The following is a 111,574-nucleotide window of genomic DNA, read 5'->3' as shown; positions in this document are numbered from 1 at the left end:
CACTATCTTTAGGACACACAGCTCCTTTCTCTATCTGCAAAGTAGAGAGTGTCCTGACTTCCTGGTCGCCCCTCCCCCCTCAAGAGGTCCCCCCCAGGTCAGTGAGGAGGATTTCACTGAGGTAAAGAAAGCTATTTAGGGAAAGAAATACCATTACACATGCCTTTAATTCACAAACCTAATACATGAAATAAGCCTTCAAACAAACCTTAATAAATCCACAACCGTACATGCGATCGACTTCAGCGTTTGAAAGACACGGCCCTTGTGAACGCATCGATATGAAATTTATGTTGATAAACTTAAAAATGTGGCCATGTCAGCGATTTAGAAAAGAGCGTCTTTGTGCGTTTTGCAGGAACATTTTAAAGACTTTTTAACATGACAGTCAATGAGAGAAAATTTGGGACTCTTGTCCTTTAGAAGCTCCAGAAAGTAAAATGCCTATCACAAAACTGACCACATTGCCTGAAACCAGACAAAAATACCTACGTTTTGATATATAAATTGTGTATGACAAGTAGATCTTGTGGGCATGAGAGCAATTTGTTCCCCCTTTTTTTATAGCTCATTTTTTTTCCCCAATGATCTGCACTCTAATGATCACATGACCCACTCTAAAGCATCCCCATAGAAACACATTATAATCGATAACATTTTCTGAAAAAAATCACTAAACGTAAATTGCTTTTTCACAAAAACTGTAAAAGATATCAATCTAAAAAGTCATTTTCGGATAGCTGAATATTTTGTGACCGTTTTAAAGTTTGTTTGGTGTCTGTAAGTAAAATTATGAAGGAGAAGAAACATTTGGTAGCACATGAGATTTTAAGGGGTAAAAAGCATGTTCTCATTGACTTCAATAAAAAAAAGTGTCTAAAATAATATTTTAAAAGTATAAATAGTACAAAAAAACTTGAAGAAGTCCCATCATTAGCTGAACGAGATGAACATTTTAAAAGTTGAATGGTCTCAATAGCTGAAAGTATGCAGAAGTTACGCAGAGCCAAAAAAACATACGGAAAACGTACGGAAAAACGTACGGAATAAGAATAATAAAAAACGAATATCAATACTGGGAATGCTTATTAAAGCATTCCCACTAATAATAAAAAATGAATATCAATACTGGGAATGCTTATTAAAGCATTCCCACTAAATATACCTTGCATGATCAGATGAAGAAACATATAAGGACATCTTGAAGGTCACGGGAAGCTGACACCAACCTCATTGATAAGATTTCTTTAGCTCTGAATACAGACCTGTCACATTGGCCTCCATCCTTTGGGACAGAAGTGCCATATCCTTTAGCCTCTCCAAGAAAGCTTTCCTTTGCTGTGTTATCTTCAGTCACCTTTCCACAGGCTATTCTATAGAGAATTGTGTATGATTCCAATATTAAATCCACACTAGCTAATATTGTTAAGAAAAAATGTGTCTAGTTTGAATTGTTATATGTTTGCTGTTATGTTTTTTGCTTTCAAAGTGTATAGAATGACAATGTACCATATTGCCCCAATATTCACCATCATATGTGTACCTTTTCAAGCAAGGGATGGGAGAATCGGGTCAGTTTTTTTCATTCAAACCACATTTTCATGAATTTAAAAGAAACAGTAAAGTTAACCAATTTTTTTGTATACTGTGAAAGATGTTATGCCAAGTAAATAGATACCAAACATGTCACGCTTTAAAATTGCACACACTCGTATGGCGACAAAAACGGTACCTAAAAATCTCCATAGGCAACGCTTTAAAAAAAATACCGATTACCAGGTTAGAGTTACAGAGGAGCTCTAGTGCTCGAATTTTTGCTCTCGCTCTGACGATCGCGGCGATACCCCCCACATGTGTGATTTGAACACCGTTTACATATGCAGGCGCAGCTTCCATATGGGTTTTCTTTGCTGCACGAGCTCACAGAGACGGGGCGCTTTAAAAAAATATATATATGTTTTTTCTTATTTTTTTACATTGCGTTTAAAAAGAAAAAAAAAATTGATCATCATCTAAACATCCCATGTGACAGTAATAGGTGGTGACAAGTACTCTTCATTCAAAGTATTCCGATCGCCGAAAACTGCGATTCTGAATACGGTATATTTGTTAAAAACTGGTGCCATTGGCAGCTGAGTAAACCAGAAGTGATGTGACGTTGCTTCCGTGTTTACAGAGAGAAGACTGGAACAAAGCCATTTTACGGCTTTGTGCCAGTCTGTCTCTAGCCGCCGGTAGTGGCGGATCGAGTCTCCCGGTGGGACGGGAGGCACGGTAAGAGCGGGGGAAGGCAGGGATGTCCACTCTTGCTCCTCCGGGATAACAATCGAGCGGCTTTTAGCCGCATCGGTTGTTACGATTGGAAAGCCGACCGCCCGCTCTAAAAAAAAAAAAAAAGTGATACCGGGATGGTGCCTGCAGCTGCGAGTGTTCCGTCAGATTAGGCGACCTGTCAGAATTGGTAAAGGAAGGGATGTTCCATCACTGCCATCTTGCTACACCCCGCACTCCTCCATAGTAATGATACACTGAGAAGGGGGAAAGCGGACATCTTGTTCCACCCACTGGAGTTTTTGCATTTCACAGCTATTTTTAACACAAAACAGAGCTTATATGCTTAAATACAGTATTTGGAAATCCCACAGACTGTTTATATGTTAAACTTTAAAATCAGAGGTGTTCTGTCACATTAGCAAACCTGTGAGGTCAGCAGGTTTTCTGCTGCTTTTAAAATGTAACATCTAAACAGTCCATCGGATTTCCAAATACTGTATTTAGGCATATATGCTCCGTTTCCTGTTAAAAATAACTGTGAAATGCAAAACTCCGGTGGGTGTAATAAGATGTCCGCTTGCCCCCTTCTCGGTGTATCATTACTATGGAGGAGTGCAGGGTGTAGCAAGATGTGGCGACAGAACATCACTTCCGTTACCAATTCTGGCGGGTCGTCATATCTGACGGAACATAGGCATCATCCCGGTATAACCCCCTAAAGCCAAGGCCGCATATATGCGAACGCTTGGCGGGAAGGGGTTAACCTTGTGACTACTGTTTACAGTTAAGAAAATACATGTACAGGGATCTGTGAGAAGATAAAGGCCAGGAATACAAAAGCTGTACTGTCAACTGTGAAAGGAGAGAGACCGGGTAATCCAGAGCTGTACCAAGGTCTGAGAGAAGACAGGCTGGGGATCCAGAGCTTTATTGGGATCTCTGAGAAGGGAGAGGCCTGGGATCTGAGTCTTTCATCCCAGGAAAATATTATTAGACAGGAGAGAAGTAGAACAACGAAAAGGTAATTTCCATCAAAAAATGAAGGCAAAGTTGATATTGGTATCACCATTTGTTGGAGAGAAGCACATAGATGTGAGGGAAGACATCCGAATACAGAAACAAGAAATGTAGATGGAGGAGGAATACCAGGGACTGGTAACACCCCCCCCCCCCAAAGTACGGTTGGTACCAGAGGAAGGCTGTATCACAATCTGAGAGAAAAGAGGCCAAGAATCCAGAGCTGTACCAGGAGTTGCGAAAGGAGAGAGGCTGAGAACCCAGAGCTGTACCAAGGTCTGTGACAGGAGAGAGGCCGGGGATCCGAGAGCTGTACCGGGTTCTCAAAAGGAGAGAGGCCAGGGATCCAGAGCTGTACTGGGATCTGTGACAGGAGAGAGGTCAGGGATCCAAGAGCTGTAACGGGATCTATGAGAGGCCTGGGATCCAGAACTGTAACAGGATTTGTGAGAGGCCGGGGATCTGTGAGTTGTACCGGGTTCTCGAGAGGAGAGAGGCCAGAGATCTAGAGCTGTACCACAATCTAACAGGAGAGAGGCCATGAACTCAGACCTGTACTGGGATCTCTCCAAGCTGCTAAGGATGTCAGGGCTTGTAGTTCGTTCAGACACAGAGCTGTGTGCGAGTGACACATCGGTGTGGCCAGAGCACCTCACAGCCATGCCGTTTTCAAACAGTGACAGCTGCCACAGGGAGAGGGGGCAGTGGGCAGCAGCACTGGTAACATGTTACATGTTCCACCCTAAAATCGGCTGGACCATACCACATGTTCCCAAAGGTGAACTTATCCTTTAACCACTTCAATACCAGGCACCCCCCCCCCTTCCTGCCCATGCCAATGTTCAGCTTTCAGCGCTATCGCACTTTGAATGACAATTGCACAGTCATGCTACACTATACCCAAACATGTATAATTTTGTTCCCACAAATAGAGCTTTCTTTTGGTGGTATGTAATCACCCCGGGTGAAATTTTATTTTTTGCTAAATAAATAAAAAAAGACGGAAAATTTTGAAAAAATAGGATTTTTTGTACTCACCGTAAAATCCTTTTCTCCGACGTCCATGGACGGACACAGCTCCTTAAGTCTCGACAAGTGGGCTATGTTCCCTGTTTACAGGAGAGGACTAGGCAGAAACATGTTAGATCATTAAATACATGTTACATTAACAGAGTTGAACAGCCCCGCCCAGGGGGCGGTCCCTCCAGACATAACCCTCCTCACTGCAGCTTGCAGCCTCAGTTCGTAACAAGCAGTACAAACCTAAAAAGGATAGGTGGGAGCTGTGTCCGTCCATGGACATCAGAGAAAAGGATTTTACGGTGAGTACAAAAAAATCCTATTTTCTCTTATCGTCCATGGACGGACACAGCTCCTTAAGTCTTGACAAGTGGGATGTCCCCAAGCAGTGTCAAAACGAGGGGTGGGAAATACATCAGTAAAACCAATCTTAACTTCACCCCAAAACAAGCAGAGCTCCTCAAAAGAGGAGGTGCAACTTTAAATAGCCGCCTGTAAAAAACCTAGCGGCCGAAAGAAGCATCAGAAGATGCACTCACAGCAACCATGTAAATTCTGTAACGACTGTGAACGGACGACCAAGTCGCCGCCTCACACACCTGAGACCGACGCATGCTGTCGGACCGAAAAGGGGGGCCCACCCCTTAAGAACATAGGCCTGTATGACAGCCTACCCGATCCACCGAGAAATGGTGGGCAACGAGATTGCCAGTCCCCTTTTGTGGACCAGACACCGAGACAAAAGAGTCAGATCTTCCAAAGAGCCGTAGCAGGCTTGTACACCTGCAAAGCTTGTACCACGCCTAAAGTATGAAAGGCAACCTCCGTTGGATGCGGCGACAGAGGGATGTGAGATACAATGTCCTAATTCCGGCAAAAAGGCCGAAACCACCTTCGGAAGAAGGGAAGGTCGCGGACGCACCACCACTTAAGGCTATGAAGGATCAAACATGGCGGCTTGCAAGACAAGCGCGCCAACTCAGAAACCCCTCTAACAGAGGTAAAAGCCACTTAAAGGGGCCACTTCTGAGATGGTGTCAAGAGAAAATCTCTCTGAGGTTTCCAAAGGAAGAATCCCGAAGAACCAAGAGCGCCAGAATCCAAACTCATGGGGGAAGAGATGGGCCAAGGGGGGAAGGTATAGGACAAGCCCCCTCCACAAAAAAGGTACCCACCAGGGAACGGCCCCCAAACGGTGCTCTAAGCTAATTTTTTGATCCACCAAGCTGTAAAAACAGCAGGGCGATGGACCCCGAGTACGTCCGTGGACGTCATTCCATCTCTTCTCTGGTCCACTAGACGCGACGGTAGGTCCACCGGAAGAATACTACCGTGCCCTCAGCATTTTTGAGGTGACCGAGTCGGACAGACCCCGGTCCCTTAAAGTCTGGCTTCCAAAAGCTCTGTTGAGCAAGTCAGTGACTGTACAACAGGAGGAAGTATGGGACCTCGAGACAGAAAGGACCTCCTGCCCTGGCAACCGCCAGGGTACCTCCGCTACCAGGCGGCCGAAATCGGCGCATCCAGGATCTGGAGCTATTAAAATCATCGGGATTCTTCAGGCTCCACTCTGTGGGGAAGCCACTACAATGGGGAAAAGGCATAAAGCCGCCGAGACAGACACCCACAGGGCCACCAGCGCAACTTGCGCGTCTGTATCAGATCGCTAGATCTGGCCACGAACCTTGATACCCCCTGTGGCTGAGACGAGTGGCTAGGAGATACATGCCCTGTGAGGCTCACCTCCTGCAAGGGAGTTGACTCCATGTGCCAAGACCAGTTGTCCTGGTTCAACATCAGACGACTCCAGTAGCCCGCCTGCCGGTATACCTGATGGTTGCCCGAAGCCACCTGCGTGGCGTTGTCACGTTAAATCAAGATCGGACGACCTTGCAACCCCCTCGACCACGAGGAGAGGCATAGCCTGACCGCCCACAGTACTAGGGCAAGTAACGGTAGACAAGGTCTTCGGCACCTGGTATTTCCAGGCGGACTCCCACCCAGGTGCTAACCAGGCCCGAGCTTGGGTAGTTAACGAGAATGGGCCCATATAGGTCTGTGTGGCCGTAGGTCCACTCAAGTCCAGCGACTCTGGGCCGACCGGACCCCCCCAGGCGCCCTCACAACCCTAGAGGTTGGCGTCCGTTGTAATCTCCACAGAAAGGAAGAAACCACCTCCCGGACCGTAAAGTCAGGGATCTCAGCCACCAATTCAGAGAGACACTGACTAGGTGGCGTACCTGAATCTGATGATTCAGAGACCAGAGATTCGTACCACTCGGACAGCATTTCCCTCTGGAAAAAAACACGAGTGTGGAACTGGGCATATGGTACCACCTCAGAGGCGGCTACCCACAGACCTAGGATTTGCTTGCAAATGGAGAGACCGATTGCGTGATGTCAATAATCACCACCAACTGAAGAGTCTGCAAGTACTCCAGGGGGAAAAAAGACCTTCGCCACCAAGGAAGTTATAGGCACTCCAAACTGAGTCGTAACCAGGGCCGACTCCAAATGTTTAACACCCACCCGAATTCACGGAGGGTCCGAAAAGCCACAGACACAACCTCTGAGTCAGGAAGTCGTCTAAGTAGCCACGATGGCAAAGCCTCGCTGTCCCAACAAGGGTAGGATAAGTGCAAAACTCCTTGGTGAAAACCATTGGTGCTGGCGCCAGTTCAAAAGGAAGGACCACAACTGACCGTGGGCATCCCCATCGCGAGGCACAGAAAACCTCTATGACTTGCGCAAAGTGGAACAAGCATGTATGCGTCCTTATGTCCAAGGACGCCAGAAAGTCCCCCGGATGGAGCGCAGCTAAAAGCTATACAGGTAGCAGCCCCATGGTGGGTCGTACCTATGACCTTCTGCACCGAAGTGCAAGTGGCTACCCCACCGAACGAATGGATTCCGAGCGGACCTACCTATCATTCACAAAGGCCTTTAGGCCCTTGAAGCCCAAAATCGAATGGACCATGCCCATCCTTGGGACCGAGAGCGGATTTGGATAGAATCCCTCAAACCACTAGTCCTGCGGAAAAGATTAAAATCACACCGCAGCTTAGCAAGTCCCATACTGCTCAAAGGCAGACCGAGCCGGGAGAGGGAGACACGAGGGAAGAAAACTGTTCGGTGGATCGGAAAGGGACCCTAGCTAGTACCCCGAAGATACCACCTCGCAGACCCACTGTCGGAGAGCAGGGAGGTTCACCGAGCTGTTAACAGCAAAGGCGACCCCCCACTTCTGAGACGGGCAGGGGAAGCTACATACATTGGCGGGTTCGGGTCCAGCGCAATTGGCTTACGCACCCAGGGACGGACCAGCCCCCCAGCTGAGCCCTTGTCGGCCCAGGAGGTTCGCCCGCGGCCACTGACTGATGAAAAAAGACCGCTTTGGTGTGGAAAAAGAAGGACCTGGCCCACAGCGGGGCCCCTTCCTCCTGGAGGCCTGAGGGAGGAGAGCGCTTTTCCCTCTAGTGACATCCTTGATAATGTCATCCAGCGAGGACCCAAAGGTCTCCCACCCAAAAAGGGTAAATCAGTCAGGGCGTATGTTAGAGGCCTGGCCAGCATTCCAACCAGAGAAGGCGCCATCTCTGAAACCAAAGCCCTGGATATCAAGGGCGCGGCATCCAGTGAAACATCGTAGACATATACAGGGCCCTGGACCCGCAGGTCAGTTAGCCTAATAACTTCGGGAGAGAGTCGGCGCTCCTCCACTGTATGGTGCAAAATGCTCACTCAGTGAGCGACTGGGATCCAGAGTAGTGGCCACAATAGGCTGCAAGACAGACCCCAGCATGATAAACATGGAACGGGTAAGAACTTCGTATCTTCTCAGTCAGACCCGTTCCATGGGTTCCCCTCAAGGGGCACTGAGCCGCCAGGCGGTGAGGGACAACAAAAGCTCTCAGTGGCTTTTCGCATTCCGCATTTTAAAATTAGCAAGGAAGGGCAGAGAAGGAAAACCTACACAGAGCGGTCTGATTTGTGTGATCCCAAAAAAGACCGAGCCCTCAGCAGATACCCAGATGCACTATCCAGCTACAGGGAGTCCCGTCCTGCACCCCCAGGTATCTGGTCCATGGCTCCATTGTGACAGAGCATTCCCCAGGGGATAAGAGGGGGGGGCACTCCTTTGACCCCCGCCCGTCCGCAGTCCCCCACCCTGGCACCAAGTTGTCAAGGACAAACAGTAAAAAAACATCTGTGGGATTCCAGGTGGGGAAGGACCAGATACTGACCCCAATAGAGCAACACATACACATAGTGTGTATGTATAAAATGCCATTGTTTTACAGAAGCTCCAATGCCCTATTCAGGGCAACTCACCCTTCGCTGCGCTGTTCGGGGCCTGGGGGTATCCCAGGGGACTCACCGAGGAGGAGACTGCCCAGCGCGCCATCCGCCCACAGGACACGGCGTGTGGGGAGGAAAACCCCGGGAATGCCCAGCCGTACCAACCCTCTGAGGGACTGTACTTACCTCAGAGCAAGCATTCGCTGATGCATTCCTGACAAACCTACAACCGCACTGGAGGTAGCGGTCGGCCCGGTCCACTGTGAGTGAGACAACACCACAGCTCAGTCATATGTGGACCTCAGAGCAAAGCTCACCGGCCACCTCAGGAGTCATGAGGTATGGCGTGGCAGACCAAGCCTCTTTGCAAAGGTGTGCCCACGCATGCTGGTCAGACTAAGAAGACTACAAGGATCTATAATATCCAGCCTGTCTCTCAGCCGAAAGTTGAAAGAAAATAAAAATTAAAATAAAAGAAAATTTCTCCTCACGGCGCTGGGCCCAAAGGGAGCCATACGTCCATCTCCTTTGCCAGGCAGAACGAAACTGAGGCTGCAAGCTGCAGTGAGGAGGGTTATGTCTGAAGGGGCCGCCCCCATGGGCGGGGCTGTTCAACTCTGTTAATGTAACATGTATTTAATGATCCAACATGTTTCTGCCTAGTCCTCTCCTGTAAACAGGGAACATAACCCACTTGTCAAGACTTAAGGAGCTGTGTCCGTCCATGGACGATAAGAGAAAAAGTTTGTTATAAAATTTTGTAAATAAGTTGTCTCATTCACCGATAAGGCTGCACTGACAGGCATCAGTGATAAGCAGCCATTACTGATGGGCACACCTGGTGTCATCCCTGGTGGGCTGCGTTGATAAACAGCGCAGACCGCCCCTGTCAGGAGAGCAGCCGAACGGCTCTCCTCTACTTGCGCCTGTCAGACACGAGTGAGGAAAGCCGATACACGGTTCTTCCCGTTTACACCGTGACCAGCTGTGATTGGACACAGCTGATCATGTGGTAAAGAGTCTCCGTCAGAGACTCTTTACCAAGATCTGTGATGTGGTGTGTCAAACTGACACGCTGGACCACCAATCGCTGCGGATGCCAACTGTTATCCTGAAAGACGTTATATGACATCCAGTCAGGATAACAGAACCACCAGCTGGCTGTGCAGGAAGTGGAAAAAAAAAAAAAAAAAAAAAAAAAAACACAGCACACGTCGCTGTGCAGTTAAGTGGAGGAGGCCCAGAGACATCTGTAAAAATTAATTGCCTTTGTGGCGGCAAAAACTGACTTGGCTAGATCCTGGAAGATGCCCACAATACCAATTAATTTGGTCAAGTCCAAATTGACCTGAATCATAATAAATGAGTGCTTATTTGCAATCATGGGAGGGGAACACAGCTTTGCGATTGAATCTTTTTGCTGTACTCTTTTTTTTTTTTTTAAACCCTCAACATTATTGCAAAAGAAAAGATGATCATTTTACTACATAATAAAAATTATATATATTTTAAGTTTGACAGGCCTACTTCCATATGATTTTAACCCCAAGTTATAATATAGCTAGAACCAATTTCCTTAGGCCCCTTTCACACTGAGGAGTTTTACCAGGCGCTTTAGCGCTAAAAATGGAGCCTGAATACCGCCTAAAAAACTCCTGCCCTGCAGTCTGTGTGAAAGCCTGAGGCGATCACAGAGCGATCACATGTAAACAAACCGGCGTCATTTGATGACGCCGGTTCCTCCCTCTCCTCTGTACCGATCGGTACAGTGTGAGAGGGGGGAGCGCGGGTGTCAGCAGTGCTGTGGATGGATCTGTGACTATTGCAGTCACAGATCCATCCATCCCTGCAACTCCCGCCCCAATACTGTGCAATACACCCTGCCATACTCTGCAATACCCCCGCGCAATACTCTGCAATACCCACGCACCAATGCTCTGCAATACCCACGCACCAATGCTCTGCAATACCCGGAAAATACTCTGGGGAAAAAAAAGGATTTTTGTACTCACTGTAAAATCCATTTCTCTGAGTTCATAGACGGACACAGCCTTCATTGACCTTAGGGTTATGCTTCTTCCTACCAGGAGATTTAGGCAGAATTCTACAGCACTTAAGGTGTTAAAAACTTTCCTTCATGCCGCTCCTCCCAGGGGGCGTGGCTCCCCCAGGCATAACCCACACCCTGCTTTAGCAGCCTCAGTTCGTAACAAGCAGTACAAACAAAGGAGGGGTGGGTGCTGTGTCCGTCTATGAACTCAGAGAAATGGATTTTACGGTGAGTACAAAAATCCTTTTTTCTCTTTCGTTCATAGACGGACACAGCCTTCATTGACCTTAGGGACGTCCCCAAGCAGTGTCAAAAAATTAGAGGGGTGGGAAAAATAACACAGCAAAAACAGGTTACACCCCAAACAAAAACCGGAGTTACTCAACGGAGGAACTCCAACCTTAAACTGCCGCCTGTAACACCTGCGGCCGAAGGAGGCATCAGAAGATGCACTCACATCCACCATATAAAACTTTGAAAAAGCGTGGACCGACGACCAGGTCGCAGCCTTACACACCTGTAACACAGAGGCTTGGTGTCGAAAAGCCCAAGAGGCCCCGATCGCCCTGGTCGAATGCGCCATGACCCGAAAGGGGGGCGCCCGCCCTTCAGGGCATAGGCCTGAAGCACAACCTGTCGGATCCACCTGGAAATGGTGGCCGACGAGACTGCCAGGCCCTTACTGGGACCGGACACAGACACGAACAGCGAGTCCGACTTCCGGAACGGAGCTGTCGCCGACAAGTAAACTCGAAGGGCCCGAACCACATCCAGAGAATGTAAAGAGGCCTCCTTCGGGTTCTTCGGCTGAGGACATAAGGATGGAAGAACAATGTCCACATCCAAGTGAAAAGCCGAAACGACCTTAGGGAGAAAAAACGGCTGCGGCCGCAGCACCACCTCATCCTTACGGATGACCAAGCAGGGAGCCTTGCAAGACAAGGCCGCCAGAACAGACAGACACCCGTCTGATCGAGGTAATTGCTACCAGAAATAAAATCACCTTTTGTGACAATAAACAAAAAACCTCCCGAATGTCCTCAAAGGGAGCATCCTGAAGCACTGAAAGGACTAAATTCAAGTCCCATGGGGGTAATGGAGGGCGCACCGGAGGGGCCACCTGCCAGACCCCCTGACCCAACGCACGCACCGAGGAGTGCGATGCCAAGGGTCGCTGCAAGTAAAAACAGCCAGAGCAGAAATCTGGCTCCCAACCGTACGTAAGGCGAGAGCCTGAACCACTCCCTGCTGCAAAGACAGCAGAATCCTGAACACAACGCATGTACGAGAGTGCCAGTTCATCTCCCCACACACAAAGAAGTAGGCCTTCCATGTATGAGGAAAAAACCTACGTGAGGTAGACTTCCGTGCAGGCAGCACGGTAGAGACCACCAAGCCCAATAGACCTCGGTCCTTAAGCCCCTGGCTCTCAACAGCCACGCCGCTAAGGCCGGTGGCTGTGAAACAGGGTGGAAGATCGGACCCTGTAACAGAAAATCAATTCCCAGGGGAAGACGCTAGGGGGCGTCTGCCAGCAGACGCACCTGGTCCGCGTACCAGAAGCGACGCGGCCAATCTGGGGCAATCAGGACCGATAGAATCCCTACAGCTTCTACTCTGCGCAGCAGGCGAGGAAGAAGCTTCCGAGGAGGGAAGGTGTAAAGTAGGCGACAGCGACCCCAAGGAGCCACCAACGCGCCTGACGCGTCCGCCCACGGGTCCTTAAACCTGGCCACGAACCGTGGCACCTACCGATAGAGACGGGACGCTAGAAGGTCCACGTCCGGAGTGCCCCACTTTCGGCACAGACCCCGAAACACCTGCGGGTGGAGAGACCACTCTCCTTGGCCCGGTGCAGTGCGACTTAGGTAGTCGGCTAGCCAATTCCGTATTCCCGGAATGTACCCGGCCGATAGAGCCGGAACGGACCCTTTGGCCCACCGAAAGGATGCGCGCGACCCCCGTCGCTGCAACAGAACTCCGTGTGCCTCCCTGATGATCAACCTACGCCACGGACGTGGTGTTATCGGACAGGATCCTGACCGGTTAGGCCTGTAGATCCAGGGACCACCTGGCAAGGCAAAGCTTGATTGCTCGGAGCTCCAGAACGTTGATCAGTAAGCAGGACTCCACCTGAGTCCAGTGCCCCTGGGCTGACTGGGTGCCCCAAGCGCCCCTCCCCAACCGGAGAGGCTGGCATCCGTCGTGACCACTGTCCAGTGGCCTGCAGAAAAATGACTTTCCGGCCCGAAGCACCGGAAACGCCAGCCACCACACCAGGGGAGACATGATCAGATGACTAAACTGAATCTGGTAATCCAGAGATGACGGAAGCTAGTCCCATCGTGACAGCAGTTCCCTCCGTAGTACCCTGGCGTGGAATTGGGCATACGGAACCGCCTCGAAAGAGGCTACCAACTGACCCAGAACCTTCCTGCAGAATCGCAGAGATGACCGCTTCTGGGTCGGCAACTGCTGCACAGCAGATATCAGAGTCTGAAGTTTTTCCGCTAGGAGAAAAACACTCCCGCCCCGGAGGAATCCAGGACCAGTCCCAGGTATCCCTGAGACGGAATCAACCCTGATTTCAGGACAATCCAGAAACCAGCCGAACACTCGGAGAGCCTGACACGTGATAGGCACGGCTCTACCAATGCAGAGCTCGAAGAAGCTCGTAGGAGAATGTCGTCCAGACATCACATGATAACAAACCCTCGCTGTCACAGCCGGGCCAGTATCGGGATGAGCACCTTGGCGAAAACCCGCCGAATGGGAAGGACACCATTGAAAATGGCCCCCCCCCCGACCGCAAAGCACAGAATCTCCGGTGGTTTGAGGATATGCAGGTACACGTTCATGACATCCAAGGATGCCAGAAAATCCCCCTGATGAAGTGCCGCTATTACCAAGCGAATCGACACCACCTTGACAAAACAAAACGAGGGACTTGAGGCCCAGGATCGACCGGGCCCCATCCTCCGTGGGGACACAAACAGAATGGAGTAAAACCCCGAGACCGTTCCAACGAGGGAACTGGCACAATCACTCCCCTGACCAGAAGATCCTGGACAGCCCCCGACGGAGTCAACCGGCGAACCGGAGGAGGCCAGAAGCCGGAGGGAAAAAACCTGTTTGGCAGACAAGAGAGAAACTCAATCTTGTACCCCAAGGAAAACACTTCGCAATGCGAAGCCAGTCTCCCACCCGAGACACGGGCGGGAGCAGACCTTCAGGCGGAAGCAGGTATGTCCGCAGACTTGTTAGGCATGCGGTATCAGGTGCGCTGCTACCCTGCAGCGGGGATTCAAGCACCATGTAGACCTACCCCCACCGCACAGGGCGAGCGAAAAAACGCTCGGAGGTAGGCAAGGAGGGTCCTTGTACAGGGCGAGGTCCCTAGCCCTTCCCAGACTGTGGGAACAGCATGCGCTTACCACCCGTGGCATCCTCAATGATGCCAGTCAGGGAAGACCCAAAAGGACCGTTCACCCTTAACGGCCATCACCAAGGCCACCTTAGAGGTCCTTCTTCCAGCTCCTGCAGCAGGAGCTTCGCCCTTTAAGTCGGGGCCTGACCAGGGCCCCGGCCAGAGCCGGCCTCACCGCCGAACCCACCACCGTGAATAGGGAGCGGGCCACGGCCTCCACTCTCCTATCAGCGGGATCCTGAAATGCAGGAGCCCCTTCCACAGGCAACGTGGTGGCCATGCGCAGTCTGGGTCCACTGGCGGAGGAGAGACCTACTTTTTTTTTTTTTTTTTTAAGTTTTTTGACAAACTTTTTGCGGTGCATCCCATTCCTTGTATAACATATTGTCCAAATAAGGAACACAAGGAAACCCTTCAGCGGTGCGTGGTAGTGTGCTGGTACTGACACGGAGGTGTCTCCACCACATCCTCAATTTTTAGAGTCTCACGCACCGCAGAAACAAGAGCTCCAACAAATTCTTGCCAGCAACTGACTGCAGCAGAGTCATCCTCACTATCCATAAGGGTTAAACCCGCAGCCTCTGACATAACAGAACCAGAAAAAAACAGCGATTCTGTGTCATCCCCAGAAGCAGGCTTCAGGGAGGGGGCGCTTTTTTACCCCCCATCCGGGCACTAGCTGCTTCAAACCTGGCAAGAAACCCAGGACAGCCAACATAACAGATGTGGCAGGGGGAGGGGCGTTAAGGGTTAACTCAGGCATAGCTTGAGTTCCATAGTGTCAGCGCTGAGTCACCCACCCTGCAAGGCAGGACAAAAAAAAAACACTGGTCACCTCCTTGCTGCTATTGCAGAGCATGGGGGCCCCCGGTATTCACCACCCCACCCAGCTGCAGAGGGAGCTGAAAAAACCCTCAGGTGTGCTCTGATGTGCTTGTTATAATGTGTCTTCACCTCATGGAAGATTCACAGCGTTTCACAGCACTAAAAACTGGTAAAAGAGACCAGAGGCTGTGATGAGTCATCTCAGGGAAGAATCACATCGTTACCAAGGAGATTTCCAAGATGGCCACCATCTGAGGTAAAAATTACCTCATAGAACACAGCAGCACTGGCTGTGCTTTGTCTGTCACATTTAGAAAAGAATCACAGCGTTACCAAGGAGATTTCCAAGACGGCCGCTGTCTGAGGTAAAAATTACCTCATAGAACACAGCAGCACTGGCTGTGCTTTGTCTGTCACATTTAGAAAAGAATCACAGCGTTACCAAGGAGATTTCCAAGACGGCCGCTGTCTGAGGTAAAAATTACCTCATAGAACACAGCAGCACTGGCTGTGCTTTGTCACCTCAGAAAAGAATCACAGCGTTACCAAGGAGATTTCCAAGATGGCCGCTGTCTGAGGTAAAAATTACCTCATAGAACACAGCAGCACACAGCAGCACCCCCCAGAGTAACAACACAGTCCCCCTAACAACACACGGGCTCCGGTGGTAACAAAGAAAACCCAGGAGGCCCCCCTTCACAGCCACTACCCAGTCAGGGGAAGGAGGGAGAGGAAGGGGAGAGAGGAAAGCAGGGCGGACCCTCAGTCGACCTCCCCAGGGAAACCACCAGCCAGACCACTTACCTGAGTAAGGGGCCACTACTTACCTGTCCTGCGACTACCCGGCTGGAGGTATCCCAGACAGAACCAACGTCCGTAAACGGCATGGCTGTCGGCCAGACACACTGCGACAAAGCCATAGAGACCGGTCATATGTGTGCCCTAGAACCGAAGTTCCCCGGCCGCCCCTGGAGCAATGGGGCCTGTCGTGGACGTCCCAAAGCTGAGCTGAGGGCCGGCAGACGCTCGAAGGCCGAACATGGGGGGACTACAAGGGTCGAGGACCTAGCCTGTCACCCAGTCGGCTGTTGATAGAAGAATCGCAGGATTCAAAATGCAGGAACAAAACAATAAAAAAGCGAGAAAAATCGCCCGAAAAAAACTCCAGAGTCCAGGAACTCCAGAGAGAGCCTTGACCTCCTGTCGTTAGGCAGAAAACAAACTGAGGCTGCTAAAGCAGGGTGTGGGTTATGCCTGGGGGAGCCACGCCCCCTGGGAGGAGCGGCATGAAGGAAAGTTTTTAACACCTTAAGTGCTGTAGAATTCTGCCTAAATCTCCTGGTAGGAAGAAGCATAACCCTAAGGTCAATGAAGGCTGTGTCCGTCTATGAACGAAAGAGAAAAATGCGTTTTAACCACTTCCCGCCTGCCGGACGTCATATAACGTCCTTGACTTTGTGCAGAGATATCTGAATGATGCCTGCAGCTACAGGCATCATTCAGATATCATCTTTTTCAGCCAGCGATTCCCTACACCATAAGAACCATCATGGCAGCTGTTCCACCTCTTGATCGTTCTTACGGGAGGCGAAAGGGGACGTCCCCCCTCCCTTCGCCCTCTGGTGCTTCTTTCGACTCACCGCAACGATCGAAGCCAGGATCGTTTTTTTTTTCTTCAGGCTTCCCAGCCTAGAGGTGAGATGTGGGGTCTTATTGACCCCATATCTCACTGTAAAGAGGACCTGTCATGCTATATTCCTATTACAAGGGATGTTTACATTCCTTGTAATAGGAATAAAAGTGATCAAAACATTTATTTTTGGGGAAAAACGTGTCAAACTAAAATAAATAAAGTAAAATGAACAATAAAAATAAAAAAATGTTTTTAAAGCGCCCCTGTTCCCATGTGCTCGTATACAGAAGCGACCGCACACCTAAGTCCCGCCCACATATGAAAACGGTGTTCAAACTACACATGTGAGGTATCGCTGCGAACGTTAGAGCGAGAGCAATAATTTTGGCCCTAGACCTCTTCTCCAACTAAAAAGATGTAACCAGTAAAAACATTTAAAGCGTCACCTATGGGGATTTTTAAGTAGGGAAGTTTGGCGCCATTCCACAAGCGTGTGCAATTTTGAAGTGTGACATGTTGGGTATCTATTGACTCGGCGTAACTTTATCTTTCATATTATGCAAAAACATTGGGCTAACTTTAATGTTTTTTTTTTTTTTAAAGCACAAAACTGTTTTATTTCCCAAAAAAACGCATTCGAAAAAATGCTGTGCAAATACCATGCGCGATAAAAAGTTGCAACGACCGCCATTGTATTCTCTAGGGTCTTTGCTAAAAAAGCATATATAATGTTTTGGGGTTCTATGTAATTTTCTAGCAAATAAATGGTGATTTTTACATGTAGGAGAGGAAAGTCAGAACTGGTCTGGGTGTTCCAGAACGCCTGATGGTGCTCCCTGCATGTTGGGCCTCTGTATGTGGCCATGCTGTGTAAAAGTCGCACACATGTGGTATCGCCATACTCGGGAGGAATAGCAGAATGTGTTTTGGGGTGTAATTTGTGGTATGCATATGCTGTGTGTGAGAAATAACCCGCTAATATGAACATTTTGTGAAAAAAAATAAAAATAAAAAAAATCTTGATTTTTGCAAAGAATTGTGGGAAAAAATGACAACTTCAAAAAACTCACCATGCCTCTTTCTAAATACATTGGAATGTCTTCTTTCCAAAAAGGGGTCATTTAGGGGGTATTTGTACTTTTCTGGCATGTTAGGGTCTCAAGAAATGAGATAGGCCGTCAGTACATCAGATGTGATCAAATTGATCAATTTTCAGATATTGGCACCATAGCTTGTGGACCCTATAAACTTTCACCCAGACTAAATAATATCCAAAAAAAATTTTTGTTGTTACCAAATATATGTAGCAGTATACATTTTAGGCCAAATTTATGAAGAAAATTTTATAATAGAAAAGAAGAAAAATTCATTTTTTTACAAAATTTTCGTTCTTTTTTCATTTATAGCGAAAAAAATTAAAAACGCAGAGGTGATCAAATACCACCAAAAGAAAGCTCTATATGTGGGAAAAAAAAGGACAAAAATTTCATTTGGTTACAGTGTTGTATGGCTGAGTTATTGTCATTCAAAATGTGAGAGCACCGAAAGCTGAAAATTGGTCTGGTTATTAAGTGGGTTTAAGTGCCCAGTTGTCAAGTGGTTAACAGCAATCAACACATTACACACATACCGGAATGAGTAATAAGTAATCGTTCTATGGCTAAAATTGAGGTATTTAAAGTGGTTGTAAACCCCGTTACACCACTTTTACCTACGGGTAAAGCCTAGAACAACAAGGTTTACCTGCAGGTACCTTGAATATCTCCTAAACTTGCAGTTTAGGTGATATTCAGTATATTTGCTGCTGTCGTCATCATTGGCGCATGTGCACTGCAGAAACGGGCCACTGGTACCGTTTCTTCAGGCTGTGCCGTGATCGACAGCTACCGCGCACAAGCGCGGGAGTGACGTCATCGTGGTTCCAGGCAATCACAGCGCCAGACCCACGATCCCAGAAGTAACTCCAGTTGAAGATGTCGGTGCTGCACTCGGAGGGCTGACGACGATCCAGGGCATCGTTCCAAGGTACGTTTTTCATAATAAGCTTGTATGCGATACATATTCATTAAAGGAGTTGTAAAGGAAAAAAATTTTTTGCTGAAATTACTGTTTACAGGGTATAGAGACATAATAGTTAACTGATTCCTTTTAAAAATGATTAAAAATAGATAACAATCATATAATGTACCTACAGTTTAGTTTTTGCCGTTGTTTCCTGGTTCTCTGATGTACAGAGCCAGAGAGCCAATAGAGGGCAGTGATGGTTTGTAAAACGAAACTGGATTGGTGCCGAGGGGTTTTAGACACACAGTAATCACACCTCCTTGATTAGTCACCACAGTGAGACATCTCCCAGTACTGTGGTGATCAGGAAACAGACAACCAGGAAGTGTCCAGAACAAAGAGGAATTACAGCAACATCAAAGCAAAAACGAACAATGAGGACATGAAACCAGGACTGCAGTAAGGTAAAGGAAGCTATTTAGCTAAAAAAAAAAAAAAAAATTCCTTTAGTAACCCTTTAAGCCTTTGTCTTGCAATAGTTGTTTTTTCTGAGTTTTACAACCTCTATTTATAAATGATAAATTGTATTTTAACATACGTGCAAAATATTTTTAAATTGATGCAGCAAAGGGATTAGTGCCAGTTCACATCTACGCAGCTTCAAAGTCACAAAACTTTGACAGCAGAAATCCTGCGCGACTTCATAAACCAAAGTCAATGCAAGTCGCCCCAAAGTAGTGCCGGTGTTCTGCCAATGAGTGTCCCCCCCCCCCCCCCCCCCGCAGTACTCTAGCAAACGGAGCTGGCGAAAATGGCCAAACATGAAGAGCTGGGAATCAGCTGTAGCTTGCGCCAGCGCAATGAACAGGACATTGTGACCGACGTTGCTGCACGTTCTCGATGCTCACTCCACTCTGCAAGGGGCGGATGTGTATGACTATTATATTGTTAAAGGGGCAGGTGGCTACAGCAAGGGGCGGGTGTAGAAACTACACGTCTTTGCGGGGCATGTTTAAACAAACAAAGGGAAGAGGTGGTATTTTAAATTAATGGACATAGATAAGGGCATCCCTTGCTGTAGCCATCCGCCCCTTACATGATATAATACTAATACACATCTGTCCCTTGCAGAGTGGAGCGTGCAGAGCTCACTGCGCATGCGTTGTGTACAGAGGAGTTACATCTGTGTTAATCTTCGGTATTTTCGGAGGTCCGTTGTGCTTTGTACTGCGCCTGTGGAGTACAGAGCGGGCATTATGCTTTGGGGACAATTCTCGGCAGGACACTGGAACCTTTTTCTGAGTGGCACCGATTAGAACGGTTCCATTGCAGTTAGGCACCTTTCACACTGCCACGACTTGAGTCGCACGATTTTGATGCACTTTCAGGGAATGCCTGTGTAAACTTGAGGTCTGCGGACCTCAACGTCAGACCAAAGTAGTACATCGACTATTTTGAAGTCGCACAGATATGAAAGCTACTCACTGAAAATCATGGGGTACGACTTTGCAGTCTCAAGTCACACAAGTGTGACAGGGGCCATAATGTGTTGCAACTTGTCATGTGACTTTGATCTCTCAAGTCACATTACAGGTTACGGCAGTGTGAACCAGGACACTATCCAATCTGACATATCAGGGTTACCTCCAACACAGATCAGAGAGCCAAATCACTCAGCTCAAACTGTGATCTAAGGAGGTTAATCAATTGGCTGTCAGTGAAGTACTGAAGGTTGAGCACACCTTTACACTATTTAGGGGAAGTTCTGTTAGTGTGGCGCACAGGCGCTTACACTCTGGGAACAGACAGCTGGTCAGTGGTCTCAAATGATTCTGTATTCTTGTGTTCCTACGGAGAGATTTTAAAACAGCCTGTGTGCAGCCTGCACCCTACTTGATGAAGCGTGAGTCTTTAGGATAGGGATGTAAAAAGCTGCAGCTCTGGTCTGGCTATGTCACGGATATAGCACATTAGCAGAGCCCTTTGCTTGCAGGGGGACACATCCAGGTATGCTTCTGCAGGGGCACTGCAAAAAGTCAGTGAAATCAATATTTCACGATTGTGGGAAGATCTATGCAAGATGGCCGACTGGACAGACTTCCAGGATTTCAAACAACTTGTTTGACTCTGGCAGGAACTTATATGGGATTGCCTTACATTTTTTTGTAGCTAGCATCCCGTGTCAGCTGGGTTGAATACCGAAATGCAGAATCAAAAAGAGCAGGAATTAAAAGTGTAACTTTTTTTTTTTTTTTAGATGGGGTGGAGCGGTATTAGAATGCCTTTTTGCAATTTGTCTGTGGCCCCATTAAAGAGAGATGTACCCTCTTGCATTGAATATGAAAGAAAATCCCAAACTCTGGGCTGTCGCCAGAACAGTAAGGCTTCATTTCCACTGGCGTTTTTACAGCCACTGTTAGGCTTTTTTACAGCTTAAAAACGCCTGTCCATGTTTATTTTGTAAAAAAAAAAAAAAAAAAAATTTTTTGTGAGCTGCAGCTTTAAAAATGCCGCGGTCGCGTTTGAGCGTTTAACGTCTGGCGTTTTTACAGCTCTACTCTGGAGCTTCAGAACGCCCTGGTCCTGCGTTTTTTTTACAGCTCAAAAACGCCTATGCCATTTGCAGCTCAAAAACGTCTATGTGGGCATGATGCCATAGAATAACATGGACAGGCGTTTTTAAGCTGTAAAAAACGCTCAGAAAAGTGGCTGTAAAAACGCCAGTGGAAATGAAGCCTAATAAAGAGGAAATCTTCCAATGGGGACACTAGTTCTAGTGCTGTGCCCCCCCCCCCCCCAAAGGATTCTATTAAATTGCTGGCATTTGAGCTCACTTCTGGTTCTGTTTTGGGACAGGAAGTGAAGGGAAAACTCCCCAATGGGACACAAATGGTAAAATATAATAAACTCACAGGATTATAACCCTCCCTTACTCTAACCAAAAAATAAATAAAAAATACACGTTTTGCATATAGTTCTACTTGAAATTCAAACCAGAAAACAGACATAATTTCTAAGCTATGAACTTGTTCCAAGGTAGTGACTTAACCACTTGGTTTCCAGCCCATAGTCAAAATACGTCCTGTTTTTAAAGATGGATATCTCAGTAACGGCAGCAGTTGCTGCCACAACTGAGGTATCCATCTTTAGTGCCGACAGTCCTGTACACGATAACGGCGGTCTCCGCGGCGGATTCGCCGCGAGATCGCCGTTATCGGTGGCGGGAGAGGCCCCCCCCCTCCCGCCGCTGTCCCGCGCCCTCCGCCGCTTACCGGAGCCGTCGGTAGCGGCGGAGGGGATCGCGACCATCCGGCAGCTGAGCGGGGAAGAGACTGAAGGAAAAATCTCCTTCGCCCGTCCCCCATAGCTCTGCTGGGTGGAAGTGACGTCAAAACGTCAGTCCCGCCCAGACTCTTAGAGACATTTTTTTTTTTTGTCATTTGAAAAAATTACATTTCCAAATTTTTTTTTTTGCATTTAAGCCCAAATATGAGATGTGAGTTTTTTTTGACCCCAGATCTCATATTTAAGAGGACCTGTCATGCTTTTTTCTATTACAAGAGATGTTTACATTCCTTGTAATAGGAATAAAAGTGATAATTTTTTTTTTTTCAGTGTTAAAAATTCTAAAATAAATAAAAATAAATGCGAAAAGCAAAAAAAATTTTTTTTTAAAGCGCCCCGTCCCGACGAGCTTGCGCGTAGAAGCGATCGTATACGCGAGTAGCGCCGACATATGAAAACGGTATTCAAACCACACAAGTGAGGTATCGCCGCAATCGTTAGAGCGAGAGCAATAATTTTAGCCTTAGGCCTACTCTAACTCAAAAAATGCAACCTGTATAATTTTTTAAACGTCGCCTGTCAAGATTTTTAAGGGTAAAAGTTTGACGCCATGCCACGAGCGGGCGCAATTTTTAAGCGTGACATGTTGGGTATCATTTTACTCGGCGTAACATTATCTTTCACAATATATAAAAAAATTGGGCCAAATTTATTGTTGTCTTATTTTTTAATTTAAAAAAGTGAATTTTTTCCAAAAAAAGTGCGCTTGTAAGACCGCTGCGCAAATACGGTGTGACAAAAAGTATTGCAATGACTGCCATTTTATTCTCTAGGGTGTTAGAAAAAAATATATATATAATGTTTGGGGGTTTTAAGTAATATTCTAGCAAAAAAAACTGTTTTAGTCTTGTAAACACTGAATCTGAAAAACAGGCTCAGTAACGAAGTGGTTAAAGTACCAAAGCCATTGAGTCAGTCATCAATTATACCCATCGTACAGTGAAAAGTTGCAGTTAGGCCCAAAACAACTAATCGATTAATCGACAACTAATCGTTTATGAAATTATTAGATTACAATTTTCATAATCGATTAATTAGTCCTTTATAGTACAAAAAAGGCAAATCGCTACTGTAAATATTACTTTTACTGTCCCACAGTAAAAAAATGAAACCCTTAGGCCCCTTTCACATTTATACGACTTCAAAGTCGCACGATTTTGCGGACGAGATTTTGCCGCGATTTGGGATCAGTACAACTTCAACTTTGCCACTAACCAATAAAAACATACATGGTGTGAGGCAATTCCTTTTCCTGCCACCGCAGTTGTCATTGCTGCTGCGGCAGTAGCAGTGCATGAGGAAGAAGAGGAGGAAAAGCGGAGGCAGAGAAGACGTTGATATTGGGTACATCCCATTATTGCCAATCGTGAAGATAGAGGTCAATTTTGGGTCCTCTATAATGAAGAATGAGAAGAATGCTCCTTACATTGGTGGTCAGTGGGAAGGATTTCCCTTACATTAGTGGTCAGTGAGAAGAATGCTCCCAACATTGATGGTCAGTGGGAAGAATGCTCCTTACATTGGTGGTCAGTGGGAAGGATGTCCCTTACATTGGTGGTCAGTAGGAAGAATGCTCCTTACATTGGTGGTCAGTGAGAAGAATGCTTCTTACATTGGTGGTCAGTGGGAAAAATGCTCCTTACATTGGTGGTCAGTGAGAAGAATGCTTCTTACATTGGTGGTCAGTGAGAAGAATGCTCCCAACATTGGTGGTCAGTGGGAAAAATGCTCCTTACATTGGTGGTCAGTGGGAAGGATGTCCCTTACATTGGTGGTCAGTAGGAAGAATGCTTCTTACATTGGTGGTCAGTGGTAAAAATGCTCCTTACATTGGTGGTCAATGAGAAGAATGCTCCTTACATTGGTGGTCAGTGAGAAGAATGCTCCTTACATTGGTGGTCAGTGAGAAGAATGCTCCTTACATTGGTGGTCAGTGGGAAGAATGTTTCCTTCATTGGTGGTCAGTTGGAAGAATGTCTTCTTCATTGGTAATCAGTGGGAAGAATGTCCCTTACATTGGTGGTCAGTGAGAAGAATGCTCCTAACATTGGTGGTCAGTGGGAAGAATGCTCCTTACATTGGTGGTCAGTTGGAAGAATGTCTTCTTCATTGGTAATCAGTGAGAAGAATGCTCCTTACATTGGTGGTCAGTGGGAAGAATGCTCCTTAAATTGGTGGTCAGTGAGAAGAATGCTTCTTACATTGATGGTCAGTGGGAAGAATGCTCCTTACATTGGTGGTCAGTGAGAAGAATTCTCCTTACATTGGTGGTCAGTTGGAAGGATGTTTCTTACATTGGTGGTCAGTTGGAAGGATGTTTCCTACATTGGTGGTCAGTTGGAAGGATGTTTCTTACATTGGTGGTTAGTTGGAAGGATGTCCCTTAAATTGTTGGTCAGTGGGAAGAATTCTCCTTACATTGGTGGTCAGTGGGAAGGATGTTTCTTACATTGGTGGTCAGTTGGAAGGATGTTTCTTACATTGGTGGTCAGTTGGAAGGATGTTTCTTACATTGGTGGTCAGTTGGAAGGATGTTTCTTACATTGGTGGTCAGTTGGAAGGATGTTTCTTACATTGGTGGTCAGTTGGAAGGATGTTTCTTACATTGGTGGTCAGTTGGAAGGATGTTTCTTACATTGGTGGTCAGTTGGAAGGATGTTTCTTACATTGGTGGTCAGTTGGAAGGATGTTTCTTACATTGGTGGTCAGTTGGAAGGATGTTTCTTACATTGGTGGTCAGTTGGAAGGATGTTTCTTACATTGGTGGTCAGTTGGAAGGATGTTTCTTACATTGGTGGTCAGTTGGAAGGATGTCCCTTAAATTGGTGGTCAGTGAGAAGAATGCTTCTTACATTGGTGGTCAGTGGGAAGAATGTCCCCTTCATTGGTGGTCAGTGGGATATTGTCTTTGTAGTTTATCTTGTCTTTGTAGTTTGGGTCACACAAATCATAAATAGCTGGGCACTCACGGATAAATCGAATACGTCTTTTTTCCCTGTTTGGAGCACATTGTTCCTGAGGGAATAATCAGGAAGTGAATGTGTGGTGGAAAATGTGCTTGAGAGGGGCTTCTATGCTGAAAGGATTGGGTGGGACAAGGGTTAAAAAGCTGCTTGTGCTTACAAAGTTGTACTGAAATCGTGTCTATATTATTCAGGTACGATTTGCATGCTACTTGAGGGTTTAACATTGAGGTCTATGGACATAAACTTGCATGGAAGTTGGACCAAAGTAGTGCAGGGACTACTTTGAAGTCGGCACTACTTAAAGGGGTGGTTCACCCTAAAAACTACTTTTTTTTATTACACTGGCCCCCCACATTACAATACGATTAAGGCTATTATTTATTTTTTTATGCTGTACATACCTTTGTACAGCATATTCACCCGTGGCTTCGGGGTTGCGATTCCCGCGGTAGTGGGCGTTCCTAACATGTCTGTGATTGACGTTTTGACCAAAACCGAGCTCCCCCCCGTCGCGTAAGCCCCGTCACGGTTGGCGAAAGGAGCCGAACGGCGAGTCGGCGCTATACTGCGCATCGCCGTTCGGCTCCTTTCGCCAATCGTGACGCGGCTTACGCGATGGGGGGGGGGCTCGTTTTTGGTCAATCACAGACATGTTGTTAGGAACGCCGACTCCCGCGGGACTCGCAAGCCGGAAGCCACGGGTGAATATGCTGTACAAAGGTATGTACAGCATCAAAAAAATAAATAATAGCCTTAATCGTATTGTAATGTGGGGGGCCAGTGTAATAAAAAAAAAGTAGTTTTTAGGGTGAACCACCCCTTTAAAAGTCGTGCCAGTACGAATGGTGTTCATTGAAAATCATGGAGAATGACTTGTCATACGATTTTGCAGTACAAAATCGTGAGACAAGTCGTATAAGTGTGAAAGGGGACTTACAGTAGCGATTATTTGCTCTTATTGTATTAATTTTTGTTTTTTTAACCCTATTATGTTACTAAACATCTCAGGCCTGGGTTCACACCTGTTTTTTGCAGAAACGCACAATTCATTTACATGTTTTCCTATGGGACACGTTGACATAAATGATTTTTTTTCAGCTGCTGCGTATTTGGAAAGGGCAAGGACTTTTGGCACTGTGTGGGGGGGCGCCAGCTAACACAGGCAGGGTAGCCAACCTGCACATGCTCAGTTGTGTTATGTTGGAGAGAATAATTACTTCTTCTCAGAGATAGCCAGGTCACATGATACTGGCATCACACGAAGGCAGATTAACCATTACACATTACTGGGTTTAATAACACTAACTTCTATGTCTACCTTATTCTGCACATTAGCCCCCTCATCTCCATCCTGCCACTGCATTTTAAATAACAGAAAAATTGTGTTTAAAACAAATATCACCCCGGGTGTTTACTTTCCAAAAACATTGGGTTGTTTGGGAGGTTTTATACGGTTCTGTAATTTTTTAGGAAAATAAAAGATGTGAAAAGATACCAGCTGGTTTTGAAATTATGTTTTTGAACACGTGTGTGAATGGAGCTAGAAAACCATCTGTGGCACCTTTCAAAAGTGCCTGCTGAATCCTGTTAACAAAGGGACATTAAAAATTTGTACCAAAAGACCGCTAACCAATCAACCAGTACCAACAAACCACAGCATATTTAAATATTTACAGTTTTGTAAAAAAAAAAAAAAAATGGAAATAATATAAAACAAATCTTTACTTTTCATAAGAGGGTCGTGAAGTAGGTCAAGTTTAAAAATGGCTGCACATTGTTTAGTGAGACACATTCAAAGTTTATGATCACAACCAGTCTTAAGGGGAATTAGGAAACACAAGTCTCTGTCTTTTTGTTTGGTACAGAATGTCTGAAATCATCAGTCCTTTCCGGATATGAAGCTGCCGTTTTTCTTTTGAAGAGACGCAAACTTAATCTTAGAAGCTCACTGTCAACCAATGGAGGATTCGAGTAAGTCTGTTTCACAGTGCCCTGGTAGGAGAGGGAAAAAAAAAAAAAAAAAAGAGAAAAAAAAAGTCAAATTTACGTTCTTAAATTTTTTTATTGTTAACAAGGTTGAAATAAATAAAATCAGCTTCATCCAGATAAACCTGTGTGTGATTTTTATTCTCATTCTCATAGCCCTGTATGGTCTTGCTTTCTGAGTTTTTTTTTTAAGTTGTTGACAATCAGCTAGTACCACTTCCTGGGGGAGGAAGTTCCACATTTTTACTGCTCAAACAGTAAAGAACCCTTTCCAAAATCTATGGTTCAACCTTTTTTTTTCTTCAAACCTGACATTATGGAGTCACCTTTGATATATTTTTATAATGCAATCATATCACCTTTTAAAGCCCCTCTTCGCCAGAGTTAATAATTGTAATTATGTAAACCGATCTCATAGCTGAAGGCTGTATAGCTGCTTTGATCACTTTGTTATTAGGGAATCACTGGCTCTCAAACATTGCTGCAGTGATGATCAAGAGATCACGGCTACCATCCGAGGTGCGTGCGTGTGTGTGTGTATATATATATATATATATATAAGTTGTGCCTGATAATCTGCAGCACTTTCTTCAAAGTCAATCATTTATATCGCATGTCTGAGCTTTCAGAAATGGGGGGTTAGAAATTACATTTCAGAGCTCAGTGAGAATTGAGGGATGGGACACAGGAGCTGAAGCGGTTAACCAGGCTGTGTGCTGAAGCCACCTGCAGTCACTTTTTTCTTGGTGTCAGAAAAACCTGTCAGAAGTGGCAGATAGCAGGGGACAGAAATTACACTTAAAGGGGTTGTAAAGGTAAAACATTTTTTTCCTAAATAGCTTCCTTTACCTTAGTGGAGGTCCTCCTTCACTTACCTCATTCTTTCGATTTTACTTTTAAATGTCCTTATTTCTTCTGAGAAATCCTCACTTCCTGTTCTTCTGTCTGTAACTCCACACAGTAATGCAACACTTTCTCCCTGGTGTGGAGTGTAGTGCTCGCCCCCTCCCTTGGACTACAGGAGAGTCAGGACGCCCACTAACACACAGCTCCTCTATCTGCCACGTAGAAAGCGTCCTGACTCTCCTGTAGTCCAAGGGAGGGGGCGAGCACGACACTCCACACCAGGGAGAAAGCCTTGCATTACTGTGTGGAGTTACAGACAGAAGAAGAACAGGAAGTGAGGATTTCTCAGACGAAATAAGGACATTTAAAAGCAAAATCGAAGGATGAGGCAAGTGAAGGAAGACTGCACTAAGGTAAAGGAAGCTATTTAGGGGAAAAAAATAATTGTACCTTTACAACCCTTTTAAGACTGGATTGAAACACACTTTAAAAGAATATGCTTTGTTCATATTTTATGTCAAAGGTTTCCAACCACTTAAAATGTATATATTTATAAATATAACATACACACACACAAAATTATTAGATTAGCAGATTTCATTACCTTTTCATTTTGCACAAGTTGCTTACGAATTGCCAAGTCCCTTCTAGAACACAGAGCTTTACAACAGGGCCCAAGTTTACTGAGTAAGCCAGCTCTCTCCCTTCTTCTGAGTAGTGCAGCCATGTTTAGAGATCCGAGCTCATGTTCAAACAAGTTTTCTGCTTCTAAATAAAATTAGAGTTCAGTTTTTAACCAAAGCAAAAACAGCAGTGAAACAATTGTAAACATAAATGCCATAAAATGCACCACAAATTAATCAACATATCCAAAATGCATACAAAAGTAATTTCAAAAAGGATATACAGAAGAAAGAAAGAAAGAAAAGAAAAAGAGAGAGAAAGAAAGAAAGAAAGAAAGAAAGAAAGAAAGAAAGAAAGAAAGAAAGAAAGAAAGAAGAAAAAAGAAAGAAAGAAGAAAAAAGAAGAAAAAAGAAGAAAAAAGAAAGAAAGAAGAAAAAAGAAAAGAAAGAAAAAGAAAGAAAGAAAGAAAGAAAGAAAGAAAGAAAGAAAGAAAGAAAGAAAGAAAAAGAGAGAGAAAGAAAGAAAGAAAGGAGAAAGAAAGAAAGAAAGAAAGAAAGAAAGAAAGAAAGAAAGGAGAAAGAAAGAAAGAAAGAAAGAAAGAAAGAAGAAAAAAGAAAAGAAAGAAAAAGAAAGAAAAAAGAAAGAAGAAAAAAAAGAAAGAAAAAGGAAAGAAAGAAAAAGAAAGAAAAAGGAAAGAAAGAAAAAGAAAGAAAAAAGAAAGAAGAAAAAAGAAAGAAAGAAAAAGAAAGAAAGAAAGAAAAAAGAAAGAAAGAAAAAAGAAAGAAAGAAAAAAGAAAGAAAGAAAGAAAAAAGAAAGAAAGAAAAAAGAAAGAAGAAAAAAGAAAGAAAGAAAAAAGAAAGAAGAAAAAAGAAAGAAAGAAAAAGAAAGAAAGAAAGAAAAAGAAAGAAAAAGAAAGAAAGAAAGAAAGAAAGAAAGAAAAAAGAAAGAAAGAAAAAAGAAAGAAAGAAAAAAGAAAGAAAGAAAGAAAGAAAGAAAGATTATAGGCCCATTGGCCCCTCTGCATTTTAACATACATTAACCACTTCCCGACCTCCTCATGTACATATACGTCAGCAGAATGGCACGGACAGGCACATGTACGTACCTGTACGTCCTCTGCTAGACGTGGGTGGGGGGTCCGATCGGGACCCCCCCCCCCCGGTACATGCGGAGGTCAGGTCCGCTCGGGGAGCGATCCGGGACGACGGCGCAGCTATTTGTTTTTAGCCGCGCCGTCGCTCCCCGGAGCTGAAGAACGGGGAGAGCCGTGTGTAAACACGGCTTCCCCGTGCTTCACTGTGGCGGCGCATCGATCGGGTGATTCCATTTATAGGGAAGACCCGATCGATGATGTCATTCCTACAGCCACACCCCCTACACTAGTAAACACACACAAAGTAAACCCTAACTCCTACAGCGCCCCCTGTGGTTAACTCCCAAACTGCAACTGTCATTTTCACAATAAACAATGCAATTTAAATGCATTTTTTTGCTGTGAAAATGACAATGGTCCCAAAAATGTGTCAAAATTGTCCGAAGTGTCCGCCATAATGTCGCAGTCACGAAAAAAATCGCTGATCGCCGCCATTAGTAGTAAAAAATAAAAAAAAATAAAAAAAATGCAAAAAAACTATCCCCTATTTTGTAAACGCTATAAATTTTGCGCAAACCAACCGATAAACGATTATTGCGATTTTTTTTACCAAAAATAGGTAGAAGAACACGTATCGGCCTAAACTGAGGAAAAAAAAAATTATATATGTTTTTGGGGGATATTTATTACAGCAAAAAGAAAAAAATATTGCATTTTTTTCAAAATTGTCGCTCTATTTTTGTTTATAGCGCAAAAAATAAAAACCGCAGAGGTGATCAAATACCACCAAAAGAAAGCTCTATTTGTGGGGAAAAAAGGACGCCAATTTTGTTTGGGAGCCACGTCGCACAACCGCGCAATTGTCTGTTAAAGCGACGCAGTCCCGAACTGTAAAAACCCCTTGGGTCTTTAGGCAGCAATATGGTCCGGGGCTTAAGTGGTTAACAAAAGGTGCATAGGTTTGGTATGGTTTTTAATGGTGCTAGTTTAGAGATGCAGCGCCTTGTTCATTTTTTTCATGTCCAATTTTTTGTGTCAATGCGCGATATAAGAGCTTTGAAAGGCAATGGAGCGCATGTAAACACATCATGAAGAGTGTCACAAATGCAGCTCAAAACCAACTAAACCAATATGTACATCCAGTCTATAAATGAGTATCCTTGCAAATGTTATCAAGCAAATTGTGCCCTACTTACAAACAAAAAAACCTTTATGGATATTCTTTTTTATGTACAGCATAAAAAAACATAAAAGGGTTACTTAAAAAAAAAAAAGTTACTTTGCTAGCTCAACAGCAAAAAGGTATACCATTACATTCAATAATGCAGAGAGGACTTTGAACGGTTCTAAATCATATCAACAGGCAAATCAGAAAAAAAAAAACACACACACACCTCAACAGGTGGTAAATATGCAAATGGTATTAAGCCAATACATTTTTTGTATTTTATATATAGGTTTATTGAGGTAACCTTTTTTTCATTAATATTTTTAGCACGTCTACATGTCCAACCTCCATTTTTAACTAGTTTTTATCAGCAAACACTGAGGTTGAAAAAAAAAATATATATATATATATATATATATATATATATATATATATATATATATATATATATATATATATATATATATATATATATATATATATATATATATATATATATATAATTTATTTATGAAAAAAGTTAAAAGAAAACTGGTCCCAGAACAGAGCCCTGGGGCATTCTGCTCACAACTCTAGACCATTCAGAAAATATGCCATTAAATCGCCACCCTCTGGATATGCTCCTGTAACCAGTTTTCTATCCAGGTACATACATCTTCTTATAAGTGCCAAAAGACCCTAATATATTTGTAAAATAAGGATTTATAGGGTACTGCATCAAATGCCTTAGTGATATCTAGGTACACTACATCCCAAAGTCTTCCTGCATCCAAATTACAGTTTACCTTCTCATAGAATGTTAAAGGGTTGGTCTGGCAAGAGGAGTTAAAAAAATAAAATAATCTTTTAATCAGCAGATTATTAGATTTGGTCCCATAGCTTTCCTTCAATAGCTTACATACTGACTAGGCCAGTGATGGCGAACCTTGGCACCCCAGAGGTTTTGGAACTACATTTCCCATGATGCTCATGCACTCTGCAGTGTAGTTGAGCATCATGGGAAATGTAGTTCCAAAACATCTGGGGTGCCAAGGTTCGCCATCACTGGACTAGGCTGTAGTTAGCAGGTAAATATCTTTTTTTTTTTATATACCCCATTTGTAATTGGCCAACACGTTTTTACCATTCCAGTCAGTAAGCTTTCCTTCAAATTTAGAAATAATGGTCTGGCTTTAACATGCCCAAGTTCTTTGAGAACTCTCAGGTATATGCCATCAGATCTGGGTAAGTTGTTCTAGTCTATTTTGAGCACTGGTCTCTGCCAGCCACACAAGCACATTTAATGTGTTAATATTACTGTTAATGCCGAGGTCACCCGTAGCAGTGGTAATGTCATCTGTATCTTTGGGAAGACATGTTGCACCACACAAGATCTGTGGCATGAATAAAAGCTGTGCTTGCCTAATCTTACAAGGAGACATAATTGTGAAAAGTGCATATTCCCATATTTTTTACACTTGGAAGAACAGTAATGGGACATTTTTGTTTGCACCAATTCTGTTTGGACTGATTCGGTTTAAAAGCCATTTTTTTTAATTTACTTTGCACCGATTTGTGGACTATGATCACGATTGTTATGGTTATGAATTTTCACATTTTAAAATATTTTTGCAGCATTGAATCAGCACTGTAATTATGGTTTTGTTGCATCACTGAGGGGGTAAAAAAAAAAAAAAGGCAGCATGCTATATGAAATAAGGCATATTCAACACATCCTTAACCACTTTACCCCCGAGCCTGTTTTTCAGATTCGGCGTTTACAAGACTAAAACAGTTTTTTTTTGCTAGAAAATTACTTAAAACCCTCCAAAATTATATATATATTTTTTCTAACACCCTAGAGAATAAAATGGCGGTCATTGCAATACTTTTTGTCACACCGTATTTGCGCAGCGGTCTTACAAGCGCACTTTTTTTGAAAAAAATTCACTTTTTTTAATTAAAAAATAAGACAATTTGGCCCAATTTTTTTATATATTGTGAAAGATAATGTTACGCCGAGTAAAATGATACCCAACATGTCACGCTTAAAAATTGCGCCCGCTCGTGGCATGGCGTCAAACTTTTACCCATAAAAATAGGATTTTTGTACTCACCGTAAAATCCATTTCTCTGAGTTCATAGACGGACACAGCCTTCTTTGACAGTAGAGTTAAACTCTCCTAGTGAAAGCGGATATAACCCTACTGTCAAAGAAGGCTGTGTCCGTCTATGAACGGAAGAGAAAATCTCGATAGGTGACGTTTAAAAAATTCTATAGGTTGCATTTTTTGAGCTAGAGTAGGTCTAGGGCTAGAATTATTGCTCTCGATCTAACGATCTAGTGATACCTCACTTGTGTGGTTTGAACACCGGTCTCATATGCGGGCGCTACTCGCGTATGCGTTCGCTTCTGCGCGCAAGCTCGACGGGGCGCTTTAAAAAAAAATGTTGTTTGTTTTCTTATTTATTATTATTGATTTTATATTTTTTTACACTGAAATAAAAAAAATGTATAATTTTTATTCCTATTACAAGGAATGTAAACATCCCTTGTAATAGAGAAAAGCATGACAGGTCCTCTTACATATGAGATCTGGGGTCAAAAAGACCTCAGATCTCATATTTTGACTTAAATGCAAGAAAAAAAAAAATGGAAAATTTGTCATTTAAAAAAATAACAAAAAAATTGTCTCTTTAAGACGCTGGGTGGGACTGACGTTTTGACGTCACTTCCGCCCAGAAAAGCTATGAGGACGGGTGGAGGCCATCTTGCCCTCACTGACTAGGAAGCAGCACCCGATCGCCTCCGGCGCTACCGACGGCTCCGGTAAGCGGCGGGCCCCCTCTCCCGCCACCGATAACGGCGATCTCGCGGCAAATCCGCCGCGGAGACCGCTGTTATCGTTTACCGGACCGCCCACTGAAAAGATGGATACCTCGGTTGTGGCAGCAGCTGCTGCCGTTACCGAGATATCCATCTTTAAAAAGAGGACGTACATATACAGTGGGCGGTCGGTAACAGGTTAAAATAGACCTTCACTTAAAAGTACTGCTCATCAGCCTCCTAGCCCCTCTTGCTCCCTTGTGTGAGCAGGTACCTTTTTATGACAAGTAACTGCTCCCACAGGTCTTGGGGTCATGGGAACAAGATGACACCAACACTGGCTGCCACAGGACTCTTGGATCATTGCCTAAACAAAACAATCATACCTAAACAATTCACAATGTGCCCATAGTACAGGTTTAAATATAATAATAAAAAAAACCTTACCATTAGGTTTTTCTATAGCTTGCTGGCAAGTTTCTTTAACTTTATTGAACAAGTCGGGCCCAGCTAAACGTTTTGAAATGCCAACTCGCAGTAGCACAGCGCCAGGTGTGAATTTCAGGAGGGCAGCGCCAGATTCACGAGGTTCCATTGCCTGCTTGGGCATTAGACTAGACCAGTCCACATCAATTGCATCCAGAGGATCTGTACAAGAACAAAATTCCCATACAAAACAAAATATTAGATATTGCTGGTCTATCATAAAATTGATACATATTTAGAAGGGATTTTATTCATTATTTTACATTTCACAGTGGAATAGACGATCTCCAAAACAAGAACATATTTCTTGAATGTCAAAAATAGAACATATTCTGCCTTCGGCAAAGCAGATGAGCAGTTTCAAATTTCTCAAATACAATAATGTATATTGTTTCTCGTACGTTTTACACAGTACATACAAGCTATAAAATAGATATATTAAGTAAGCCAAGTAGATGGAAAAGCAGTAAGCTCACTACTTAATTTTTTATTTTTGGCATTCAAATACCAAGACTGTTTACCATATTAAAATCAAATTGGACATATAAATAGGATGTAGCCAAGTAAGAAACTTCTGCTTGGTCAAATTCCAGTGAGATTCAGTGCAATGCAATGCGATGCGATTTTTAGCCCATTTAAAAAGTTATTAGTGATTCACAAAAAACAGAAAAAAACTCTGAACAGCCAGCGCTTGCTGATAATATTAATTCTTCGAGATCTATGATACATGTTAAGTGAAAGTCCTCAAATTATAAACAAAAAAAACATGTGAAACAATGTACACAAGTCCTATGACAATTGTTGTGAACAATTTATTTTCCAAGAAACCAATGACGCAGGCGCCAGGGCCGGGTCATACAATCGGCAAATATGGATGCCGAGTGTATGACACGGGAGCGCACCCGCAAGGTAAGCCCCTCGGGAGAGAGCTTTCCAGAGGGGGGTTATCTATTGCGGAGAGGAGCCGAGAGAGCCGCCGTCGGACCCCAGAACAGGAGGCTTGGGGCCACTCTGTGCAAAATGAACTGCACAGTGGAGGCAAGTATGACATGTTTGTTTTTTTAAAGGGGAACCTTTACAACCACTTTAATATTTATTTTATATACAACAAAAAAAACCGCGCTAACACAACACAGTTTTTAGGCGGCGGCTAGCGTGTGATGACAGAGAAATAAAAAAACAATATAAAAGCCGCGCTTTTTATATTGTTTTTTTAATATTTATTTTATATGTGTTATGCTATCAGCAAGCGCTGTTTGTTTTTTGTGAATCACCAATAACCCTTAAATTGCTAGATACATTGATAAAGCCCCTTTCACACTGGGGCGGTTTGCAGGCAATAGCAAAAATAGTAAAAATAGCGCCGTCAACCCGACCCTAAACAGTGGATGCCGTTTCACCAGTGTTAAAGGCCGAGGGCCTTTACACTGGAGTGGTGCGCTAGCAGGACCGCTCCAAAAGTCCTGACAGCAGCATCTTTGGAGCGGTGAGTTTACCGCTCCTCCACCCATTGAAATCAATGGGAAACTGCGGCTACACCGCCCGCATTGCACCTCTGCAGAGGTGCATTGCAGGCATTATTAACCCTTTTTCGGCCGCTAGCGGGGGGTTAAAGGCGCACTAAAAATACCGGTGCTATACCACCACCGCACCTCCCACCACAGTGTGAAAGGGGGCTTAGTCCATTTAAGTTTAGTCATCAAGGCACGAGTGTTCTGTATATCACATTTAAATGGGCCGAAATATCACTGGATCACACCAAAATGTAGTGCATGAACTACTTTTAAAATGCACCACGCGATTCAGAGAAAGCACATGCCCTGCCTTTGGGGCGACATTAGGAAACATGAATTTCCCGCTAGGATGTTCTAGTCTGAATGGGCCCTACGAGCTAGCAATGAGAGTTTTTTTTAAAAGCTTTGTTCTACGTTATTTTTCTAAGTCTACTAGATTGTACAGTGAGGGAAACAAGTATTTGACCCCTTCCCAAAACATGACTTGGTGGCAAAACCCTTGTAAGCAAATACAGAGGTCAGACTTTTTTCTTGTAGTTGGCCACTAGGTTTGCACACATCTCTAGAACGCTTAGTCTACAACCATCTTAGCTCCTCTCAGTAAAAATAACCTTCTTGACCCCTTACAGTCTGGCTTTTGCTAAGTTGCTGCACTCCACGGCAACTGCCTTACTAAAACTCACTATTTACCAACTGCTAAAGCCAACAGCCAGTACTCCATACGCCTACTTGACCTCTCTGCAACCTTTGATACCGTTGACCACCCGCTCCTTCTCAATAAACTACATTCCCTTGGCCGCCAGGATTCTGCTCTATTCTGGCTCTCTGCCTATCAAAGCGCTCCTTCAGTGTTACAACTGTTTGTGTGCCAGTTGAACTTGGCACAGTGAGGAAAAGCCGTTTCCCCAATTTCCTAAGCAACCAATGAATCCGTAAGCAACAAGAATTTGGCTAAAACCTAATTCTAGGTGGTCTTTCATTTTAAATAGCTGGCCCAAATGAACATTATTCTTTACATGATGCAGCCACTGTTGGTGCTCTATAAACTGTATGTAGCATCAGCTAAATATACAGCATGCAGCAATGTGTTTTAGCAGCGGTATGGTTATTGTTACCTTACTTCATGAGCCCTTTTTTTATTTAAAACCGTTTTAGTACCATGAGAAACCACTTATGTGACTACATGATATCAAATAATACTAAGAGCCATATACACCTAAGCGAACAATAAAACTGACACGATACACTTAAACCCTGTTGGTCTTCACATATGGGAGTTTTTCTGCTTTGATAAAGGCGCAAATGTATACCTTATTACCCAATTGAACATTGTAAAAAGAAGATTGCTTACAAGCGTGCTCAATTGAATTACCTGATATCTTTTCATCATCCTGTTGGTCTTCCTTCTTTTCAGCATCATCAGCTAGAATTTCATCAAGCTCATCATCGCTGATTGGCTCATACTCTTCTCCAGCCACAGATCCGTCAGACTGATCTTCAACAAGCTTAGATAACTGATCCCCTGCAAGTCGCAAAACAATTGAAAATGGTAGTTTTGTAGTTGGAATTTTTGCAGTTACAGTGGAACCTCGGATTGCGAGTAACACGGTTAACGAGCGTTTCGCAATACGAGCACTGTATTTTTAAATATCGTAACTCAGTTTGCGAGTGTTGACTTGCAACACCAGCACAATTCAGGCCAAAACGGTGTGCAGTACCACGTTTGCCGGAGCCAAACGAAAATGCACGGAAAGGCCAGAGAACAGCTCGGCTGACCTCGGCAAATCTCGGAAACAAAGTCTTTCCGAGGTGTCCTCAGGCCTTTTCGACCGCTTCCGAGGCTCTCCGGCTCCCCCCGCCTCTGGCCGCATTCGGTATTGCATGCCATTGAAGTCAATGCGGAACCAATTATTTTCATTTCCATTAACTTCAATGGGGAAACTCGCTTTGATATGAGAGCACTTTGGATTACGAGCATTCTCCTGGAAGAGAAAGATTATGCTTGTAATCTGAGGCTCCACTGTATAAGTAACTTCAAGCAACAACTCTATTGCTGCATCCTCAGAAGTCGAGGACAATTGGAGATATAAGTCAGGAGGTCTAGTAGTTGTTGATTTATTTTTCAAGCAGAATACTAGATACTTGCTGGGATGACATTCAGAGCAGCCAACTTCAAGTCATATTTTATATCTGATAGTTTCTGAGAAATTGAGCCTGTTCACACATTAAAATGCATTTCAGGCCGAATTGTAATAGATTCTTATGTCTATAGATCATATCTGCTGGTCCCAGAAAACAGCAACTTAAGAGGTTTCCCCTCTCTCTTTCCCTCACTCTTGCTCAGCTACTAAGAGTGTTCAAAGTCTTTCAGTCCCAAGGAATTTGTACTGGTATTACTTCCAAGGATAAATAGTTGCTGTACATAGGTGTGGCTCAGCCCATTGCCTTAGGGTGTGCACCCCAAAGCACAAACACACATAAACATCACCTGCCGTCACAGGAAGGGGGCTCTGGTGGTGGCAGACAGTTGATTGGGAGCATATTATAGTACATCCTAAATACGGGGGTGAAACGTAAAGGTCCCAAGATTAAACCTAGACTTTAATATATTGGGGAGTTTATACTGGCCACTGGCACCCACAACCACCCGATGCCGCTCCTGGATAATGCTAATACACATGTAAAAATAGCCCATAGTTTGTAGACGCTATGGGGGGGGAAGGGCAACGCTTTAATTTGGGTTAGGTATAGTGTCGCACGACCACGCAATTGTCAGTTAAAAGTACCACAGTGCCGTATCACAAAAAAAATCCTGATTATGAAGATTGATATTTGAACTTACCTTCAATATTTTCATTTTTTTCTGTTTTACGGTTAGTGATCACATCTTGAACAGTTTCAGTGTCTCTGTCCCCTCTGTCCAGAGAGGCGTTGTTTCGACTGGAAGCCTCAAGGCCTTTATCATTGTCTCTCTCTTTTACGTCACTTCGTTTCTGCTCGGTTGTTGTGGGGATGTCAGCAAGTTTAGTTCTCTCTTTCTCCATAGTATCAGGAATAATTTTCTCCCGCTCTCTTTCCAGGTTTTGCCTTCTGTCTCTTTCTCGGTCTCTATCCCGATCTCTTATTCGATCTCGCTCTCTATTTCTTGGCCAGTCTTTATCAGCTTCTCTGTCCCACTCTCGTGGCCTAACATCTCTCCTTTCACGATCACGATCCTTATCACGGTCCCTGTCCCGATCATGCTCGTATCGATCTTTGTCAGGGGCTCTTTCACGGCTGTCAAAAGATCCAGATCTTGAATGTACCTGACGATCAGAATCGGGTGAACTTCTTCGCGAGCTATGACTTCTAGAATCCCTGCCATCTATAAACAAAAAACACAATACTTAATTTTAGATCTAACACAGCTGGCATATCACTCTGGGAAACGAATGAGAAAGTCTTTGCAAAGGGGCTGCATCCTCACTCCGTTAAAGGCTGATCTGAACCCATTAATAATGTGCCAAACGGCATGCTAATACGACTCCCAATCTAAACCGTGCAGACCTGTGTGAGGAAGGAGTTAATCAGTCAACAATAAATGTGAAGAGTAAAAAAAATGGAAACCACGGAAAACAAATTTCATAACACAGAAAAAAGATATACAAACGTTGTTAAACTTGATTTCCAAATGAAAATGTATTAAAAAGAAAGAAAAATTGAGTTAAACTTAATTCAATGCAATTATTATCCTAAAATGATTACTGGCTAGTCGATATGAATACCATTTCCAAGATCTTGGGGGAAAAAGTTACAATAAGATTTAGCTGTACACTAAAAAGGCATTACTACTGCATCACCTGACCCCTTCTCAAAAACATAGCTAGAGCTATCAATGCTATTCAAAACCCTATTAAGAGCATGTTGCGTCCGTGTGTGCCCCTTCTTTTGGTGTTCACAGATGGTCTTGTGTTATGCTGTCGCCTACAGGAGGATTGGACAAAAGGGGAACAAACATACTTGTAGGCCTGCCCAACATTCCTCAGTTTCACATATACATACACACATATACAGACAGACAGACAGACAGACACACACCCTTTATCTCCATAAAATTGTCTCTCATCCATTGAGGGACTCAGAAAATCTTTAACCTCACAGAAATCCAAGAGCAGTCTTCTAAGTGGTGTGAACACAACAATTGCCGTACTTACAGGCACAAGAAAACAAAGTACTTGGGACTGTCTACAGCTTAAAGAGCCAGCTGAAGGGCTATATGTTCCATCTATGTAATTAGAGTAGGCCACTTTTGTCAGAGCAGGCTACCATAGAGCAAGATGGCAAACTTATAATTAAATAAACCTCTGCGCAGTTATCCCCTATTGTATAGAGCCGGGCTCGACAAATCCCGGTCGCCATGGCTACTAGAAATAGGGTCCTGGCAAATTGGCTTGGAAGGGGGGCAAAAAAAAAGCTGGTGACATCTGGTGGTGAGCCATTGGTATTACAAGTTATTACCACCAGATGTGTAAGCTGGCGCCATCTGGTGGTGGCCGTTGGTATTACAAAGTTAAGCATTACAAATTAAACAGCAATTCGAATGTCATTTTTCACTATTTTTACTGCCATCTTCTTCCCTCTAATTGGAACCGCCAAACATTATATATTTTTTATCCTAACACCCTAGAGAATAAAATGGCGATCGTTGCAATACTTTGTCGCACCGTATTTGCGCAGCGGTCTTACAAGCGCACTTTTTTGGGAAAAAATTACACTTTTTTAAATTAAAAAATAAAACAGTAAAGTTATCCCCATTTTTTTTATTATGAAAGATAATGTTACGCCAAGTAAATTCATACCCAACATGTCACGCTTCAAAATTGCATCCGCTCGTGGAATGCCGACAAACTTTTACCCTTTAAAATCTCCATAGGCATGCAATGTTGTACCCAGACAAAAAATGTTGGAATTTTTTTTTTAAATCCCCTGTATGGGAGCATTTTGGCTTCCCTGTCAAAGATAATGATGAACGAAAGTTTACTGGATAAAACCGTGACGGTGTGAATTTGTCTTTATTTTTTTGCCGATCCGAAAAATTATCCAATCCGTGACACTGATCCGTGGAACGATCCGAACCGTGAGTTTTTCGATCCGTTGCACCCCTATTGACGATGGAGATTTCCAGCGGGCCAGATGATTCCCCCGAAGTCTCTATGAATGTTCGGAGGCCGGGCTTGGTGTTATAACATCGCACAAATTCCACCACGTCTTTTTTTTTTTTCCTGGCTTCCCAGCCTAGAGATGAGATCTGGAGACTTTATAAACCCCAGATCTAACTCTAAAAAGGACTTGTCATACCATATTCCCATTACAAGGGATGTTTACATTTCTTGTAGTAGGGATAAAAGTCATAATAAAAAAAAAACGCCACTGTCCCCACGTGCTCGCATGCAGAAGCGAATGTATACATAGGTTGCGCCCGCATATGTAGTGTTCAAACCACATGTGAGGTACCGCCACCAACGTAATAGTGAGAGCAATAATTCTAGTGCAAGACCACATCTGTAACTCTAAACAGGTAACCTGTAAAAAGTGTTAAAGCTTTCGCCTATGGGGATTTTGAAGTACCAAAGTTTGGCGCCATTCCACAAGTGTGAGCAATTTTAAAGTGTGACATGTTAGGTATCTGCGTAATATCTTTCACATTATGTAAAAGAATTAGGCTAACTTTGCCGTTGTTTTTTTTAATGCATGACATTCTCTCCCCCCAACAAAAAATGCATTTGAAAAATCGATGCACAAATACAGTGCGAGATAAAAAGTTGCAACCACCATTACCAAGGCTCTATGCTAAAAAAAAAAAAAAAATGTGGGAGAGAAGTGTCAGAATTGGCCCGTTGGCAAGTAGGTAAAGTGAATGTAAACCCGTTTCATAAAATTTGAGCTGGGCACATATCTGCTGTGTTTTGTTCTCTCTCTTCAAAGCACTAAGTTCCGTAGCTTCCGTTATCAGCCTGACAATTCTCCGTCACATGTGATAAAAGCAGCCAGAGTTTTGTGTTGGGGAGGTTGCGATAAATAGATTAGCACAGAGCTGAACTATACAAGGAACGAACAGAGCTGAACGTCTCTAAGAGGAGAGAGGTTGTGTGCCTTTCCTCCAATCAGCCGTCATGACTGTATGCCCAGGCTTCTGTGCAGTCTTAACCAGGTAGAGAAAAATCTGTAACACAATGTGTACTTTCTAAAGTATACATACAGTTGAAGACAGCAGATATACATGTAAAACTTATGTAGGGAAATTTTGTTTCATCCCTGTGCATCATCTGAGGCTGTTCACTGGGTATATGTGAGGGTTTACATCCACTTTAAAGTGGAGGTCCACACAAAGTGAACCTCTGCTTTTCGGAAACCTTCCCCCCTCCGGTGTCACATTTGGTGGCACCTTTCAGGGGGAGGGGGGGTGCAGATACCTGTATAATACAGGTACTTGCACCCACTACCAGGTCCCCAAACCCCCCCCCTCCCCGCTGTCTTCTGGGAAACACACTGGTCCCAGAAGACAGTGAGGACCAGTGAGGACGTGCAGCGCGACTCGCGCATGTGCGGTAGGGAACCGGGAAGTGAAGATGCAATGCTCAACTTCCCGATTCCCTCACCAAGGATGGCGACGGGGGCACCCTGGACAGGTGAGTGTCTATTAAAAGTCAGCAGCTGCAGCATTTGTAGTTGCTGGCTTTTAAGTGGACCTCTGCTTTAATATTGGTGCATATTGAATCTGCATGTTAAAAACTTTCCAGCACGCAGGTTATTATATCAAAAAAATTAGGCTTTGCAATACGTGGCGTACACTACTATACATTTTTTGGTTGATGAAATGGATGATTGTTACGGATATGTATATTGATGTGAATTGAAAACATTTCCAGCACGCAGGATGGAAAACTGGTCTTTGGAACAAAAGATCCTGACAATCTGACAGTGTCCACTGAGCATCTGCCAGAGGCTTACCGGATCAGCGTATTGCATCTGCCTGGGCCAGTCAAAAGCAATAGGGATCAAAATGCCCTTAACCACTTAAAGACCTCAGGTGTTCTTCAGATTTGGTGTTTGCAAGACTAAAACATTTTTTTCTGCTAGAAAATTACTTAAAACCCCCAAACATTATATATTTTTTTTTCTAACACCCTAGAGAATAAAATGGCGGTCATCGCAATACTTTTTGTCACACCGTATTTGCGCAGCAGTCTTACAAGCGCACTTTTTTTGGAAAAAATTCACTTTTTTTAATTAAAAAATAAGACAACAATAAATTAGGCCCAATTTTTTTATATATTCTGAAAGATAATGTTACGCCGAGTAAAATGATACCCAACATGTCACGCTTTAAAATTGCGCCCGCTCGTGGCATGGCGTCAAACTTTTACCCTTAAAAATCTAGATGGGCGACGTTTAAAATATTCTATAAGTTGCATTTTTTGAGCTACAGAGTAGCTCTAGGGCTATAATTATTGCTCTCGCTCTAACGATCGCGGCGATACCTCACTTGTGTGATTTGAACACCGTTTTCATATGCGGGCGCTACTCGCGTATGCGTTCGCTTCTGCGCGCGAGCTCGTCAGGACGGGGCGCTTTAAAAAAAAAATGTTTTTGTTTTCTTATTTAATTTTATTGATTTTATTATTTTATACACTAAAATATAAAAAAAAAAAAAATGATCACTTTTATTCCTATTACAAGGAATGTAAACATCCCTTGTAATAGAAAAAAGCATGACAGGTCCTCTTAAATATGAGATCTGGGGTCAAAAAGACCTCAGATCTCATATTTAGGCTTAAATGAAAAAAAAAAAAAAAAAAAAAAGGAAAATTTGTCATTTAAAAAAATGACAAAAAAAAAAAATGTCTCTTTAAGAGGCTGGGCGGGACTGACGTTTTGACGTCACTTCCGCCCAGCAGAGCTATGAGGACGGGTGGGGGCCATCTTGCCCTCACTCAAGTCCTCACTCTCCAGGCGGCAGCATCGGATCTCCTCCGCCGCTACCGACGGCTCCGGTAAGCGGCGGAGGGCGTGGAAAAGCGGCGGGAGGGGGGGGCCCTCTCCCGCCACCGATAACGGCGATCTCGCGGCGAATCCGCCGCGGAGACCGCCGTTATCGTTTACACGGCCGCCCGCTGAAAACATGGATATCTCGGTTGTGGCAGCAGCTGCTGCCGTTACTGAGGTATCCATGTTTAAAAAGAGGACGTACATTTACAATAGGCGGGTCTTTAAGTGGTTAATATCAATCAAGCAAAGCAGACAAAGATGACGTTTCAGGGCAGGAAAGGAATAGTATAGGGTGTACTAAATGCACAAAGCCACCAGGTCATCAACTACTTCTACTAGAGAATCCCTGTACCTGGAAATAAACGTGTGTAGTTTGATTTTTAACTTAAAAAGGCAAGAAGCCCATCCCGCATACCCCACCGGCATAATAGGTCCAGAGTACTCGAGAGAGAGAGTAGGACAAACGCTGAGCCCAGGAGATGTGGTCCGAGGAGTCTGCCTTCCAATTTTCTATGCCGAGACGTTCACAGCTGCCTAGGCTGGAATGTGAAATTTTGCCAGGACAGGATCTGAGGTCTTACTGTGACGAGACTTCTGTTTCCTCTCCAACAACCGATGTTTGGCAGTGCCATGGTGTTGTCCTACTGAATTTGGAGTTAAATGATTCTCCAAAGTATGAAGTATGAAGCTGTAAAGACAGCCAAAGCACCTAAAGTTCCAAGATGTTTATCAACAAGGACTCTCTGACCACCAAATCTTGTGCACCGCATGGATGACCAGAGGTGACCAGTACCTCATTGGAGAGACATCTTCCTTCAAAGGGCATATGTGCATATACATAGAAATCGGAGCCATTCTGGAAATGTGTAATTTCTTGTTCTAGGGCATACACCCAAAACAGCATAAAACAGCACGTAACTTCTATTTCTTCAGTTAAAGCATGGTCCAGGAATATAGGATTTTGTTGATTGTTCATTGCTCCAGTAATGGTGAACATTTGCACCCCAAATGTTTTGGAACTACATTTCCCATGATGCCGACGCACTCTGCAGTTTACTTGAGCATCATGGGAGATGCAGTTTCAAAACATCTGGGGTGCCCAGGTTAACCATCACTGCGTCTAGTCCAATTTTCTGCAATTTGACAGAAATTACAGCAATGGCTGGCTGCAGAGCCGGGCCTGCAAGTATAAAGAGACTAACATTTTCACTGACAGCAGTTTTCACATAAATGTTTAAAGTCATTTTAGGCCTGAAGATTACATAAAACCCCCAAACATATTTCCTGAAAGCAGACATTCTAGAGAATGAAATAGTGGTAGTGCCAATTTTTAGAGCACTTGATATTGCCAAGTTTAGAAAAAGCTAAATTTCTGTAAAAAACACACAAGTGAATTTTAGGGCAAACAAACTACCCAAATTTTTGGTAAAATATAAGACGAGTTAGCACAGAGTAAATGGATACCCAACATATCAAACCTTAAATTTGCATACGCCTGTGAAATGGCAACAAGCTTCAGTACCCTATATTCTTTATAGGAGACTCTTCAAAAGCCCCCAATAGGTCGTCATCAGCTTAGTGTTACGGGGGTGGTCTTGTAATAAAATAATTGCCCTCACTCCGGCATGCGCAACAATATGCAACACGTATATCGGATTTTATGTGCTTGGGTGTACATTTTTTTGCATTGCAATACATCCCTTCTTAGGGACATAGAGAGGTTGACCTGTCTACAACCTCACTTTCTGGGACACCGCAAGAAGGGGGGACGTGAGTCCATTCTTCTCCTTAGCCTCAACCCACCACAACTGCCAAGTCGGTGCCGGGCCTGCAGATGGGAAAGTGTAGCCCGGAATACATGGCAGGGTGCCTGGGGAGGGCGCTGGTACCGGGCGTGTGGAGGTAATCGGGCGGCAGCACAAGGGCTCAGAGTGTCTCAAACTTTCCATCTACCAAATCTTTGAATGAAAGAACTAAAGCACCATCTTCAATTGGTACAGTGAGATGTTTAAGATGGAGATGGCAGAATCTACTAACAGAACAGACCACCTAATATGAACCTTATTTTCCACTGGATAGAGCTTGACAATGATTTTTAGAAGATTGGAAAACTTTTCTTGATTGACACAATCAATATAAATTTCCCATTCCATTTGTTTAAGAATAGGAAATGCCTATTTGGATTTAGCAGGTCTCTTTGTAAACAAAGGCGTATGGTGAGACAGGGGGTTGAACAACAATGCAAAGACTTTTGTGAACAGTAGAATTGAGCATATTCATATTGGCAAGCACATTGCATGAAGCCATAATATCAAATGCACAGGAGCCTTAAAGTGAGAAATCTTCAGTGGCCTCATCTAAACACCACCTCTGGCACTTCATTCCTTTGTCTCTTCTAGGCTGAGCATATCAGGCTCCGACTGAGCTGCAAAAGAAGTCTGGTATTTCTGAACCCTGGAGAGGGATTGCTGTGGCTCCATTTCACCTGGTTTCCACCATTTCTATGGGTGAGGTACTTTGCTATTAGGTATTATCAGAGTAGGGTGTGCAAATGGGGTTAAGTGTGTTCAAGAGGGAGTACAAAGCAGTATGTAGAGTACCAAGAAAGGGGCTCTAGGAGGAAGTGGCAGTAGGTTTACAACCGGTGGTGTAATGCACCTTGTCATCCACCTGAGACTAAGCAGTAAGTTTGAACAGTTTATACAGTAAAGTAAATCAATTCCAAAAACAGTCCCAGTTTATACAGTAAAAGGTCAGGGATACAACAGGGTGACCCTATTCTCATCACTAGTCCCTTTTTCAGATTCCAGGCTTTGCTCATGTTGGACACACCCTAGATGGGTATTCAGGGGTGGACCATGGCCCTGGACCTGTATAACACAATGCGGCCAACATCCAGGATGCAGTGCCCAAAACACTATTAACCACTTAAGACCCGGACCAAAATGCAGCTAAAGGACCTAGCCCCTTTTTGCAATTCGGTACTGCGTCGCTTTAACTGACAATTGCGCGGTCGTGCGACGTGACTCCCCAAACAACATTTGTGTCCTTTTTTTCTCACAAATAGAGCTTTCTTTTGGTGGTATTTGATCACCTCTGGTTTTTATTTTGAGCTATATTCAAAAAAAGAGCAACAATTTTGAAAAAAAATTCAATATTTTTTACTTTTTGCTATAATAAATATCCCCCAAAAATATAAAAAAAAAAAAATTTTCCTCAGTTTAGGCCGATACGTATTCTACATATTTTTGGTTAAAAAAAAAAAAAAAAAAAAAAAATCGCAATAATCGTTTATCGGTTGGTTTGCGCAAAATTTATAGCGTTTACAAAATAGGGCATAGTTTTATTGCATTTTTATCAATTTTCTTTTTTTTTTACTACTTATGGCGGCGATCAGCGATTTTTTTCGTGACTGCGACATTATGGCGGACACTTCCGACAATTTTGACACAATTTGGAACCATTATCATTTTCACAGTAAAAAATGCATTTGAAGGGTTCACCCAAAAAAAAAAAATTTTAACACGACATTCAGCCGAGTTGTCAGAATGACGGTCAGCTGTTTTTTTTTCAGTGCCGTACATACCATATTTTCACTGCGGCTTCCGGGTATGTAATCTGCGGGACTGGGCGTTCCTAATTGATTGACATGCTTCCGACCGGCGCATACAGCGCGTCACGAGTTGCCGAAAGAAGCCGGACTGCGAGTCGGCTCTATACGGCGCCTGCGCACAGACGTTCGGCTTCTTTCGGCAACTCGTGACGCGCTGTATTTTTTTGGGGGTGAACCCCCGCTTTAAATGCATTGTTTACTGTGGAAATGACAGTTGCAGTTTGGGAGTTAACCACAGGGGGCGCTGAAGGAGTTATATTTCACCTAATGTGTGTTTACAACTGTAGGGGGGTGTGGCTGTAGGACTGACGTCATCGATTGTGTCCCCCTATAAAAGGGATGACACGATCGAAGCAGCCGCAACAGTGAAGAACGGGGAAGCCGTGTTTACACGCGGCTCCCCCCGTTCTTCAGCTCTGGGGAGCGATCGCGAGGGGGCGGCTAGAAACGAATAGCCGCGCCCTCGTGCCAAATCGCTCCCCGCGGGTTTCCGACCGCCGCATGTACCGGGGACCCGTGGAAAGGCGGGGACGTACATGTACGCCCATATGCCTGTACGTGCATATACATGCGGCGGTCGACAACTGGTTAATGAGGAGACTTAAGCTGGACAAAGACTTTTTTTTTTTTGCCAGTGAGAACTGAATAGGGGGGAAAAAAAAATGATTTCTCCATCCACACAAATGACCCCAGCGGCGATCGGGTCCGCGGTCCCGGAGCGTCGGACCGGGTCGCGGGAGCACGCTGCGGGCGCGAGCCCGTGACCCACGGCTGGGTACATGTACAGGACGTACCTGTACGTACATGTGCCCAGCCGTGCCATTCTGCTGACGTATATGTGCAGGAGGCGGTCCTTAAGTGGTTAAAAAGGTCGTCCTTACAGGATAGGGTTTGTGTTCCAAAGGTTTTTACTGAGGCTGAACCAATCAGGATTCCCTGCTTCTACTGCTTTATTACAAGACAGCGAAGATCTGATGAAAATAAGCTAAAGAGTTTGTTACCCAAAACTACATATTCTTGATATGTGCCTGCTGTACCACGTACTTGTATAAGCAGGTATCCTTTTCGCTTTGTATTGCTTCCATTATGTGAAATCCCTGGTGATCCTGCTAGTCCCCTTGCTTACCTATTAAAAAAACTGACCACACTAAGCAGGAGAGCACAGCGTGGTCAGTTCTCTAGCTGTGGCACTGTTAAGGCTCTTACACACTAAGAAAATTATGCGAACATTTTTGTCCGAGGAACGATCGTATAATTTTCTGATAGTGTGTGTATACAACTTTCGACAGCCGATTCTGACCGTCTGAACGAAAATTTACGAAAGGGACAAATCTCATAAATGTTCTGTTTGGTTTCCGTACAAGATTTTCATTCAATGTATACCATTTTCGTACGTGAAAAATATAAAAAGAAAGACTGCGCTTGATCAGAAACCATAAACAAAAAACTTGGTATGCTCTCCAATGATCAGACTTGTCCCGACACACTCCTGCTGCACAGCCCTTCACTGGAAAGCCAAGTGTGCTGCGGCTTCTCCTCCCCGTCAGCTCATATGCAGCCAAGAACAGTGGGAATGTGATCACTATTTTTTTTTTTTTAATATCTCTACACAAAAATGTTTTACCTTTCAGTTCTATTTTAAACTGAATGGGTTGTTTACAATCAAGCAATCACTTTAAAGCGGAGTTCTACCCAAAAGTGGAACCTCTGCTCATTTGTCTCCTCTCCCCTCTGGTGTCACAATTGGCACCTTTCGGAGGGAGGGGGGACAGGTACCCTGTTCCCACTTCCGGGAGTCTGCTCCGCAGCCCATGACGTCACTGCGGGACTCCCTCCTCCTCCCTGTAGCCAGGCCTATGGTAGAGAGGAGTGGGGCCTCGCGCATGCACAGTAGGGTTCTCAGCATGAAGCCATAAGGCTACACTGCCGGGTTTCCCTTACCCACAATGGCGGCGGCAGCACCCGACAGCTGATGAAAACATCAGCTGCGGTACCAACATCGCTGGACTCCCGGACAGGTAAGTGTCCTATTTAAAGCCAGCAGCTGCAGTATGTGTAGCTGCTGGCTTTTAATTTTTTTGGGCGGACCTCCGCTTTAAGCCAAGAGAGATTTCTCTCTAAAGCAGAAGAGGTCCAACACCTTAATACACTAGCAAAAAACTGAGGGCTGACAGAGTGGGGTAGCGTTATGCAAGGGGCGAATGTACCAGTCTATAACCCAGGGTCTATGAATATTCAGCCTGTGTTCTGTACTGTACAAGGAAGACAATAGTTTATTCTTTAACACAGCAGAGCTGAAGAAAAGATGCACATTATCTTATGAGACTAGCAATACATTGAGGCATGAAGTTTGTAGGAGAAGTTACCCTGAGCTGGCCTACAGTTTTTTTGGTTTAAGAGTCCAAACTTCCTGCAGGTGGCAGTATAACCAGAAGGTTAAAGTGGTTGTAAACCCTTACAGACCACTTTAACCTACAGGTAAGCCTAGATTAAGGCTTACCTGTAGGTGCAACAAATATCTCCTTAACCTACACAGTTTAGGAGATATTTGCAAAAGAAAGGACACCGATGTCTACGGCGCACGTGCCGCACACAATGGCGCGCAGGCGCACTGAGCGTGCCGTTACTAGCGACGATCAAGCCGTTAGTAGTGGCACGCATGGGAGTGACATCATCGCAGCTCCGGCCAGTCACAGCGCCAGAGTCGCGATATGCAGAAGTGAATCGTGCAGAAATGGCGACAACTGAGGAGGTGAGTGAGCACCGCTTTGGGGGCTCCAATCTCAGGTACGTATTTGCTGGCGTATAAGACTACCTTTTACACTGAAAAAAAAAAAAAAAAATGTCCAAAAGCATGGGTCGTCTTATAGGCCGGGTTAGCGGCTCGGATGCCTGCTGGATGTGCAGAAATTCTGTATGTAGCTTCGGCTACATACAATATATACCGCTTAGCCAATCCCGGTGAGCGATGTATTCAAATACAGAGCCTGCTTGGATTGGAGTAACAACCTCTGCCAATCCGAGCAGGCTACATACAGTAGCCTGCTCGGATTGGCTTTGAGAGAGAGGCGTGGGCTGATGATGTTACAGCCTCTGCCAATCCAAGCAGGCTTTGTATTCATTAATAGAATACATCGCTCGCCGTGATTGGCTAAAACTCCGGCAAGAATGAAGACGAATATGGCACAAGAAGGAAGAAATATGAAGCGTCGGAAGGGGGGTCGTCGTATACGGTGAGTACAGGCAAAAAATGTAAAACTGTAAAATTAGGGGGTCGTCTTATATGCCTGGTCGCCCTATACACTGACAACTACGGTAAGTGCTTCATTATGAGCTAGTATGCCATGCATACTAGCTCATTATGCCTTTGCCTTGCAGGGCGTTTAAAAAAAAAGGGGGGGGGGGGTTTACTTCCTCTTTAAGCCTTAACCTGTAGGTGCTGGAAATATCTCCTGAACCTGTACGGTTTAGGAGATATTTACAATTCCCTGTACGGCGATGTCCAACACGCATGCGCCAGTGTATCTGGCGCATGCGCACTCTAGAAAAGGCACGCTGTGCAGTTTCAACCTGGGTTCATACCGTGACTGGCGGCTCCCGCACGCATGTCACACAACTGACTGGCCGGAATTTGCGGCCCCGGAAGGAAGAGGGGTGAAGAATGGACGCTTCCAGCCAGCGAGGAAATCGGGGACATCGCAGGCTTCAGTTTCAGGTAAGCAACATATAATAGGCTACTATGCGATGCATAGTAGCTCATTATGCTTTACCTTTGTACTCTGGACTTTCCATGTCCCTTAATAATTAAAAAATACATTTCAATATTTTTGGGTTAAAGTGGGGTACACACTATAAGAAAATTGGGTGAACAATTGTCTGATTTTCCTCATTGTTTTAGCGCAAGTCGGAACAGAGGAAGGAAATTTTTTTATATAGTTTTTGATCATGCGCATCCTTTCGTTTCAGATTTTTCACATACGAAAACAGTACACAGTAAATGAAAATAGTTTGTTTCGTTTCCGTACGAGAATTTTTTTTTGTGGTTTGTCCCTTCGGAAATTTTCATTCAGAAGGTCTGAATCGGCTGTCGAAAGTTGTATACACACTATCAGAAAATCATATGATCGTTCCTCGGATGAAACTGTTTGCCTAATTTTCTTAGTGTGTACAATCAACAGTCCCACCATGGCCAAATCGGAGTGTAAAACCACACTGCTTTATTCTTACATCCTCTGATGTAGCATTAAAACTGAACCTTCATATAGCTTTTTAAGACTAAAAATCTCCTGCCACTGACCAAATGTTCCCTTTTCTGACCAAGGCCAATGCAGATGTTAGTAGTAATTAAAATACACCTATTGGAGTTCAAATACATTACTCTAAACATTTGCACAGGTTTTCCGCCACAAGTCTGGTCATTTCTTCAAGACACTATTTAAATTCATAATCCATATTAAATTGTTTGCTTAAACATATTTTAGCATTCTTATTTTAGTCACATATAGACATTAAAAAAGGTATAATAAACAATGTATTTGATTTGTATTATCTACAAGGCCAACATGAAGTTTATTCGCCATGTGCAATGCTCTTCCTAGTGGCCTAGTGAGGTACTACACACCTGAAAGCCGTGTTGGGATGTGTGGCTGCAACCCGATCGCATGTCCTGTATGTGGAATGCACAAGTTAGAGCTTTACAATTCAATATTTCACAACAGGAAAATGACCACAAGCATTTTAGCAAGAACCATAAGGTTCCAATACATCTACTGGGAAAACACAATCCGTTAACTTTGTATAAGAGAACAAGGTATGTACAAAACCACTTCGAAGCTCACGTTTCCTTAAAATACACACATTTCATACAGGTTTTACATATTAAATGGGTCAGAACACCAAGATCCAGTATGTCAGCCAGAAACAGGTGGAAGGAATTATGCACAAGCATCCTGTATAATTAGGGACTTAAAGCCGCAGTGGCAGAAAAAGGTAACTTTAGAAATCCAGCAGGAAGTTTGAATCCTAAAAAGGCATTAGAATCAGGTGGGCAATTTAGCTAGAAACTTCCACTGACCATAATTACAGTTTTGAATTAAGTGACAAGCCAACTCTTACTTTGTGTGTCAGAATTTGGTTTCATGATCCTTAAAAGTTGAAGCCCATAAGATTAACGGAAATACACAAGGCTGAAAAAATGTGCTTGACTGACATATGCTAGACTGTTCACCTAAAGAAAAAAGTTAAGGAACACTTCTAGAACCTAAACAAAATAGTTAATGAAAGAAATAAGGAGTCTACCTGATGAAGTACTGCGACTAGGTTCTCCCCTTTTTAGCTGATCAATTCTAGACTTGCGTTCACCAGAGGGCTCATTACTTTTAGTTCGTTCTCTGTCTTTAGAGCCTCCAGGTAAAATTTTCCTTCTAGCAACCGGATCATCTCCACTGCGGTGAACCGAGTCAATAGATGGAGATCGGATACGACCGGAGGTACGACTCTGGTTACTAGATATGCTACTGCTACGTTTCGGTTCAGGAAGCTTACGACTAGGTGGTTCCTCCACAGCTGTAAGTTTGGGCTCTTCTTTCTCCACTTTGAGTTTTACTGGCTTTTTAATTGGCTCTTCTGTGTTTCTATCTGGAATGAAAGCTTCACTTTTATCGGGTACATCCTCATCTGACCAGTCACTGAATGTGGTTTGGGTTGGTTCAACCGTAATCTTTTCTGGCAATACCTCAGGAAGTTCCTCTTTTAAAGGAGCTGCTATAGGAACTGGAGCCACTATAACTGGTGGGGTCCTGGGGCCCTTCTTTTTCTTATTGGGTTGTACAGCGAGTTCTTCATCAGAGACATCAGAATCACCCTTCTTTCGCTTCTTCTCCAGATTCTTCTTTTTGATAGCCTTCTTGGGTGAAAATACTTTTACTTCTTCTTTTGGAGATTCTGTGACAATTTTTTCAACTAAAATTTCTTCATCTTTTTTCTTCTTTACAGTTTTCTTAAGCATTTTCTTCTTGGTTTTGTCATCATGCAGTTTATCAGAAATCTCCTTTTCTTCTTGCTTATGTTGCACTGGGTTATCAATGTCTTTTGTCTTTGAGATATCAGCATCTACCAAGAGCTCCTTCTGTTTTTCTGAAGCAGATACTCGCTCTTTAACTTCTGGCTCCTCATAGCGCTTGGAACCTTCTTTTCGGTCAGATTTACGATCATCTTCCTTCCAGCGAGCCGGTTTTTCTTCCAATACATGTGCAGGGCTTATAGCACGAGACTCTTGGGGTCGGACAACCTGACTTAAGAGCCTGTGTTTCTCATCTGAAAGCAAACAGTTATATTTAATGTTTTATGTTACAAGTCCTTTAGTTCCAAGCAAAAGGTTGTAAAACAACCAGCATTTCAAGATTGAACATTCAACAGGCATATGTAAGCCCACAGACCTCATCCACCCCTATCTTCCCCAACCCCTATTATCTTAATCTTACAGAACAGGACACACGACTTGTATTTATACACCATTAGACATCTTAAAGCAATAAGCCGAGTGGTGGGCATAAAGCAAAACAAATTGCCTACAGGCCACAAAAATAAATAAAAAAATTGGATTTTTTTCCCTCATACTTACTTGTAAAATCCATTTCTTTGAGTACATTGTGGGACACAGAGTGAGGCCAATATTCCTTCATCTCCAGCTGAATAGACACTAGTAGACCAAAGGTCTTTAGACAGGAAGTGATCCCCTATATAACCCCTCCCATACAGAAAGTTCTTAAGTTTTGTAGCAAGCACTTAATCCTCAAAGAGGGAAGGAACCTCTGTGTCCCGTGATGTACTCAAAGAAAAGGATTTTACAAGTATGACAAAAAAAAAATCCTAATGATACATCACGGGACACAGAGTGAGGCTATTATTCCTTACTTACTGGGACATCCCAGAGCAAATAGCCTTAAAGGGGTTGTAAAGGTAAAAAAAGAAAAATCCTAAATAGATTCCTTTACCCTAGTGCAGTCCTCCTTCACCTACCTCAGGCATGTCCAAAGTGCGGCCCGCGGGCCAATGGTGGCCCTCATTCTGGTTTAATGTGGCCCCCCTGGTAATTTGAATGAATGAATATATATATATATATATATATATATATATATATATATATATATATATATATATATATATATATATATATATCCATATCCATCTATCTATATCTTTTGTGGCCCCCAGGGCCATGTATTTATTAGCGCTGCCTCGGAGGAGACAGGGAGGGGGCTGGACCAGCGCCATCAGATTACATACTGGAGAATCTCCTGTTTACACTGCGGCCTCTGTAACAGGAAGTCCCGTCTCCTGGGCTGCCATTGGACAACTGTTCTGTCTATCATAGGAGGCAGGACTTTGTATTAAAGGGGCTGCTGCATAAACAAGAGATTCTCCTGTATGTAATCTGTTGGCGCTGGTCCCGTCCCCTCCCTGTCTCCTCTGAGGCTGCAGATGGGCATTGATCAGGCTGCACTTATGGCAACGGTGAGGCTGCAGATGGGCATTGATCAGGCTGCACTCATGGCAACGGTGAGGCTGCACTCATGGGCACTGACCCTTATTTTGCTTCACAGTTCTTTATTTAAAATGTTAGTTTTTTTTTGGAAACTTCCCTCTTAAAGTGAAGGTGCGTGTTATACGCTGATAAATACGGTATCTCCAAATAACACGCCTGAGCTCATCTTTAGTCCTGAGCGGCACTCAGGGATTCGTTGGGGCCACTAATATATATATATAATAACATGCCTGAGCTCATCTCTTTACCACACACAGCCACAAAGGCAAGATAATTCTTGTTGGGCAGTGTATTAGAGCTCAGACGAACACACTTAGACCAAATTTTAATGGTTCAAAGAACGTCGGAAAAATGGTCGGCCCTCACCCATGTTCACTTCATCGAATCTGGCCCTCTTTAAAAAAAAAAAAAGTTTGGACACCCCTGACCTACCCCATCCGTCGATTTTGCTTTTAAATGTCCATATTTCTTCTGAGAAATCCTCACTTCCTGTTCTTCTGTCTGCAAATCCACACATTAATGCAAGGCTTCCTCCCTGGTGTTGTGTTGTGCTCGTCCCGTCCCTAGGAGAGTCAGGACGCTCTCTATGTTGCAGATAGAGCGGTGTGTAAGTGGGCGTCCTGACTCTCCTGTAGTCCAAGGGAGGGGGCGAGCACGACACTCCACACCAGGGAGAAAGCCTTGCATTTCTGTGTGAAGTTACAGACAGAAGAACAGGAAGTGAGGATTTCTCAGAAGAAATAAGGACATTTAAAATCAAAGGGTGAGGTAAGTGAAGGAGGACTGCATTAAGGTAAAGGAAGCTATTTAGGAAAAAAAAATTTTACCTTTACAACCCCTTTAAGGGGAGAGAGACACCATGCCAAAACACTAGCCATCAGACCTATACAGCAGCCTGCGGTACACAGCTGCTGAAAGCCGAATCATTGGCTGCTCGAACATCCACTTGATAACATTTTGTGAAAGTATGCACTAAAGACCAGGTAGCAGCCTTACAAATCGGAGCCACAGATACGCGATGATGAAAAAAAACCAGGAGGTTCCTAAACCCCTGGTAGAATGAGCTCTCACCCTAAAGAGAGGAAGCCCTGTGTTTCAGACCATAGGCCTGAATGACCAACTGGCAGACCTAATTGGCAATGGAAGCTGCCTGCACCTTCTTGGGTTCTTCTGGTAAAACAAAAAAGGAGAATGATCCTCAGATAGCCACAGATCTAGACAAATAAACTGACTGCTGAGGCTTAGAGAAAAAAGGAGGCAAAACGATGGGCTAGATTCAGTAAGAATCGCCCATCTTTAGGCGGGCGTAGCGTATCTCATATACGCTACACCGCCGTAACTTTGAGAGGAGAGTCCCGTATTCTGAAAGAATTTGCGCCCGAAGTTACGGCAACGTAGCGTAAATGTGCCGGCGTAAGCGCGCCTAATTCAAATTGTGAAGAGGTGGGCGTGTTTTATGTAAACAAAGCACGACGCCACGTAAATGACGTTTCTAACGAACGGCGCATGCGCCGTCCGTGAATGTATCCCAGTGTGCATGCTCCTAATCACGTCGCAAATAGTCAATGCTTTCGACGTGAACGTAACTTATGCAAAGCCCTATTCGCGAACAACTTGCGCAAACGACAGAAAATTTGGCGCTGTCCCGACGTCCATACTTAACATTGGCTACGCCTCATATAGCAGGGGTAACTTTACGCCGGAAAAAGCCTTATGTAAACGACGTAAAAAAATCCGCCGGGCGCACGTACGTTTCTGAATCGGCGTATCTAGCTCATTTGCATATTCTACGCGGAAATCAACGGAAGCAACACCTAGCGGCCAGCGTAAATATGCACCCTTAGATACGGCGGCGTAGGAGAATTACGCCGGTCGCATCTTAGCAACATTTAAGCGTATCTCAATTTGAGCATACGCTTAAAGATACGACGGCACGAATTCAGACTTACGACGGCGTATCTACTGATACGCCCATCGTAAGTCTTTCTGAATCTAGCCCAATGAATTTAAATGAAAAGCTGACACCACCCTGTTGTGGTGAAGGATCAAGTATGGTTCCCTGCATGAAAGGGCCACCAACTCAGACACCCTTCTAGCCGAGGTGATGGCCATCAGAAAGGCTAGCTTGTGTGACAGCAAAACAAATTAAATTTCCTTTAAAGGCTCAAATGGTCGTTTCTGTAACACAGACAGCACCAAATTTAAGTCCCAAGGACACATAGGTGACACAATGGGAGGAAGCAAACGACTTGCCCCCTGCATAAAAGGTTAAGATCAGTGAATGGGAGGCTAAGGGCCTTTGGAAGAATACCGACAAGGCCAAAATATGACCCCTGATGGTACTTAAAGCCAATCTGATTTCCACAGGCGTCTGTAGAAGAGAGAATTTTCCCAATCACGTATTTCCGAGGGTGCCATTTTCTGGCTTCACACCAAGCAATACAAGTCTTCCAGACCTTATAACCGATCTTCCTAGTGACTGTTTTTCTGGCATTCACTAGACACCACCGGTCCCGAGATGCCTGAGATTCTTTAACACAGTGGTTTCAATATCCGCTCTGTCAAATTCAGAGACTGTAGGTTGGGGTAGAATATAGGACTTTGAGACAGTAGATCGGGGGGGTGCGGAAGCGTCCATTGCATGTATTGCCAATCTCACGATCTCTGGGAACCAGGGCCTTCTGGGCCAGGCTGGTCTCCGAATCCTGCCCAAAAAATATATGGAAGGAGAGGGATCAGGGGGAAAAGCATAAACTAGGGAGAACTAGTTCCATGGACCTACTAGAGCATCTGCTCAGATTGCCAGGGGATCCCTTGTTCTGGACACTGCTTTAGCTTGCTGTTGAACCTGTATGCCAATGGATCGATCTCTGGCCATCCCCAACGCCAGCAGATTTCCCAAAACACATTCGGGTGTAGGGACCATTCCCCTGGGGCTGATCTGCCGGCAGCTGAAATAATCTACCTTCCAGCTCTCTACTCCCGGGATATGAACTGCCAATAGAATAGGGACATATTAACCTCTGCCCAGGTTAATATGTGGTTCACGTCCTCCTGAGTTGAACGGCTCCTGGTACCATCCCTGGTGGTTGATATAGGCCACTGCAGTGGCATTGTAGGACTGAACCCTGATGGGGCAGTCCTGAAGCTCCACCATCCAGGACCATAGGGCCGGACGTACCGCCCATAACTCCAGGACATTGATGGGCAGGCTCTGCCCTTGACCATCTCCCCCGAGCTGTAAGCCCCTCTAGGGTCGCTCCCCAGCCAGAGACACTGGCGTCTGGTCAGTACTCTCCAAGACACTGGGAGGAAGAATCTTCCCTTTTGCAGGTTCCGATCCTGCAACCACCAGCTTAGGCTTACATTTTCCCAGGGGAGATATGGACATGGGGTAATCCAGGGCTTGCGCTCTCCTGTTTCAAGCCGACAAGATGTCTTGTTGTATAGGCCTGGAATGGAATTGAGCGTAGCTACACTGTTTCAGGGCCTGTAGCGAGTGATCTCTAAGCAGAAACAGGAAACTACATTCCTCTACTGCAAATCGCAGGAACCTCTGATGAGGTTGAAAGTAAATGCACATCCTTGATATCGATGGAGGCCAAGAGAAGTCTCCCATCTAGAGCGATGCTACTACTGAGCAGACTGACTCCATCCTGAAGGATTGGATTAACAGATGTTGGTGCAGGGATCTCAGGTCCAAGACTGGTCTTATGCCCCCATTTGGTTTTAGAAACGTGAAGATGTTTGAATAAAACTTTGTGCCTCTATCGGACACCGGAACCTGTATGATCACTCCCTGATGCCCTAACTGCTCTAAACTATTTTTTTTATTTTTGGAGGATCCGCAGGTACTTTTAATCTTAAAAACCTCCATAATTCCAGCTTGTAACCGCGGTACACTGTTAAGGTGCCCCACTCATCCTGCACCACTGTTCTCCAAATGTCCGCAAATTGGAGCAGTCTTCCTCTCCACCCGAGTGGGGGCGTCCCCTCAAAAGGGAGGACTTGGTGCTGGGTTTAATAGAGTTCTGGACCCAGGGTTTTATCTGGCCCTGCTGCTTGCCCCTGGCTCTATCCCTCTTTTGGCGGCAGAACTGCCTTGTCGCTGAAAATACCTGAGAAAGTCCCAGAGGTTTTAAATGAGGGATGCCTGGTCCTTCTCTTTACAGGAAGTAAAGAACTCTTTCCTCCAGAAATCTTGTAGATGTACTTGTCCAGATTATGAGCAAAAAAACCTTACCCACGAAAGTGGAACCCTGCCAATACAGGTAAGCCACACAAAAGTCTGCGCAGACGATACTTGCTGTATAAAATCCTTTAAGGCATCTACAGCAAAACAGCGGTCAAGGAATATCTGCCCTTTTTTCAGCAAGATCATCCGCCTGGTTAGGCCTATCAGGCAGTCTGACCTGATCCTTTAAGGACTGTCAGACTCCAATTGCTAGCGACAGCTGACAATAGCTGAACTGGTCAAAGAAAAGGAAGCCTTTAATAATGACTCCAGTTTGTCAACAGGGTTTTTTCAAGCCCTATGCATTATCCATTGGACAAGTTAAGTTCTTGTTTAACCACTTGCTGACGGCCGTACGATTTTGTATGGCCGCAGAGCGGCTCCCAATCTCTAACAGGCCGTCTTTTTACGGCCGCCCCTTTGCACGTTCCCCGCGCGCGCTCCCGAGCGCGCAGCGGGGAACTGCTGTGCTGGCCGTGTCCCTTGGACACAGCCAGTCACAGATCGCCGTGAACGGCCAATCGGAGCGGCCGTTTCCTAGGCGATCTGTGCGGCCAATGAGAGATGATCTCATGTTTACATATGAGATCATCTCTCATTCCCGGCTCTCGCAGACAGCGAGGAGACGGATCTGTGTCTCTTGTACATAGAGACACAGATCGGTCACCCCCCCCCCCCCAGTCACCCCCCTTCCCCCAGTTAGAACACTAATATTAGAGTACACATTTAACCCCTTCCTCACCCCCTAGTGTTAACCCCTTCCCTGCCAGTCACATTTATACAGTAATTAGTACATATTTATAGCACTGATTGCAGTATAAATGTGAATGGCGCCAAAAATGTGTCAAAAGTGTCCGATGTTTCCGCCATAACGTCGCAGTCCCAATAAAAATCGCAGATCGCCGCCATTTCTAGTAAAAAAAAATAAAAAAAATAATAATAATAATTCTGTCCCTTATTTTGTAGGCGCTATAACTTTTGCGCAAAGCAGTCGCTTATTGCGTTTTTTTTTTGTTTTTTTTTTAATAAAAATATGTAGAATACGTATCGGCCTAGACTGAGGATAAAAAAAAAAACGTAAAAAAATAAAAAATTGAGCTATTTATTATAGCAACAAGTAAAAAAACATTTTTTTTTTTTAAAAATTGTCGCTCTATTTTTGTATATAGCGCAAAAAATAAAAACCGCAGAGGTGATCAAATACCACCAAAAGAAAGCTCTATTTGTGGGGAAAAAAGGACGTTAATTTTGTTTGGGAGCCACGTCGCACGACCGCGCAATTGTCAGTTAAAGCGACGCAGTGCCGAATCGCAAAAAGTCCTCTGGTCAGGAAGGGGTTTAAGTGCCCAGTAAGGAAGTGGTTAAGAAAGACTGCCAAGCTCAATTTCTTAAAAATGTCCTCCATGGGATATAAAAGGGAAAACCCCCCAGGAAAAGGAGCAAAAATCCTGTCAGGATGTTCCTAATCAGCATACACTGCCTGTTCCAACAGCAGGTGCAAGGGGAAAGCCTGTGCAGCCCAAGGAGGCTTCAGGGACCCCAGAGAAGACAAGGGAGGGTCAGAAACATCTGCAGGGGGTAACTTAAAGACAGAACAAACTATCTCTGTAAGAGTCTGGATCAAAAGCCTCTGCGACAAAGGCTGATGCCAACTGGACATCTTCTGCCCCAGAATCCTCGGCATTTAGCTCTTCCCCATCCTCAACCCATTCTTGCTCCAAATTAGGAGGCTCAGGGGAGGGGGATCGGTCACGCTTCTTGCCACCCTGCGGGATGGAGGCAATTATGTGCTCTAACTCAGCTAGGGCAGAGGACAATTCATCCCTGGTGACAAAGGCTAAAGCAGCAGCGTTGACTGTAGGCACAATACCAGACAGGTGTAGTGGCTCAGATAGCCTGGAAGCCTCTGGTCTCTCAGGGCATACAACACTAGGCTTTTGACTAGGCTCCTTAGGAGCTGACAACATAGATGGGCTCTTTCCTGTAGTGTTAGCCCCGCTCCTCATTTTTTGAAGACAATGCAGGCTACAAAAAAGGAGTACCTGGGTTTAGTATTTTACCCCAGAAGGGAGACCTTTAATAGGGCTCACCAAGCCCCTATGCAACAATCCTGCCAAGCTCTTTAGCTTGCCAACCAACACCTGGTGACTAATGTGACCCGGGTAGGGAGGAATGAACTGTTGAAAGCAAAAGGTTTTCAGAGCCTGCTCTGTGTCCCACAGCTGTCCCCCTGTAAGCGCATAATGTCAGCTACTTCAGCTTAAATAGGATGGCTGTGCGCTAGAACGCTCTGCCCCTGCGTGCGCAGTCGAGGTCCTGTGTCCGAGGAAGCAACAAATTTTTGTGCGCCGACCATCCACAAAAGACAAGACAGCAAAAGACAACAAGAAAGCTTACTCTTTCCAACAGTCAGCCCAAAACTCCCCACTGCAGTCACCGCTACACAGGTGTTCAGCCTTAGCTAGATTGACAGTTTGTTACACACATGGGGCACCCCACAATAAGTAAATAAGGGGGATTTCATTTACCTGTCCAGGCGCAGGGAAACCTTAGAAATGAAGAGTCCAATCTTCACCCATCACACCAGGTTCCTGTCACTTGAGGACCTTCAAGGACTGGGTACCCTTTTCATATTTTAGGGTCCACTCCCTTGGACCTGTACAGCACCCTGCAGGAATGCCTTAGCTCTGTGGTGTCCAGGATTCCACTATGCAGGGTCCAGCGCTTGGAGGTCGCATTACAGACAAAACCTTGCGTACCATTTATCTTTGCATACAAGTTTGTTTCAAATGGATCCGATTGGTGAATCCCTGGATTCATTTTAGAACCATGCTGGGACTTCAAGACCTGGAGAGAGCTCTAACGTGCCCATCTGATACACTTGGCAATGTTGGAGCAGGAGGCCCTCTATGAGAGCCTGTTTATAGGACTCCATTTTGAAAACATAAGCCATGGTTGCCAGGTAGAACCTGAAAGCCCTTAACCTCGTACCAGGGAAACATGTGCATGCTCTGGGATGTCGGGTTGGCAAGCCCAGATCACGATCAACAGGTTGCTGACCTGCCATCCCAGAGCATTAGTGTGCATGAAGTTGGCAGCGGAGGAAGCAGGCAGCTCTGGAGGAAGACTGAATAACATAAGCCGATGCTGCTTCTGTAGTGCCAACTCCCCCAGGCAAAGCGATACCAAGAGCACTTCGCTTGGGACCTTTCTAGCTGCCTGGAGAGAAATGCCAGCAGAAGATGGAAGAGGAAAAATTTGGTGTATTAAACATCACATACACTGCACTTTTGAAACGGGCATATTAGCACTTATTAAAAAACGTTTTTTTAGGCTGCTTTCACACTGATCTGCATGTGCAGCACAATGCCGTTTTCCTGCGGGTTAGCTGCACTGAGCCATAGACTTCTATTATATCTTGCAGGTTACGTGTTCTTTCTGAAAGAACGCCAAAACTCCTGAATGCAGAAATTACCTTTTTGCAGAATATAAGTGCCAGTTACTACAGAATCAGCTTGCATAAGGAAACAGACTTTAAAGCCCTAATATAAGAATGAAGCACTTGAGTCCGGTACATTCAACTAGATTACTTAAAATTCAGTTCTGTAGAGAACAAAAAACAATTGTTAATGCTTACTCTTCTCATCACCACTGTTGTAAGTATCGCTCTCTGGAGAGTGTTCTCTACGGCGCTTTGGAGACTGACGTGGACTTGGGCTGCTTTCATTTCTATGCCGCTTTCTGCAAGAGTAAAATAGAAATAAATGTAAATCGAAATCTAGAAATTGCGTTAACCACTTCAATACCAGGCACTTACACCCCTTCCTGCCCAAGCCAATTTTCAGCTTTCTGTGCCGTTTTAATGAAAATTGCGCCGTCATGCTACACTGTACCCAAACAGAATTTTTATCATTTTGTTCCCACAAATAGCTTTCTTTGGTGGTATTTGATCACCTCTGCAGTTTTTTTTTTTTTTTTTTTTGCTAAACAAATAAAAAAAGGCCGAAAATTTACGCTATAAAATTTTGTAAATAAGTAAGTTTTCTCTTTCACTGATGGGCATTGATAAGGCGGCACTGACAAGGCGGCACTGACGGGCACTGGTATGCAGCACAGATGGGCACTCATGAGTGGCACTGGTAGGCTACCCTGATGGGCACTGAAAGGCTGCAATGATGGGTACTTATGGGTGGCACTGATAGGCAGCAATGCTGGGCACTGATGGGCATCCCTGGTGGCACTGACAGGCATTGCTGATGGGCATTGATTGGCAGCTGCCTTGGGTCACAGATTGGCATTTCCCTGGTGGTCTAAGGGGGGCATACATGGTGGTCCAGTGTGGTAGCCATCCCTGGTGGGCATCAGAGGGGGGGGGGGCTAAGCTGATAATCAGCACAGACCCCCCAGTCAAGAGAGCAGCCGATCGGCTCTACTCGTGTCTGTCAGATGCGAGTGAGGAAAAGCTGATCAACGGCTCTTACTGTTTACATCGTGATCAGCCGTGATTGGACACGGCTGATCACGTGGTAAAGAGCCTCCGTCAGACTGACACACCGCACCACCGATCGCCACGGTGCACGCCCCCGCGGCTGCTATCCTGCTGGACGCCATGACGTCCAGTCAGGATAACTGAACCGCCGCCCGGCCATCATTTTACGATCGGCCTGGCGGGTTAGTGGTTTAAGGATCCGAGACTCTTACAGGGCACTGATAATGGAATACCTACACTGGCAGTAAAATAAAGTGCAATTTTTTGTTCCAATACTTTGCTTCTCAAAGGGTAATATAAAGAGGAATTCCAGGCAACATGTAGGCATGCAGTGAGCTAGTAGTTTAATCCAGTAAATAAAGCAAACGCACTGTAAACAGACTGTTCACTCAGTTTACAGTAATCTGAATTCTGTGTAACCTCCAACAGAACAAGTACACAACCGCTCTACACATGATTAGTAGGGACTTTATTGGGAAATACATTTTCGTGAAGATTGTGCTGTGTAGCTTCAACCCTTTCTGCATCACCAATCTGAATTGAATTGCCAAGACAAGTTTTAAATCGATTTAGGGCTATGAAAAAGGTCTTCTCCCAATTGGGTTGAACTAAAAAAAAAGAAAAAAAGCTGACAGCTCCGATCGGAGACAATGTACTATCTGACGTTAGTACAACAAACCCCCCACCGGTGAGCTGTTGTGGTTCTGACAGGGGGGACAGCCCCCCGCCAGAACACTCCAATCAGCCAAGGCTGAGAGCGCCGATCGGGAGCCGGTTGGCTACTGGTTTTCCAGCATACTCGTAAGAAAGAACCGGCCAAACACACACACCATACACACAGGCCGAATGTCTGACAGTTTTTATTGAACCTTCCGATGTTGCCCGATATCCGGCCCATGTGTACAGGAAAGGGCTGCTAGTTCGAAACATGTCTGACTGACAGGATGGCAACTAAAAAGGCTACTTTAAAGGAGAGTCTAATAAATAAATAGGCATCATATCAGCCATCGCGATTTCTAAATATCAGCATTGGCGAAAGAAAAACCCATATCGGTCGACGTCTACATAGTGGAAATATAGCTTCCCCCTGTGGACAACCAAACTGTTAATATGGCAAAAAACTGGACTTGCTGGGTTATTAATAAAATGTACTTTATTAGTTGAATGGTGTCTAGATAAATATCAAAATCAAAAACACACGGTGCAAACAACCCATCTGTTAACCCATTGACCCTGATTAAAAACGCAAAAGGTAAGAAAAGCTAGTTAAGCCAATCCAATAGAAATTTCTTTGTAAAGGGGAAAAGGTCCATAGCAAGAAACTGATAACTCACAAAGTGGAATAGGGTTATAGGGAGAACGCTCAGAGGGCATTGGACCAGTGTCCAATCACCTGAAGGTGCCGACCTATAAATCAAAATGTCTGTTTGATATTGATGAATATATATACAAGTGAATTTCAACTCAACACAGAGAATTAACCATCACATAACAGTCTCTTCCCAATAATAAAACATGTAAAGCTTGACACTTACTTGGTTTTCCTATCTTCATGGGCATCTTTTAGACTTCTTTCTTCCCGTACTTCATCCCTTTTCTCTCTACGATCTTCTCTTCCTTTGTCCTTTTCATCCCAGTCTCTTGGACGCTCTCTTTCTCGCTCTCTGCCCCTCTCTCGTTCTCTTTCACGCTCTCTCTCCCGTTCTCTTTCGCGCTCTCTGTCCCGTTCTCTCTCTCGCTCCCTTTCACGTTCTCGTTCTCTCTCGCGTTCTTCTCGTTCTCTTTCCCGTTCTCTCTCTTTTTCTCTCTCACGCTCACGAGCTCTCTCGCGTTCAGACTCTCTCTCTTTTTCTCTCTCTCTTTCCCTCTGTTCTCTCTCACGCTCCCTCTCCCTTTCTCGCTCACGCTCTCTAGTTCTGTCATCCCTCCTATCATCTGTTCGGTCAACTCTGCGCTCATCTCTTCTTTCTTCACGCTCATCATCATTCCTTCCTCTGTGAGGTGCTGGAGGAGATGTTGGTCTTTGATCTAAAAATGAGAAGACAAATAAAAATGTACTTTGTTGGTTGTCTGTAGAAATTTCCTTGACTACATACTGGGGGAGATTTACTAAAACTGTTGCACACAGAATCTGGTGCAGTTGTGCCTAGTAACCAATAAGCCAACTTCAACTTGAGCTTGTTCAATTAAGCTTTGCCCAAAAAAAAAAAAAAAAAAAAAAACTTGACGGCGATTGGTTACAAAGCACAGCTAAACCAGAATCCGTGTGCACCAGTTTTAGTACATCTCCCCTACTGACTGCTCAAATTAAAGCTGTCACACAGAAAAATAGAGCATATAACCTACTTGACCTTCAGGTCAAGAAACCCTCCAACCTTAACCAGTATTTTTTAGAACGGTTAAAGGAGTAGTAAATATGTTTTTTTTTTACCGTCATGCATTCTATGCATGAAGATAAAAAGCCTTCTGTGTGCCGCAGCCCTCCTCAGCACCCCTAGTACTTACCAGAGCCCCATCTCTTTCCAGCGATGTCCACGAGTGTCTCGGCTAATCCTCCTGATTGGCTGAGACACAGCAGTGGCGCCATTTGCTCCCGCTGCTGTCAAAGTCAGTTAGTCAATCAGAAGAGAGAGGGGGTGGGGCCGAACCGCAGCTCCGTGTCTGAATGGATACACTGAGCTGCAGCTCGGCTGCCCCCATAGCAAGCTGCTTGCTGTGGGTGCGCTCTACAGGAGGGAGGGGTCAGGAACACAGAAGAGGGACCCGAGGAGGAGGATCCGGGCTGCTCTGTGGAAATCCACTGCACCAGGGCATGCAAGTATAACATGTTTGTTTTTTTTAAACAATACTTTACAATCTGCAAAAGCAAACTCAGAACCAGTTTCCCTTAGACTATCCCAACAGACTAATTTCTAATCCATTTTACCTCCGATATAGGATAAATATAGTGCTGTAAACTATTTGTGTTGCAGTTTGACCTGACATAGGGGACTAGAAGTAGGGGGGCAATCTTGGGCAAGGAGGAAACAAATGGAAGGGCAGGTAAAAAGTGAAAACCTTTGTTATTGAAATTATATTTAATAAATAAGGAGCAATAAAGTCAAATTGTATGCTTTAAGTACTAAATATTTAGACTAATGACCTTACCTCTCTCTCGACGATCTCGATCCCCATGTCTACGATCAAATGAAGAATCTCTTCCCTGCTCCCGACTGTCATATCGTTCTCTATCTGCATAACTACTCCTGGACTCCCAGTTGTCATGGTAACTGCTGCTACTGTGGTTATCAACCTGGGAGGCTCTTGTTCCACGACCAGCTTTTAAAAAACAAAAATCAGCTGTAAAGGGTTGTCACCTCAATATAAAACTACAGAGAAGTTTAAATAGGAACTTAATTGAAATTTAATGAGTTATAGGTTTGAGTAATTTTTGGAGCTACAATATACATCAATGCACAGGTGTTTGTGCACATTGACAATGCAGTGCCAGCTCCCCTAAATGGCAATGCCAACAATCACAAATGAAAATCTCATACAGAACTCAGTCCAGAAAATAACTTCAGAAAGAAGCAAAAGAAGCTAAAGAAGATTTTAGAATGATTACTTCTCATCTGGGGTGCACAGAGACTTAAAGATAAATAATCTTTGTAGTAAACCCCATTAGATTGTAAGCTCTTATGAGCATGGTTCTTCCCAACACTATTGTGTTGCAACTACTATTATACAGTCTCCCTTGGTTGGTGCTGTATAAAAGTTATAAAAGAATGGAAAGAATGCCTCAGAATACATGGGGTTGGTGTAGCCATATGCCTTAACACAGAAAGTTGGAATCTACATTTAGGCTGCTTTCACACAGAGCAGCGCTGGGCTTTGGCGGTAAAGCGCCGATATTTTTAAGGGCGCTTTACCGTCGTTTTTGCGGCACTATTCGGCTTTTAACCCTTGCTCGCGGCCGAAAAGGGGTTAAAACTGCCCGCAAAGCGCTGCTGCATTGATTTCAATAGGCAGGGACACTTTAGGAGCGGTGTATACACCGCTCCTACAGCTCTTAAATGATGTGGTTAGCAGGACTTTCTTTTACCATCCTGTCAGTGCACCGCTCCAGTGTGAAAGCACTCTGGCCTACACCATAAGAACGATCATAGCAGCTGTTCAGCCGCTTGATTGTTCTTGCGGGTGGCGAGAGGTATCTCTCCGTTGATCCCCACTGAGTAGGCAGATCACCGCTCCGTCTCTGCACACTGCGCAGGGGCCGACCTGTCAGAGCGCCACTCTCCTCTATGGGGGATCGGATGAAAACATACAACCTGTCCGTTTTCATCCGATCCGTTTTCATCCGATCCACCAGACGGATGGAAAATAGGGTTTCCATCCGGCTGAATTTAGCAGATCGAAGTGGATTGGATGTCAGCGGACACGTCACCGTTGACATCCGTTGCTCCATAGACCTGCATGGTGCGTCTGTTCAGGACCGCCTAAAAAACCTAAATGGTCCGCCCATGTGAAGGGGGCTTAAAGGGGTTGTAAAGGTTTGTTTTTTTTTTCTAAATAGGTTCCTTTAAGATAGTGCATTTGTTGGGCTCACTTACCTTTTCCTTCGATTTCCCTTCTAAATGTTTTTTTTTCCCCTTTGTCTGAATTTCTCACTTCCCGTTCCTCCTCAATAAGCTTGCCCCCATCATCCATGGGTGTTAGTCAGCCAGAACAGCTTACTGAGGAGGAACAGAAAGTGAGAAATTCAGACATAGAAAACAAAGGAAAAAAACAACAATGTACTAGCTTAAAGGAACCGATTTAGAAAATAAACAAACCTTTACAACCCCTTTAAGCCTCTTTCACACGGGCGGACCATTTAGGTCCGCCTGCCAGTTTTTTAGGCGGACCTAAACAGACGCTCCATGCAAATCTAGTTTTAACCTTTCAAGATAAAAGTTAGGTTTAAGGCATCCTCTGTAAAAAATAAATCATTTTAAGCATGATACTCCCTAAGGATTAATCACTTCTAAAAGTGATGCAGACACTGCAACTTTTCTCAACAGAACCATAAAAGCGCACCAGCAGATTAAAATGAATTAGTCCCTCCCAATCAAAATCAGTATCCAAAGACAGTGGGACAAACCACTTTTCTTTCAGAGAACAGACAGTCTGCAACAAATTTTGTTAAAACCCTTGCAATGTACATTGATTACCCAGAAGAGATTTTTTCTCGACAAAAGTTGTAGTATTTTCTTTGTAAAGAGTAACAGTAATAAAATGTGTGAAATATATGTGAACATACACCGTTTTACATTTATTACACCCAAGGCACTGGTGTAGGTATAAAAGAGAGTGGGGGGGGGGGGGGGGGGGGGCTACCTTTTTCAGGAGGGTCAGGAGCACGCACTCTTGACCGGCCATTGCGATCATTCCTGGTATCACTTCTGGAGTCATTTCTGCTCTCATTTCGTGTTTCAGATCGGGAAGCATCTTCTCGCCCATGGCTTCTTCTGTAACTTCGATCTTCATACTGATCATCCTTTCGGTGGGATTCACGGTTATCTCTTTCTCTGTAATCATGTGTGTCGCGGGCTGGCCGAGTGTCTTTCTGCTCACGGTTTTCTTTACCATCTCTGTAGTCCCGGCTATCTCTGGCCTCACGGCCTTCTCTGGTTTCTCTAGTTTCTCTTCGATCACGATTGTCTCTTATGTCTCTGCGATCACGACCATCGCGAGATTCTCTGTCATCTCTGTGCTCTCTGGAACTACTTGGTTCCCGATCATGATCTCTATCATCGCGCTCTCTGTCTTTGTCCTTTCTTCCTCTGCTGTCTAAACAAAATACACAGGTCTTGAAAATTTCCTTAAAGTAGATGTAAACCCCATTCATGAAAACTGACCTGGGCACATATATATAATCTGTAGTGTTTACTTATATCTCTCCAAAGCAGTCCCATGTCTTTCTGCTGCTTTGTTCCGGTTAGCATGATAACTTCTGACAAGTTCGCCAAAATACGAGATAAAAGCATCTGAAAATTTGTGTCAGGGAGGGTGCTATAAATATATTAGCAGAGAGCTGGTCTCTTCACAGTAGGGGTTCGACCGATATCGTTTTTCAGGGCCGATACTTAGGCTGCCTTTCAGGCCGATATTCTTTAGATTTAAACTTTTTTTACACTGTCCTTTAAAAAAAATAAAAAATCCCTTGCGATAGTCAGCAACAGGTACTCTTTATGGAGGGATCTGAGGTGTATTAACAGCCGAAGCCCCCCCCCCCCCCCAGCACTTAAAAGTATTCAAAATGTAAAGAGCACATCCATTTTTTAAAACTGGTGTCTTTAGGATGCCAGTAATCCAGAAGTGAGGTCATGACATTGCTTACAGGTTACTAGATCCGAGACCCGGTCTTTGGCCAGCCGGTGGATGTGCCGGCTGGTCGCTTGAGCCTCCCGGTGGGACAGGAGACCAGGGAGAACAGCAGGATGTGCCCTATCGCTGCTTGCAATAACAGCTGAGTGGATGCTTCAAAAAAAGTGAATATTGGCCACACCGATAATCGGTTGACCCCTAATTAACAGCAAAGCTCTGCACGTTTCTTTGCCTATATGGGGGGCTATGTGCCTTTCCTCCAAATCAGTTGTCACACAGTGCATGGCCAGACTCCACACCCACTGCTGGAACAGAAAGAAAAATGAACTGCTTCTAAAGCCTTGGCTATGTAGATTTTTAAGTACAATATTCTGGCGCCATTCCACAGGCATACACAATTTTAAAATGTTAAGGTATTTATTCTCCAGGGCCTCTGCTTATAAAAATATAAAATCATTGGGTGTTAAAGTAATTTTTTTTACTAAAAATGCTGATTTTACATTTTGAGAGAGAAAAGTAAGTATTTTTTCCTAACTGGAAGTGGTTAATACATTTTTAAAATAGGCAATTAAATGTAGCAGCTCAAGGAGAACATCACTTTGAGAATACCAAAATCTGCTGTCTGGTAGATGTGCAGGCCACCCAGCCATTTAGCAGCTACTACTTAGAGACACCAAAAAATTGCAAAGTGCCACTGATCCCAGCACTCAACCTGTAAAGTTAAAACTGCACTTGTAGTCGCCATTATAAGGTGTAATACAATGTTAAGAATAAAAAAAATAAAAGCATTAACAGTGCTTGATGAGAATATCTATAAATATAGCATTGAATATTTATAAATAATTCTTATCAAGCACTGTTAATGCTTTGATTTTTTTTATCCTGGCATATTTAACATATATATCATTTTTATTCACTTTACATGTAGCACATACCATCCCTCCTGTCGTGCCGCCTGTCCTGGGAAGCAGACGTTCTCTCCCTCTCGGGTCTTCCTTTTTCTCTAGCTGGGGAGTGATGTTTGGACTGACTTCGTCTCCTCTGAGGAGATGATCCATGAGTACCATATGGAGAGGAGGAGCGCCTTCCAGCAGGTGAGGAGGTCCTGTGATAAGGAAGGGATGGAGATCTTCTGCGACGAGGGGAGGGAGAGTGTCTCTGTACAGAGGATCCAGACTGTGATGATGGAGAATGATGTCTTGATGATATGGGAGAGTGATGACGTGCAGCAGGAGAAACTGACCTAACAAATGTAAAATAAAAAAAATTGGAAATTGCACATACATAATTTTTTCAACCACCAACTTTAAGACCCCTTTCTAACTGGAGGCATTTTCCAGGCACTTCAGCGCTAAAAATAGTGCCTGAAAAAATTCCTCAGCTGTAATCCCAGTGTGAAAACCCGAGGGCTTTCACACTGGGGCGCTGCGCTGGCAGGAATTCAAAAAAGTCCTTCAAGCAGCTTCTTTGCAGCACTCTAAAGCAACCCTGCCCATTAAACCCGCAGATTTTAACCTTATTTTGGTTAAAGCGGGGGTTAAAAGCACCCCACTATTGGACAAAAAGCACCGCAAATACGACGGTAAAGCACAGCTTTATTGCCAACGCCTGGGCGCTGGCAGTGTGAAAGTGCCCTAAGTTAGCGCCTTTAGCAGAAGATAAAAGGATTAATTATTCAAAGCAGAACTGCTACTGCTGGTTAAGACTAGAAAATAGTATAATATTATATTCCTAGCCAGTTCAAATAGGACTATGCTGTAAAATCCTTTTCTTGGGGCTGATTGAGGGATGCTGGAAATAATAAACTTTTGTGGTATACTGTCACCTACATAAAATCGGACACTGAGCCCATCCCCTCCTACTTTCAGCATGCCTCAGTGCCAAAAGTATGAACATAAACACACAGGGGAAGGACAGCAGTCCTACTCTATGTTGGTAGCATAGGGGTTATTCTGGGCTTGCCTATAGTTTACCAGTGTCAAAGCCTGAGTTCCTTGACAACGAGACACAAAAGAGTAAATTCGTATTTAATCTCCACAAATTTTTTCTCTTCTTATAGGCAATCATCTTGAAGAAACTCGCAATTATTGTGATCTAACCTCTAAATTAATGACATTTAGCTTCCTGGAGCAGTGCATCAAAATAATTGCCATTTAATCATAAAAATCACTGTTTTGAAAGTGAAGTGTTGAAACATGTTAGCGATAACATAAAATTGTGATTTAGGTTTTTTGAGAATTAAAAGGAATGTTAACATGCAATAGCTTTTGTAAACTGACTTTTACACACACAAAAAAAAAAAAGCTACTGTAGTGCAGGGACTACTTTGAAGTCATACTAATATGAATGGTTGCCATTGGAAATCATGGGGAACTACTTGTCCTGCTACTTTGCCATCCCAAATCGTGGGACAGGTCGTACAAGTGTGAAAGGGGCCTTAGCCTACTTTAACATTTTTTACATACATGGTTGTTTTTTTATATCGCTTTCTATGTTGAGGAGCCCAAACCAAGGTTTTAACCTAATAAATCCTAATGATAGAATGGCCAGAACTTCCAAGCCTGATTTATCACATCCTGTACACACATGAAAGCATGACAGATGCATCATTTGAAAGCACAAACATGCATGCCATATAGCAAATATTGCCATCTGAAATGCTACACTTTAGCTTGTAACCAGAACCACCATGTAAAAGGTATGAGGTTTACGCAAAGGAGTTTTTTGCAGGTTTTCTTCTCACAGGCTGGTCATTTTACAAAAGCTACTCTTTAGCCCAGCAGTGCGATCTTAGATGTCCGAAATGCGAATTCAGCCATACAGTTGTATGGGCACTGAAGTAGGATCGCATGGGTGTTCTCACCTATGCAATCCGATTCCTGTGCGAGTTCACAGTTCGCACTGCGATCTGTGAACCTATCTGGGGGTGTCATTAACAATGTATTGACACCCGCATCGGTTCGCAGAAGGCAGTGTGAACTGCCTTGCGGGAGAGGAGCGATGCGGGAACCAGCGCTGTAGTCACGCATCGCACTAGTCTGAACCTAGGTTTCAGGTTCTCACTTGTTAAGTACAAGTACTCTATTAAAAAAAAAAACCTCAGCTAATCCATCTTGAAAAGAAAGAAAAGCCTCACCTTCGGGAAGGGGAGATGCCATGCTTGTGAGAGGAGGATTTGACAGGTGTTGGCGATGATGTGTGGCGCCTTCGGGATGTAGGTGGAGAGTAGTCTCTTGAATGGGAAGAATTACTGCCTGAGCGCTCAGCTGGGCTTGGAGACCTTTTCTGCCTATGAGATCCTTCTGAAGTATCCCTAAATAAAATGAGAAAACTCTTGTGTAACTTAGAATGACATTTGTCTTAAAAAAACACTGAGCCAAATTCCATAGATTGTTGTTGCAAAGAAAACTACAGCAGCAGTTGACCAGAGGCCCATTTCCTCTCTAACTAATAACCATCTTTAGTATCACTGGGCCCTCCTTTCCTTTTAGATTGTGAGCCCTAAAGAGTAGGGCTCTCAGATTCCTCTTGTATGCAATTGTTCTGTAACTGTACTGTCTCCCTCCGTTTTGTAAAGCGCTTTGCAGACTGTTGGCACCATATAAATCCTGTATAAACTATTAATACCAATTAATGGGACTGTTCTAGATTGAGGAAATTTTGCCAATTGTAAAACTGTCCTGCTCCCTGCACCAAGGATCTGTCCCGTTTGAGGAGATACACAGCCGAAGAACCATGTAAAAATTTACAAGAAATCCAAGCATATTCCATCACATGCTATACTGTTCTTTTAATTCTGCTGAAGAATCTTCAGCACTTCAAGACTTCTCATTTCTGAGAGTTTCCAGCGCCTGGTTTCCCTCTTCTGCATTTCAATCTATCAGCTCTCATGTCAATAGGGAATGCAGTAATGATGGAGGGGCTGACAAAGAACAATGGAGCACAGTGTGGACCAGGCTGTGAGCAAAGATCAGAGATGCTGCCAGCGGGACAAATACATTTTAAGATATTAGAAAAAAAAAGTTTTTTTTTTTTTAATATAGCAGCGGACCATAAACTGTCTCCCTAGACTTCCAATATGTGCATACAGTGGCAAGAAAAGGTATCAAACAAAATACACCACCGACTGGCTTCAGACACAGAAAATTTGCCTTTTGGAGTGGCCCAGAGCTTAAAGTGCTTGTTAACCCACTTCTATTAAATGGTCTTATCCCCTCTGTACCTTAACATGTTTTCCCTGTGTTCTGTAAAAAAAATCTGCCGATCTGTAAGCTCCTCTTCAGGCGCACAGCCAATTCCTCTCCTCGCTTCTCTTTCTCCGGCTCACAGCTGCAGTGGGCGGGGCCAGGTCCACTGCAGCTGTGAGCCGGAGAGAGAGAAAAGCAAGGAGAGGAATTGGCTGTGCGCCCGAAGAGGAGCTTACAGATCAGCAGATTGTTTACAGAACACAGGGACATATGTTAAAGGAGTTCTCCGAGCTAAAACTTTTAACCCCCGCTGTGCCCGGGCTGTAAAACTATACAAAATAAACCTTCACTTACCTGCCTACGATCCCCCGTTGTTCCGATATCGCCGTCCCGTTCTCCGGTCCCGGTCTCTTCCACTTCCTGGGGGTCGGTGACTCACAGTGCGCTCAGCCTATCAGCGGCCGCAGCAATGTCCCGTCGCGGCCGCTGATAGGCTGAGCGCACTGAGTCACCGACCCCCAGGAAGTGGAAGAGACCGGGACGGCGATATCGAAACAACGGGGGATCGTAGGCAGGTAAGTGAAGGTTTATTTTGTATAGTTTTACAGCCCGGGCACAGCAGGGGTTAAAAGTTTTAGCTCAGAGAACTCCTTTAAGGTACAGAGGGGATAAGACCATTTGATAGAAGCCGAGAGGAGTGAGAGAGACGACAATTAGCTGAGCACCTGGAGCTGCATACAGATCGGCAAATATTTTACATTACACAGGCACAGAGGTTATTAAGGTACAGAGGGGATAAGACCATTTCATAGCAGAAAATACACCAAGGACAGAGGAGACAGACACAGGGAGAGCTGCAGAGAGCAAGCTGCGGATGACAGAATCACGTAAACAGACCACAAAGTCAGGGCTCAGCAGCCATGATAATCGTGATCTGTTTGCAGAGAGGAGGGTATAGACAGACAGGATCAGCCAGTTTTTTTAGGGTATACAGGGGGCCAAATGACACAGCACAAGCACTGTGCTGTACAACATGCTTTATCCACTTAAGACCTGGACCAAAATGCAGGTAAAGGACCTGGCCATTTTTTGCGATTTGGCACTGCGTCGCTTTAAGTGACAATTGCGCGGTCGTGCGACGTGGCTCCCAAACAAAATTGGCGTCCTTTTTTTCCCACAAATAGAGCTTTCTTTTGGTGGCATTTGATCACCTCTGCGGTTTTTATTTTTTGCGCTATAAACAAAAATAGAGCGACAATTTATATATTTTTTTTACTTTTTGCTATAATAAATATCCCACAAAAATATATAAAAACAACTTTTTTTTCCCCTCAGTTTAGGCCGATACGTATTCTACCACCTATTTCTGATAAAAAAAAAAAATCGCAATAGGCGTTTATCGATTGGTTTGCACAAAATTTATAGCGTTTACAAAATAGGGGATAATTTTATTGCATTTTTATTTTATTTTTTATTTTTTTTAATACTAATGGCGGCGATCAGCGATTTTTTTCATGACTGCGACATTATGGCAGACACATCGGACAATTATGACACATTTTTGGACCATTGTCATTTTCACAGCAAAAAATGCTATAAAAATGCATTGTTTACTGTGAAAAATGACAATTGCAGTTTGGGAGTTAACCACTAGGGGGCGCTGAAGGGGTTAAGTGTGACCTCACATGTGTTTCTAACTGTAGGGGGCGGGCCTGGACGTGTGACGTCATTGATCGCCTTTCCCTGTATCAGGGAACAGACGATCAATGACAGCGCCACAGTGAAGAACGGGGAAGCCGTTTTTACACACAGCTCTCCCCGTTCTTCAGCTCCGGGGACCGATCGCGGGACAGTGGCGATCGGGTCCCGCGGAGCTTTGGATCAGGTACTTAAAAGAGGACGTACAGGTACGTGCTTGTGCCCAGCCGTACCATTCTGCAGACGTACATGTGCAGGAGGCGGTCCTTAAGTGGTTAAAGGAAAATATTTTTTTCTCTTCCGTTCATGGACGGACACAGCAGCATTGACCTTAGGGTTAAAAAACAGCACTTTAAGCTTTAAAACACTTCTCTCAGTGGGCGTGTCCCCCGTGGGCGTGTCCGCCGGGTACATCCCACTCTCTGGAAACATCCAGCCCCATTTTTTTTTCTGCCTAGCGTTAGGAGAAGACATGGCCTTTCTGGAGTCCATGTGCTCTGGATTTTTTTTGTGATTTTTTCACTTTTTATTGATTTTTTGCCTGCACTTTTGAATCCTGTGATCTATAATCAACTGCCGACTGGGTGACAGGTTGGATCCTCGAAGTCCCCCCATGTTTGGCCATCGAGCGTGTGCCGGTCTTTAGCTAGGCCGTCCACGACATGCCAGGGGTGGCCGGTGAACTACACGTTCCAGAGCACACATGACCGGTCTCTATGGCCGTGTCACAGTGTGCCGGGCCGACAGCCATGCCGTAAGCGGACGTTGGATCTGTCTGGAATGCCTCCAGCCGGTGGTCGCAGGACGGGTACGTTTTTCCCCCTGGTTTCGGCTGGTGCATTCCTGGGGAGGTCGATTGAGGGTCCGCCCTGCTTTCCTCTCTCCCTTCCTCTCCCTCCTTCCCCGTTTCTGGGTGATGGCCGTGAGGTGGGGGGCCCGCCTGGGGGGCTCAGTCTGACCTAACGGCTGCTGTGGGTGCTATTTTGGTGTTATTTAATACTTTGTGTACTGCCATGTGTGCGGGGGGGACCCATGGGCCTAATAGGTTGCCGTGTTTCACTGGGGCATCACTGTGTGTGTTTTTAAAAAAAAAAAAGTTTTGGCGCCATTTTGCCAGTGCCGTCTGCGTTTATGGCGCAGTTGCAATTGCGGCGGCCATTTTCTTGGAGCCTGTGGCTGTTTTTTATGTCGGCGGCCATCTTGGTACAGCTCTTGGCCTCTAGTGACTAGAATAACGGCGCTGACGGCCTAAGCACACTTTCCTGAGGGATGGCGCAGCACAGACAGCGTTTTAGCTTCTCAGCAGCACTGCAGACTGGTCGGGCAGTGAGTCCTCTGGGGGGGGGGGGGGGGTTGGGCTTCCCTGCTCTCTGTCACGGCCAGAAGGGTGGCCTGTGGGTCCTGCCTGGCAGTACTAGGGTGACAGTGAGTCAATATGGAATCTGAACGGAGGCTTCTCTCACTGAAATGCCAGAGTTAACCCTTAGTGCCCCTGTGGCCTCCATGGATGCTGTGACGGCAGTCCCTGAGGCGTTTGTGGTCAGGATTGAAGCAGTGAGGGTAAAAAAGCGTCCCCCCCCCCCCCCCTCCGCCTTCTTCTGGGGATGTCTCTGGCACGGAATCGGGCCTCGCTGCGGCATCCGGCTCTGGTTCCGTTATGTCAGATGCTGCAGGCCTAGCCCACACGGACAGTAAGGATGACTCTGTATCGGGGTCAGCGCATAAGGCGTTTGTTGGGGATCTTATCACTGCGGTGCGGGTTACTCAAGAACTTGAGGATTCGGCGGAGACAGAGATGTCAGTCCCTTTTGGGTTTCGCAAGCCGCCCCGCAAAAAGTGTTTTCTTGTGTTCCATATCTGGACAAACTGTTAAGAAATGGGATCGGCTGCAGAAAGTTTTTTTGCACTTCCAAAAATACTTTGCGGTCCGTTACCCCTTTGAGGAGGACCTTTTTTTAAAAAAAAAAGTGGCTTTCTCCTCAGTCAGCGGACCCTCCGGTGTCCAGACTGAACATGGCCACCACGTTGCCTGTGGAAGGGGCTCCCACATTTAAGGACCCTGCAGATAGGAGACCTGAGGCTGTGGCCCGCTCCATGCTCACAGTGGTGGGGTCGGTGGTGAGACCGTTTTTTTGACCGGGGCTCTGGTGCCGCAGACACTTGCCGAACAGACTAAGTACTTGCTGGCCGGCCAGTTGGTGCGGGGCCCGAAGTTTGTCTGCGAGTCGGCCTTGGATACGCTCCCCTTGCTCTCCAGGGCCTCCGCCTACGCAGCGGTGCTACACCGCTTTGTGTGGCTGCAGTGTTGATCTGCGGACGAGTCTTCTAAAAAGACCATGGTGGATTTATCCTTTAACGGCTTTTTGGGGCGTCTCTGGAGGACATCATAAAAGATGCCACAGGCGGTAAGAGTACTCTGCTCCCACAATCTGGGAAGGGTAAGGAGCCTCGCCGTAAGCAAGGGCCCTCATTTACTACCCCCAAGCGAGTGCGGCAGGAAAACGTTTTCAGGGTGCCAAGGCTCCCGCTGAAGGGCAAAAGCGCACCTGGTACCGCAAGCCGAACAAGCCTGTCTCTGCATGGAGGTCTGCCCCCGCTCACATCTCGAGTGGGGGGGCGGCTTTGCGAATTCACGGCTCGGTTGAGGTCTCTTCTTTCCGACCGTTTGGTTCTGCGAAGTGGTTTCCTCGGGGTACAAGATAGAGTTTCTCTCTTGTCCACCAAACATATTTTTTCCTCCAACCTCCAGGTCAGGTGAGTGATTGTACCGGTCCCCTCAACAAAACGGTTTCAGGGGTTTTACTCCATCTGTTTGTAGTCCCCAAAAAGGAAGGTGTCCGTCCAATCCTGGACCTTAAAGCCCTCGGTTGTTTTTGTCAAAGTGCAAAAATTTAGGATGGAGTCGATTCGCTCTGTAGTGGCAGCGCTCCATCAGGGGGATTTCCTAACATCCTCGGATGTCAAGGACGCGTACCTGCATATCCCCATAATCGCAAAACACCAGAGGTTTCTGCGCTTTGCGATCGGAGAGGACCACTTTCAATTTGTGGCCCTCCCGTTCGGCCTGGCCTCGGCACCACAGGTTTTCACCAAGGTGCTCGCTCCGATTCTGGCCCTGCTGAGGCAGCGCGGGACCGATATTGTGGGATACCTGGACGACCTTCAAGCTCAGAATTAGAAGAGGATGTGTCCATCACCTGCCAGGCCCTCAGAGAATTCGGCTGGCTATCGAATGCCCCAGAAGTCAGTACTGGTATCGTCTCAGCGACTGGAATATCTGGGGTTGGTCCTGGATTCCTCAGAGGCGAGAGTTTTTCCCCCAATGGAAAAACTGCAGACTCTGCAATCTGCGGTGAAGCGGTTGGCGACCCAGTAATGGGCGTCGCTTCGCTTTTGCATGAGGGTGCTGGGTCTGATGGTGGCCTCTTTCGAGGCAGTTCCGTATGCCCAATTCCACACTCATACACTGATGCAGAAAGAGATACTGTCACGTTGGAACAAACTTCCTTCGTCTCTGGATTACCAGATTCGGGTGAGTCGACTGGTCAAGTCCTCCCTAGTGTGGTGGCTGACATCTCCGGTACTTCGGACCGGAAAATCGTTTCTGCTGTGTCATTGGATAGTGATCACGACGGATGCCAGCCTCTCTGGCTGGGGGGGGGGTGTCCAGTCAGCCCAGGGGCGCTGGACTCAGGAGTCCCGCCTTCCAATCAATGTACTGGAGCTCAGAGTGATCAAGTTGTGTCTCTCCAAGTGGTCTCAGGGTCTGCAAGGCCGACCGGTCAGGATTCAGTCCGACAACGCCACGGCATACGTCAATCATCAGGGGGGCACACGAAGCTCGGCTCCAGCGACGGAAGTCGCGCACATCCTCCGGTGGGCCGAAAGTTACGTTCCGGCTCTGTCGGCGGTGTACATTCCGGGGGTGCTGAACTGGCAAGTCGATTACCTAAGTCGCCAAAAGCTAGACCAAGGAGAATGGTCGCTACACCTGGAAGTGTTACAGAGCCTGTGCCAAAAATGGGGGACTCCAGACGTGGACCTTCTAGCTTCCCGCCTCAATCGGATTCGTGACCAGGTCGAGGGACCCATGGGCGGACGCGTCAGAGGCGCCTTGGGGTCACTATCGCCTAATATACGCCTTCCCTCCCCTGCAGCTTCTTCCTCGCCTGTTGCGCAGGGTAGAAGCCGAGGGGATACCAACAATCCTGATCTCTCCAGATTGGCCGCGCTGTCCCTGGTACGCGGACCTGGTGCGTCTGGTGGCAGATGTTCCCTGGCATCCACCCCTGAAAGAAGACCTTCTGTTGCAAGATTCTATCTTTCACCCTGCTTTACAGTCGCTGGCTTTAACGGCGTGGCTGTTGAAGGACCGAGGTCTGTCGGGCTCGGTGATCTCTACCATGCTACGAGCACGGAAGTCCACTTCACGAAAGATTTACCATCGTACGTGGAAGGCCTACATCTCTCTGTGTGAAGAGATGAAGTGGCACCCCCGTACATATGTGATGTCCCGGATTCTGCTGTTTTTACAGCATGGTGTGGATCAGGCTCTCGCCTTAAGTACGGTTAAGAGTCAGATCTCTGCTCTAGCTGTCTTTCAGCGACCCTTGGCGGCGCACTCCTTGGTGCGTACATTTGTGCAGGGGGTCCGGCATGTGGCCCCTCCTGTGCGTCCTTCACTACCTCCATGGGACTTGAATTTAGTTCTTTCGGTGATCCAAGAAGCTCCGTTTGAGGACATTCGGTAGATTCCTTTGTTGACTGTCCCAGAAGGTGGTTTCTCTGGTGGCAATTACTTCAGTCAGACGGGTATCTGAACTGGCGGCCTTGCCTTGCAAGGCTCCTTACTTGGTCATCCATGAGGATAAAGTGATGCTGCGGCCGCAGCCATCATTCCTTCCAAAGGTTGTTTCGGCTTTTCACATTAATGAGGACATAGTTTTGCCATCCTTAAGTCCTCGGCCGAAAAACCCGAACACGTGGTTCGGGCCCTACGGGTGTACTTGTCTACTACGGCTCCGTTTCGGAAGTCGGAACTCACTGTTCGTGTCGGTGACTGGTCCTAAGAAAGGTCTGGCGGTCTCGTCGGCCACCATTTCTAGGTGGATCAGACAGGTCGTGCTCCAGGCCTATGCCCTAAAGGGGCGGGCGCCTCCCTTTCAGGTTACGGTGCATTCGACTTGGGCGATTGGTGCCTCTTGGGCTTTCCGCCATCAAGCGTCTGTCTTACAGGTATGTAAGGCGGCTACCTGGTCGTCAATCTACACCTTCTCAAACTTTACAAGGTGGATCTGAGTGCATCTTCGGATACCTCCTTTGGCCGCAAGGTTTTACAGGCGGCAGTTTAAGGTTGAAGTTCCCCGGTTGAGGAACTCTGTTTTTTTTGGGGTGAAGCTTGGTTTGCTGTGTTTTTTCCCACCCCTCGACGTTTTTTGACACTGCTTGGGGACATCCCCAAGGTCAATGCTGCTGTGTCCGTCCATGAATGGAAGAGAAAAATAGGATTTTTGTACTCACCGTAAAATCCATTTCTCGGAGTTCATGGACGGACACAGCACCCACCCCTCCTTTTTTTGTACTGCTTGTCTACGAACTGGGGCTGGATGTTTCCAGAGAGTGGAATGTACCCGGGGGACACGCCCCCTGGGAGGTGCTGTCCTGAGAGAAGTGTTTTTAACACTTAAAGTGCTGTTTTTTCTGCCTAGTCTCTCCTAAAAGGAAGGTATATTCCCCGTGCTTCACTGTGGCGGCTGCATCGATCGAGTGATCCCTTATATAGGGAGACTCGATCGATGACGTCAGTCCTACAGCCACACCCCGTCTACAGTTGTAAACACACACTAGGTGAACCCCAACTCCTACAGCGCCCCCTGTGGTTAACTCCCAAACGGCAACTGTCATTTTCACAATAAACAATGCAATTTAAATGCATGTTTTGCTGTGAAAATGACAATGGTCCCAAAAATGTGTCAAAATTGTCCGAAGTGTCCGCCATAATGTCGCAGTCACGAAAAAAAAAAAATAAAAAAAAAAAAAAAAATCGCTGATCGCTGCCAATTGTAGTAAAAAAAAAAATTATTAATAAAAATGCAATACAACTATCCCCTATTTTGTAAATGCTATAAATTTTGTGCAAACCGATCGATAAACGCTTATTGCAATTTTTTTTACCAAAAATGGGAAGAAGAATACGTATCGGCCTAAACCGAGGAAAAAAAAAAAATGTTATATATGTTTTTGGGGGATATTTATAATGGCAAAACTTTTTTCAAAATTGTCGCTATATTTTTGTTTATAGCGCAAAAAATTAAAACCGCAGAGGTGATCAAATACCACCAAAAGAAAGCTCTATTTGTGGGGGGAAAAAAGGACGCCAATTTTGTTTGGGAGCCACGTCCCACGACCACGCAACTGTCTGTTAAAACGACGCAGTGCCGAATCGCAAAACCTGGCCTGGGCATTTAGCAACAAAATGGTCCGGGGCTTAAATGGTTAAAGTTCCACTGAAGAATTCTGCTAATATCACACTCCTTGCCCTCACTGGTTGTTACGCTCGCTAAATCAAAAACAACCCTTAAACTAATAGGAGGGTCTGTAAACACTTGTGGATAATTATGAGGTACCAGGAACCAACCCCCCCAATCATAAAATAGAGATGAATGAAAAAAAAAAATGGGAAGAACTCCAAAAGTATGAAAAAAAAAACCTTTATAGGCAATGCCGCCTGTCTAGAAACGTTTCTTAGACGAGATAGCTACTAAATGGGCTACTTTGCCAGTAAAAACCTTCAGCGGAACATCCCTGATGAATTCAAAGTGTGGTCTGTGCAAGGCAGAGAGAACCAAAAAACAAGGTGCTGAAACAGGGACCCAATATAAGAAATACCTTCAATAAAGGTTTTTACAAGGGACTGTGATATCAGAGGCAAAGAGGATGAATAAGGTCGATACCCAACTTTTAAAAGAGTGCCTAGAAGTTAAGTCAAGACCTATTTGCAGCCCATCTCCTGGGCTGAATTGACTGCATTCCCACCAGGCAAAGTAAGATTTCCAGGTATGATAAGAGATGTTCCTGGAAGTGGTTTTCCTTGTATTTAGTAAGGTAGGAATCACACTTAGAAATGTCTCTATACTTTAAAGGGATTCTAAAAGGTAATCTATTAGATCCCTCATGTTTCACCTGCCTTCCATTGAAGATTATGGAGCACAGATCGCAAACATACCAGGGATGTGTGGAAGCAATTTAGCCAAAGCAGCAAAGGCCATTCTGGGTGGGTCTTATGTCAGCATCTCCTGTAACAACCCAAGTGCCATTAAAAGGACAGCTAAATAGTAATGCTATTACAAAGAATTTAATATAGGTTGCAGAAAGATGGAAAAAAAAAAAAAAAAACACTCAGTATACAACGCTAACCTTTGCCTGTCTTTTCGGTCTCTGTGCTTCTCAACATCCCTGCCTCTTTCCTTTACATCCTTGACTCTTTCCTCAACACGATCCTTTGTCTTATGCTTATCTTTATGTTTCTTCGAAACAGGAACTTCTTCTTGAGCTGGGGGTGGTGGACTTGGAGTCCGGGGTCCTTTCTTCTTGCTCTGAGCTCCTTTGGAATGTCTATGATAGATTTCAAACAAACAGTTATGGTGGTGTTCCTATTACACATAATTAGAACATGTCTGAATTTTTACAAGGAAAAAAAAAAAAAAACAGTACTGTGCAAAAGTTTTAGGCCAATGTGAATAAATGCTGTAAAGTAAGGATAAAAAAAACAAACCAAAAAAAACCACAAAAAACACAATTGTTTATTTTGCATCAATTTACAAAATGCAAAGTAAGCGAACAGAAGGAAAATATAAATCAAATCAATATTTGGTGCGACTACACTTTGGTTTCAATCCAGCACCAATTCTTACACCTGCACAAGAGTCAGGTGTATGATTAACCAATTATACCAAGCAGGTGCTAAATGATCAGCAATTTCATATGTAGGTTGAAACCCAGTCATTAACTAAAACAGAAACAGCTGTGTGAGAGGCTTAAAATCGGGTAAGGAACAGACAAAACTGATAATCATGGAAGTCAATTTAATGTCGCAGGTCATACACCATGATAAGACTGAGCACAGAAACAAGGAAGATCTACTGCATCAGCAAGATCTGTCCCGGGCAAAGATTTTAAAGCCAATTGGGGTTTCAAGATGTGCTGTTCAAGCTCTTTTGAAGAAGCACAAAGACAGGCAACGTTGAGGACAGTAGACGCAGTGGTCAGTCAAGGAAACGTAATGCAGCAGATGAAGACACATCATACTCATTTCACTTCGATATCCCAAGATATCCAGCAGTGCAAGCACACAACTTTTACTTCAAAATGTTCACAATGAATGCCTACAGATCACAGAAATGGATTCCACATTTAACCTTATATGGACACCAATTTGTTGATGTTGAAGTTTTTGACATTTATTTAATACACATGCATTTATTTTACAATTTTGTTTTCTTTGCTTTATAATACCGTTTGAGGCATTTATTTCACATTATGCTTTAATCCATGCCTAGGGACTGCACAACACCATTCATATTAATTAAGTTCGTGGCTGTATTTCTGCAAATGGAGCTGGAGATTGCCAGGACCAATGGTGTCGTCAATGCTGAGAAATACAGGCACATACCTATCCATCATGCCATACCATCAGGGAGGAGTGCGATTGGCCACAATTTTCTGCAGCAAGACACCACCACCAAACATACAGCCAATATGAAGAACTATCTTCCGTATAAAGAACAAGGAGTCCTGGAAGTGATGGTTTGGCTCTCACAGAGCCCCGATCTCAACATAGAGTGTCTGGGATTACATTAAGAGAGAGACAGCCTACGTGCACAGAAGATCTTTGGTTAGCTCTCCAAGATGTTTGGCACAACCTACCTGTCAAGTTCCTTCAAAAACTGTGTGCAAGTGTACCTAGAAGGATTGATGCTGTTGTGAAACTAAAGGGTGGTCCCCACCAAATATTGATTTGGATTTCTCTTCTGTTCAATTACTTTCCATTTTGTTAATAACAACTATAAAACTGATACATAAACACTTCTATTTTTTAAAGCATTCTTAATTTACAGCATTTTTTCACACCTGCCCAACACGTTTGCAAAGTAGCGTATATATAATTCTTTTAAAAATGTCCCTTGATGGCATGGGTGTTTCCACTTAAAGTGGTTGTAAACCCTTTACAACCACTTTATGCTACAGGTAGGCCTTTAATAAGGCTTAGCAAAAATAAAAGGACGAAAGCTGGACAGCCGCACTCCAAAATTTCTTAAAAAGAGATGTCTTTATTTTTCAACTGTGCATACAGTCACTGCAAACCCACAACAAACAGTATGGCCAACGCGTTTCGCACTGGCAGTCAGTGCTTAGTCATGGATTAGCCATGACTTCGCACTGACTGCCAGTGCGAAACGCGTTGGCCATACTGTTTGTTGTGGGTTTGCAGTGACTGTATGCACAGTTGAAAAATAAAGACATCTCTTTTTAAGAAATTTTGGAGTGCGGCTGTCCAGCTTTCGTCCTTTTATTTTTGCTATTATCAGCATTGTTAGCACCCTGGTGGTTCAACAGCCCTTGATCATCTACAAGGCTTACCTGGAGCGGTGAGAATTTTGTCTGTGTGTCTACTCTGGATTGTTTAATAAGGCTTACCTGTAGCTACCCAGGATATCTCCTGTGCCGATGTCATTGGCATACGCGCATTAAAGCATCAGTCAGTGTGCAGTTACCGGCAGCTCCTGGGCGCATGCGCGAGAGTGACGTAATCGCAGCTCCGGCCAAGTACAGCGCAGGAGACGTGATACCCGGAAGTAACCCCTGGGAGAGATTTTGCCAGCCGGGAGGGGGGGTGGGGGGGTGCAACAAGGAGGGGCTTCAATGTGAGGTAAGCAATTCATGCTATGCATACTAGTTCATTATGCCTTTGTCTTGCAGGGTTTTTATTTTATTTTTTAAATGGGTTTACAACTATACTCATATGATGTGCGAGTCCCATTCAGTGCAGTATTGTGAGCCAGACCAGAGTGACATGTGTCCTTGACAGTTTGAGCTCACAGTAAAAAGTGGATTGAATAATGCTGGCAATCATTCATCCTGTACACAGAACATCCAACTGGTAGGGGAGAGAGCCAGATTAAAGGTATTGCATCTACAGCAACATACATCAGTCTATTTTCTCTTTATTTAGCAGCCAACAACAAAGTAAAGTATGTGTAAGTCACTTTATTTTCACTGAGCCATGGCCTTCTTGTATGTGGCTTTGCACTATCACATTGAGCTAGTCACATGCTTTTTCATTGTTGAAAGTACCAAGTAGTTACTTTGGCTACTGGTGCCGAATGGCCCTGAATGAATTGTAAATAACATTTTGTAGAATGGGGAACACCCAGAGATGGGTGGGAGAATTAAAACACCAGAATGGGTACAAAGGGAACGAGAAACTACAGAAAGAGAACCAGGATAAGAAAAAAATAAAAATCAAAAAAATACAGCAAAATTCTCCAGAACAAACTTCACCCAAAAATGATGGAATCTGTCTGTGGCCCTTCAGTGGATTCTCTCCACAATCTCTGAAAAAGGTTTAGACATAAAATTGACATACAAGGCTAGGGGTTGCCTCTCCAAGTATGAAAAAATTTGGGGAGTGGCACTTTTCTTCTAGGCTCCCAATTCCCAGACCTAGGGAACCTTTTTTCCCCCCACCAATTCCTTCTGAAAACCCTCTAATCAGAATAACTTGATTACTTTTTCTGCACTCTATTATTCAAATATGACGATATGTGTCAAATATGACACCGTGAATGCAATTTTTTAGTCCAAGCTTTACTACCATGTTTCCCCAAAAATAATATTAATTTTAACAAAAGACACAGTAGGGCTCTTTTTCGGGGTAGGTCTTATGTAATGTGCTGTCTTCTCTCCCACCTCGCCTTTCCTTCCAGCTGCCACTGACAGCTGGGAGGAGAGCAGCGGAAGGTCAGCTGAGTGCCACCGTACTGAAGGTATTTGGCACAATTACAGAAAAACACACATTGTAAATGATATAATACTGTAATAGAGTGAATTATAGGATTTTATAAGCATTTTAAACTAGGGCTGATTTTCAGGGTAAGGCTTATATTGCAGCCCTCCTGGAAAAGAACAGTGGGTCTTATTTTCATAATATTTTAGACTGCAGTGCTTTGCAAAAAAAAAAAAAAAATAATAATCACACCTCTAATTATTTGTCATTTTAAAAAGCTTTGTATATTTGCAACTTTACAAAAAAAAAAAAAAAAACAGTACGAATAAAAATTTACGATCTGGCATTTAAAAACACACACAGGACTCATAAAAGGAAAAATCTTAAACTGACCTGGTTGGTAAATCTGAAGGAGGTGGAGATACTCCTGAGGAAGTCTTCTTTTCCTTCTTGCTGGTGGGGTTATTGGCCTTTGGGCTGGACTTTCGTTTTGGAGACTTGCTAGATTTACTTGGTGAGGGAGACATTTTTGCTACAACTTCAGGTGAAATCTACAAGAAACAAATTTAGGAATTAGATCTATGAATACAAGCATCCAAGTCATGGGAAATTGAATCGATAAATAAGGATGGAAACCTGGATACTAAAGTGCACAGAAAAAAAAAAAAAAAGAGAAGACAAGGATATTTATGTTCCAAAATCTGCCATTTAATCTCATCAACCACAGGAACACAATTGTGTTTACAATTCTTCACAATTAGGCTGAGACAAAACACTAAGTCTAAGGAGAAGGAATCCAAAGATCTATAAGACCAGAAGGCAAACACAAAACGGAGCTTTTGTTGTCCCATTCACACATCGTATCTTAACCACTTGACCACTGGGCACGTAAACCCACTTAATAACCAGACCAATTTTCAGCTTTCCGTGCTCTCACAATTTGAATGACAATTACTCAGTCATACAACATTGTACCCAAATGAAATTTTCGTCCTTTTTTTTCACACAAATAGAGCTTTCTTTTGGTGGTATTTAATCACCGTTGGGCTTTTTATTTTTTGCGCTATAAGAGAAAAACGACTGAAAATTCTGTAAAAAAAAAAATGAATTTTTCTTTGTTTCTGTTATAAAATTTAGCAAATTTAGTATTTTTTCTTCATTCTTTTGCATAAATGTGAAAGATGAAGTTACGCCAAGTAAATAGATACCCAACATGTCACCCTTCAAAATTGCACACGCTCGTGGAATGGCGCCAAACTTCGCTACTTAAAAATCCCCATAGGCGACGTTGCAGGGTATTGTGGGGTATTGCAGAGTATTGTGGGGTATTGCAGAGTATTGCACAGGGAGGGATGGGTTGGATCTGTGACTGCATTTGTCACAGATCCAGCCCACAACAGCTGCTGCATCCGCTCCCTCCCCTCTCCTCTCACACTGTACCGTTCGGTACAGAGAGGGGAGGGAGGAACCGGCGTCATCACATGACGCCAGTTTGTTTACAAGTGATCGCTCCCCGTCATTGGACGGAGCGATCACGGGGTAAACCGCCGCTATCAGCGGCGATTTACCGTGATCCGCCGGACCTTCATTGGACATTCCCCTGTGAAAGCCCCAGAGGGCGCGCCTTGTAGACGTATTTCGTCTATAGGGCGGTTGTTAACTGGTTAAAGGGGTTTTAAAGGTAAAAAAATAAATAAAAAAAATCCGTAAATAGCTTCCTTTACCTTAGTGCAGTCCTCCTTCACTTGCCTCATCCTTCGATTTTGCTTTTAAATATCCTTATTTCTTCTGAGAAATGCTCACTTCCTGTTCTTCTGTCTAACTACACACTGTAATGCAACACTTTCTCCCTGGTGTGGAGAAAGCCTCTTGAGGGGGGAGGGGGTGAGCAGGAGAGTCAGGACACTACTTTGCAGATAAAGAAAGGAGCTGTGTATTAGTGGGCGTCCTGACACTCCTGCTCGCCCCCTCCCCCATCAAGAGGCTTCCTCCACACCAGGGAGAAAGTGTCGCATTACTGTGTGGAGTTACAGACAGAAGAACAGGAAGTGAGGATTTCTCAGAAGAAATAAGGGACATTTTAAAAGCAAAATCGAAGGATGAGGTAAGTGAAGGGGACTGCACTAGGGTAAAGGAAGCTTTAAAAAAAAATACTTTTTACCTTTCTTACGACAGACTAACGTTGGCCATAAGCCTATCCAAAATTTGGCTGCTTCAACAGGGACCAGTTTAATTTCAATCAGTGTGTGGCCATTCCTGTTCAACAGAGGTTGATCGATTACTCCATCCACCTCATTTGTGTGGATGGAGAAATCATTTTTTCCCCCATTCAGCTTACTGGCTAAAAAAAAAAAAAAAAAAGTCTTTGGCCAGCTTAAAGTGGAGTTTCCATCCCAAATTTTTTTTTCATTATTGTGCTCATTAGACCTAAAAAAAGAAAAAATAATATTTTGTTTTACTCATCTGGAAATGCCTGTTGCTATGCAGTCCCACGAAATCTGCCTTTGGAATCACCTAGGATCCAGATATGTCCCTCTAATGCTCCTGGGAAATGTGTGTCATTTCCCAGGATGCAGTGCGCTACCCAATTATAACTCCCCATCCAAGACTTCCAGGAAGTAAGTGCAAAAGATCGACTGCATCAAGCCTGCACCAGTTCATTCCAAAATCCACAGCTTCAGAAGTTTATTTCTCCAGCCACGGCAACATGGTACACACAGTAAGCTCCCAGATGCAGACAGCAAGAATCGGGGCATTTGATGCAATGACGAGTCCTCCCTGCTGTCATTGGGGTCTGCTCCAAAATCCATAGCACACCCTTAATAACCCAGCAGGCCACTCCCTATGACATCATAGGGTTGGGGTCACTTTGGACATACCATGAAAACCACACCCTATGATGCCATAGGACGTTGTCTCCGAGAACAGTCTTATGACATTGCAGGAGCTGGGTCACTGAGTGAAATCGTTGGGACAATTCGGCCCCTATGACATCATAAGGTGTGGTCTCCAAGGGCAGTTTGAGGCAGAGTCACCCGGTGACTTCCCAAGGTGACCACACTCTTTTACTTCGAGGAGAAGCAAGTCATACGGCAAGTGTCAGGAGCAGTCATGTTCGGCAGACGGCATTTTTTCTCTCCTACATGCAGGTCCGTGGCTGGCATTCGTGATTGACAATAAATTTACATTGGGGGATTTTTTTTTTTTTAAATATAGAACATTTGTCTTGTGTTTTTATGACTTTTGCTAAATGGGTAGGGATACTATTTACCCTGAACTCATTCATCACATGGTGGGGTGAGGATCAAGGGGGGCTTCCAGATTCTGATGTTACCCTGTGCACCACCCACAACCATCAAGCCAGGGTTGTGGGGAAGAGGCCCTTGTCCTCATCAACATGAGCAAAGTGCCCCACCCACTATGTTGAGGGCATGTGCTCTGGTATGGTTCTGGCCCCCCTTCCTTTCCAAGCCTGCATACTCAGACAGGGTCTGGTATGGATTTTGGGGGGATCCCGCACCATTTTTTTTTCCTTTTTTCTCCCCACCTTAAAATCTATAAATTTCACGGCTTAAGTTAGCCACCATTACCAACTATTATCCCTTTATAAACTTGATCCAGGATTGCTTGGTTGCACGTTAATCTATTGTTTCAAATTTTAGGCACTTTATTATGTATGAATTGTAGTTCATGTGTATGACTGGATTCGTTTATTTTTATCCTTGCAAATGAGGTTGTAACAACACTTTAGGTGAGTTTAGCGCTACTTTGATGGTTTATAAAATAAAAACAATTGTCTTGCATAGAAATATGCAATCAATCTTTTTGGATTGAAAGATTAAGAAATACCTCTTTTTTTATGACAATCTCTTCTCGCTTTTCCATGTTCTCCTGTTCCAATTTCATTAATTCTCGCTGAATCTTCTGACGCTTCATTTCCAATGACAATTCGTGGTCATAGTCATAACTGCCATCACCGTTATCTGAATCTACTGTAATAGAAGACAAATGGGAAGCTTTGTATTTTTAATTGGGTCTCAGTATTAGATATTTAAAGCAGAGTTCCACCCGTTTTTAGTTTATTAAAAGTCAGCAGCTACAAAAAGCATGGCTGCTGACTTTTAACAAACAGACTTTTACCTGTCCCAAGGTCCAGCGATGTGGCCGACCGGAGCCTTGCTCTTCTCTCCCTCTCTCTCCTCTGTGCCATCATTGCAACTGTGGGCACCCGGCCATGACAGCTAATGGCCGGACGCCCTGCGCTATGCTATTGGCCAGCCAATCTTCTGGAACCCGCGTTGCGTCCCAGAAAATCATTGGAAGGGAGGGGCCACCTAGGGCGAGAGGAGTCAGCCAAAAAGGAGAACGGAGGAAGTCCCACTAAGAAGGTACACAGCCCCCCCCCCCCCCCCCCCAACAAAAAAAAAAATTACATGCCAAATGGCGAGGAGTGCTTAAAGCAGAAGTTCCACTTTTGGGTGGAATTCCACTTTAAACAACTTCTGTATTTTTGATGGGTTTAGGAGCTCAGAACATTTATTAAATAGCTTGGTGGAGGGGAGCTGCGGTGGCTCAACGCGATTGGCACTGCGCTGACAAGCCATTCACCTCTGCAGCTAGGGGTTCGGATCCCGGTCTCAGCCACATGTGAATTGAGTTTGGTGGTCTCAGCCCGGCTCCCGGTGGGTGTGCTATGTGAGGTAAGCCTGCGCTTAGTACGCCCACCCCCCTCCCACAAAAACCACCACTGGTTGAGCGGGCTAGATCCTCTCACTCCCTTATAGGGAGTCCCTCTGCCCCGTTGGGCTTCAAAGCGAAGCAGGTAGGGCGGGCTGTGTGGGAGGACCCCCTCTGGGGGAGGCCTGCCTACTCCCAACTCCTGCAGTCCGGCTCCTCTCTCGAGTACACGCACAAAATACACTTAAAAAAATAAATAAAAATAAATAAAAAATTGCTTGGTGGGTGCCTATACTTTCACACCCCAAGACAATATTACCTAATAGAAGAGATGCAGAGCTAAAACAAAACGGGACACCAAGAAGCATCTACTCAACTACCCTAAAGAGAATACCGCCAATGATCTTATCGTGAATCAGTTTCCTAAGGAAAAGTTTCTTCCCACTGCTTAAATCACAAAAGACTTGTTTCAAGACATCAAAATATAAAGACAAGCTATGCATATTATACATATGGATTTGTAGCCTCGTTACAGTCAAACAGCAGGAGCATTGAAGCTAATTACAATTGACACTTCTTGTATGCTTAAATTGAAATAAAGCCCATAGACCTACCCTACCCTACTGTGCAAGGGAGCTTGTGGTCAAATAAATGTAACAGCAAGGAGTGTGAGTAGTCCCCGGCCCAGCTTTCTATAAGTTCTGATGGTGGAAGTCCCTTTAATGATGTTGCGAAATGATTAAATTATGCAGCAGGTCACAAGACTAGATCGACTATGAATTCAAGTCTAGGTGCTCCAATTAAATATAAGTTTATTTTACTATCAATAAGAAAACATTTAAATAGGTCCACCATGTATACACAAATCACCAAAGATCAATTAATGAGCTTGATTTATAATGAGAGGCTAAAATGTGGTTAAACTTGTTTTGCTATGCAACACCAGGAGCATATCTTACCCATAATCAAGTGTGTCCCAGGTCTGTCCGACTGCTGCTTAGTGTGGGCATCTTCTCCTCAGAGAATTAATCTTTCAGCAGTGCTGGGGTTAAAGCTTGCACAGCTCAGTGTACATACCAAAGAAGATTAAGCAAGCAGGTAGGTTTATTATATTGCAGAAGAGCCACCAATTACATGCCTGCTCGCAGTCTTTAAATCTGGAACTTTAGTTCCGCTTTAACATCATTAGCAGCAAATACCACTTGCCTGCTCCATCAGCCCAATTCCTCCATCCATAGAATTCATACTACCCTGTCAGAGAACACCAAGCATTCTGTGAATGAAAGACTGGCTCCATCTCCGATAATCTCAGAGCACTTTGCATTCTGAGAAATTATGTTATGAGCTCTATAAATGGAGGGGCAGAAATAGCAGGGAAGCAGCAGGTGATGTGAACCTTAGCAGTGCCGATTTCTACACTATGCAGCAGGCAGCCAGATATAGGAAACACCTCAGGTGGCTGGTTCTGTTTCTGGTGCAGAAAAAAAAAAAAAAAAAAAAAAAAAAAAAACATATTTAACTACATTTAACACGCTTGCTATGACGGCACACGTGGGCTTGCTCCTGAGCCACGCCATGTGCATCCAATGAGACTCACCTCTACCCCCTGCGCTCCCCCTCGCTGGCTTTGATTGGCAGCAGCAGTTAACAGCAACCGCTGCTACCTTGACGTCTAGTGAGGAGACACGCTGCTCTCGGGCACGGCACTGAACCAAGATCAGGCTCTGATAAGTATAAGAGGGGCGGGGGGAAGCTACACAGGTTTTGTTTTACCTTAATGCATAGAATGCACATCTGCCTTTAGAACCACTTTAACAAAGGCAGTTCCCATGACTGGGCAGAGGAACAGAAAGTTAAATAAATTCATCAGAGAACATGTGCAACAACAAGAGCCTTGTAGGAAAGGGTTAAATCTCATGTTCAGTGTTTCAGCAGTCCGTCTCCCTTGTGCAGGGATTCTTCTCATTTCATATATGGTCACCAATACAGGAGGGAGATAACACTACAGTGAAGACACAGACAGCACTAAAAAAAAAATCTGTGAGATTATGACTCCAACCCTCTTCCCCCAAATCCCACCACACACAAATTTCTACATTATGAAAACGCTCTAAAAACACTAATATGTTCTAACATGAAGATACTACGGGGGTCTATGAAAAAACAGAAAAAAAAAAAAGTTTTTTTTTTTTTTTTTTTATTGCCCTGCAAATGACTCAAGCATCCCCACGCCGTTACAAATACATCCTGTGTAATAGGTTTACTTTCTAGGATCATCAGCTCCATCCAGTGGCCATAAGTTTTTTTTGCTGGGGCATTTCAGGAAAATACAGCTTTATGGTAACTGGATGGAGTTGACAATCACAGGAATTAAACATATTACACAAAATTACAGTGATTATTCATGAAGGTTGTGCAGCACTTTTCTTCTTTTTTTTGTTCCCCTTTTTTTTTTTTTAAGCAAACCCCAAAAGTATTACATTAATATGGCCGAATGCACACACATGAACCAATGCCTTTAACAAAAGTTTCCCAACAACACTATAGGGTTTTTCATAAAGGTTTTTCTATCCTACCTCATACTCACTAATTTTTCCACATTGGTCAACTGTGTAAAAAAAAAAAAAAAAAAAAAGAAGAACACCTGATTGCAATTGGTAAAAGCTTGAAATATAAAATAGGCAGAGTACGTACAATTAGAATTTTAAGTATTTCCATTATGATGCTCATAATGGAAAGGCACTATATAGTAAGAACTGATGTTACATTTGTGGAAGTTTCCATATACCCTCCTCTGTAATTCACATTCAGCAGGAAAATAAATCAATATGGAGCACACTAGCCAGTAAGCTTTTGTCTTCCTTTATGTCAGTCCTTGCAAACGCATAAAAGACTCCGAAAAAAAAAAAAAAAAAAGGGGCTTCAGATATTTTTGTGCCACCCAAAATTCAAAACCAAAAATCAACCACAGTGCAAGACATCGATCGCTAAATAAATATGTTGTCCAATTCTTGTGTAAAGAATTATAAAAAGATAAAATACCAATGCCCCAAATTTTTTGTTTCCATGTTCTCACCTTCTCTAGTGGTTTCCCATTCACCACCCTCCTCGTCACTGTCTGGAGTTCGCTCTTTAGTAATTTTGATATCTTCCTTTTCTCTGTGTCTTCCCCTGGAAGACTCTTTCTATGGGAAAAAAGACAAGACATGGTTGAACCATGCATGTACAATTACATGTCCATGCAACAAATGAACACAAACACACATCTAGAGAAATCAGTCAATTGTTATATTAGTTATATCCACATGAATGTATTTTAGTAAAAAAAATTATTTTGTGAAAATGTGCAGTGGATACAAAGACATAGGCAGGCGATTTTACGTGCAAATCTCGACTTTTCCTTCCCGGTCCAGTGTATTCCTGCCTCATCCTAAGGCTGGCCATACACTAGGAGAATTTTGTTCAAAAGTTTTTCATTAAAAATGTTTGCGTTTTCAATAATTTGTGAGCTCCAGGGTGGATAAAGATCAATAATTAAAAAAAAAAAAAAAAAAAAAAAAAAAAAAAAAAAAAAAAAAGCCTTTTTACTAGTGGATAGTGAGCTCAAAGACTGAGCAGAATTCAAATGAAAAATTTGACATTTCATTTCGAAAAGTCCAGAGGCGATTCAGTTCGCATGTGTTGCGCTTTACAAGTTTTTCACTCACTCATTTACTCCAACATGTTAAAAGCAATATGGCCCAAGTTCTAGGCTTCGCATTAATGTTATTTCTCCTCCCTTTCTACTACACAAGGATATTCGTCAGGGAGCCCCTAGCCATCATGGTTATGAGGGCCCCCAATCTTATAGGCTTTTGCAAAGGTCTGTTGGGAGGAGAAAATATCCTTATACGCCAATGGTACCTAAATATATTTGGGAGATACCACTGATTTACTACAGTCCCTAATGGCGCTTATTAATAGAAGTGGAGACTTTCGGGTTTTACTATAAAAATTGTACTAAATCAATGCTTATGCTCCTTGATATGCTGGGCTCCCCTTTACATGAATGGGCCAACTCAATATTGAACCCTATGGACCAAGACTGGGATGCCATTAAAGTTAATTTGCCTCAATACTTTTGGGAATATAGTGTATGTAATAAATATATGGTCTTGCTCTCAGCTCCATTTCCTCCCTATCAGCATCTCACAGGCTATATCAATTCATACTTCACCGGGCATCCCGGACACCTGCCATACTGTTTGACTGGGGTAGGAGATATACACCCATTTGGCCTAAATGTAATGTGGTAGACTATATTATACACATGATCTGGCATTCCCCGAAACTGACACATTATTGAAATTTTTTCGATTACCAACATCCCCATTCCCAGTGACCCAATAGTGCGTTTACTGGATTCATTAGATGTTGAAATAAATCAACTGTGTACCGATAACATGATCGTTCGCCTTCTGTATTCAGCCAGAAAGTTAAATGCTCGATATTGGGTGCCCTTGCGATACCTACTAAAAAGCAGTGGGTGGATAATGGTATTTCTCTTTTACTAAGAGCAGCTTACCTACAGTCATCGTAATGCTTTGTGCAAATTTGTAAAGGTTTGTTTTTTATTTTCTAAAATAGGTTCCTTTAAAGTGGTTGTAAACCCGCAAAAAAAGATATTATTTTTACTGAAAAGTAAAAGCCATAATGAGCTAGCATGCACCGCATATTAGCTCATTATGAAATACTTGCCTCAAAACGAGGTGTAGGGAACTTACCTGGTCCACGCCGAGCGAGATATCATCTTGACTCGGCGTGTCTTCCGGGGTTCGCCGCTCCAGCGCTGTGATTGGCTGGAGCGGCGATGACGTCACTCCCGCGGGAGATTTAAATTCGGCAAGGTCCGGCGGCTGCCGGTCCTTTAGCCGAGGATCCCAGCTGCGCTTGCGCGCTGCAATCAGCGGCGCATTGCGGGGGGGAATATCTCCTAAACCGTACAGGTTTAGGAGATATTCTTTATACCTACAGGTAAGCCTTATTATAGGCTTACCTGTAGGTAAAAAAACTTATAAAAACAAGTTTACAACCACTTTAAACTAGTGCATTGTTGGTTCACTTACCTTTATCCTTCTAAATATTTATTTTTCTTTGTCTGAATTTCTCACTTCCTATTTCTCCTCAGTAAGCTTTCCCCATCATCCGAGCCATTATGGCTGGAGGTTAGTCAGTCAGAACAGCTTACTAAGGAGGAACACGAAGTGAGAAATTCAGACAAAGAAAAATAAACATTTAGAAGGAAAAGGTTAGTGAACCAACAATGTACTAGCTTAAAAGGAACCCATTTAGAAAATAAAAAACGAACCTTTACAACCCCTTTAACAGCACAATGATGTCCGACAAGTTCTCTATCACATGATAAAAGCAGCCAGAGTTTTGTGTTGGGGAGGTTGCTATAAAATAGACTCGACGAACACCCCTGAAAGTCTCTCACTATGAGGAGAGGGGATGTGGGCCTTTCCTCCAATCAGCTGTCTTGCTGCATGCCCAAGTTTCACTGCAGTGCTAAACAGGAAGAGAAAATCTAACAGGATCTGAACTTTGTAAAGTATATTTAAAAGGTGAAGACAGCAGATATACATATAAAATGGGGTAGGGTGTAGGGTGATTGGTTTCATCCCAGTGTATCATCTGAGGCTGTTCACTTCACTGGATAATATGGGAGGGTTTAAATCTACTTAAACCACTTCAATACAGGCCATTTCCCCCCTTCCTACCCAGCCCAATTTTCAGCTTTCAGCGCTTTCACACTTTGAATGACAATTGCGCGGTCATGCAACAAATAGAGCTTTCTTTTGGTGATATTTGATCACCACTGGGTTTTTTATTTTTTGCTCAACTAAAAAAAAAAGACCCAAATTTTGCTTGCAATCACAAATTGCACTGCAATCGCAAAACGCATTTTTAATGGCACCCAAAACGTAATGCAATTTTGCAATTATCATGCATAAATTGTGCAGCAACTGCAAAGCGCAAAATGTGTCGCCCAAAAGAAGCTCCTGGCTCCTTTTTAGGTAACAAGCTTCACGCGTTGCGATTTGTAGAAAATAAAGGACACCCGAACATGCTCGGGGACCAAAAATGCTAAATGTTAATAGAGCCAAATACATAAGGGTAAAAATACCTCCAATGGATACACCCATTGGTTTTTATTATAATCTGTTACATGCCCCTACTGCTTTAGTAAATCCATAATTTTATTGCATTACATTCTTTCCAGGCCTTGATAACGGTCAATGGTGAACCGAACGTCATACACATCACTTCCAGGTCAGCAACAAGGGGAGAAGAGTGGACATGTGTCTGCTCTTCCTCCTCCCCTCTACCCGGCGGCACCTGCTATGCTGATCCCTGGCTCACAGATGGGCCAGCAGAGCCAGCGATACATTGCAGGGTGGGGGCACAAGCGGGGTGTGGAAGTATTCAAGCGGCAGCGCAAGCACCAAGACGCAGTTTCTTGTAGCCATGGAGACCCAGCGCCTGGGATTTGTCAAGCCCTGTTTATAACAGACTGTCATTTCTTCCACCTGAATAAGAATTCCCTCCACAATGCCTGGAAAAAAAGTAAAGGGACAAGGGCATACACATACTGTACTTTGCCCAGACACACACGATATGCACTAGCTTCTGGCTCTGATATCCATTTACAGCAGCAGAGGCACCCAGAAACTACATCCGCACCATCCACTTTCACACTTCTGCCTTCTTTCTAAACATGTCTGCCTTCGGAAGTAAACACAGGCCGTAAAAAACACTATTAAACAGAACATATTAAAAACTACTTCTACATAAATATCTGGTAAAATGTTTAACTGACAGTTTTTAAAGGGTAAAAAAAAAAAAAAAAAAGGATGGGAATATAAAGATGACCAGGGTACCAGAGTTTTAAGCAAACAATGCCCACCAACCAGAGAGGAGGGTAATACAATCATGAATGAATACTCATGAAAAAAAAATGCCTCCACTACACCAAAACACCACTACATTATATTTAGAGAAACATGAAGCACAATTACGCTTCACTAAAAGATTAGTCATACCCGGGAGGGGGAGGCTTGTTCTTCAGCAGAGCGTTTTTGTGGCTCCGTCTCAACGTCTTGGCGCTTATTTTTCATTCGCTCACGGAGATCTCCGGTTGGCCTATCTGGTGACCTGTGAACACAGATTATTGAAATGAGCACTAAACGATATAAACCTTAAAAATGTAATTTATTCAAATTTTCAAAACTATACCCCAACATGACGTGTGTGTGTGTGTCTTACAAAGACCAAAAAAAGTGTAAACGCTATACCAAAATAAAAACATTTAAAAAGTTTCCACCATCACAAATTTGTTCTTCTAAAACAGGGATCCTCAAACTACAGTCCTCCAGCTGTTGTAGAACTAAACATCCCATGAGGCATTGTAACACACTGACATACACAGACATGACTAAGCATGATGGGAATTGTAGTTCCTGAACTGGAGGGCCGTAGTTTGAAGACTCCTGTTCTAAAGCAGTGGTTCTCAACGTTTCTAGTGGCGTGACCCATTGATAAAATTTAACAAGTTGTGGGGACCCCTAACAGTAAAATTTTCGTAGCCTGGGTTGTCCGCACCCAAGGCAAGCAATTTGCACCCCTAATCCACAGACATTTAGCGCTCCCCGAGTCCCTTCCACTCGTACAGTATTAAAACCCCTTATGGTACATTTTAGGATGTACCACTCTTTGTTCCTAATTTCCCTTTTATCTCGCTCTATCCCAATTTCTTGCCCCCCCCCCCCAAATCCATGTCTCTAGACTTCTGTCTTGTTCCCTTATTCCTCCCCCTCTCTTCCCTATCCCTTCAATGTATTCTATTTTTATTCCTTCTCTTACTCCTTGGTGGGGGAAAATGGGATGAGTGGTAGTGCTGGGAGAGGGGGGGGGGGGGGAGAGAGAAAGAGTTCTGATCAGCCAACTTGGGTGCTCTTGATCAAGGTCATCTGCTGATATGAGAACTGTAGTGGGGACTTTTAATGGCAACTCTAATCACAGGTAGTGTTACTCACTGTCTCTGGCTTCACTGTGTCTCCAGCTCTGTGGTGTCTCGTATCAGTGACACCTATGCCGAAATATGGAGATAGGGTCTCCTCCAGCCCCTCCTTCACCAGTCAGCTGACCTCTAGTCTCTGCGCCCCCCCCCCCCCCCCCAGGCCATACCGTGAACTGAATGGACAGCTGAGGGTTACAGGAACAGCCAAGAATTTGGTGATCCCCCGCCAAATAGCAATTTGACCCCCGGAGGGGTCCGGACCCCCAGGTTGAGAATCACTGTTCTAAAGTCTTAACCAGTGGTTCTCAACCTGGGGGTCGGGACCCCCTTGGGGGTCACATGATGATTTGCCAAGGGTCACCATATCCTGGGCTGTTCCTGAAGCCCACACTGCTCTCCCAGCCTTTTTGCAGCCACCCAGAAGTGCTGTCCCTGGAGCCTGTGGACACCCAGCTGGGCTGTTCCTGGAGCCCACAGCCACCCACTCAGCCTCTTCGCAGTCGCCCATTCAGTTCACGGATTGGCTTGGGGGCAGAGACTAGAGGTCAGCTGACTGGTGAGGAATGTGAAGTGGGAGGGGCTGGACGAGACCCTATCTTTTGATTTCGGCATAAGTGTCACTGCTACGAACTGCTACGAAACACCACAAAGTCGGAGGCACAGTGAGTAACACTACCTGTGATTATAGTTGCCATTAAAAGTCCCCACCACAGTTCTCAGATCAGCAGGTGACCTTGATCAAGAGCACCCAAGTTGGCTGATCAGAACTCCCCCCAACATTGCCACTAACCCCAACTCCCCGCCAGCACTGCCACTTGTCCCATTCCCGCCACCCTCCACCAAGGAGTAAGAGAAGGAATAATGTAAGGGAGAGGAAAAGAGGGGGAGCAACAAAGAAAAAGGGAGAGAAAGAATAAGAGAAAGAAAAAGAAATACGGCTAGAGAGAGGGATGGGGGGAAAAACAAGAAATTAGGATAGACAGAGATAAAAGGGAAAGTAAGGAGAACAAAGAGAAAGAGGGGTTCATCCTAAAATGTACCAGAAGGGGTACTGTACTAGTGGAAGGGACTCAGGGAGCACTAAATGTCCATGGGTTTGGGGCACAAATAAATTTTCTTGCCTTGGGTGCTGACAACCCACGCTACTAAAATAATTTTACTGTTAGGGGTCCCCACAACTTGGAAAATGTTATCAAGGTGTCACGGCACTAGAAGGGTTGAGAACCACTGGTCTAAACCATGTGCATGAATGCTTTAAGAGTGCTACAAGTGGTTCTAAAGGCATAAGTTTTTTTTTACCCTAATGCATTCTCTGAAGATAAAAAAAGGATCAGCTCCTCCCAGACAACCACAGGGGTTGATTTACTAAAACTGGAGAGTACAAAATCTGGTGCAGCTGTGCATTGTAGACAATCGGCTTTTAACTTCAGCTTGTTCAATTAAGCTTTAACAAAAAAAAAACTGGACGACGATTGTTTCTATGCAGAGATGCAACAGATTTTGCACTCATCAGTTTTAGTAAATGAACCCCAAAGTGTTTAAATCTAGTTACAACTGATAAAGAAGAGCGGTACAGACATTAAATTGTGACAAAACACAGCTACTCAGCCCCCTCACAAAGATAACCAAGTTACGCGGTGTGAATAGGGGTATGCAACAAATATAAAAGTAGGTGTTAACCCAATTTGTCTGAAACAGTGGAAATACATAAAGTTTTCTTTTTCTTATATGTATTTTAACTTTGGTTTCTTTTTCCTCTTGGATCTTTATGTGCAGATTATCATGGTAAAAACTGAACTCTTTACACTGGCTTTTAATAGCATATTATATATTTATATACTATAGTTTTTAATTTATGTAAATCAACCCCACACAGTCTACCTTGTGAGTTTCCTCACACAAATGCCCCCATAGTGCAGTTTGCTATAAGGGCACCAAAAAAAAAAAAAATGGGGAAGCAGAGCATCGATGGGGGACCCCAGAGGAGGGCACAAGGGGCCACTCGGTGCACTACCATTGAACACAACAGGCAAGTATAACATTGATTATTTTAAGAAGGAAAGAAAAAAAAAAAAAACAGATATACACCCTAAAGTGGATGTAAACCCTCCATACACCCAGTGAAGTGAACAGTCTCAGATGACACACAAAGATGAAACAAATATCTCTACATAAGTTTTACATGTATATCTGCTGTCTTCACATTCATATATTGTTTAGAAAGTTCAGATTGTGTTCAGAGATTTTCTCTTCCTTTTTAACACAGAGTGTGATGTCTGGGCATAAAGCCAAGATAGCTAAAATTGTTGATTGTAGGAAAGGCACAAACCCCCTCTCCACATAGGCAGAGACTCTCAGAGGTGTTTTGTAACAGGGCCAGCTCCCTGCTAATCTATTTCAGCAACCTCCCCTGACAGAAATGTCAGGCTGCTTTTATCTGATGTGTCAGGAGTTATCTGGCTGATAATAGAGGAACTGTTAAGGAGAGAGCTATGGGACTTTGCTCTTAAGAGAGATAACATAATACTGCAGATATATGTGCTCAGCTCAAATTTCATTAATTGGGTTTACATCCACTTTAAGTACTGATTCACACTGATGCAGTGCGGGAAACCGCATGCAATTCAGACAGGAATCACACTGCATTCCTGTTCAAATCACAGTGCGATTTGAGCCCATTAACTTTGTATGGTTCAAATCGCACCACACAAAGGTGCATGCACTTTTTGCCACACTGGAATCAAATCACATGGGTGTTCACCTGATTCAGCCAATCGCACTGCATTAAGCAACCCATATTTGGGGTGTCGTTAACACCGACACTCAGTGGTTCTCATGAACGGAGTGAGATTGATGTGGTGCATGGAAACGCACGGAAATCGATGCGTATCCCACACCACATCAGTGTGAACCAGGACTTAGAACTGCTTGGAAGTGCAAGGTCCTTTAAATACATCAGATCCCACCCCCTGTCATAAATTGAGATTTTACAGTTCACAGGAAAAGCCTAAAAAGAAAAAGAAAAAAAGTTAGCACATATACTTTACCTCCACGTTTCCCGATTACAGAGGTTAATGACACGCTGCTTCCAGTGAGATCCCAGAGAATGGCGAGTAACAAAATTTCACAAGGAGACACTCCAGCTCAGTGAAGTACTAGGAGTACGCTACTTTTGGCAAACATAACTGAGAATTCATGACAGAAAAGTTGATATATTGAGGATAGTAAACTACACACATCCTCTCAACGCAATAAAAAGCAGTAATTTGAAAGGGTAAAAAAAAATATGCAAATTACCTTCTGTAAGATCCACTAAATCCTTTTCCTCTCGGTGAATGAATAAATCTGCAAGTATTACCATAAGAACAGTTTCCCGTTTTCATCCAGTTACGACACTGCGTCTGTAAATATGGGAAGTATGGAATCAGATCACGTTTAGCTGAAATAAAAATAAAATGCTTTTGTTTAGAAAGGATTTCTGCTCTTACCTCTGCACTGCTGCTACCAGTGCTAGGCCCAAGCCTCTCAAAAACACTTGGTCTACGTGATGTGCTATCCGATATGGTCTTGGTATTTTCTACTGTAACCTTCCGTCGAATTTTGGACATCTTGTTCTTTTTCTTAACTAGAAACATATCAAAAATGATTTTTGTAAATTCAGGACCAAACACATTAAAACGTACAACGTAACAGAAAAAAACAGACAGCTCACTATGAACCTGACAGGGCGGACCCGGCCAAGCAGATCTGCCTGCTCAGCAAGGGACCTGTCTGCTGATCCCCACAGAGCAGGCAGATGAGAGGTCCTTGTCTGCTCCGCTATGCAGAGCGGACTCAGACACAGCCCGCTCTTTTCTATGGAATGGTCACATGGAAACAGACTGCCTGTAGATTTCCATCAGACTGTCATCTGATCTGCTGGACGCTGGGGAGCGGATCCCCAACTGTGTTTTTAGCAGACCGGATTGGATGCCGGTGGGTGTCAGCAGACACAAAGAGCTACGAGTGGTCCAATCAGGTCTGCGCTGCCTGAAAAAAATCAACAGGTGGACCTGATCGGTCCGTCAGCGTGAAAGGGGCCTTATAGGGCTATGCATTCATTTTGTGACTAATCAACACAATCATTCTTCGATCAGGTTTTTGCAAATGTGCTCCAGCCACAGATGTCAGAATGACTGGTCTTGTACACTGGGGCTGCAGCCACATTAGCGCTAAAGCGCCGCTCGTTTTAACAGCACATTAGCGCTGTTTAAGCAGAACTTTTCAGCTGCTAGCGGGGCATGTTTAACCCCAAAGGAGGAGTTAAAAGCGCCCGTGTTGCATCACTTCCTAAACGCTTTTTAGGTGCTTTGGAAGCCTGCCCATTAATTTCAATGGGCAGGGCATTTTGGAAACACCCAAACCACCCCAAAGATACTGCTTGCAGGACTTATCCTAACGTCCCGCAAGCGCACTGCCCCAGTGTGAAAAGTCACACTGAAATGAATGGGAGGCGGTTTTCAGGCGCTTGACAGGTGCTATTTCTAGCGCTAGAACGCCTGAAAACCGCCTCAGTGTGAAAGGGGTCTTAAAATGGCCATATAAATCTGTTTTGGCAGACATATATGAGTGGCGCAAAAATCTACAGTGGATCCTGCTACAATAAAGTCTATGTAGTCCTTGTAGTTCCACAGCTGTGCGCTGTGGCAAACAAGAGAGGGAAGAGTGAAGGAAGTCCAGTGTGTAGGCAGTGAATCAGAAGCAATCTCCAAGATATGCAAGAGAAAAAAAAAAAAAAAATGCAGGCGCCTCTGAGTATAATCCGTCCCAGGAGAATACTCAATCCAAAGCACTCGCATATGAAAGCGAGTTTCCCCATAGAAGTCAATGGAAACTAAAATTATTTGTTCCGCATTGACTTCATGAAATACTGCATGTGGCCAGAGGTGGGGGGGGGGGGGCTGCGGAGAGCCTCGGAAAACTCAGAAAGGCCCTGGGACAGCTTGGCTGAACTCGGAAAACCTCAGCAAGGCTCGGAAACTGAGTATTTCCAAACTGCATTGGCGCCACCCTACCTTAGGTCACACGCGGTACTGTACACCGCTGTGGCTTGAACCCTGCTTGTTTTGCGAGACAATACTCCCAAACCAAGTCAGGATTAAAAAAATAAATAAAATAGTGCTTGTATTACGAAATGCTCGTTAACCGCATTACTCGCAATCCAAGGTTTCACTGTATTGCTCTGCACGTGTTTTTAGTTTATTTTGCAAAAAAAAATACAGAAGTGATTAAATACCACCAAAAAAAGCAATGTGTGTGGAAAAAAAAAATTCATGGGTAAAGTGCTGCATGACTGCACAATTGTGATTTAAAGTGTGACAGCGCCGAAAGCTAAAAATTGGCCTGGGCAGGCAGGGGGTAAATAAGTGTTTGGTATTGAAGTGGTTAATGGCTAAATTAACCTTTCTGAACTTGTTACACCCCCACACCACCTGTACAGTCTACAGATATATGCAAAAAAAAAAAAAAACTGAAAAACGTGTGCAAGAACCCCAAAAAGTCACAAAGCAACATAATAGTGAGGCTTCACAGCTGATATGTGGAGGGCCACGGAGATGCTGAAAACCAGTGTAGTAGTCTGTGCTACATACAGCCATTTCCAGGCTCTGTGCCAGCAGCTTCCTTTCTGCACACCACAGGAGGATGCTTGCTTAACACTGCTACCATTCACAGACCACCAGGCATGTTTTTCAATGACTACAAGGGGTTCTCTGATTGGAAGAGGTGGGCAGCAACGCCAGAACCTACCCTTGTCCAATGAGAGAACACCTTGTATGCATACAACATGAGCAACTCCTTAAAGCGGCGTTCCACCCAGAATTGGCACTTGCCGGGGAGTGACGTCATCGCCGCTCTGGCCAGTCACAGCGCCGGAGCGGCGATACCCGGAAGAAGCTCAGAGGGGACATGTCGGCAGAGGGGAACATACTAGCTCATTATGCCTTTCTCTTACAGTTTTCTTTTTTCATGGTTTTTCGGGGGGGGGGGGTCAGGGGGGTTACTTCCTCTTTAAAGTTGCAGCGGATGTCTAAAAACAGAACCGCCCGTGAGAAAGGGCCCTTCAAAGCATTTTATACAGAACAGTGCTTGTGCCGTGTTGTTTGGACCCCTGTATCACCTATAAATATCCGTCTGATCCTGCCTGGCTATACCCTTCCCTTTGTAAGCTGACCACGGTGTATCGTGGCTGCTGAGCCCTGGCACCGTGGTCAGTTTACGTGCCTTCGTCATCCACAGCTCTGCTCTGTCTCCTCTCTGCTCCTGTGTCCTCCCCAGCCCTTAATGCTCTCATATTAAATATAAAATGCTCATAGCCCTCCTGTAATATTACAATAAGTGCCCATGTGTTTGCATTATATAATTATTATTATACAGGATTAATAAACATGCGGATCTGTACCGCCAACACATCGGCTCCCAGCAATCATGCAACTCCTCGGCTGTCTATCTTCTCTCTGGCTGAAGTCAGCGGCAGTGCTCGGCCCCACCCACTGGAACTGTCAGCCGGTGTTTGATCGAGAAAAGCCCTCTGTCTAAAAATGCCTCCAATGGGTCTGTGCATGCGCAGTACGCAATGTCATTCTAGCTGATATGTTGATCAGCTGGCGTGACGTCAACACGGCGCATGCACAGATTGTCGAATGCAGTATCCAACGATCTGTTAAACGCCGAGGGAGAATGTAATTGTCAGATTCTACCTCGCTATTGCGGGGCGGGTTGTGTTGAAGGGTGGGTTTTGTGTGTTTTAGCCCTGGTTCACACTGGTGCGTTTTGAAATGTCAAATCGGCAGCATTTGCACCTTCCTAATCGGTGCGACGCTGCACCAATTTTAAAAAGTCGTTTCTGTACTACTTTTTGCGATTTTGGCCCACGATTTACATTGACATCTGTGCAGAAACCTGCACAGATGTCTCTAATCACAGCCAAAATCGGGACTGAACAGCGGGAGTGAAATCGTGTGAGCTTCATTGCCGCAGCCCAGTGTAAACCTGGGCTTAAACCTGCCCACACAGCCAAAACACACCATTTAACACACTCAAGCCATCCTGCTGCAGACAGAAAAAAAAACACAACTCGCAACAGTGAGGCCCCGTACACACGACCGAGTTTCTCGGCAGAATTCAGCCAGAAACTCGGTCGGAGCTGGATTCTGGCGAGAAACTCGGTCGTGTGTACACTTTTCAGCGAGGAAGCCAACGAGGAACTCGTCGGGCCGAAAAGAGAACATGTTCTCTATTTTCTCGTTAGTCAATGGGAAAAGTCGAAAACACTGAACTCGACGAGGAACTCGATGTGTTTGGCACGTCGAGTTCCTCGGTCGTGTGTACGGGGCCTGAGACAGAATCTGACAATTTCATTCTTTCTCTGCGCTTAGCAGATGGTCACATACTGCCTCCGATAATCTGCGCATGCGCCGTGTTGACATCATGCTAGCTGAACAACATACAGGCTGAAGTGACGTTCTGTACTTCACATACCCATCGGAGGCATTTTTTGATAGAACACCGGGCGGAGGAGAGAGGAGGCACCCAAGCGCTGGGAGCCGATACGCCATCGGTACAGATAAGCATATTTATTACATAACACAGACACAGGGGAACTTATTGTAATATTACAGAGGGGATGGGAGCTTTTTAGATTAGTGGGTTAACAACAACTTTAATGTGTTTCTCACCCAAACTGCACTAGGCATATGTGACAACACGGGGATTCATTTATGTCAACTGAACAGTTTATGAATCAAAATTCAGCCATTACATGAAGAAAAAATCATTTACTCTAATGGCTGAGTGTTCGTTATTCAAAAACAAGTTTAAAGGATTTTTCATATTGTGTATGGGAAGCATTAGTGTGACCGCACAATTTTAAGTGACAAGCATAATGCAGTCTTTTGTGCGCCACAGAAGCTCCTGCGTCTCTTTTGGGTGTAGCACCTGGCGCATTTTATTGGGTGGGAAAACGCGCGTCATTAACCACCTACGGACCGGCCGCATACGGCGGCTATTTGACGTTGAATACAGGGATTATGGCAGATAGTTGCCATAACCCTGGTATCTTTTTAAACAGTAGGCGGTCCTCTTCAAGGAAAAAGTGGTCTCTGTGGCAGATTGCTCGCAAGATCACTTTTATCGGCAGCGGGAAAGGTGCCCCCTTCCCGGAGCCGCCGCTGCCGACGGCTCCGATCGGGTCCTTTTCCCTCTGAGGCATGGAGCGGAGTGAGGGAAAGATGGCCTCCACTCGGCCCCATACCATTGGATGATGGAAGCGATGTCAAACGTCACTTCCGCCAAAGGTCTTAAAGGGGGGGGGGAAAAAAATCTTGGGAAAAAAAATTGGTTTTATTGCATTTAAAGTGGAGTTCCACCCAAAAATGGAACTTCCGCTTTTCGGAACACTCCCACTTTTGGCACCTTTCAGGGGGGTGCAGATACCAGGTATTTGCTCACACTTCCGGGCATAGATACCTGCAATATCTGCGGGATCTACGCCACGTCCGGCACCTCCTCTGTCCGCCCCCCCGCTGTCTCCTGGGAGACACACATGTCCCAGAAGACAGCAGGGACCATTCAACTCGCGCATGCGCAGTAGGGAACCAGGAAGCGAAGCCGCAAGGCTTCACTTCCCGATACCCTTACCGAAGAAGGCGGCGGGGGCAGCGGAGAGAGAGATCGGCTTCGGGTGCTGACATCGCGGGCGCCCAGGACAGGCAAGTGTCCTTATTTTAAAAGTCAGCAGCTGTAGTATTTGTAGCTGCTGACTTTTAAAAAAAAAAAAAAAAAAAAAAAAAAATGTAATTTCGACGGACCTCCGCTTTAAGTGTAAATGTGAGATCTGAGGTCTTTTTGACCCCAGATCTCACATTAAAAAGAAGGTCCTGTCATGCTTTTTTTTATTATTATTATAAGGGATGTTTTCATTCCTTGTAATAGGAATAAAAGTGACTTTTTTTTTTTTTTTAAAGACAGTTTAAAAACAAAAAAATAAAGTAAAATAAGAAAACAAAAACGTAAAGCCCCCTGTCCCGCTGAGCTCATGCGCAGAAACATATGCAAGTCGTGCCTGCATATGAAACCGGTGTTTAAACCACTTATTTGAGGAATCGCTGCAATCATTAGAACAAGAGCAATAACCCTGGCTCAAGACCTTCTCTGTAACCTGTAAAAATTTGTAAACGTCGCCTATGGAGTTTGTTAAGGGTCAAAGTTTTTCGCCATTCCACGAGCGGGCGCAATTTTGAAGCGTGACATGTTGGGTATTAAAGGGGTTGTAAAGGTAAAAAATGTTTTCCCTAAATAGCTTCCTTTACTTTAGTGCAGTCCTCCTTCACTTACCTCATCCTTCCATTTTGCTTTTAAATGTCCTTATTTCTTCTGAGAAATCCTCACTTCCTGTTCTTCTGTCTGCAACTACACACCGTAATGCGAGGCTTTCTCCCTGGTGTGGAGAAAGCCTCTTGAGGGGGAGGGGGCAAGCAGGAATGCCAGGACACTCTCTACTTTGCAGATAGAGAAAGGAGCTGTGTTTTAGTGGGAGTCCTGACACTCCTGCTCGCCCCCTCCCCCCTTAAGAGGCTTTCTCCACACCAGGGAGAAAGCCTTGCATTACTGTGTGGAGTTACAGACAGAAGAACAGGAAGTGAGGATTTCTCAGAAGAAATAAGGACATTTAAAAGCAAAAATGGAAGGATGAGGTAAGTGAAGGAGGACTGCACTAAGGTAGCTATTTAGGAAAAAAATAAATTGTACCTTTACAACCCCTTTAATTTACTTGGCATAACATTATCTTTCACAAAAGTTGGGCTAACTTTACTGTTGTCTTTTTTTAATAAAAAAAAAAGTGTATTTTTTCCCCAAAAAATTGCACTAAGACTGCTGCGCACATACGGTGGGACAAAGTATATGTTTGGGGGTTCTAAGTCATTCTCTAGCAAAAAAAAAAAAAAACTGTTAAACTTGTAAACAAGTTTAAAAATAGGCCTGTGTTCTGTCGAGAAGTGCCCGCGCATGTGCAGGACGGAGCCGCACTCCAGCCAAGTTGCCGATCAGCTGGAGTGACATGCCAGGGCGCAAGCGCACATCGAAAGAGGTACCTCTCGATGGGAGATACCATTCCACGGGCACAATTGAAACCTATACAAACAGCACAGGGGGGGTAGAACCGTAGTTCTCACATTGTGCCTCGCTGTTGCGGGGAGGCTTTACAGTATGCTGATGATCCCGTTTCACCGCTGTTTGTATAGGTTTAAATTGTGCTTGTGAAATGGTATCTCCCATTGAGATATACCACCTACGATGTGCGCTTGCGCCCTGGCACATCACTCCAGCTGATCGGCAACTCGGCTGGTGTGTGCGGCTCCGTCCTGCACATGCGCGGGCACAGCTGATCGGTAAATTGGTAGTTGTGCTACGACTAGGGATGAGCTCCAGCGTGTTCGCACACTCCACGTGCAGAGCCCACCAGGAAGTCGGCACGGCGCTGCGCTAATCACAGGCAGGGAGACATTGTCCCGATGTTCGGCTGCAGAGATCGGGAAATGTCTCACTGCCTGTGATTAGCGTAGCACAGTGCCGAATTCCTGGTGGGCTCTGCACGTGGAGTGTGCGAGCACACCAGAGCTCATCCCTAGCTACGACGTACAGCGCTTGCGCCGTTCGTCCGGGGCACTTCTCAACAGAACACCAGTCCTTAAGTTAAGGATCAATGACACTGTACGTGTGACACTTTTTGCGTGTTTCTGGAGTGCACAGATGTGAATGCAGCCTAATCAGTGGAATCTATGCTGGTCCTCCATGTCCCTGGGTGATAACACTGCTCTCCTGGAGACCTCCCCTCCCCCCTTTGTACACAGAGCGCTTGGCTCTCCTCCTCACCCCGATAGCGGCGGCCTACGCCGCCTGCAGCAGATTCCCGGGCCGTGACCGCTGTGTGTCTGGCGGCCGCAACTGGGAGATCAGCGCCGTCTCCCAGTGCCGCGGACCGACCGACCGCCCGAGCACGGCGACCACCTGCGCCTCCAGCCGCCCTCCCCGACAGCGGCTCCGCCTTCCCCCTCCTCTTCTTCTTCGTCGTCGTCTTCCACTGCGGCCACCACGTCTGCTGCCGCCGCCGGTCCCGGCCTCCGGGAGCGATCGTGACGCAGCACCGGATACAAACTAGAAAGCAAGGAAACCACACACAGGCCGAGCGTTTCCACCGCTGAGCCTGCTGGGAAACAGCGCTACCTCACAGGAAACGGCCCGGGGGGATAGGATGTAGCCTCAGTCCGAGCGCTGCGCATGCGCCGCCCCCGTAAAGGATTATGGGACACAAAAGGAACCTGACTGAAAAGAGAGCGGTGTTTAGATGAGACTAGTGAGGGGGATTTGCTTTTTTACCATCCCACACTCCGCCACAACTGCAATACGAAAGGCTTTCTAAATGCATTACTACAGAAAATGGGGGCAGTTTAAGCTGTTACAGCGTTTTTCTTTTCTTTTTTAACCACTTCAGCCATGGAAAGAATTTTTTGCGATACGGCACTGCGTTGCTTTACCTGACAATTGCGTGGTCGTGCGACACTGTATCCAAATAAAATTGACGTCCTTTTTTGCCTACCACTAGACCTTCTTTTGGTGGTTTTTAATCACCTCTGTGGTTTTTATTTTTTGCGCTATAAACAAAAAAAAACAATATTTTTACTATAATAAATATCCCCCCAAAAAATCTTAATAAAACGAATTACGTTATCAGTTTAGGCCAGCATGTATTCTTCTACATATTTTTGTTAAAAAAATCGCAAAGAGCGTATATTGATTGGTTTGCGCAAGTTATAGTGTCTACTATCCATGGGATAGATTTATGCCATTTTTATATATATTATTATTATTATTATTTCTCTTCCGTTCATGGACACAGCAGCATTGACCTTAGGGTTATATACCTCCCTTCTAGGAGAGACTAGGCAGAAAGAAACAGCACTTTAAGTGTTAAAAACACTTCTCTCAGTACAGCACCTCCCAGGGGGCGTGTCCCCCCGGTACATCCCACTCTCTGGAACATCCAGCCTCAGTTTTAATCTGCCTAGCGTCAGGAGAGGACATGGCCTTTTCTGGAGCCCATGTGCTCTGGAGATTTTTTGATTTTTTTTCGCTTTATTTGATTTTGTTCCTGCATTTTTGGATCCTGGGATCTACTATCAACTGCAGACTGGGTGACAGGCTGGATCTTGATCCTTGTAGTCCCCCCATGTTCGGCCATCGAGCGTGTGCCGGTCTTTAGCTAGGCCGTCC

The 111,574-nt window shown here is 44.5% G+C and overlaps 1 protein-coding gene across 8 annotated transcripts; it reads right to left on the bottom strand.

The window, feature by feature from the left end:
• Window positions 1–26,564: 26,564 nt before the first annotated feature.
• ZC3H13 (zinc finger CCCH-type containing 13) lies at window positions 26,565–110,540 on the bottom strand. Of its 8 annotated transcripts, none has more exons than XM_040341263.1 (21): window positions 110,177–110,540; window positions 102,754–102,890; window positions 102,563–102,666; window positions 98,289–98,400; window positions 94,283–94,391; window positions 90,379–90,518; window positions 86,923–87,080; window positions 82,941–83,138; window positions 72,776–72,952; window positions 70,575–70,882; window positions 68,650–69,102; window positions 66,442–66,612; window positions 64,830–65,322; window positions 62,443–62,546; window positions 52,324–53,340; window positions 51,647–51,691; window positions 38,227–38,748; window positions 36,757–36,906; window positions 33,832–34,032; window positions 28,297–28,460; window positions 26,565–26,852 (listed from the first exon to the last, which is right to left on the bottom strand). In XM_040341263.1, the coding sequence occupies exons 2-21, from the start codon at window positions 102,871–102,873 to the stop codon at window positions 26,688–26,690; spliced, it is 4,911 nt and encodes a 1,636-aa protein (XP_040197197.1). In that variant the 5' UTR covers window positions 102,874–102,890; window positions 110,177–110,540; the 3' UTR covers window positions 26,565–26,687. The 8 variants fall into 8 exon arrangements, with proteins under 8 accessions (XP_040197197.1, XP_040197196.1, XP_040197198.1 ...); XM_040341262.1 differs by having other exon boundaries at window positions 90,379–90,521; window positions 110,177–110,539; XM_040341264.1 differs by lacking the exon at window positions 51,647–51,691 and having other exon boundaries at window positions 90,379–90,521.
• Between the last annotated feature and the right edge of the window lie 1,034 nt (window positions 110,541–111,574).

This window comes from Rana temporaria, chromosome 2, assembly GCF_905171775.1.
Source record: "Rana temporaria chromosome 2, aRanTem1.1, whole genome shotgun sequence".
NCBI lineage: Eukaryota > Metazoa > Chordata > Amphibia > Anura > Ranidae > Rana > Rana temporaria.
The sequence above is the reverse complement of the archived record's forward strand: the minus strand, read 5'-3'. Positions and strand labels throughout refer to the sequence as shown.

Bases quoted from the DNA above. Each gene is read 5' to 3' on its own strand.
- ZC3H13 (XM_040341262.1), bottom strand. From the start codon at position 102,873: ATGTCCAAAATTCGACGGAAGGTTACAGTAGAAAATACCAAGACCATA. The intron at 83,139-86,922 runs GTCAGTTTAAGA...AATCTATCATAG, and splicing joins CCTTCAGATTTACCAACCAG to ACATTCCAAAGGAGCTCAGA. The intron at 53,341-62,442 runs GTAAGCATTAAC...GTTTGCTTTCAG, and splicing joins CAACAGTGGTGATGAGAAGA to ATGAGAAACACAGGCTCTTA.